Source organism: Lygodium microphyllum, chromosome 28 (assembly GCF_053477565.2).
Source record: "Lygodium microphyllum isolate KBCC chromosome 28, Lygodium_microphyllum_v1.1.10, whole genome shotgun sequence".
NCBI lineage: Eukaryota > Viridiplantae > Streptophyta > Polypodiopsida > Schizaeales > Lygodiaceae > Lygodium > Lygodium microphyllum.
The window spans coordinates 120,249,174-120,393,352 of record NC_141162.1 but is presented as its reverse complement, the minus strand read 5'-3'; the positions used below and the strand labels follow the sequence as shown (position 1 = coordinate 120,393,352).

Genomic DNA, 144,179 nt, shown 5'->3' with positions numbered 1-144,179 from the left:
AATCACAGTCGACCTACCCTTCCCATTTTGGGTGTCGCACTATCCTTCTCATCATGCTTCTGATAGCCCTTATGATTCTCCTCATGAGGCGGTTTCATTCTGCTAACCCCTCACAGATACCTCTCCACCCGACCTTGTTCTCTTCTCGTCTGATCCAACAATGGTGGCGAGGTTGGTCCTGACACACAGTATTTCTACCATTTTCTTTCTTAAATGAAAAAAATAGAAAAAATAGAAAAAAAGAAAAAATAAAAGAAAGAAAAAAAAGAAAAAAAAACAAAACAAAACAAAACAAACAAAACTATTATGGGAGAAAATGAAAAAATTCCCTGTCATAACAGGCCTCATTCCAAGAAAAGGTGGAAACACCCTTGGGCAAGAAGCTGACTATGGAAAAGGTGGTAACACCCCATCCCCCACATACTAGCCCAAATCTACATCATCTGAAATCAATAGATCACCTCATAGATACATGTAAGACAGCAACATGGTATCTGTTGTCACAGAATCTTTAAAAACCATACATACCACTTCTGTCACAGCAAATCAGGAGACCAAGCCCCACTCCAACCATCCTCTGAAAGAGGAAGATCCATCATTGAAAGCTTCATATAGAAGGCCAACTTCTGCAACAACTGATAGTGGGCAAAGAAGGAATGGTCCGGAGAAACATACTCCTGAAAGTGCTCAAATGTAGACCATAACAAATCCATCCTAGACTGCAATCTTTCCACTTTATCTTGAAACAAGGGACACAATGTGGCCTGTCTCTGGAGAACTGCCAAGTCCTGCTTAGAGATTGAAGGAGTAATAGGAACATTGGGGCTTGGAGGAACGGACCGTGACTGTGCCAATTGATCTTGGAACTGCTTAATCTGGAAAGCTTGTGATTCCACTGTATTATGAGCAGTCTGTAAAGCTGACAGTTTTGCATCTAAAAGAGTCTGAAACTCTTGAGCTTCTTTGGACATTCTCTCTTTCTCCTCTGAGACTCTAGTGACCTCTGACTAAGCTTCTGTTAACTGAATCTTCAAAGAAGATATTTCTTCTCTCTAGGTCTCAATCATTTGGGTCTGCTGCTCCATCTACTTAAATAGATCTGCAAGAGTATCTTTAGTAGAGGCTAACTCTGAGGTTGCCTTATGCAACTAGTCTTTGGACTGCATCAATTCTTCATAGAAAGAAGCATACAGTTGTTGAACATAAGTCACTGAGAGTTCAATAGAACTGGATGTCATTACAAAGGAATGGAATAGCATCTCCTGACATTAAAATGCTCAGTGAAGGGACTAATATTTCCAAAGAACCCTCTCTATGTGCCATGAATAAATTGTTACATGTGAGGTAGGCAGGGAGGTCACTGTCAGATGTAGCAAGAATTGTGATTGAAGGAATAACTGAGGGAGTTTTATATGCCACACGCTTCAAGCGCTTCTGTTGAATGACCAATGGAGGAGGGGAATCAAGTTCCTCTATGTCAATAGGTTCTGACTCTTCTGAAGGTGGAGGGGGAGGAACTGGATCAGATGGAGGAGGTGGTAGCACACCCTTCTTAAGGCCTGAGTATGCCAAGAAAGCATAAAAGTAGGAACCATAGGTAACATTTGTGACATTCCCTTTGGTTACTTTGACAAAATGTTGGTTCATCTTTGTAAGCAGGTAAGTACTCCAATCAATGGCCACCCCTTTTAACACCATCCTCGAATATGTGAAGAGCTCTTTGGACAAATAATGAGATGTAAAACACAGTTCTGAGCGAGATAGGAGGCGCGTTCACATGGGAAAAACCCCAAAAATCGACCTAAAAATGGACTCGAAAATTAAGACGGGAAGAATCGTGCACCGGAATAGAGGAAAATAAAAAGGAAAAATGTATGGAAGAAAGGGATTCATAGGGTTGATGCATCAAAACTCATGTTGGGGGAAACTAGGAGGGATTCACATGGAAAAAACACAAAAAACACACCCGAAAACACTCATAAAAATTAATAACTAAAAATCCAGCAGTCAAAAGAGGGGGGAGAAAAAAAGGAAAAAGTGGGGGAAAGGCGGGTAGGACACGGCTGTCAATTTAAACTGGAGTTCTAGTGAAAATAGGGCATTTTCACATTGAAAAATGTGAAAAATAAGCACCAAAAGGGCTCGGAAACCCACAAAAATTAATAGCGGACCAACTGTGCATTGGAATGACACGGAGTAAAAAGAAAAAATGTCAGAGGGAAGGAATAGGATAGGGCTGGCACATCAGATCAGAGTTTTGAAGCAATAAAGGCATGTTCACATGGAAAACCGTCCATTTTACAAGAAGTGCGTCAAAAATTCATAACTTTAGAACCGTCTATCGGAACACGGGTTGGTAAAAAGGAAAAATGCATAGTTCAAAGGGATGAACATGGCTGTAAGGTTGGATGTGATTCTCAGTGAACGTAGGGTATGTTCATATGGAAAAATTACAAAACAAAGAATAAAGGCAAACGGTCAAGAAACAGCTCCGAGGACAGGGTGAAATAGAACGGAAGAGTGGGGAAGGGATGCGCAGGGATGCGTCCCCACACTTAAAACCTTAGTAGGAAGGGTAAATAGAACAATAAGGACCTAGTACCACACATCAGACCAACCATGATGTCCCCACACTTAAGACATGACCGTCACTGAGAAACAGAAGATGTAGGGTTAGAAGAACTTGGCCCATATTGCTGAGGAGGAATGTCGACTATCGAGGTTGCGTCTTGTATCGTTGTTGGCTGCAGGAGGTAACAAGGTGTCTTCTCAGCACACATCCTTCATCCTTCATGGCAGGGACCACGCGGCAGTACCCAGGGAGGTAGCTGATTTAAGGAATCACAGGAAATTCATCAATGATGAGGGATATTGCACTCAACTCACGATTACTCAAATGGAATGAAAGAACAGTCACTCGCCCCATTACTAACATCACTCAAGGAAATAATGATGAAAACCCATAGCTCACACCCAATTTAGAAATCGACAAAGGAATGGTGCAAATAAAGTATGTCAGGGTGCACAATTGATGGTGCATTAGTGCGTCCAACCCCGTCTGGCAAGGTGCAAGGAGGAAGGCCAGCGAGCCTTGCAGTGCAGTGTACAGAACATAGTGACGTGTCATGTGATGATGGCAGAGACCCATCCCATGGGTGCAGAGGGAAATAGAAACGTACCTGACTCCAATGGTTGTAACGTTCCTTAACCCTTACCTCTCGATAATTGATTGCAAAAACACCAATCACACTCAGTCCACCCTCTATCTCACGCTCTATTGAAAGATATAGAGGGCAACCCATTCCTGAAACCCATTGATGTAATCCTCATCATCACTTGTGCAGGGGTTATATGCCTTGTGCACAATTGATGGTGCAACTGTGCATCCCGCCTTGTGCCAGCATACAGTGCAAGAAGGAAGGCCAGGGAGCCTTATGGTACAGTGCACAAGAATAGATCGTGCTTTATGTATTGAGAAGCCCATCCTATGCTTGCAACACTCCATTCACACATCTCACCTCTCATTTAATTTGAAAGGAAAGGTTGGTCACTCACCCCACCCTCTATCTCACTCTCTGATAGATACGGAGGGCAGCCCATACTCACATCCCCATCCTGTTAGGATGAAAACTCACATCACACAAGGGGTTGGCAATGAAGATCATGTTAGTTGTTATTGTCATCAAGATCTTGAAGACAAGACGTACCCAGGGAGGCAGCCAACAAGTCTGATACCTCAATGATTTGTAAAAAAGGTTGTCTGTTAGAAGGACAGACGGACTGATATTGCAGAGACAGCGCACCAAGGGAGGTGGCTTCAAATTATTTGCTGAAAAGGTTTTGTTGATGAATCGGCTATCCTAAGGATAGATGACATGTTCCAGTGTTATTCTTCAAAAGTGGCTACTTGCCCTGACAATTCATGGCATTCAATGATTGATTCTATGGTCCTGAATCAACGTCAAAATACAGTTTCTACTTATGTGCAGAGCACTAACCAACTAAGGGTGGATCTCCTAGCTTATCTTTCCAAGAACCATCCATTTGATTCATCCTTTTTTGATGCCTATCAAAGAAGATCCGTTTTAGGTCCCTCTATTCCTAGCCTATTATACTACCAACAAATGGCTCATCGCTATGATACTTATCTTTCCAACCTCTTCTTTTCCACCCTCAGTTGGTTAGTGCTCTGCACATACATGCATAGGCATTCCCATAACGATCAAAAGGCCATTCCAAAGCTTTGTATGAATATCAATGTGAACGTTGATTCCCAACAGTTGGATGTCCTATATTTTCATGCCCTATGTCTACCTAGCAGATACCTTGTTTTGCTAGAAAGGATGTGCTGCCTATAGTTCTTTCAAAATCCTCCAAAGACATTTGTGGATGAGTCCTTCTCCATGGACCATTTTCGAAACCACCAAGCCTTCAAAAGGGATCACCTTCATTGATGCCTTTGCAATGTATTTTGGATGATTCTTAATGATATATATATCTTTTTGGAGGTGTCATTCAGATGGTTGTGTTTAGTGTTTGTGTTGTGAGTTAATTTTATGTGATGAGTTCATGCTAATTGAGAATAATTTGTTCGAGAGCTCTTTTCGAATTATTGCTGATGGTGGATGGAAAGCCTATGGTGGAAAGCTGAAGAAGAACCTCTTATATCCTTTACAAATTTGTTATGACTTTCAATTGTTTCTCAGATAAGTTAATGAATAACGAGGTTTTCCTTTAGTAGTTTTTTCTAGAAATACAGGTGATAAGTTGGGGTCGTGGTTTGGCAAGATTGTTGAAGATCCTATGGAAGATAAAATTAAGCTATTTAGTGAACTTATATTCTTCTTTTCCTTACGTCACGAGGACGCTTCCTTTCTAAGTGTGGGGATATGTTGAGAGTGGAAAAATACTAAATTTTGACTGATTTTTTGTTGTTTTTTAGGACTGAATGATTGATTTTTAATGTATTTACAGTGATGTATGATTGATAATGGAAGTGTTTGAGAGTGTTTTAGATGATATTGATTATGTTTTGGAAGTTCATGATGATTCTTAGTAGAAATATGAAGCTTTGTGATGTTCTGATAGGTTCTGTTGAGGTCCTAATTGGTTCTGTATAGCTTTTGTTTTGTTCTGATTTTCTTCTGTATGAAGCATGGATTGATGATTGATGAAGATTGAAATATTTTGAAAGCTTATTGAATAGTTTTTGATAGTTTGGAATGGTTTTAGTATGAGTTATGAGGTTCTGATGACCCTCTGTAAACCTTCTGTAGAGCCTCTATCTCTGCTCTGTAATCGTTTTGTATCTGCTCTAGTACTGTACTGTATTGTTCTGTAGATCTTCTGTAAGTGTTCTGTAGAATGTATGTGTGACTTTGAAAAAGTTTTCTAACTTTCGGAAAGGATGAATCTAAGTTCAAAAGAGCTAAAACAAATGGAAGAAGCAGCTGCTGAAAACTGAAGAGAAGACCGGAGTGACAGTGACAATAGTGAGCTATGAAGAGACACTGTAGTGGCTCTGGTGCCTCTTCACATCAGCCATACCTCTTGGGAGGTGTATCCACGACCTAAGAATGATTATTGAGAGTGATTATTAGAGCATTGTATTGAGGATATGATGTACTATTTTGAGAGAGAGAGAGAGAGAGAGTAAAAGATAGCCAATTCTATCAAAACAGTGTAACTGTATATGAGAGATTGAGAGATAGAACTATGAAGACATTGAAGATGAATATTATGTGATTTATTTCCATTTAAAAATGGTGTATTCCTTTATGTTCCTTGTTCTGTTTATGGATTTTATGAAGATGTTGAAGATTATGGTTGATTCTATCAAATCCATGGGAGATATCTACTATGATGTTGCGTGAAGAATTGCTTTTTTCGTTGTTTTGGACATCAAAAGAATGAAATAAGAGCTTGTTGATGTTACAAGATAGATTTTCTTGCAGTAGAATCTCCTTTTCCTTGGTGTTTCTCTTGGGGCTCTAATGAGGATGACTATAAATGAGCAATCAATCAACTAAGAAACATAGGAAAGAAAGAGAAGGTTACAAACACTTCAAACAATACCCTACTCTGTGTTTTGATCTCCATGTTGGCAAGAAGTAAAAACATAACTCTTGGTTTGTTGACCTATCAATGCCTATCAACAAACTAGAGCTTATGAGGATCCTACCATTTCTAAAGAGAAAAATTCAAGAGAATCCTAGCACAAACTTGAAATCTCTTAAGAAACTCTTGGATTCTTGAAAATGGAAGTGCAACAAGATACACTACTTAAATCTTATGTGTGATTGGACCCTTGTAGATTAGAGCAACACTCTAGACCACAAGTGTAACATACCTATTTCTCTTCAATCAACTATGCGTGATCACCACTATGTTTTCCTCCTCAGGTGCTTGTTGGTACAATAAGTTTCTACATTCATATATATTATTACACCCTCTTTGAAACTCAAATTATTTTAAATCTATTTCATTGGCTTAAAACATTTTATCAAGATTTCATTATTTGTACCCAACAAGCACATGGATTCATCTTCACTCATCCACCTAGTGATGCACTCATACACTTCATGAGTTGGCATCTTGTATAACTTGCTTGTATTTGGCTCCATTAATCATATTTTTGCAATGAATAATCTTCATCATGTATCTCTTTGGCATTGCTATCTTGGACATAGTTTTGTTCAAGAAATGAAAGTACTCACTTTTTTGGAGTATTTGTCACCTCTTGACTACTCATATTTTGACTTTTGTGATCATTGTTTATATGGTAGGTAGATATGTAACTGTCATTAAAAGTGTGGCTTTATGTCAATGGATGATCCTTTGGCTCTTGTTCATTCAGATATTGGTGGTCCTATGACATATTAATCATCAAGTGGTGGTAAGTACTTTGCGACATTCATTAATGATTATTCACATAATGTTTGGCCCTATCTTATTAAGGAGATATAAGAGGTGTTAGCTACATTTCAATTTTTTCTTTCTATGGTTGAGAACTAGTCTAGGCATAGGCTAAAATGCCTACAATTCAATAATAGGGACAAATATATATATAAGGTATTTGAGTAGTTTTATGTGATAGGAGTGGTATTAAGCACTAGTTGGCCATCCTATATATCCTACCTCAAAATGATGTTACTACAGAGTGCATGAATAGGACTATTCAAGAAAGAGTTCATAGTATGCTTAGTCAGGTAGACTTACCACTATACTTTTCTAGTTAGGTAGTTATTATCGCACATTGTCAAGATAATCCGCCCCCGTATGCTAGGAGGACACTGGGTCTCTGGTTGTGGGAGTGAATAAGAGTAGTAATGGATGGATAGATGTATATGATGTTAGAGAGATTCTTAAGGGAGGATTGACGATAGTAAGAGATTAGGCAGATTCTTTATGAGAGCAAATATGATAATGGTGAGTACATAGAATAGAGACCAATGAGAGATGAAACAATACACATGCAAGAGATCACGAGCTCAAAAAATACCCTAAAAACATTCCTTGATTGAGAAAACTTGTTCACAATGAGTCTCTCCTTCACCATGTCTTGTTTTACCCTGTTATATCCAAAAACTAGCACTAAACACTAGCTTCTATGGAGTCGTAAGAGGAACACCAAAAAAATGGGGAATCTACTACAAGAAAATCTATCTTGTATCATCAATAAGCACGTTCTTCATAATTGTAGGAAAAAAAACACCAATCTTCTCAAATCTTCACATAGCATCATAAAACAATTCTCCCATGGATTTATCACAACAAAATTTCAATATTCTTCGTCAAAGGAACAAGAGAACAAAATTTCAATATTCTTCATCAAAAGAACAAAAGAACAAAAAGGAATGCTCCACTTTGAATGGAAATCTTCACATAGCATTCATCTTCAATAGTTTCATAGTCTTCATAGTCTCTCTCATAATCTCTCTCATATGAACTCTTTTGCCACTTATGACAGGGTATCGTATCCTCATGGATTTTAGACCAATTCCAATTATGGCTTTGGGTAAAGGAAGAGATCAATGAATGGGATGAATTAAGAACCTCTCACTTATTTGACTTGTGGTCACCTAGGATATATTTCAACAATATGACTCGAGAAAGAGTGAGCTAACAAAGGCAAGGGTGATTTAGGTGTCCAAAATGTGGCTTCACATATCTATATGTTGATTGTTCTAGATGAAAACCCTTTACTAGCTTGGTAATTATACATTCAATGCCACTCAAACTTTCCAACATGGAAGCACTGGATGATGATAATACCCTTGAATGTAATCACTAAATTTCAAGCAAAGTAGACTAGCATCTTAGCACCAAAACCTAGGAACCTAAACACATCATTGATAAGAAAAAAGAATCAAAATAAGAGGAAAAAGAGAATTGCAGCAAAATTCACCCGAATATGAACAACACCACAATGTTAATTATGGGAAAACAAGTCCCTCCCATGGAAAAAGAAGAGTACACTAATGTGTAACAACAATTGGAAATAGTAGAAAATGTAAGAAGTTGGAGAGAAAAGAAAAGTACACCTCCAAGGTGTAAAATTGATTGTAAAAAATGAAATGGATGACCTGTACAACATGATTTTTCCTTCATCCCCGACATACATTGGATCAAAGGAGAATTGAAGGACTAAAGAACATAGCAAAGAGCCAAATGGCAGTGGGACTTGGCACTAGTTGGATTTTGAGAAATGAAGAGAGAACATTAGAAGGGGAGAGTAGGAAGAGTTGGTTTTGATTTTACTCACATGCTAACCTCAATACTTATCTCCCTACCACTCAAGTTATTGAAGAAAAGTGTCAATACTTTGGAAAGCACTAAAGGAATGGGTAGAACAATTGGGGCAACCAAAAATAGGAATCACGCAAGGACACAATGCTAAAATGCATATAATAAACCCAACCCTAAATCTCATACAAAGAACTTTGCAAGGCAATGCCTTCTAGAAAGGAATATACAACTAGAAAGGGAATTGTTGACACTAGGGTAGGAATTAGCATTCTCAACCCATAGGGTTTTGTAGGCTTGGAGTAGCCTACATATTTAAACAACATGCTTTAATGTCACACTACCCAATGAAATGAATGTCAGACCTTTCAAGTTACTAAATGATTAACCGATTAAGATTGCGGGTATCCAATACTTTGTGAGCTTTATTTTCATGAAGGGAGTTGATTTACGATACATTGTAAGGTAGACCATGGATGAGAAATGCATGTGCAATTGAGGATTAGGGGAATGCTATGATATTCTTTGGCAATTTCATAGAGGTAGTTAGAATCCATATGAACACATGTAAGACCTTGCCTATTGACTTAGATGACATCTTAGATATGTGAAAATGTGATTCTAAAACCACACCAAATTACATCCCTTGTCTGTTGAGATGGCAAGCTCAACAGGTGTAGACATTGATGATGGACTGCTTGGCTAGATGAGTCCGCACGTCTACACTTAGCACGTTGGTGGTCATTATGATACTCACATAGTCACTGACTTATCACTTATTATATTTAGTTTGTTACACCTACCTACAGCTGGCAAAGATATAATGTCAGTCGAGTAGTGTAGCCGGTTATGCACTGTTTGGCTTAGAAGGCCACCTTCCTTTATGTTGTATCTTATCTATACTTTGTGTACATTGTATAGTGTGTGAAAGAAGAAGAAAAATTAGCAAGAAAATGTTTTGGCCTCCATCTCTCTTCTTGTGTTCTTGAGTGAGCATCCTCTTGTGTATACAGTGTGTGTTTGGCGCAACACCTCAAGCAAAGTCCCCCACCACACGATTCTTGACATTGCTCACATGATGAGTGAGGCGAGATGCACATCCTTGCAACCATATATTTTCCCTTCTTGGATGATAAGGATGACAATTTCAAATGAGTAGTCAATCTCATAGTCGATCAAGTATGCAACATAGGAAAGCAAAAAGAGGTTGACAGCATACCTCAAACAATGCCCTACTCTCTATTTCGATCTCCATCTTGGCAAGAAATACAAAGATAACTCCTCTTTTGGCCTATTGATGCTTGTCAAAAAACTAGAGCTTATGAGAATCCTAGAGTTTCTAAAGAGAAAACTACAAGAGAATCCTAGCACAAACTTGAAACCTCGTGAGAAACTCTTGGATGCTTGAAAATGGAAGTGCAACAAGATACACGACTTAAATATTTTGTATAGTTGGTCCCTTCTAGATTACATCAACACTCTAGACCACAAGTGTAGCATACCTATTTTTATTTGGTTAACTTTAGGTCATATCCCTTATGTTCGCCTCCTCGATTGCTTGTCAATAAATTTTTGCATCTATATATATTCATATGCCCTTGTGGAAACTCATGTTATTTTGGACGAGTTTTGAACTCTATTTAATTGGCTTGAAATTTTTTGTCAATATCTAATTATCAATACACAATAAGAAAAGACCCATAGCACCTATGGTGGATATTAATTTGATAGGATTACCCAAACCTCATGGATCCATCTTCACTCATCCACCTAGTGACACACTCATACACTTCATGAAAAGCCATTGGAAGAAGAATCTTATGTGAACCCTTATGCCATTATGGATGGGGAAGGGTACCCTATCCTCATGGATTTTAGACTAATTCTAGTGATGGCTTTGGGTAAAGGAAGAGGTCAAGGAATTGGGGAACTAAGAACCTCTCACTTATTTGAATTGTGGCCACCTAGGATATATTTCCACAATGTGTCTCTAGAAAGAGTGAGCTAACAAAGAAAAGGGTGATTTATGTGTCCAAAATGTTGCTTCACATATCTATATGTTGATTTTCCTATACGCAAATCACTAGCTTGGTAATTATACATTTAGCCCCACTTAGAATTTTCAACATGGAAGCACTAGATGATGGTGATATCCTTAATTGTAATGACAAAAGGCCAAGCTAAGTAGACTAGCATCAAAATCCTACTAAAACCTAATAATGTAGATGCATCATTCATAGGAAAAGAGAATCAAAAGAAGAGGAAAAAGAGGATAGAAGCAAAATTTTCCCTAAAGATAAACAACACACAACATTAATTAAGGAAAAAAAAGTCCCTCCCATGGAATCAAAAACGTCTACTCTAAATATGAAGAAAAAGAAAAATGTGAAAATTAAATATTACACTAACCTAAAACAAAAATTGGAAATATTTGAAAAGGTAAGAAGTTGGGAGAAAAAAGTACAAATACACCTCCAAGATGTAAAATCGATGGTGGAAAATGAAAGGCACAACCCATCGAGCATGATTCTGCCTTCATCCCCCACATACATTGGATAGAAGGAGAATTGAAGGCCTAAAGAACCTAACCAAGGGCCAAGTGGCAATGGAGCATGACACTAGTTGGATTTTGAGCAATAGAGATAGAACCAATCTAATCACCATGCTAACCTCAATAGTAATCTCCCTACCACTCAAGCTATTGAAGAAAAATTTCATGCTTTGGGAAGCACTAAGGAATGAATAGAAGGACTAGGGCAACCAAAAATAGAAATCATACAAGGACACAATGCTAAAATACATATACTGAGCCCAACCCTAAATCTCATATCAGAAACTTTACAAGTCAATACCTTCTAGGAAGGAAAAAAAATGCATGCACTCCTCTAAGTTGTGGCATTGGACAAGCCATCTAGAAATGGAATTCAGTGATATTGGAGCAGGAGTTAGCATTCTCAATCTTACAATTTTGTAGGCTTGGGGTAGTCTATGTATGGGAATAACACTCTTTAATGTCACACTGGAAAATGAATTGAATCTGAGACCTTTTGGATTATTGACCAATTAAGATCCTGGGTATCGAATTCTTAATTAACTTTATTGTCATGAAGAGAGTTGATTATGATACCTTGTTGTGGATAGACCATGGATGAGAAATGCACATGCAATTAAGGACTAGGTAAAGGCCATGATATTATTTAGCAATCATGTAGAGGTAGTTACGAGAATCTAGATGAATGCATGAAAGGCCTCAACCTTTTGACCTAGATGCCATATTAAATGTGCTAAAATGTGATTCTAAAACCACACCAAATTACAACCTACTACATCCCTTGTCTACATGGTGAGAAAATCTAGATGCACATCCTTGCAACCATCTATTTTCCCTTCTTAGATGATGAGGATTGCTGAGATGGCAAGCTCAACACATTGATGATGGACCGCCTGGCTAGATGGGTCCGCACATCTACACTTAACACATTGGTGGTCATTATGATACTCACATGGCCACTGACTTATCACTTATTATATTTAGTTTGTTACACCTACCTACAACTAGCAAAGATATAGCACCAATCGATTAGTGTAGTCTGTTATGCATTGTTTGACTTAGTAGGCCACTTTCCTTTATGTTGTATCTTATCTATACTTGATGTACATTGTATAGTGTGTGGAAGAAGAAGAAGAAATTAGCAAGAAAACATTTTGGCCTCCATCTCCCTTCTTGTGTTCTTGAGTGAGCTTTCTCTTATGTATACAGTGTGTGTTTGGCACAGTAGCTCAAGCAAGTCAAACACCTCAAAAAATGCCCTACTCTCAGTTTTGATCTATATGTTAGCATGAAGTACAAACATAACTCCTCGCTTGACCTATTGATACATTTCAACAAATGAAAGCTTATTAGAATCCTAGAGTTTCTAAAGAGAAAACTATAAGAGAATCCTAGCACAGGCTTAAAACCTCTCAAGAAAATCTTGGATGCTTGAAAATGAAAGTGCAGCAAGATACATGACTTAAATCTTTTGTATCATTGGGCCCATCTAGATAAGAGCAACACTCTAGTCCATAAGTATAGCATACCTATTTTTCTTTAGTCAATTGTGTGTGATCAACCCTATGTTCACCTTCTTAGTTACTTTTTTGAAAATAAAAAGGAGGGGAGAGAGGTGAAGAAACCAAGAGCACACACACAAAAATAATGGAGACTTGAGCACACAAAGAGATAGGGCCGAAATCTTCATCTTCTTCTTCCACACAAAATAACTAAGTCTACAACATGATAAAAGACTAATATGAAAGTACCACAACTTATGTACACGATCACTAGTGTGAACCCACTAAGGAAAGAAGAGAAGGCACAATGATTGTGTCATGACCAAGGGTGGGGACTATGTGGGTGTAATCCACAATCGTAGAATCACTAGTGCATCCTCATGTTAGTCACCTAATATACCAATGAGTAATATATTGCCACATCACCAAGGTGTGTAATGGATGCCAACTCATGGTAGAGTTCAATGTCTCAACACTCCCCCTCGAGCTCAACATGGACTCATGAACTCCAAGCATAGTCCTAAAGTGTTGCCCCAAGGCCTTGATGAATATATCAACAACTTGATCCTCTCTTTTGCTGGCATAAACTAAGTCTATATCACACGCTAGAACATGATCCCAAATGAAATGGTAATGGACCTCTATGTTTTTGGTCTTCATACAATACATTGGGTTTTTGACCAATTCAAGACTACTAAGATTTATCACAATAGATGATAATCTTCTTATCCACTTACATCCCCAAATCACCAACTAGCTTGCATAGCCAAGCTACCTCACATGCTACAATTGTAGAATCTTTGTACTTTACCTCTCTACTAGACAAGGCAACTGTTGGCTATTTCTTGCTGCTTGAATAACAATAGCATTACCAAAGGAAAATGTAAAACCACTGATAAATCTCTTTTTTGAAATAGTACCAACCCAATCTGCATCGGTGTAACCATGCAAGTCCAATGGTGTGCACATGCTATAGAATAATTCATAATCCAATGTGGACTTGACACGGTGCAATGTGCATTGCATTTCATCCAAATGTGTCTTTTGAGGAGCCCACATAAACTCACTCTCCAAACCAACTATATGTAATTTAGATCTAGCCTAGTGAGCATCAAATAGATGAGGCTATCCACCACAATCTTTTGATACATAGTGACATCCTCAATGAAGTCATCCTCATGTGTACTAAGATTAGCATTAATATCCAAAGGTATAGAAATAGGCTTGCAATCAACCATACCATATTTCAACATATCCAATGCATACTATCTCTATGACAACCATATACCCTCTGGAGTCGTGATTATATGTATACAGAGAAAATACCACCGCTCTTCTGAATCCTTCATCTAAAATTCAATTTTAAGGAGACTCTTCGTATGGTAAATCTCTATCTCATTATCATCCACAATGATCAAATCATCCATATATATAGGAATGATCACAATACATGCATCACTCTCATATACATAGAGTGAGTGATCAGCCTGTGCTCTATAAAATCCAATGCAAATAAGGTATTTTGTAATCATATCATACCATGCCCTGGGTGCTTGCTTTAGTCCCCCCATATAATGCCTTAGGAAGCCTACATACATAATCTAGAGGACGATTCTCATCCACATAACCAGGTGGCTGCTCTACATAAAATTCCTCTTGTAACTCCCCCAACAAGAAGGCATTCTTAACATCCATTTGATGCATGATCCAATCCTTTGATTTAACCATTACTATTACATCCCTTATAGTGGCCATTTCATCCACTAGACCAAAAGTCTCCTCATAATCAATACCATGAGTCTGTGCATACCCTTTGGTAACTAATTGTGCTTTATAGCACTCAATAGATCCATATGACTTATGCTTTGACCTTGTAAATCCATTTACAATCAATATCTTTCTCCCCTTCAAGTAATGGCACCAATTTTCATGTGTTATTCTCCTTGAGTGTAGCCATTTCTTCATCCATAGCATAATCCCAATACTCGTTATCCACTATATCTTCAAAACAATCGGGTTTCACATCCTACACAACCTTAGCTATGTATGCATAGTGATGAGCTACATAGCTATCATATGTCAAATGCTTCATTGGCTTTTTTACTCTACTTGACATGCATGCAACTAGATCACTTCCAGGTTCTTTAGCATCCTCTTGTGCCTTCTACACACTAGATGTTTTAATAAAAGAAATTCCAAACTCGTCATCCAAGCTCTACTCAAAGCCATTTATATCAATGTCAACATGAGAGAAACCTAATGATACATCTACCATAATAGGTGAGTACCCAACTTTCTCTTTACATTTTATTGACATTTGTGATGAGTAATTTGTGACCTTAATCTACCACTCCAAGATCAATAATCAAAACCATGACTAGGAGACTCTTGTAGTCCACTCAATGTTTGTGACTATTTACATATTTTCTACACATCCACACTCTCATGCTCATTACCCCAATTTTATTTTGTACATTATTATGCTTGCTACTCATTTCATTTTTAAAAAACATCCCTACCAACTCTCAGCTCACATATAATAGGGTTATAATATCTATATCCCTTCTTCCCAAGAGAATATCCACAAATATACATTTTTCTATATTGGGATCCAATTTACTATGCAACTCATTAGGAGTATGCATACAAGAAACACATCCAAATACTTTTAGATAGGAAAAATTGAGCTTTCTACTTGTAAACTTCTCTTCAAGTGTCATTCTATGTACAGTAGTAGTGGATGTCCTGTTCATAACGTATACAATAGTACTAAGTGCTTCAATCCAATAGTAATGAGGCAAGTTTCTTTCCAACATCAATGTACGAGCCACCTCTGCAATATACCTACTCTCAACAATTCTATTTTTTTGTGGAGTATATCTACATGTATACATGCTCTATATACCATTTTTTTGTAAGAAATTAGAAAACTCATTGGAGGGATATTTTCCCCCTCCATTCAACTTTAGGCATTTAATATATAACCATGTCTCCTTCTTAACCAAAGCCTTAAAGCTTTTAAAGTGAGTGAACAGTTAACTTTTCTCACGCATAAAGTAAACCCATACTTTGTAAGTATGATCATCAACAAAGGAAATATATTACTTGCAACCACTCAAAGTTGCAATCTTTGTAGAACCCCACACATCAAAATATATCAATTCAACTAGCTTCTTGCATACATACTTTTTATGTCGAAATGTATGCCTTGCTTGATTTCCAAATCGACTCACTTCACATACTTTAGGCATCCCATCAACTCTAAACTTAGGTAAACTATCCACAATTTGTTTTGATTGCATGTCTTTGAACCATTACACATTCACATGATCAATTCTCTCATGCCAAATATTAATATCAGCTACAAAACATAAACCTTGTGCAAACATGGTACCATTCATTTCAAGCAAAATTACATCAAGAGTAAACAATCTACCAACATGTTTTCCTTTTGCAATCAACCAGCAATCATTTTTAGAATCTTCTAAATAACAACCAATAAATGTGAATTGAACATGTAATCCCTATCCTACCATCAGACCAATAGAAACCCTTTTTTTTGTAATATTTGGTACATGCAACACATCAACTAAGCACTTAGTTTTACCATCCTACACACTCAAATGAATATTTCCAACATGAATAATGGGGTGAGTTGTATCATCCCCTGTCTTCACATAGCCTAAATACTCTAGACTATGCATCTCTCTAAACCACTCTCTGTGAGAAGTCATATGGATAGAGGCACCTAAGTCTACATACCATACATCATTATTTAATCAACCATTAGCAATCATAGTATTCATAAAATGCTGCATAACAAACAACTATTTATTTTTTTAATACAATATTAGTGAGTTTGGGAATCTCCCAATTCCCATTTTTTAAATACTAAAAAGGTGGCACCTGGATAACATGCCCATAAGTTTCTCAAAACCATATGATCTAACCTATCATTGGAAAGCACTTGAAAAATGGAATCTATTGAGCTATAGAGCACTTGATTTGGAGTTATAGTGTACAAGTTATGACAAATCCAAATATTTGACCACGTGTCCCAAACTTATGGAAAATTTCCATATTCCCCAATATGGTGTTTTGTCATCATTATTTCTACTACTGGGTGCATAATTACCTTGCTTCTTTTTGCATTTCTAATTTTAGCCTTCTTTTTGAAGCAATTTTTAGAAATGTAGCCTTTCTAACCACAATGCTAGTACTCCCTGCTATCACCAAAATTTTGTTGCTTATTAGAATCTACAACTTGGCATCTTTGTTAGGCCAAATCTGGACTACAAGTGAGAAACTTAATCTATTCAAAAGTCTACAAGTTTTTCAATAGTCACAATAAATTGACACAAATCAGATACATTACATCCTCTCCTCCTTGAGTAACTCAGAATGTCCTCATCTTAGTATGATTTTGGACATCTTTTTGCAAGGGTTTTTTCTCAACCTAGATGGCAACTTCTTTTGCTAATCTTTTCGTTGCACTAGATGTCCAATGATGGTGTCTCCCTTCCTCATCACAACTATCCTCCTCTATTTTGTTGTGCATCATAACTTTGACCATGACCACCACCTTGGCCTCTACCATAGCCTCACCTTTGCTAGTAGAGTAAAACACATGTTCAAACTTCTTCTTGCTTTGATAAGAAGAGGAATCCAAGTCAAGGTTCTTCTCCTCAAGTATCAACATAAAAATCAAGTCTGCAAAATCAGGGATATCATCCCTCGTAAGTCATAAATGAATTGAAGCTCTTATATTCATCTCCAAGTCCATCCAAGTATGCATATACAACATCATCATCATCAACAACTTCTACAATGATAGATCCAAGAGCTTCCACAATACTCTTGATCTTCAAGACATAATCATTAATGGACGAGTTTCCTCTTTTCACTTGGTTTAGCTTTGACTTAAGTTAGAGCTTTCTAGCCTTTGTGTTTACTTTGAATAGCCTTGCCAAATTCTTCCAGCAATAGGGAGGTATCAAATTCCTACAAATAGCCCATCATACTATCTGTGACATTGACAGCCAATACATGACTTTACTCTATGTTTTCTCCCAATGTTTCCTAGCCTTTATCTATTCTGTAGAAAAATTCTACGTAAGAACTTCCAATGCTAATGCCATGTTTACCCTTCAAGAAATTTGTCATCCTAAACTTCCATGCATGATAATTATTCTATCAAGCTTATCGCTAACAATCTGCTTAAAGTTGTCAAACATTTTGACAAAACAAACAACCTTGCAAAAAATTACAATATGTAAGCAAGCTAATAACAAGTGCATCACAACTACACAGATAGCATTTTTCATTGATGACTGCACAATAATAACCACAATCTACAATCTATATGCAAATGCTTTTTATGTCTACAAATCTAGCAAATACCTAAAACCTTATAGATTCAAAATCTATAACCTACGCACCTATAAACAATTGACCTAGCCAAAACTGTAGTATACCCACAAACTATTATTGAACCACTTACAGGTTCAAAAAGGAGACCAAAATGACCTCACATGCCAAAAATGGCAATGGAGTAGCCTTAAAGGGCTAATCTACAATAATATGGACAATGTTCTTCTTGCTCACAAGTTTCACTACAATCGAAGACTATAGCCCTTCCAACCTTAGGAGCCTCCTGCAACTATAATCCAAGCCAAATTGAGCAAGATGGAAGAGCTTCTTACCCGTTGCTTGCTTGCTTACTTTCCTACTCTAACACCTTTACCTCGGCCTTCAATTGAGCTCCATGCAGCTATGGGATGGCTCTAATACCATGAAAACAAACAAGAGGGGAGAGAAGTGAAGAAACCAAGAGCATACATAATAATAATGAAACTTGAGCACGCATAGAGATAGGGCTAAATTCATCTTATACTTCTCTCTTCTTATTCCATCAAAAAAGAACCGAGTCTACAACATGATGAAAGACTAATATAAAGGTGGATAATATATGTGTCATAACCAAGGGTGGACCTGGGGTGTAGTCCAGTATTGTAGAATCACTTGCATATCCTCATATCGATTACTTAACATGCTAGTGAGCAATATCTTGCCACATCACCAAGGTATGTAGTGGATGCAAGCTCATGTAGAGTTTCACATCTCGACATTGTCAATAAGCTTTCATAAGAGTTTCACATCTCGACATTGTCAATAAGCTTTCATAATCATATATATTCATACACCCTCATAGAAACTTAAATTAATTTAAAATCTATTTAATTGGCTTAAAATATTTTATCAAGATTTAATTATGATTTTCATGAACTGAATTAAATTATTTCTATTTTTTATATTTATTGTAATTTTTATTCAATTATCAAGATTTATTCTCTAATTCATCCTAATTATTTATAATTTTTTATTCTCTAATTTACCCTACTCAATTGTAAACTTTTCCTTAATTTTATTAATTTTCTTAATCTACTCTAAATTATTAATAATTTTTCAATCTTACTTTAAATTATCATTGATTCTTTCAAGTCATTAAGATTTATTTATTTTTTTGAAATTTTATATTTTAATATTTTTCTAGAAATACCTAGTATTTTAAAGTTAATACTAGTTAATTTTAAACTGCACACACACACACAATGGAAAACAAAGGAAGCAAGCCTTAATATAAGGTTGTAACATGCCTGATTGAGAAGCTCTCACTAGTATAATTTAGTGATCCATTGAGATATTTTTCCTAAAGTGACTCCGCTTAGTACTCTTTAGAATAATGCAAGCTTTGTTGCTTAGGCTCTTTCGATTCCACTTCGCAAATTGAAGGTTTGGCCCATACTACTCGTAAGGACCAAACTTGAATTCTAACTCCTAAGTAAGCTAAAGTTGCTTATTGTTTGTCTAGTGCGAATCTTCAAGCATCTACTTGCATTAGATCACTCCAATCAAAGCCGACTTGTGTCACACTTGGTTCAAGGAGAGTGAGAAATAAGAGGGATATAAGCATGTTGACCCCTCTGCCCATAGGGCATAGTCTCACTCCATTCCCCTAAAACAACACTCAGTCAAGGTTCTAGCTAATCTCTACTTGGTCAATGTTTTACTTCTAACTTAATGTTTTAAATGTTGAACAAGCCCTCGACTCATCGAGACCATTCTTCCTTAGAATGGATGTATCAGGGATCTCGCCCTCCTGCTTCTCTCAATTGGTCAGCTTTAGTTAACTAATTACTTATTACACTTATATTTAAACATATAAAATCAACTTCATTAATTAACCTTTTTTATCATAAGGTTTATTCACGCAATTTAGGTCATGACACACAAACAAAAGGCAATAGCCCTCTAAAAAACAACTTTTATTTATCTTGAAGAGTCTTATACAATTCCACCTTCTACCTATATGAAAGAGAAACCCGAAGGTCTTATTTCCACCAAGGTTCCACCCCTAACTAGTAACAATTCTCTCAGGAAGTCCCCATCCTGAGTCATGTAGGCATTGGGCAGTTCCAAGGAGCCTAAGGGGTTTACTAGCCAAAGCCCCTTGGCACCCTCACCTCCTCCTGCCCAAAGGTTCCATATGAAGTGACCTCTCACCATCAAGGCCAATCTGAGCCCTCTGAGATTGTAAAACACCAACCCCCTTGTTGTAGGGTTCTACAACTTGCCTTGTGGGAGGTCTATAGCATGACTCTTTTATCCTATTGTAATTCATATTCAATTAGGGTCCTAAACTGTACAATACAATATATCTTTTTAAGTGCATCAGGCAATCTTTTGCAAGCCTATTGAAACCACAAATATGATGGCAACCAAGAGTAGGATTTAACCTAGTAGACAATATTTTTAACTTTCCAACTTGGTTTGTCTTTCCCTTGGAACTTTCTAGGAGTTTCAAAGTCTTGAGCTAATAACTCCTATTGAATTTCTCATTGGCTATAATCTGCTTATTTAATTCATTTAAGGTATTTGATTGAAATCTTCTTTCAATTTAAGTTTCTTGTCGAAGATAAGACGATCAATCTAATTGCCAGCCTTGGTTAAGAGGTTGATTTATGTCTCCGTATAATGACTAAGTCTTGGCTTAGCTTATGAAAGCTAATTTAAACTTTGGAGTCTCCTAGCATAGACTTACTTTTCTAGTAAGTTATCAAAATGTACTATTTTCCTAAAGTTTAGGCTTCTAATATTTCAGGAGAGGTCTAATAGGCTTTTGAATTTACCTCTTCGAATAAGGGTTATACCTCCTTCTCTATGTGGATCTACGTGAGTCTATCCTAGTTATCCTAAGGTCCCTCAATGGACTAAATATGTGTATCAAAATGTTTACCCATGAATTTTATCCTATTCAATAACGTTTAATAATATGTATAATGTATTCTCTTAAAGATAAGGTTTTCTATATAGTTAACTTATTTTTTAACAAAATAACTAATTACTTTTAGTTAGATTAATCATTCTCTTTTCTATCTCTACATGACTTAGGATGCTTCAAATATACTCAATGCATTTATTTGTTCTTCTATTCCTCATCAAAATGGACTTTATGCAAATTTTGTAATTGCTTTTTTTCAATTCAATGTTTGACCTATTTCTTGATGCACTTTAATTAAATTCAACTACCTTTCACTTTTTCCCTAATTTTTGCATCATTTCCTTCTTCCCTATTTTATTTGTTTAAGAAAGATAGAAAAACCTAGTGTTTAAATTTTTTCATGTTTCCCTTTCTCTTTCTCTTAAATTAATAAGTTAAACTAATAATTTTTATATCATCCCTTCATTCTTTTTTGTCAAATTTTATTCCCTAAATTGTGAAATTTTCATTTATGATTTGAAGAAAACTTTGCTATGTTTCCAAATCTTAAATTGTATGGGAAGAACTTGGGATTGGTTCACACAAGTGACAGTGCATTGTCCATGCTTGCGGCTCTATTCGTGGCTCCAAAACATTCCACTCCAAAGCTCCACTTCTTTAGGGCAATCATGGATGCTGATCATATGTGCTAAACTCTCATTTTCATCAATCTTGAAAGATACAACTAAGAGTCTCAAGTGGATGTAGGGCCTTTGCAAGCCGGGGATCTTGCAAAGAAAGATGAAATCGTCCAATGGGTGCTAAGGGCTAGGAGTGTGGATAAAGTTCCCGAAAAATGGAAGGAAATACTTCTTTGTGCAATGTCAATGCATGGGTGATGATGGCTCCCGTCCTTCTTCTCTTATCCTCTTCTCTTGTTCTTTCCTCTCTTGATGTTCCTTCTCTCTTCCTCTCATTTCCCCTCTTCATTTCTTCCTTATCTCCTTCTTCTCTCCTCTCTTCTCTTTCTTACTCTTCTTCTTTGTCCTCTCCTCTTCTCCTACTTTCCCCCCTTCTACCTCGCTCTCTTCTTCTTCTCCTTTTCTTTTTCCTCTACCCTTCTTCTACTTCTTGTTTTACCTCCTCCTACTTTCCCCCCTTCTACCTCCCTCTCTTTTTCTTCTCCTCTTCTCCTCCCCACCAATATATATATATATATATATATATATATATGTATATATATATATATATATATGTATATATATATATATATATATATATATATATCTCTCTCTCTCTCTCTCTCTCTCTCTCTCTCTCTCTCTCTCTCTCTCTCTCTCTCTCTCTCTCTCTCTCTCTCTCTCTCTCTCTCTCTACGTATTTGCAATATGGTACAACTTCACTGGGCATTGCTAAGCCTTAACTGAAGGCTTAAATAGCCTTAACTAAAGGCTATTTCTTCTATCCTTCTCATTGCACATCCTATGGTTGTTTTGATGCCGTCTTTATCTCTCACTCTCACTCTTGGTGATCCTCCCAATGAAAATTTTGATCACATAGGTGGATAGTGTCAACATGGTCCAGGCAAAATGGCACGTTTGAGGCTACAATGGTGCTAGTTTGACATGATGATTCATGAAGGTGGCGGCTCATTTCGGCAACAATCCTTGTCATTTTCTCAGTTTTCTCTTTTTTTAATAAATAAAATTTCTAAATTTTTAAACATTTAACTTCAAAATACTTTCCATCTCCCAAGCACTAGTTCATGTGGAGAGGGAGGAATGTTACATCATTTTTCCCTTAGAGGAGTCAAGATGTCCTCATCTCAAAAGAAACTAGGGGTGTTGCTTACATAGGGCTTTCTCATCGATCTAAGTGGCATCCTCTTTAGGGTATTCTTTTCACTACATAAGATATTCCCTAAGGGTTCTACTTCTGAGGGTGCATTCTTTTACATCAAGTACCCTATTAGATTGAAGCTCAAGGACTCCTTGCCTTGGCATTACAACTTGTTGATCATCAAGAACATGATCAAGGTTGGCTCTACAGAACCATTCAATAGCCTAACATGAAATACAATGTGAACTTTCAAGTGTTCAAGAAAATGTAACTTGTAAGCATTGAGTCCCAGGCACTTGAAAATCTTGCATGGCCCACAATATATTGGGCTTATTTTCTTAAATTGCCTCAAGGAGAATGAAGTCTTCTTAGGATGACATGAACAAAAACTATGTCTCCTTTTGTAAATATCCATTATTACCTTCCTAAATTAGCATATGCTTTTGTTAAGCCTTGGTAGCTTGGATGTCTTGCCTGATAACCTTAACTTGTTCATAAATGTCTTCCAATATCTTCATGGAAGCTTTTACCTTTGGGGTAGGGTCAGAAAAGTTCAATGGAGTAAGACATTCATGTCTATACAAGGCTTGGAATGGAATCAAGTGAATGCTTTGATGATAGGATGCACTGTAGGCGATTTCAACCAAGGGTATGTATTATATCCACTGCTTAGGTTCCATGCACTAGTAAGCTATAAGTATGTCTTTAATGACTTGATTTACCCACTCAATTTGTCTATCCGTTTGGGGATGATATGACGTGTTGAAACAAAGTTCAGTACCAATGGCCTCAAACAAGCTCTTCCAAAAGTGAGAAGTGAAAAGAGTATCATGATCTGACGATCCTTTTAGGCAATCCACATAGCCTAAAGCTCTCTTTCATAGTAAACCTTGTGATATCTAAATCCGTATAGTTGGTCTTTCCTAGCATAAGGTGAGCAACCTTAGTCAACATATCCACAATCACTAAGATCAAGTTATATCCTCCTTGGATGAAGTGTAATCCAACTACAAAATCTATTCTAATAAATTTTCATTTCATTTGTAGGATGTCAAGTTTCGAATTTTCCTGGCATCTTAACACATTTAGACTTTACCTGTTGGGGCAGCTTTGACATTGAGTGACATATTTAAGTACGTCTCATTTGAGCTTTTTCAAACGATAGCTTCTTCTTATAGCATCAAGATTATTTGCATAACTTGAGTGTCTTGAGAATGGGGAATCATGGACTTCCCAATGTATCTTCTTCTCGAGTTCTTGACTCGATGGTATGCACAGTCTTATCTTGAAGTAGACAAGCCCTTCCTCTATAGAGAAGTTCACATACTTGATCTTAAGCTTAGGATTTATTCCCTTAGATAGGATCTCTTTTATCATATGTTGATACCGTAGATCCTTAGTTGCTTCTTCTTTGGCCATTTCTATGACCGGATTATTGGACATTGTCAGGATCTAAAATGGGCCCGACACTGGCTCTCTACCACTAGCTGGACTTCTAAGACACACAAGACACTCCACACGGCCACACGGCCAGGAGCGTCTAAGGCTTACACTACACTAGACTCTAATTTCGATCTTGCATTTGTACTAGGGCACATTCCAATATTTTCCTTCCCCTACTTCTCAGAGGGAGATCCCATAACATATAGGTATAATACCTCGTATCACATACATAGGAAGCAACCTCTCGGCTGAAACACCAAGGCCTCACTGCAGCTATCCTACATCTTGGGGATTGGCCCATTGATGCGTTGCTCCAACATAAAGAACAAGCATACAAGCTCCACTCTTTTGTATATTGAACAATCTAGGAGTTGATATTTCCTCACTGAACTTACCCCAAGGAACTGCTCGTCTAATCTATAACAAGGACTTCCTTACACTCTCAGCGTTGGTCATTTATTAGGCAATCAAGTGCTATGCATCCAGGTTTTATACCATGTGGCATGCAAAATGCAGAAGTGTATGACCATTGTACAAAACCATTTTATGATTAAAAATCAGCCACGTGGTGTGCAAAACAATCCTTTAATGATTTCTGATTTACTCGTTACTGCAATGTTGTTAGAGGCTAGCACTGAGTTTCCTCGTGCTACTAGTCTCCTTAAACTTAAATTATTATCGGCCTATATGATGTGCACAACCAAAAGATCAGACTTTACTTCATTTTTCGCACTTAAATGCTTCCACAACTCCTCTTTTTCCCCTACCGTTTATATATTGCATTGTTGCATAGGTGTAGGGTTTTGTTTTTTGTCATTTTCAATGTATAAAGCAAAAAAAATGCACTAAAACACAAAGACAAGGATGAGATGAGGCTATACCTCATGTCTCAACCTTGCTATTTACTCACGAACATTAATCATAATTTTCCTTAAATTTTAAAGCACGAAAACCCATTTTTATCTCATTTTTCCTATTTATTTATTCATAAAAATAGGCTATTTTTTAATATATTATTATTGACTGATTAGGATAGCTGAAAGATGGTTTTTATCCAAAAAAAAAATTCTCACATGAACCTCTTTTTCCCACCCGAAACCAACAAAATCTTCATTTTTACTCTAAAAATGCGCTTTTCGGGTTGTAATTTAATGTTTACGACCATGCATCATTATGGTTATGCATTTCTTTTATGCACAATCTTTATCCAAATAATTTTTTATTCCATATGAATTTTATTTAGACCATCAAACATAAAAAAGAAGCAAATTTCCTTTATAAAAGTGAGGCATACTGCTTATGCGCGTGTTGCGGTTCTTTTATAATTAATACGAATAGCCCACAAACCAACCAGTGATCATTCTTCAGTGCTGAACACCTTCCCTCAGCCTCCTCTTGATCTTCGAGTAATCCGATCAGCACCCTTCAGCCCCTCTTCTTCTTGATTCCATCCACATGAACTACCATTTGGAAGAGAGAGAGGGAGCAAAGAGAAAGACTAAATCCTCTAAGTTCGTCATAACTCCAAGCGAAGATATCACGAAACTCCTGAATCAGGGGCACATAGTCCTCTCATCCTTCTAAACTAAGCATGTAACCTAATTTAATTGGCCGCGAATCATTTGGCGTACCAAGGTCCAACTCAATTACATCCATGTCTCTTATCCTATCTTGCGGTTTTATCGGCTCATTCAAAGTTATCTAATAAATGTCCTCTATAGTGGACCCTTCTTTACATCCATCGCTCAATGACCTCTAACTACCAGATGAATCATCTATTGTTTCTAGTTTAATAGACGATAAAGGAGCTCTCTCACTCTGAGGAGATTTAGGGTAAGCATCCACCATTACACAATTGGCACCTCTACCTAGAATCACTTGATCAGCGGGTATATTGACTTGACGGTCTGTTTGTAAGATCCATGGCCTACCTTAGCAAAACTCGATATCTAGTGTTAGAATATCAAGCTCCTGTTACTCTTCAGTCTGTCTATCTTTATGTGTGTGAATGACATTAGTTGGATACATCGGGGTTTTCGACACCAAACAACCCCAATGGGACATATGGCAAGTTGGTTGAGCTAGAGGACTGCTTCCGCTTTGGGCAGTCTACAAAAAGATGAGTGATTCCGTACTCTGCGCACCTTTGGTCAGCCTTGTCCCTATTTTGCTACTCTCTTTCAAGGCAGCGTGATGAGACATGACCCGGGTGTTCGCAAGTCCAACAAGTGACTGGATCGTGCGGCTACCCTCCTAGGCCTCTACCTCGTCCTCGTCCTAACTCCATCACCGGCACGGGTCGATAATCCATGAGGACCGCGTTGCCCTCGTTGTCGTGCGAGACGTAAGGGTATATGCAGGTCTCTTCATCATTCAGCTCCTCTAGGTAGTGTACTAGAGCATCGCTCGATGGGTGGGTCACGTAAGGACCAGGAGGTCTAGGAATGCCTATAGGATTTATGTCCATTCTAAGGACGATTGGTTTCATATTGTTAGGGGCGGGAAGAGCTAATGGGGCTCCCCTTCCTAAGAATGGCTGCGGCCTATTCGCTAGGTAAGGCTGGCCGTAAGGTTGCGAGTATGGAAGTCTTCTTGGTAATCTACAATGTGTGACATCATAGCCAAACCTACCGCAGTTAGTGCAAGGTCTTGACCTAGGGTCTTGACACTCGGCTGGCAAGTGGTTTCCGCCACAGTACACACATTGGATGTGTGGGCGCGTTGGTCGTCTCAACATGTCTTATAACTCGGCTTGGCAAGTGGTTTCCATCTTGACCTCATCCAAGCCTTGGTCTGTCTCAGTGGCCTTCCCTTTATCTTGGGATAATGGGATGGACCGCTCACTAGAGGTTGACGTTCTCTCTGAGCTTCTGAGTTGGGTTCTTCTAGATTTGAGCTCCTAGAGCTCCGCTCTTTCAGTTGGTCATCGACTCTGATGGCTTCCTCAAACACTCTAGCCACCACGTCCCGCTGCAAGCTTGAATTGCCTGCCAAAGCCTTATATAACTCCTCGTCCCGAATTCCGCTGATGAATACATTCGAAACTGCTTTGTCAATCGATCACTCACCTAGAGGGATTCTCTTAAAGAGACTCCTCACATGGGTCACGTAGTCGTGGATGTCCTCCTTCTCTTTCTGCTTGACATTCATCAAGTGCACCAGCAGATTATCAGAGTATCCGGGCTCGGCGAATCTCTTGACGAAGAGATCCTTGAGATTATTGAAGTTGGCTCATTCTACGACATCCAGGCTTATATACCACGTCCTACCCTTGTCTTGCCAAGGCAAAGCCCGAATGCTTGCGAATGTTGAGTCTGGTCATTGAGGCCATTGGCTTCGCAGACTTGTTCAAACTGCTCAACAAAGCTGTAGGGGTCGTCATGAGGTTGGTACTTATCGAGTTGCTTGGCAACAATGGGTACTTTGGCCTGGCTCTTTGAGCCTTGGTTTTCCCCTAATCCTGCGAGAAGCGACGTCACTAGTGCACTGGCACTCTTCTCTACTGCGGTATTATCGAGCAGCCGTTTCATGAGGAGCTCGCTCAACGTTAAGTCTCCCTCTAGCACTCTCTCCTGGTCAGTTCGGTTTCGGCCAGCCAAGTTCAGCACTCGTTGCACCTCATGCAGCTCTATACTTTGCCTTTGGCTCCTTGCCTGTTGGGGTGATCCCTATTATAATCAGCTATTCCCTGCAATGCCTTGTGGACTAGCCTTCTCTCCTCCTCTAGATCTGCAATGATTGCGTCCGCTGTGCTGCCGCGGTGCTTGTACCGGGCGTGCGCGTCGTAACTGCTCACCATCTGCTGGATAGCATCTAGGAATACTCTCAAATCGAGCTCCTCATTAGACCGATGGTCTGAGCTTTCTTCCGTCATGGTCGAATTCTTGCGCTCCACTGCGCTGTCGATCAGGTTGAATAGTCTTGACAAATCCTCATCGTTGGCGCTCCTTGCTTGGTCCTACCCTACGCTTCAATTGTTTGTCTATGTCTCGGGTCCTCTCCTATTGGTGGGTTCCTTGAGTGGTTTATCTAAGTGAGTTCCTTTGGTTATTGAATACAAACCTCAATTTATGGTCACTCGGTGAGTGTGTCGTTCCTCATGCACTTGTCCCCAATCAGGCTTTCAGCTTTCTTAAGTGTACTTCAAGTGCAAAAATTCCATGTGAGTGCAGCGACCAATTCCTCAGTGTCCTACACACTATCGCTTGTTTTGGGCCTGATAGGCTTGTAGGTCCATTTTCTAGCCGTTTAGTCAGGGTTTAGAGTTTCCTTGTATGTTGCCTTGTTCGCTTTTGGTCGATCAGGTTTTACGGTTCAACGGCTCACGTCCGAATCCTTGGGTCCCGCAACTGTCCACTTCTAGCCGCTAAGCGGCTGCGCACTACAATTTCTCTTGTCACATATGCCAGAATCAAGTTCTTAGCGCCCGAAGGGTTTCGATAGTTTGTGCTAATGCATATTTGTCGGGTCGGGTCAAATTTCTGATAGATTTGACAAAAAGTTGCACTCGGACCAACTGGCCCGAATTGCAGGGTCCAAGTAGGTCACTCGGACAGGCCGAGGCACGGGGTCGAGGGCCGAATTTCCAGATTTGACTCGGACGATTTTGATTCGGACGCGCTGAGTGGTGGGTTTGAACAGGGTAGTTCGGACGGGCCGAACGGCACTTGGCCGAAGGCCGAATACTGGGTGTGGCCGAGGGCCGAATTCGAGACTTGGACGGGTCGCTCGAATGGGCCTGATGTGCCATGTGGCAAAGAGTTTTGACTCGGACAACCGAGAGGTTGACTCGGACATTTGCCTCGGACGGGGTCCGAGGGCTTGGCCAAGTGGGCTGAGTGACAAGGGCCGAGGGCCGATTCTGGGACTCGGCCCAGGAGAGGCCACTCGGACGGGTCGAATGCGGCGCACGTAACCCGCGCGAACGTGATTTCGATCGTTTCACCCAATGTAGGCCGGCGCCATGGTCATGCACTTCCAGATCCTATCTAGGGAAGTAGAGGGAGAGGTTTGTATATCTAAACGGGCCGGTAAGTGCGTCGGTAATGCGATCAAATCAACATGGGCTAGGGCTCTCTCTCTCTCTCTCTCTCTCTCTCTCTCTCTCTCTCTCTCTCTCTCTCTCTCTCTCTCTCTCTCTCTCTCTCTCTCTCTCTGAAATGGCACAATGAGCTCTCTTTTGGCCTCCTGGCTCTTATATGCCTTCCCAAATGTGGCGTTGATGCCCCAATCACTCACTTGCCGCTTAGGCCTCATTAGCGAGTATTTTACACATTTTGCACGATTTTTTCCATGTTTTTCCCTGTTTTGAAACAGTAAACCCTACCCTTTTCTGATTCGAATTCCTAACTCTTACCTACACTAAATGCAACAAGGATCGAAGGTAAAAAACTGAAATAGATTCTCCATGCTTTCCAATCATCAAACAACCAAAATATCCCAAAATACTTACTTGTTTTGAAGATTAAAAACACCCAAACTTCCTACCTATCTCAAGCTCCGTTTCGGGGATGAGTACCCTACTTCGATGCTCGATATGAGGCGCACAAGTGCTCAAGCTTGGATTCGTTGGTCTTGGCAAACGGAACCAAAATGTGGGAGCTCACGCTCACTATCAAGACCCAGGGACCACTTATTGTTTCAAGTTTTCCAAGGAGCTCTAATGGCTATCTCTCACCTAGCCGACACGTCGTCTATCCTACGAGTGTAGTGAGCTTACCTTGATGCTTGATCAAGTACCCTACTCTATCTTGCACACCGATAGCTCCACGATTCTTGATGCTAGCTCAAGCATCCTCAAGCCTCCTCCATCTCCAAGCTCCATCCTCCATAGCCGCGCACGCAAGAGAAGAGAAGAGAAGAGGAGAGGAGAAGAGAAGAGGAGATGGTGAAGAGCTTCACCCTCTTGATCCCTCACTCCCACACACACTCACTCCCTCACACTCTCACACTCCCTCTCTCAAGAGCACACACAAGCAAGAAGGAGAGAAGAAGAGAGGAAGAAGAAGACTCTTTTTGCCACACACCAAAGAATGAGCTTCTCATTCGCTTTTCAACTTTATATACAAAGCCCTAAATCCTTTTTGGGCGGTCATCCCCTTTTCCCCTTTTTTACATGGCGCTCTTTTACAAGGATTTGGGAGAGCTTCCGTATTTAATGGTGCGCCTTTTACTCTTTTGTCGCCTCGGGCGACACTGAGACTTTCTAAGGGTTGTGCCCGAACCTTTAAATTTTTCAGGGTCTGGTTACCGGTCAAGGCGCCTTTTTTCGCTATTTTCCTTTTTTTCGTTTTCCGCTCCTCTGTGCTGCAGGAAACACGGTAACAAACAGCTAGGACGTCCTGCAAATCTTATCACCCTAAAGTCTAGATAGCATTCCATGCTTCCAACAGTAACATGGACTTTAGTGGTTCAAGCTTTTAGTTGCCTTAGAGACTATCATCACCCATCCTTAGAAGTGTGAAGCTGTCTTTTTGGATTTCTAGACCTAGCCTCTCCATCAAGTCTGAACTCATGATATTGACGGAGGATCTAGTATCGACGATAGCATGCTCCACTAATATTCCATCCACGCAGGCTAAAACCCTGGGATAATACTTTTCAACATGCTCAAACCAATATTCTCCTACTCGTGCTATGCCCAAAGTTTTTACAATATACCCAATACACATGATTTTCTTGAATTCCTTGCGTACTCCTGGAGACAGTTTAACTAATTGTAGGAGGTTCACGTCTGGTTTAACTTCGCAAAGAGAACTTGCTAAATCAAAGTCATGGTAGTTATCCAAAGCTCTCTTCTCTTGCCAAACTATTCTCTCCTTTGATCTTGGGACTGGCTTTGGTGCCTCTTTGTTAACTTTTGCCTTCTTTCTTGGCAATTCTTTATCCTTCTCGGGATCAACTTTACTATTAACAGGACTTAGAGATACACCTTCCATATCAGGATTCAAGACTTGCTTTCCCCTAGCATCTTGCTTAGGGTTTCCCTCGACATGTTCTACATTACCTTTGTCACCCTCTCTAGTCTTTTGACCTCTTTTTCAGCTCGTAGATTAGAAGTTTCATTGCCATTGACATGTACAACCTCAATAAGGCTGACTCTACTACCATGAGGCAACTCCTCTACAATAGCCTTTCCTCTTTGCAATATTTGTCTTGGTCCATCATCTTGATGGAGATTATACCCTTGTGCACAATGATTGATTGGACCTGGCTATTTACCTCCTTGCTAGAGAGAAGTGATCTTACTCCAACAGGTAGTAGCTAAGTGGCCATACTTTTCACAAATATCGCATTTGACATTTGGACAGTTCCTAGGGAAATGTTAGCCACCACACCACTTACAACTGAATCTTGAGGGGGCACCCTCTTCAGGGCGTCAACTCCCTATCGAATTCTGCTTCTTCTTAAGGAAATTGACATCAACAACTATTTTTCTATACTGCTCAGTAATCATGTCAGTGTAGTTAACTTCACCAAGGACATTTGAGGCACTTGACTCATAGCCACGATCGTTTATCTGTTGTCCCATCGGCCTAACCACTTGATTGGGAATCGACCACTGACTTACTGGGACAACATTAGGGTTTGTTGTTTGGCCTTCAACATTCAGTGGAGCCATCTCACTAGCCATAGGCATGCATAGTCACACTGCAAGGAGCTAGTAACATAGGCAAATTTGGCATGATACTGCCTCTTCCATTCGTATTTGACATGGGGTCCCCTTGACTTCGTGAGAGAGGATTTTTGAGCTTGGAATGTGCCTAAAATTTTCTAAAAAATCCAGAATTTAGGGAAAAAATATTTAACATCGAAGGTGGCGGCAGCAACAGGCCTCATTTTTCAACATCATCCCCCCTCAATCATGATGTGGGGCTGAAAGTACCTCATGAATCAGAGATTGGGGCTTAACTTCTCCTTCTTCTCTGATCTTATCGCCGGTCTTCGTGCGAGGAATGGCTGTGTGGATGAAGAGAACAGATTCTAGTCAACTCTCTCCTCCCTCTCTCTCTTCTCTATGGGCTGTTCATGTGCACCATCTTGAACGAGGAAACAGGGAAGGAGAATGAAGGAAATTGTGATGGAGATTGATGGAGATGCTGAAGATTGAAGTGCAGCATTGGATTGAGAGCAATGGAGGCTCTGTTCTTTGGTTATGCAATCATTAAAGGCGTCTCGGGTTACGTAAAAACACGGTATGACCATTTTTATGAAGAAAAATGAAGGATTTTTTATAGTTTATGATGATAATTATGTTTTTATTGGATGAAAATTTGTTTGCGTGTTGTTTGCCTCATGAATAATTGTTGTTCATCAGAAAATTCTGATTTTGCAATGATTTATATGCTTTATTTAATTCCCATGAACCCGGAATGCGGTTTTTATGTGGCAAAATGATAGTTTCTCCGTTTTAGGTGGGGAAAAGGTGTTCCCATGGGGAGAATATGGAAGATAAATTGAATGTTAGTATGCTGAAGTGATTGGAATAAGAAAAACCAGAAAATAGTATATTTTATTGCTAAATAAATCAAGAAAATGGAAAAAATAAGGGAAAAATAGAAATATGTCTTGGAAAAATAAGGAAAAATATCATGATTGTTTGTGGATGTATGGTAGTGGCAAAGCATGGGGTTGAGCCTCATTTTTCCTTATCTCTTTGTCAAAGTTTGTGATTTATTGCTTTTTATACATCAAAACATGACAAAATGAGCCTCTACACCTATGCAACGAAAGCAATACCTAAACGTAGGGGGTTGAGATGTTTGAATGGTGTGATTTGCGTGCTGATTGTTGCTAATTTTTTTATGCATATCATGTCATAGAGTCCGTGTTATTTTAATTAAGAGGATAGTAGCACGAGTGTTGTCTCGGTGCTATCCTTTCATCGCTGCAACGGGTCAGTGAATAAGCATTAGAAGCCTGGTTGCACACTACGTGTCTCTTTTAAAATTATGTTTGAGCACTTTAGGAGCATCCACCTTTGCATGTGCATGACGATCATGGTATCGGAATAAAAAGCCTGGATGCATAGCACCTATTTTCAATGACAATGACCCACGTTTGAGTGTGGAAAGGCATCCCAAGCCATAGGATAAACATTTGTTTCTTGGGGAATTATTTGGTAAGGAAACATGGTATCTCCTGGAGTATTTGCAAAATGAAAGAGTGGAGTTTGTTTGTTTGTTTTATATGTTGAGCAGCACATCAAGGGGCTAATCCCTACGATGTAGGAGAGCTGTAGTGGGGACACGGTGTTTCTACCGAGAGGTTGCCTCCCATGTATCTGATTATCGTGGCATTTATGGCCAGTGTGTATGGGTTCTCCCTCTGAGGAGTTTATAGAAAGGGAAACGTTGAACTACAAAACTACAAAACTATAAAACTATAAATGCATAGATTAGGCTTTAGGACAGTCCATCCTTTAGCAGTAGATAAACGCTCCTGGTCTGCGAGGCCATGAGGGTGTGTTTGTCTATTATGAGCATGAGGTCCCGCTAGTGCCATAGCCAGTGCCGGCCCATTTCAGGTCCCATCAGTGGTACGTCTGCCGGGGGCTGCCAACAAGTGGTGGTTCTCGGATCTAGGGTTTTTAGGGACCAAAAAGTTGGTTTATGTCCTCTAACAAGGACCGTCAAGCTGAAATACAAAAAGAAGAACGTGCTGAGAGGGCTAGGCGGCGGTTGGAGATTGTAAGTCGCTATTCTCCTCAAAGGAGTAGCCCCATACGCATAAGAGGCAGTGGTCTTAGTAACCCAACTACTGCACATAGTCCTTTAGGTGCAGGAGGAAGCGCAAGTTCTTCCTCTCTTCCACCAAGTCAACCCACTTCAAGTAGGGGTGTGATTCCATCAGTTCAAACTCCTATTGTTAATCCGATTGTCGTCATGGCACAACCCATTGCAATTCCTGCAGGGACGTCGGATATGCCAGCTTTAGAAGTGCCTTTGTCCATTTTTAATGGGTTAGCCGAAGAAGATGTGGAGTTTCACATTTGTGAATTCCAAAGATTAATGTTTAATTACCGCATCCAAGATGAGGGACATCTTATGATGTTCTTTAACATGACATTAAAAGGAAGGGCTGTAGTATGGTATCATAGCATAAAGATTGGAACCATAACCACAATTGACCAATTTTACACAGCGTTCCGAGGAGAATATACCCCTGAAAGAGGTGGCCAATACTGGTTGCATGTTTTGAATGTAACACGCCAAGACCCCCATGAGAATGTGGAAGCCTATGCTAAGAAGCTTAAGGAAGTGTTTCGTAAGTTACAAACTTGCATTCCTATTCCGCCGGCTGCCCAATTGCAATACTTCTTGCATGGATTGGATTTCAATATTCATGTACAATTCAGCAGTGTGGATTTGGCTGATATGAACACCACCATCGCGAGTGCAGAAAGAGTAGAGTCACGATTACAAAAAGCCTACTCCTCTCGAATAAATCTTAATGCCGGTCTAGTACCTGGAGGTAATTTACCATTGACAAATGGAAGTCAAGGGATGCCTATGAATAACCCTAATGGGAGAGGAAGTATGGTTCAAAATGTACCTTTGCTGCCAGCTCCTCCTAGTGTGACTATGCCTATGGCTAGTCAGTTGGCTCCACCAAATGTTAGAGGCCAAGCTTCGAACCCTAATGTTGTTCATGTGAGTCAACAACCAATGCCCAATCAGATTGTTAGGCCAATGGAATGACAGATAGCCGATCAAGGCTATGAGTCGAGTGCATCTAATGTCCTTAGGGAAGTTAAGGATATGATGAACCACTACACTGACATGATTTCTGAACAATATCGGCAAATAGCTGTTGATGTCAATTTCCTGAAGAAGCAACAGAATCTGATAGGGAGTCTGTCAAGATTGTGGGAGAGAAGGAAGGAGTCTCACTTCTAGCTCTCTTGCTTGCACAATGGAGGAATACACACAGAGGTGGAGGCTAAAAACAGTTTTTCTCTTCTTAGTTGTGTAAGCCAAAAGAACTCAAGTACATAGAAATAGAAGAACTCTATATATGGATCTCAAACCAAACTCAACTAACTAAGGTGGCATACTAACTGAGCCACGAACTAGAGTAGACAAGGATAGCTGTCATGTAGCTATTATTCATGGGCGGTGTACCAACCGCATCTGCAACTAACACGTCAGTGACATAAATGCACAACGGTCACCTTGGCATATCACGAGTGGAGCTCGATATCTCAACACTCCCCCTCGAGCTCAATCCCAATTCCTGCACACCAAGCAGGTCTCTGAACTTGCGCAGCTTCTCTGCGCCCAATGCCTTCGTGAATATGTCAGCTACCTGATCCTCTGTGCTGACATAAACTAGATCAATAAGACCTAGTAAAACCCTCTCCCGCACATAGTGATAATGCACCTCAATGTGCTTTGTTCTAGCATGATAGACTGGGCTATTTGCCAAGTGTATACTACTCATGTTGTCACAATAAATGACAATTGGCCCATCTGTAGGCTGATGCATATCATAAAGTAGCTTATGTAACCAAGCTACCTCACATGCAGCCATTGCTACGCCCCTGTACTCAGCCTCTGTGCTCGATAATGCAACTGTAGGCTGTTTCTTGCTGCTCCAAGTGACTGCAGCACTCCCAAAAGAAAACACATATCCACTAGTAGATCGTCTATCAGAAATACTACTAGCCCAATCAGCATCAGTGTATCCATGCAACTGTATCTGAACCCCAATCTCATAAAGTAGTCCATACTGCAATGTGGACTTCACATACCTGAGTATGCGTCTAGCCGCATCCAAATGCGGTTTCCTTGGAGCCTGCATAAACTGACTTACCAATCCAACAGTATAGCTCAAATCTTGCCTGGTAATAGTCATATTAATCAAACTTCCTACTATGCATCTGTACATAGTAGGGTCTTCCAGAAGCTCACCTGCATCTGCGCTCAGCTTCACATTCTGCTCCAAAGGAACTAAAATAGGCTTATAGCCTGTCATCCCATATTTGGACAGCATGTCCAATCCATACTGCCTCTGCAAGAGCTATATCCCACTTGGTGATCTAATCACCTCAATGCCCAAGAAATAACGCAGCTCTCCCAAATCCTTCATCTCAAACTTCTGCTTCAATAGCATTTTCACATGAAGGATATCTTCATCACTGTCACCTGTCATAATCAAATCATCAACATAAATGACAAGTAGCATAATACCTTTCTTTGTTTTTCTCACATAAAGTGAAAAATCTGCCTTGGAAATCTGAAAGCCAATAATGACAAGATACTGTCCTATCTTGTCAGACCATGCTCTAGGTGCTTGCTTCAAGCCATACAAGGCTTTCTTCAACCTGCAAACAAACTTAGGATTAACAGCATGCACATAACCTGGTGGCTGCTCCATATAGACCTCTTCTTGCAAATCACCATGCAAGAAGGCATTCTTTACATCCATCTGATGTAAAGACCATTCCTTTGATGTAGCCATAGCAATGACTGCTCTTACGGTTGCCATCCTTGCAACCGGACTGAATGTTTCTTCATAATCAATGCCATTTGTTTGTGCATACCCCTTGACTACTAATCTTGCCTTGTATCTGTTCACAGAACCATCTCCATTGTGCTTCACCTTATAAACCCACTTACAGCCAATTGCATTCTTACCTTTAGGCAAAGGTACCAATTCCCATGTAGCATTTGCCTCCAAGGCATCCATTTCTTCATCCATGGCTTTCTCCCATTTTTCTTTTTCCATGGCTTGCTCAAAAGAAGTGGGTTCTGGTTCCTGTATCACTTTGACCATATATGCATAGTGAATTGTTATAAATCCATCATATTTCAGCCTATCCACAGGATACCTAGCTCTGGTAGACCTGCGTAAAGTAGGTTCACTCCTAGGTGCTCTCAAAACATCCTTGGTCTTCCTTACTCCAGGTGTAACAATAGAAAGAATACCCAACTCATCATCAATGCTCTGTTCTAAGCCATTGGATTCACCATCCACATAAGAGTGACCTGCATTCACATCAAACATGGGCTGATCTACCTTCTCTTTTCCTTTTCGTGATACCTGAATACCACTATCTGCATTGCTTTGAGAAGATTCTCCTGATCTCAATCTGCCTATCTATGGCAAAGAATGTGAACCACTGTTAGAGGACGCTCCAGGTCCACTAATATTTTGTGACTGCTGCTGTGAATTCTGTGCAGCATTATCGTTTTGTGCATCTACATCATCAATCACATTTACTGGTTTATACCAGCTACTCATCTCATCAAAAACAACATCTCTGCTCACTGTAAACTTACGAGTAGAAGGTTTATAGCATCTATACCCTTTTTGCTGCAGAGAGTAACCAATAAAGATGCACTTCTCAGCTTTTGGATCCAACTTGGATCTCAACTCATCTGGCACATGTACATAGGCAATGCAACCAAAAATTTTCAAATGAGAAATATCTGGTTTCCTACCAGTATACCTCTCCTCTGGAGTCATCCCATGTATTGCTGCAGTGGGAGTCCTATTCATTATATAGACTGCTGTAGCAACTGCTTCAGCCCAGTAAAAATCTGGCAAGTCTTTTTCGTTGAGCATGGCACGAGATACCTCTCCAATATGCCTGTTTTTCCTTTCTGCAATTCCATTTTGTTGTGGGGTATGACTGCATGAATATTGCTACTTTATGCCATGCTCTTGCAGGAACCTTGCAAACTCATTTGAGAGGTACTCTCCCCCTTCATCTGACCTTAGGCGTTTTATTTGCAGGCCTGTTTTTTTTTCAACCATAGCTTTAAGAGTTTTGAAATGCCCAAAAACTTAACTTTTCTTTTTCATAAAATACACCCAAACTTTTATGCTATAGTCATCAATAAAAGTGACAAAATAATGACAACCTCCAAGAGATGCAGCTTTAGTAGTCCACACATCAGAGTGGATTAATTCCAATGGCTTCTTACTCTCTTGAACATGTCTAGGAAATGGTTTCCTTGCCTGTTTTCCAAATTGACAGGCTTCACATACCTTATGCATTTCTGCAACCTTGAATTTAGGCAATCCTGCAACAATATTTTAGGCCTGCATTGATTTTAGTCGTTGTACATTAACATGACCAATGCGTTTATGCCAGATATCAATCTCTACAACTACACTGGTCCCATGTGCAAACATTGTTGTACTCAATTCAGACATGTTTGCATCCAACGTAAACATTCTGCCCTTCTTCTTTCCTTTTGCTATCAAGCGACCTTTATTTTTCATATCCTCAACAAAGCATCCATGAGGATTAAATCTGACCTGCAAGCCCTGCTCAACCATTTGACCAACAGAAACTAGATTCTTGGTGATATTTGGGACATGAAATACATCGGATAGGTATTTCTTTTTACCATCCTGCATAGACAAAGGAATTTTTCCAATCTGCACAATAAGATATGCAGTATCATCCCCAGTCTCCACAAATCCTGGTTTTTCCATTTTTCTTGCATCCTCCATCCATTCTGCATTACCTATCATGTGGTTTGATGCACCTAAGTCAACATACCATACATCGTTGCTTTCTTCTGCACTTGTCACAGAATTGTTCGTGTGCTGCACCATAAACAAATGCTCATTTCTCTCATCACCCTATCTACTAGAAGATGCATAATTTCCTTGTTGCAGTTTTCCATTCATGATGTCATTCTGCTTTTTATAGCAGTCTTTAGCCATATGACCCATTTTACCACAGTAGTAGCATTCAACATTACTGTTTGCATTTTGGCCTCTTTGCCATCCACCACGACCTCTTTGGCTCCCCCTGCCTCTAGAGTTACCACGTCCTCCTCCATAGGACTGGTTTTCTTGAGTTTGCTGCATATTCTGATTTCTACCACGGCCTCCAAATCAGCCTTCTCTACCTCTGCCTCTACCTCTTCCAGCATTTGAGTAGAAGACAGTTTCTTTTGAAGTTCCTCCTGAAGAAGATGCACCACCATTTCTTTGCTCCTCAGAAATCAGAAGAGCAATCAACTCCTCAAAATCAGGAAATCTTTCACGAACTGAAATGGATGTCTGAAACTGTGCATAATCCTTTCCTAGACCATTCAAGGTCACAGAAACTAAATCATCATCTTCCACTGGCGACCCAATGGAAGCAAGTGCATCTGCAATCTTCTTCACCTTCATGTGGTAGTCATTGATGCTCATACTTTCTCTTTGCACATTATGCAACTCTTGCTTGAGCTGCATTTTCCTGGCTTGTGTATCTGTGCTATACATTTTTGACAAAGTATCCCATGCCTCCTTTGGCGTACTTGCATCCTGAATATGCACAATCATAGAGTCTGAAATACTGATAGACAGCCAGTACATAACTTTCCTAGCTCTCTCATGCCATGCTTTGAATGCCTGCATTTGCTATTGATTGGGAACATCAGGAAGAACTGGTTCTTCTTCATTTCCTGCAACAAATTCCCAATATCCTTTTCCCATAAGGAAATTCGTCATTTTAAACTTCCATGCTTGGAAGTTGTTCTTGTCAAGCTTTTCAGTTACAATCTGTGAAAGAGAATCAGACGCCATTACAGAATACTGCAAAAAATTCTGTCACTGCAAAGAACACAGCTTCAGCCTCACAAGGGCAAATCTGCAAAACGGACGAAAGTGGTATTTAACCACACAGTCACTTCCTAGTGATGATTTTGCATCAACAGGCAACAAGGATGATTCTGTAACTCCCAATGTCTCTGCACACAGGCATACAATGCAATTTCTACAGAAACTTTTCACCGACCTGTAGAACAGTGGCTGCACAGCATAAAACTGGGCCTTTTCCTGAGTGCGTGCAGAAAACTTCCGCCTCCAAAACAGGCCCCGAAATGGCCTCAAATCAAAAAAACTGCCCTCTTGCTTCACCGCGAAGGGCGTCTCAACCTGAGATAATGCACTCTTGCAATTTCCGGCTGTGCTACCTGCAGAGATCTGCTCCCAAAACAGAAAATGAAAGCAACACTGCTCCTCTTACCAGAACACCGCGAGCTTGGCTTGCTTTCTTGAGCTCCTTACCACAAACAAGGCGCTGATACCATGTCAAGATTGTGGGAGAGAAGGAAGGAGTCTCACTTGTAGCTCTCTTACTTGCACAATGGAGGAATACACACAGAGATGGAGGCTGAAAATAGTTTTTCTCTTCTTAGTTGTGTAAGCCAAAAGAACTCAAGTACATAGAAATAGAAGAACTCTATATATGGGTCTCAAACCAAACTCAACTAACTAAGGTGGCATACTAACTAAGCCACGAACTAGAGTAGACAAGGATAGCTGTCATGTAGCTATTATTGATGGGCACTGTACCAACCGCATCTGCAACTAACACGTCGGTTATATAAATGCACAACGGTCACCCTGGCATATCACGAGTGGAGCTCGATATCTCAACAGAGTCGACTCCCGGAAGAGGGTGGACCCTCAAGATTCAGTTGTAAGTGGTGTGGCGGACAACATTTCCCTAGAAACTGTCCAAATGTTAAATGTGATATTTGTGGGAAGTCGAGCCACTTAGCCGCTACCTGTTGGAGTAAGATTAGTTCCCTCCAACAAGGGAGTAAACAGCCAGGTCCAGTTAATCATAGAGTGCAAGGTAATAACCTCCAGTGGACCAAGACAAATATTGCAAAGGGGAAAGACCACTATAGAAGAGTTCCCACAAGGAAATGGAGTCAGCCTTATTGAGGCTATATGCGTCAATGGCACTGAAACCTCTAACCTACGAGCCGTGACAAGAGGCCAAAAGGCTAAAGAGGTTGACAAAGATAATGCAAAAACGGTCGAGGGAAACCCTAAGCAAAGGGATAAGGGGATGCAAGTCCTGAATCCTCGCATGGAAGGTGGACCTCTAAGGCCTGTTGACAAAAAATTCAATCCTAAGAAGGATGAGGAAGTGCCAAGAAAGAAGGCAATAACTGAAAAAGAAGCACCAAAGCTGGTCCTGAGACCAAAAGAAAGGATGGTGTGGCGAGAAAAGCAAGCATTGGCTACCTATCATGATTTTGATTTAGCAAGTTCTCTTTGCGAAGTCAAACCAGATGTAAACCTCTTACAGTTGATTAAATTATCTCTAGGAGTACGCAAGGAATTCAAGAAGATCCTGCATATTGGGTATATTGTAGAATCTTTGGGCATAGCACGAGTAGGGGAAGATTGGTTTGATCATGCTGAAAAGAATTGCCCTAGGATTCCAGCATACATGGATGGAATATTAGTAGAATTGTCCTAGGGTTCCGTCAATATCATGAGTTCAGAGTTGATGGAGAGGCTGGGTCTAGGCATCCAAAAAGATAGCTCCACCCTCCTTAGAATGGCTGATGATAGTTTAAGGCAACCAGAAGGTTGCGTTACTAAAGTCCATGTTACAGTTGCAAGTGTAGAATGCTTCTTGGACTTTAGGGTGATAAGATTTGCAAGACGTCCTAGCTATCAAGTCTTGCTAGGTAGGCCTTGAATATTACGAACAGACTGTCAAGTCGATATACTTGCCGATCGAATGGTTCTAGGTAGAGGTGCTAATCGAGTAATAGTCGCCGATGCTTACCCTGAGTCTCCTCAAAGTGAGAGAGCTCCTTTATCCTCTACTGAATTAGAAACAGCAGATGATCCATCTGGTAGTGAGATGTCATCCAGTGATGAATCTAGAGAGGGGTCCACTACAAAGGATATTTATCAAATAACTCTAAATGAGCCGATAGAGCCGCAAGATAGGATAAGTGAGACATCATCCAGTGACGAATCTAGAGAGGGGTCCACTACAGAGGATATTTATCAGATAACTCTAAATGAGCCGATAGAGCCGCAAGATAGGATAAGAGATGCAGATGTGATTGAGTTGGACCTTGGCACGCCGAATGATTCGCGGCCAATTAAATTAGGCTCTATGCTCAGTTCAGCAGAAAGGGAGGACTATGTGTCCTTGATTCAAGAATTCCGTGACATCTTTGCTTGGAGTTATGACGAGCTGAGAGGCATTCCTCCCAGCCTAGCTGTTCATACTATTCCTGTAAAAGAAGGCAGTCGTCATGTGCATCAAAAAGTAAGGCGTATGCCTTTTGAATTGAGGGACGGGCTATTTGAGGAGTTACAGAAGTTACAAAAAGCTGGTTTAATCTTCCCTGTACAGCACACATAATGGTGTTCACCAGTTGTCATCAGGAAGAAGAAAAACAACCAGATCTGACTGTGTAGATTTTAGAGAGCTGAATAAGCAGACGGTTAAGGATTACTATCCGTTGCCATTTATTGACCAGATTTTGGATCAATTAGCAGGTAGGGAAATATATTCGTTCATGGATTGCTTTGCGGGATACAACCAGATGGCAATTGTAGAAGAGGATAAGTTGAAAACAACTTTCATTACTGTCTTTGGTACTTTTGCGTACCATGTGATGGCCTTTGGATTGTGCAATGCACCTGGACCATGGCAACGAACAGTAGACAAGACCTTTGGTGACATCTCCCCAGATGAGTTGAAAGTATTTATTGATGACCTGGGGGCAGCCACTGCAAGGGAAAGGATGTTGATTATTTTAAGAAAGTGCTTTGAGCACTGCAGACAATTTTGTATCGCTCTTAACCCACGGAAGTCTGTCTTTGGAGTGCCTTATGGGCTATTGCTAGGCCATGTGGTCAATTCAGTAGGGATCGCAACTGACCCTGAAAAGATCAAGGTTATAGTCTCTATGAGTCCACCACGCACTCCGAAAGAGGTACATAGCTTTCTGTCATCGATAGGGTACTATCAGAGGTTTATAAATGCCTTGGCAGAAAGGACGTTGCCACTAATGAACTTATTATCCTTTAGCTGTCTATTTGTATGGAGCTACCCTTGTAAGGTAGCTTTCGAGGATGTGAAATAGGAGCTAGTAAAAGCACCCATTTTAAAAGCACCTAAAAGAGGAGAAGTATTTTACGTATTTTCAGTAGCCACCATGCATAGTATTAGCTATTGTTTAGCCCAAATCTGGGAGGAAAAGTGGTATCATCCAATAGCTTTCGCTAGTCGAAAATTGGGCATATCAGAAATCAATTATACCTATATGGAGAAGTTGTGCCTTGCGATGGTCTTTGCAACTAAAAAATTCAGGCACTACATCCTCTATGAGAAGGTAGTTTTCTATACGAAGGCGAAAGGGCTTAGATTGCTTATGAACAAGCTACAACCGCCTGATCATTTGGCAAAGTGGTTAATTACTTTGCAGGAGTTCGATTATGAGATTAAGAGTAGGCCACCGAGGTTGAAGGGAATTTTGGAATGCCTTGTGGATTTCGGGAAGCCGAAAGAGACTTTGGTTGAAGGAAGTGATATTGAAGAAATGTTTAAAATTGATATAGCTTCTATCCCATCTTGGTATGCTACTATCACGCATTATCTATCAATGGGAGAGATTGGAGCAATTTGTCAAAATCAGAAAAGAGGAAAATCAGACAACAGGCTTTGAAGTTTTCCTTGATCGCAGGAACACTATATCGGCAGGGTGTTGATGATATCTATCGCCGATGTGTGATGCCTAACGAGGTTCCTTTCATCTTGGAAGAGTACCATGACTTTGCATGTGGAGGGCACTTTGCTGGATGGTTGATGGCACAGAAAGCTTTAAGAGCTGGATACTGCTGGCCGTCCATCTTCCAAGATTCCTTTGAGTATGTTAAGAGATGTGATACCTGTCAAAGACATGACAGCAGAGAGAATAGGAAACTCCCACTTACGCCTATTATGGCTATCCTTCCATTTGAGAAGTGGGGCATTGACTTTGTGGGTCCTATCACACCGTCGTCTACTACCCAAAAGAGGTACATTATAATAGCAACTGATTATTTTACAAAATGGTCAGAAGCGCGGGCGACGAGGCAAGACAATGCAAAAGAGACTGCAAGTTTTCTTTTAGAGTAGATTATCTATCGTTTTGGTCCACCGAAGGAACTAGCGGACCGTGGAACCCATTTCTTGAATAAAGTGATTAAAAGCTTGACTGAAGCTTGGCAAATCAAGCACAATAAAATGACCCCCGATAATCCACAAGCCAATGAGCAAGTCGAAAGTACTAATAAGCAACTTGTGGGTATCTTGTCTAAAATAGTCTCTGAGAAGAAATGAGACTAGGACAGGAAGTTGTATGTGGCAGTATGGGCATACAATACAACGTTCAAGCGAGCTACCGGCCATACTCCATTTAAATTAGTTTATGGGGAAAAGTGTGTGTTACCCCTCGAAATCGAGTTGCCAACCATATGGTTTGCAATTAACCACTCTTTGGGAGATGAGGATTCACTCTTTGAACGTTTCACGACCATAGCCCACATGGATGAACTGAAATTGAAAAGCTTATTACACCAGGAGGTAGCTAAACGTCGAATGAGGCAGTTGCACGACCTTAAAGCAAAGAATTATACCTTTAAAAAAGGGCAATTAGTTCTGTACTATGATGCACGTAGGGAGCTGTTTCTAGGGAAGTTGGAACCTAGATGGGATGGCCCCTACAAGATTGTTAGGATAGGGAAAAATAGGTCTACGGCTCTACTAGCTAATCTGCAGGGAGTAGAATTTAAGAATAAGGTTAATCTTAATAAGATTAAACCTTATTATTTCTAAGTATACTAATACGAAAAAATGCATTGCAGGTCTGGGGCTGATTTGAGACCTGCAAAAGAGCTTAAAGCTGGTTGATGGAACGGTTAATTTCTTATTTGGAGCACCCATATCTGGAGCAGAGATACCATCAGGGGGAAACTTATCTGGTGGAGCAAAGGATACAAAGTGATTGAGCAGGAAGACGGAACCTTTGTGTGGGAGATCAAAGTCTTATGTCATCACTGCTTATGAATGTTGACAAGTATCCCTATTGAGTTTAATGAAGGTGGGATGGAGCCGTCAATTCATCCTCTAAACATGCTAAATTTTGACTATCATAATTACGAATAGAGGAGTTCGTGATGGCAGGCTGTGTAAACCCATCGTGGATGTACACATTATATTTTGACGGAGCGTCCAGGGGCCCTAATAAAAAAGGGAGTGTTGGAGTAGTAATCCAAGATCCCCGACGTAGAGTTACGATGAAGTTAGCTACTTATCTTGAGGTAGGATTCACTAACAATATGGCGGAGTATAAAGCCTTGATTATGGGACTGCATATTTCCAAGCAAGGTGGTATTCATCGATTGTTAGTAAAAGGGGATTCCCAGTTGATCTTGAATCAGCTAGATGGGACAAACACAGTGTGGAATCCCATTCTTTGTATGTATCATCGAACTGCCATGACCCTACTTGAGGAGTTTGATAGAGTGTCTCTTCAGCTAATTCCATGTTACTGGAATCAGTTTTGCGGATTCACTAGCAAATCTTGCTTATGAAGAAGACATTTTCTTCAACTGTGGTCCTAGTTTTTTATGTTGTTATCAATAATGAGACAGGACCCGATCGCTTGTGGGGAATGTTATCAGAGCATGCAATATATAGCAGGCGATGGTTGATATGGGTGATGCAAAGAGTAGCCGAGACCAATCTACCGTTGTTATCCTAGACCCATAGGCTGATTAGACAACATGTTATGCGTATGCCTCTTGCTATATATACAGGAGGGATGGGTCATAATCTTATGCATTTAGTTTAGGACTGTGAGCCCTATTTTTCCTCCTTGGAAAGGAGCATATTATTGTATATCTGTACTATTTCGGGGAGGGATGTGTAGGTGTTATTCTGTTTGATCTCATTAGGCCAAGAGGGCCACTTTTGCGAGGTTTTAAATGTTTTATTTCATTAGGCCAAGAGGGCCAGTTGTCTGTTTAGTACAGGTGCGGTTAATGGTTTCTTGTTTCAGTCTTGTGCTCGACAGGTTCAAAGAAGAGCTTGGAAGGAGCCTATGTCGCACGGAGACTTCTTGTGGCCCTATCCAAGTGATGTCTCTCCTTTACGAGTACCGTGTTTTTATGCTATATGTGTTTGTGTCCTTGTGGGGGATTTTCTTTTCTTGTTGGGGACCGGCGTCCAAGGCATGAAGTCCCAGGTTTAGGTTAGGTCTGTCTGAGGGAGGTCTGAGTAGTTGTTGTCTCCTATAAAGACATTGCCAGGCATCGAAAGACCTATTTTAGAAGGCCGTTCTAGTGACCCTATTTTGCTAGCCTGCTAGGCAACCGTTCTAGGAGTTCTTGTTAGTTGTGAGGCAGTTAGAGAAGCCTGCCGAAGGAAAAATGATGATGATAGAGGAAAAACCCTGAATATCTCAAAGGAAATAAATATATACAAAGGTGTGTAAAAAGGGGTTCTAACCCCTATAAAAATAGAAAAGAAAAGAAAGGAAAATTTAGAAGCAGTTGTTCATCGCCTTGCGAAAGCCTGGAAGGTTCCTGGGGACGAGTCAGACCCGAGGCCGATGCCTTGTCTTCCTAGGGATGGAGTCTTGCTGGAAAAAAAGGAAGTAAGGAAGGTTGGAGCGAAAATAAAAGTGAGCATCAGAAAAGGATTAAGTGTCGCCCTGCGAGGGCTTGGTAGGTTCTTGGGTACCGAGACAGGACCTGAGACCGATGCCCCGTTCTCCTTGGGTCACTACGCTCAGCTCCATCCTTTTTACATGCCCGAGTATGGAAACTAAGAACCTAAAAGAAGAAATGTGCTAAAAGAAAATACTTCTTGATCAGGCTATAGGAGTCCTTGCCTAGTAGGAGCTCCTGGTTGCATTGTCCTTAGTTCGGTAGGTAGTTCAGAACACCACTTAGGGCGACCTCTTTGATAGTTATTTTTAGTTTGGCCGTGTTGGAGCACTCGGTTAGTGACTAGCTTCGGACTTTCGATCAGATTATGCTATACCTACTCCTTGTGGATTTCATGCCTTGGTTTTGTCAAGGGGTAGGGTGAACGTTGTGTTATGTTTTAATATATATCTATTTTGTATCAGCTTGATGCTTCCTTTGGTTGTTTTGTGCAGATCTATTGTGGGATTCGACGGGCTGAGTCACCCTATCCCGTGGTCGCCAATGAGAGCGGAGTTTTGAGCCCGGAATGTGCCTAAAAGTTGCCAAATAATCCAGAATTTAGGGAAAAAATATTTAACATTGAAGGCGGCAGCAGCAACAAGCCGCATTTTTCGCCATCATCCCCCCTCAATCATTATGCGGGGCTGAAAGTACCTCATGAATCAGAGATTGGGGCTTAACTTCTCCCTCTTGGCTGATCTTATCGCCGGTCTTCGTGCAAGGAATGGCTGTGTGGATGAAGAGAATAGATTCTAGTCTTTCTCTCTCCTCCCTCTCTCTCTTCTCTATGGGTTGTTCATGTGCACCATCTTGAAGGAGGAATCGAGGAAGGAGAATGAAGGAAATGGTGATGGAGATTGATGAAGATGCTGAAGATTGAAGTGTAGCATTGGATTGAGAGCAATGGAGGCTCCGTCTGCTGGTTATGTCATTAAAGGTGTCTCGGGTTACGTAAAAACTCGGTATGACCATTTTTATGAAGAAAAATGAAGGATTTTTTATAGTTTATGATAATAATTATGTTCTTATTGAATGAAAATTTGCTTGTGTGTTGTTTGCCTCATGAATAATTGTTGTTTATCAAAAAATTCTGATTTTGCAATAATTTACATGTTTTATTTAATTTCCATGAATCCGAAATGCGGTTTTTAAGTGGCAAAATGGTAGTTTCTCCGTTTCAGGTGGGGAAAAGGTGTTCCCATGGGGAGAATCTGGAAGATAAATTGAATGTTAGTATGTTGAAGTGATTGGAACAAGAAAAACCAAAAAATAGTATATTTTATTGCTAAATAAATCAAGAAAATGAAAAAAAATAAGAGAAAAAATAAAAATACGTCTTGAAAAAATAAGAAAAAATATAATGATTGTTTGTGGATGTATGGTAGTGGCAAAGCATGGGCTTTAGCCTCATTTTTCCTTATCTCTTTGTCAAAGTTTGTGATTTATTGCTTTTTATACATCAAAACATGACAAAATGAGCCTCTACACCTATGCAATGAAAGCAATACCTAAGCGTAGGGGGTTGGGATGTTTGAATGGTGTGATTTGTGTGCTTATTGTTGCTGATTTTTTTATGCATATCATGTCATAGAGTCCGTGTTATTTTAATTAAGAGGATAGTAGTACGAGTGTTATCTCAGTGCTATCCTTTCATCGTTGCAACGGGTCAATGAATAAGCATTAAAAGCCTGGTTGCACACCACGTGCCTCTTTTAAAATTATGTTTGAGCACTTTAGGAGCATCCACCTTTGCATGTGCATGATGATCATGGTACCGGAATAAAAAGCCTAGATGCATAGCACCTGTTTTCAATGACAATGACCCACGTTTAAGTGTGGAAAGGCATCCTAAGCCGTAGGATAGACATTTGTTTCTTGGGGGATTATTTGGTAAGGAAACATGGTATCTCTTGGAGTATTTGCAAAATGAAAGAGTGGAGTTTGTTCATTTGTTTTACGTGTAGGAGAGCTATAGTGGGGACATGGTGTTTCTATCGAGAGGTTGCCTCCCATGTATCTGATTATCGTGGCATTTATGGCCAGTGTGTATGGGTTCTCCCTAGAAAGAATAAATCTCGATTGGGCCATTCAAGCATCCATTCCGTACATGAAGTATCGATACCTAAAACGGGCCCGACACTGGCTCTCTAGCACTAGTCCAGACCTCTCAGACACACAAGACACCCCACATGGCCTCGTGGCCAAGAGCGTCTAAGGGACACACTACACTAAACTCTAATATCAATTTTGCATTTGTAATAGGACACAGTCCAACGTTTGCCTTTCCCTACTCCTCGAAGGGAGATCCCATAACATATAGGTATAATACCTCGTATCACATACACAGGAGACAACCTCTTGGCTGAAATACCCTGGCCTCACTATAGCGAATGTGGATGCCTATTGTGCACAAACATTTTATTTAGAAACAAATCAGCAAAGTAGAGTGTAAAAATTAGCCCTTCAATGATTTTCAATGTATACACTGTTGTTGCATTGCTAGAGACTAGCACCGAACTTAATTGTGCTACTAGCCTCTTTAGAATTAAATTTCTATCGTCCTACATGATGTGCACAAACAAAATATTAAACTTTACCTCATTTTCAGCACTTAAACGCTTCCACAACCCCTCTTTTTTCCCTACCGCTTATGTGATGTATTGTTGCATAGGTGTAGGGTTTTATTTTTTTTAATTTTCAATGTATAAAGCAATAAAAACACACTAAAACATACAAACAAGGATGAGCTCAGGCTATACCTCATGCCTCAACCTTGCTAAACATTCATAAACATTAATCACATTTTTTCTCAATTTTTTAATCAACAAAAATCTATTTTTATCTCATTTTTTCTATTTATTTATTCATAAAAATAGGATTTTTTTAATCTATGATTATTGACTGATTATGATAGCTAAAATATGATTTTTATCAGGATTTTATCCACATGAGTCTCTTTTTCCCCACCCGAAACCAACAGTCTTCATTTTTACTCTAAAAATGCGATCTTCATGTTGGAATTTAATTATTGCAACTATGTATCATTATGGTTCTACATTTCTTTTATGCACAACCCTCAATCATGATGCAAACAAGATCCAAACAATTGTCCCTTCCATATTAATTTCATTTAGACCATCAAACATTTTAAAAAATGTAAATTTCCGTTGTAAAAATGAGGCATATTGCTTATACGCATGTTCCGGCTTTTTTGATAATTAATACGAATTGCCAATGGACCACCCGACGATCATTCCTCAGTGCTAAACACCTTCCCTTAGCCTCCTCTTGATCTTGGAGCGATCTAATCACCGTCGGACAAGCATTCTTCAGCCCCTCTTCTTCTTGATTTCTCCCACATGAACTACCATTTGGAAGAGAGAGAGGGAGGAGAGAAATACTAAATCTGGATCATACCATTCGGGAAGCCATCTTGTGCACAAATCTAGGTGATAGAGAGCGAAAACCTTGGGGAAGAGGCTGATCTTGTTGATTATTATGAGTACTTTTGGGTGCCATAGCCCATAGGCCCCCTCTCATCACGTTTTTTTCTATCACCTGCCACCATGGAGGTTTTTTTCCTATTGCTTAGCACTTAAAATCAACCTAATTGCCTCTATCGCCTTCAAGGGAGTTTAATTTCCCCTTGAAATTTGGATTTTTTGGCAAATGTTAAGCACTTTTCTGGGGCAAAAATCCACCACTCATTGGAGACCATGGGATAGGGCAACTCAGCTCGTCGAATCCCACGAACAAACCTGCACATAAACACAACCACAAAGAGCATCAAGCTGATACAAAATAAATACACAATAAAACCCATCACATCTCTCACCTTACCCCCTATCAAAACCAAGGCATGAAATCCACAAGGAGTAGGCCTAGCATAATCTAACAGAAAACCCAAAGCTAGTCACTAACCAACTGCTCCAACATGGCCATGCTAAAAAGAATTATCAAAGAGCTCATCCTAAGTGGTGGTTTGAACTAGCTACCTAACTAAGGACAACTCAACTAGGAGCTCCTACTAGGCAAGGACTCATATAGCCTGATCAAGAAATATTGTCCTTTAGCATATTTTTCTTTTAGGCTTTTATTTCTGCCATACTTGGGTGTGTAAAAAGGAGGAAACTAAGCGTAATGACCCAAGGAGAACAGGGGCATCGGCCCCAACTCCTAGCTTGGTACCCAAGAACCTACCAAGCCCTCGCAAGGCGACACTGAATCCTTTTCTAATGCTCACTTTTATTTTCGCTCCAACCTTCTCTTATTCTTTTTTTTTTCAACTAGATGCCACTTCGAGGAAGACAAGGCATCAGCCCCGGGTCGTGTCTCGTCCTTAGGAACCTACTTAGCCTACACAAGGTAATGAAGGTAATGAACATCTACACAAGGATTTTCCTTTCTTTCCTTCTCTATTTTTATAGGGGTTAGAACCCCTTTTTACACACCTCCACATATTTATTTTTACATAGATTCAAAACTTGATCTTCTCTTGATATTTAAGTGCAGGCTTCTCTAACTGTCTCACACTAACAGGAACTCCTAGAACGGACGCCTAACAGGTTAGCAGAACAAGGTCACTAGGACTGCCTTCTAAAACATGTCTTTTAGTGCCTAGCAATGCCTTTGCAGGAGGCAACAACTGATTAGACCTCCCTCATACATACATAACCTAAACCTGGGACTTCATGCCTTGATTGTTGGTCCCCAACAAGAAAAGAGAGTAACCCCAAGGTACACATATATCATTATCGACTTAAGGGAAAACTCATAATGGGTACAAAACCACCCAGAATGGCCACGAGAAGCTTCTCCATAGCAAAGACTCCCTCCAATGACATCATCAACCTGTATGATGCAATTACTAAAACAGAAAACCATTCAGCGTACCTGCACCAGACATATATATGGCCCTCTTGGCCTTAAAAAATAGCACATGTTACTATAAACAAACTAGCCCTCTTGGCCTAAAGAAAGAAAACATTCAAACTCGACTAAACCATCTCTCTTGGCCTAAGGAAATCAAGAAAGCCAGCTATATATTTCCCCCCTTGGAAAATCTTATTAATAGACAACAAGATGCTCCATCCCAAGGAGGAAAGAGGGCTCCTTCCCTAAACTAAATGCATCAAATTGTGACCAATACCTCCTACATAGATAGTAAGAGGTGTACGCATAACATCTCGTCTAACCAACCTATGGGTCCAAGATAACAAAGGTAAATTGGTCTTGGCCACCCTTTGCATTACCCATACTAACCATCGATTGCCATATAGGGCATGTTCTAATAGAAGCCCCCATAATTGATTAGGTCCTATCACATCATCCATAGAGATATCCAAACTAGGACCATAGTTAAAGAAAATGTCTTCTTCATAAGCAAAGTTTGCTAATGAGTCTGCAAACTGATTTCAATAACTTGGAACTAGCTGAAGAGACACTTTCTCAAACTCGTCGAGCACGGTCATAGCAATGTGACAATGCATAGAGAGAATAGGATTTTGAACTTTGTATGTCCCATTTAGTTAGGAATCCCCCTTTACTAACAATTGACGGATACCACCTTTCTTAGCAATATTTAACCCCATAATTCAGGCTTTGTATTCCACCATGTTACTGGTAAATCCAACCCCGAGAAAAACTGCTAATTTCATTACGACTCTACGTGGGGGGTCTTTAATAACTACCCTTATACTCCCTTTCTTGTTGGGACCCTTGGACGCTCCATCAAAGTACATTGTGTACGTCCACAATGCATTCATACAGCTAGCCATCATCAACCTCATAATTATGATAATCAAAATTGAACATGTTTATAAGATGTACTGAAGGCTCCATCCCACCCACTTCATTGAATGCAACAGGGATGCTTGTTAAGATTCATAAGCAGTGATGGAAAAAGACTTTGATTTCCCAAATCAATGATCCATCCTCTTGCTCAATCACCTTATATCCTTTACTCCACCAGATAAGCTTCCCCTGATGATATCTCTGCTCCAAGTATGGGTGTTCAAAAAAAAGAATTAGTCGCCCCATCAACCTCTTGCGTCTCTTGCATGCTCTTGATCATCCCAATATTGATCCGCAAGGCATTTATTTCGTTAGTGCATTTAGAAATAATAAGGTTTAATCTTATTAAGATTAACATTAGTTTTGAATTCCACTCCCTCAAGATCAACCAATAATACCGTGGATTTATTCTTGCCTATTCTTACAATCTTGTAGGGACCATCCCATTTGGACTCAAGTTTTCCTTGAAACAATTCTCTTCATGCATCATAATAAAGAACTAACTGCCCCTTCTTAAAGGTATATTTCTTTGCTTTTAGATCATGCACCCGCTTCATCCGACACTTAGCCACTTCTTGGTGCAACAGACTCTACAATTTGAGCTCATCCAAGTGGGCTAAAGTCGTAAAATGCTCGAAGAGGGTATCCTCATCACTCAAAGAATGATTGATTGCGAATCTTATGGTCGAAAACTCAATCTCTAAGTGCAAGACACACTCCTCCCCATAAACTAATTTAAATGGGGTGTAGCCAGTGGCTCGTTTAAACCTCGTGTTATACGCCCACACAACCACATATAGTTTTTTATCATAGTCACGTTTCTTTTTAGACACTATTTTTGATAGAATACCCACAAGCTTTAGTATTCAAAAAATGAAAATTGGGAGATTCCCAAACTCACTAATATTGTGTTTAGAGACAGTTTAATCAATTGCAGGATGTTCACGTCTGGTTTAACTTCGCAAAGAGAACTTGCTAAATCAAAGTCGTGGTAGTTAGCCAAAGCTCTCTTCTCTCGCCAAGCAATTCTCTCCTTAGGACCGATCTTTGGACCTGGCTTTGGTGCCTCTTTGTTGTCTTTTGCCTTCTTTCTTGGCAATTGTTTATCCTTCTCGGGAACAACTTTACTATCAACAAGCCTTAGAGGTCCACCTTCCATCTCAAGATTCAGAACTTGCTTTCTCCTAGCATCTTGCTTAGGGTTTCCCTCGACAGGTTTTACATTACCTTTGTCACCCTCTCTAGTCTTTTGACCTCTTGTTATGGCTCGTAGATTAGAAGCTTCACTGCCATTGACACGTACAACCTCAATAAGGCTGACTCCATTGCCATGAGGCAACTCCTCTACAGTAGCCTTTCCTCTTTGCAGTATTTGTCTTGGTCCATCATCTTGATGGAGATTATTCCCTTGTGCACGATGATTGACTAGACTTGGTTGTTTATTTCCTTGTTGAAGAGAACTGATCTTACTCTATCGAGTAGCAGCTAAGTGGCCAGACTTTTTGCAAATATTGCATTTGACATTTGGACAGTTCCTAGGGAAATGTTGGCCACCACACCACTTACATCTAAATCTTGAGGGGGCATCCTCTTCACGGCGTCGACTCCCTTTCAAATTTTGCTACTTCTTAAGGAAATTGACATCGATAAAGCTATTTGTCTATACTGCTCGATAATCATGTCAGTGTAGTCCTTCATCATATCCTTAACTTCACCAAGGACATTTGAGGTACCTGACTAATAGCCGTGATCTTCTATCTATCATCCCATCAGCCTAACCACTTGATTGGGAATCGGCCCGCTGGCTTACTGAGACAACATTAGGGTTTGTTGTCTAGCCTTCGCCATTCAGTGGAGCCATCTGACTAGCCATAGGCATAGTCACACTGGGAGGAGCTGGTAACATAGGCAAATTTGGCATGATACTCCCTCTTCCATTCACATTTGACATGGGGTCCCCTTGACTCCTGTTGGTCAATGCCAAATTTTTTCCATTCCAATTTACCATTGCTGCATAAGCCACTTCCAAGCGCCACTCTACTCTTTCTAGTTCGGTAATAGCAGTGTCGATGCTGGCCAAAGTGACACTGCTCAACTACACGTGGATGTTGAAATCGAATCCATGTAGGAAATATTGCAACTATGCGTAGCCGGTGGAATGGGAATATAAGTATCAAGTTTGTGACGAACTTGCTTTAGTTTCTTGGCATAGGCCTGGACATTCTCATTTGTCTCCTGGCATGTTACATTCAAGACACGCAACTAATATTGTCCACCCCTCTCAAGGGCAACTTTGTAAGAAAGGCCGTGAAGAATTGGTCCATGCTAGTTATGGTTCCGGCCTCCATACCATGATACCATACTGCTGCCCTTCCTTCTATTGTCATGTTGAAGAACATCATTAAGTGTCCTTCGCCTTGGATTCCATAGTTGAACATGAGTTTTTAGAACTCATTAATATGGAGTTCTCCATCTTCTTTAGCTAACCCATTGAAGATGGGTAAAGGTGCTCCTAATGCCGGTAAATCCAGTGTCCTTGCTGGAATTGCAATGGGTTGTGCCATGGCTACAATCGGATTGACAATAGGAGTTTGTGTAGGTAAAACTATACCCCCATTGAAGTACGTTAATTGATCAGAAGAGTGGAAGTATTAGGACTTCCTCTTGCACTCAAAGGGCTACTTGTGACACTTGGGTTATTAAAACCAATGCCTCTTATGCGCATCAGACTACTCCTTTGAGGAGAATAACGCCTTAAAATCTCAACCTGTCATCTGGCCCTCTCAGCACATTCCTCTTTTTATATTTTGGCTTGACGGTTCTTATCAGAGGACATAAACCGACTATTTGGTCCCTAGAGACCCTAGATTCGGAACCACCACTTATTGGCAACTCCTGGCAAATGCCTAAAATGGGCCCGACACTAACTCTCTACCACTAGTCGGACCTCTCAAACACACAAGACACCCGACATGGCCTCACGACCAGGAGCGTCTAAGGGACACACTACACTAAACTCTAATATTGATTTTGCATTTGTAATAGGACACATTCCAACATTTTCCTTCCCCTACTCCTTAGAGGGAGATCCCATAACATATAGGTATAATAACTCATATCACATACACAGGAGGCAACCTCTTGGGCTAAAACACCGCGGCCTCACTGCAGCTCTCCTACATCTCGAGGATTGGCCCCAAGATGCACTACTCCAACATAAAAAACAAGCGTACAAGCTCCACTCTTTTGTTTATCGAACGATCCAGGAGTTGATATTTCCTCACTAAACTTATCCCAAGGAACCGCTCGTCTAATCCTAGAGCAAGGACTTCCTCACACACTCAGTGTTGGTCAATGTTTGACATACAGGTGCTATGCATCCAAGATTTTATACCATGTGCCATGCAAAATGAAAATGTAGATGCCTATTGTGCACAAACATTTTATTTTCAAACAAATCAACAAATTGGAGTGTAAAAATCAGCCCTTCAATGATTTTCAATCTATACGTTGTTGATTTTCAATCTATACGTTGTTGTGGCGTTGCTAGAGACTAGCACCGAACTTAATCGTGCTACTAGCCTCTTTAGACTTAAATTTTTATCATCCTATATGACATGCACAAACAAAATATCAGACTTTACCTCATTTTCAGCACTTAAACGCTTCCACAACCCCTCTTTTCCCCCTACCACTTATGTGTTATATCATTGCATATGTATAGGGTTTTACTTTTTTTCATTTTCAATGTATAAGCCAATAAAAATGCACTAAAACATACAAACAAGGATGAGATCAGGCTATACCTCATGCTCAACCTTGCTAAACATTCACGAACATTAATCATATTTTTCCTTAATTTTTAAAGCACGAAAATCCATTTTTATCTCATTTTTCCTATTTTCCACTATTTATTTATTCATAAAAATAGGCTATTTCTGATCTATGATTATTTATTGGTTATAGGAGCTAAAATATGATTTTTATCAGGATTTTATCCCACATGAATCTCTTTTCCCCCACCCGAAACCAACAAAATCTTCATTTTTTCTCTAAAAAGACGCTTTTCGGGTTGAAATTTATTTATTGCGACTATGTATCATTAAGATTTTGCATTTCTTTTATGCACAACCCTCAATCATGATGCAAAAAAAATCCAAACAATTTTTCATTCCATATGAATTTCGTTTAGACCATCAAACATCAAAAAGAAGTAAATTTCCATTGTAAAAATTAGGCATACCACTTATGCGCATGTTGCGGGTTTTTTTATCATTTATACATACTACCAATGGACTACCCAGCGATCATTCCTCAGTGCTAGACACCTTCCCTTAGCCTCCTCTTGATCTTGGAGCGATCCGATCACCATCGGACAAGCATCTTTTAGCCCCTCTTCTTCTTGATTTCTCCCACATGAACTACCATTTGGAACAAAGAGAGGGAGGAGAGAGAATGACCAAATCTAGATCAAACTATCCGAGTAGCCATCTCACACATGAATCCAGGTGATAGAGAGCAAAAACATCGGGGAAGAAGCTGATCTTGTCGATTACTATGAGTACTTTGAGGTGCCATAGCCCGTAGCCCCCCCCCCCCCCCCCCCCCATCACATTTTTTTCTGTCACCTACCGCCATGGAGGTTTTTTTCACCTTCTCTAAAAAGCCCATTTACATTGCTTCACAACTGTGGCCCTCCACTGTGGGCACCCGCCATTTGACTGTCCGGCGTCCACTTAATGCTTTGGAAATTTCTACCTAATCAACTTGAAGTCCCCCACTGCTAGCCACTTCTAGAAGTCCTATCTAATACTCCAAAAATTTATGAAAATTCCCCAACCATTGCTTGGTGGGTCTTTAAAGCACTTTTGACACCCATATGTTGCTTGCCGCTTAAAATCGACCCAACTGCCTCTGTCGTAGAGCTTTGAAAAATGCTTTGCAATTTAGGGCATCCTCAATGCATTCTCCTTACCTAGCCTATATTTGATTTCAAATTCATACTCTTGCAAGACTTCTATTCATCATCATTGCCTCATGTTTAGATCCATTTGAGACTCTTGTGGTCAATGAAGTGAATTTGTTGCCAAGTAAATAATTCCTACATATTTTAAGACATGAATCACAACAAGTAGCTCTAGATCATGGGTAGCTTAATTCTTCTCATGAGTCTTCACCTTACTAGAAGAGTAGGCTATGGGATGACCTTATTGTATGTGTTCACAACCTAATGCAAGAGAGCTTGCATCGTTACAACTTCAAATTCTTAGCTCAAGTTAGGTAGTCTCATGATAGGAGCTATGACTAAGCTTTGTTAAAGCTTAGTCAGATCTTTGTTTAAGCTTCTCAAAGCTAGACTATTCAGTGGAACTCTATACAATAGCAACCTACTTTTTGAGTAAGCTAGTTAGAGGTGCAACAATCAAGGCATAGTCCCTGATAAAGATTTAATGCCATCTTGTTAAGCCCAAAAAGCTTCAAACTTCCTTAACCATTACTGGTGGTGCCCATTCTTGCACATCCTTGACTTTGGTAGGGTCTATCACAGTCCCTTCATCGGATACTATAAATCCAAGATATTCAATCTACCTCTTGAAAAAGTCACATTTCTTCTTCTTGGTATAAAGTTTGTATAGCCTCATTATTTAAAGGATGACTCAGAGTTGTGGCTCATGATCTTCGTTCCTCTTTGAGTAGGTCAAGATGTCATCAAAGAAGACAAAAACAAATCCATCAAGATAGGGTTGAAAAATATCTTGCATTAACCCATTAAAGGTTATAGGTTCATTGGTTAATCTAAAAGGCATCATGATAAGTTTGTAACAGCAATATCTTATATTGAAGATAGTCTTTAGAATGTTTTCTTCTTTGATCCTTATCTTGTAATAGCATAATCTTAGATCAATTTTTCAAAAGATCTTTACTCCTTGAAGATGGTCAAGTAGTCCATCTATCCTTAAAATTCGATGCTTGTTCTTGATTGTCACTTGGTTCAAGCCATGATAATCAATCAAAAGGTAGAGAACCCGTTTCTTTTCATTTGGAACAACATTGAAGCTCCCCATGGTGAGTTACTTGTCCTAATGTATCCTTGATCTAAGAATTGCTTGAGTTACTCTTTTAGCTCAATGGCTTCTAGAATAGATATTTGGTAGGGTCTATTTACTAGTGGTGCAACTCTTAATGTTAACTTGATTTCATGATCAAACTTCTCTTTGTGGTGGAAGTTCAATCAACTCTTCTAGAAATACATCCGCATATTCCTTTAACCAAGATGGCTCTTCTTCAACTCCTTTCCCTTGCTCTATCTTTTCAGTTTAATTTGTTACAAAAGTAGTCCTTTTCTTAGCCCCTTCATGATTCAAGAAGATTTTTCCAGTTGGATCCTAGGTTCTTTGACTTCTCCCCAAGTGGTTACTAGTTCTCCTTTTTTATTTTGGAATGTGACTTGGTCTCTCCCACAATGAATATGAGCATCATTGGGATCAACCAATCCATTCCTAGCAAACACTCATAAGCTCCTAGATTCATAACTTTGAGCCCCATGTTGGAAAGATTACCTCGTAAGTTAAATTCCACTTTACTAGTCTATTAAGTAGAAATTAAATATTTCCCATTTGCTAGTTCTACTAACAACTTTGATACATATGCAGTGTCTATCCCTAATCTTTTTGCACATTGGGTGAGATAAATGAGTAGGTGCTTCCATAGTCAATCAAAATTTTGAATGCTTTACCTTGGTAGTTTAATGGATTCTAGATCACTAAGAATTGGAGATTTGGACCCTTCTTATTGAGGGAAGCATGTATTGTTTCCTGTTCCTGGCACTAAAGTAGGATCTTCACCTTCCTCTATTCCCTTGAGGGTTACTCGAGTAACTTTTCCACTGGCCATAGTTGCTCCATTTTAGCCATGAAATTGTCCTTAGTGGATTGTTTGGCCTGCTTTGGGCACTATCCTTTGAAGTGGCCAGGTTTGTTGCAATGGAAACGCCTTGGCGTTTAATTATTGCCAAATGTAGGTACAAAGTTTCCAGTTGCATTTGTTTTGGCCTTCTTTCTTTGGCCGCCCTAGTGTTGTCATTGGATCCTTTTGACATAACTATGTGGCCCTTTGTATGGAGAATGATATCCCTAAAATTTCTTGTTCTTCAATTTTGTTTGAAGTTCTTGGATAGTTGGCTTAGCTCAAATTAATGTGTCTTGCAAATTGGATGGAATCATTGCTTCCATGTGAGTATTCATTAGTGGAGGGTTCAAAACTTCAATAGATATTGGGAGATGTCCATGGGTAGGGCATATTTCAAAAGAGATACAAATTTGGAATAGTAGGTTTCTAAGCTTAGCCGAAACTACTTGAAATTAAAGAATTCATTCATATTTAAGATGCAATATGTTGGCGAGAGAGAGGTATCACCCAATGTACAACCTCCTCCAACTTCTCCCATGTTGATGGTTGCTTCATAAACCTCTTGGTCCTTACGCCATTGTTTCCACCAAAGCCAATCTTCACATGTCAATTTTAACTTAGCTATCATCACCTGATTAGGGGGGAGCAGTTCGTGTAGCAACAAAGTAATTCTCCACAGACTCAATCCAAACTTGCGCTTTCAATTCAACATCCTTCCCTTTGTTTTCAAACTCGAGTGGCTTGATTTGCTTGAGAAGGAATTTCTTCTCTTGCACTTCAACCATCAGCATAGAAAGGATGATTCCCTAGGATTGAGAAACTCATATGATTAGATGTATCTCCCACAAGTGACAATTTTTCATCTCTCTCTTAAGACTTTTAGTACTCAACTTTACAATTTTAAGTTTACAATAAGAGTTTAGAATGAAAATGCACCATTTTGAAAGGAAATCAATACCTTTTTTATTATTTGCGGCCACAGTAATGCTACTCAATTTTTTTGTTGCATTAGATAGAAATTCTAAGTGCAAAAATTGATTCGTATTAATAGATAGCAAGATGAGATTTGCTACTTTTATTTATAACCCAAAAGCTTACAACTTCATGGTAGAATCCTAAGGATGATAATTAGCTAGATCAATAGGATAATAAGATGGTAGTTCATGGTCGATATCCAAAATCCTGTACTATGAAGGAGGGTCAAGAGAAGATCTTCTATATGGAATCCATTTTGACATAAACCGCCCTATAGTGATACTCTGTCGGTTGAGATTACTCTTGTCACTTCATCATAAACAAAGTGGTTCAAGCAAATGGCTTTAATCATGGATATATAATGTGGGATATCTCCTTGATGGAGTGAATATGAAAGTAGTTATGACCTTTAGATTTCCCATTCACATTGAAAGCTTTTTAAGTTTATCTAAATATAGTGGAAACAATCGGTGCAACATGACTAGTCACAATTTGATAAAAATCAACACAACTTTCGAATAGAGAGATATACTAGTAGAAAGATAGAAAGAGAAATGTATATTAGAGTTTGAAGGAAACAAAGGAGCATTAGATCGCACAATCAGAAATTGCATTATGTTGTAGAGCTTGAACCTCCCGACCACTCTCAAGCTAACTTCATGTATATGAAAGAATCACAATCTCACTCTCAATCACACTCTCTCACACAATCTAAATCCCAATTGCAATCGTATGCACAATCCTAATCTCAAAACTATTCATTCAACTTTTTTGCCAAAATGGCTTTACACGTCCAAAATAGGCTTTTCTAGGAACATCACATTTCCTAAGAAAAGTGTATGCCAAAATTGACGTGATCCTCCCAAATTATCATTTGCATCATGCAACCAACCAAAAATGAAAAGAACACAAAAAGCAGAATAGTTTTTTTTCAAGTGTTGAAATTTTAATTTTTTTTATTTTCGAAGACTCATATCTCCAAAAAGTAAAGAATTGGGCCGAACTTGTGAGATGATCAAATATTTTGCTCAATCTCCTCTTCAAACTTTGTGAGAAGAACTTTGATCAAATTTTGCTCCATTTGATCACAAATCAACTTTCAAAATAGGTCTTATACCTAAAAGTTGAAAAAAAATTGACCAAAAGTGTATTATCACCAAAATTGTCAAAACATTTAAAATGACCTAAAATTTATCTTCGAACATTATCTACACACATCTCATAAAAAAGTTCAATATTTTAGGCATATAACATTCTCCTCTTCTCCCAAAAACTGTCCTTGGAGTTGGAAAGATGGATATTCTTGTTGCAAACTATCTAGATGAACCCAAGTTGCATCCTCTATAGGATATGTATCCCATTTCACCAACACCTCCATAATATCTCTACTTCTAATATGCATGGCTTTATGATGTAATACTAATCCTAGTTCAACCTCCAATGTTCCATCATATAATCTAAACTTGTCCTGCAAAAGATTATCAAAGTTAAAAACATACTTTTTCAATAAACTCACATGAAAAACCAAATGATCCTTGACATAAGATGGCAATTTGAGTTTAAATGCAAGTGAATCAATCTTCTTTAGAATTTTGAATGGGCCTACAAAATGTGGATATAACCTTCTATCTTTTCCTAGAAACAAGTTAGTTTAATGAGGTTGAACTCTCAAGAAAACCATGTTACTCTCATTAAACTCTAGTGGTCTCCTTTTCTTATCATAATATTTCTTTTATCTTAATTGTGCATCTTTAATGTGCTTCTTCATTCTTTTTAATTCCTCATCCATTATTTCAAGCATTTGTTTTAAAATTTCTACTCGATTTGAAGCATTGGAAAAATGAACAAGAGTCACATAGTTATAACCATACATTGCTTCAAATGGAGTCATCTTAATGGATGCATGCCAGGAAGTGTTATATGTAAGTTCAATTAAAGCCAAATATTCAATCTAGTTGTTTTGTTTTTCATTTACATACATTCTAAGCATGTCTTCTAAAGCCTAGTTCACTCTCTCTATCTCTCCATCACTCTCTACGAATAAAATGCAGTACTCATCCTTAATTCAATTCCAATGGCTTTAAATGTGGCATTCCAAAAGTTAGATGCAAGTGTTGAATCTCTTTAAGATACAATACTTTTAGGTATACCATGCAAATCAAAGATTTCTTTCACAAATAATTTAGCTATATTCAAAGTTGTCTCAATCGTTTTCATAGGAAAGAAATGTGTCATTTTTATGAGTCTATCCACTATCACAAAGATAGTGTCATACCCTCCCCTATCAATAGGTAGCTCAGTGATAAAATCCATAGATATGGATTCTCACTTTTGGACAGGTATATCTAATGGTTGCATTTCATCAATCATACATTTTTGTTCAATTTTTACTTGTTGCACTCCAAACATTCCTTTACATATATTTTAATGTCCTTCTTCATCCCTGGCCAAAAGAATGAGTTCTTGACTTTGTTTTGTAAGTCTTTGAAAATCCCAGGTAAGCATAGAAAGGAAAATGGTGGCACTCCTTAAGATTTTCTTTCTTGAATTTCAAAGCACTAGGAATACACAAATGATTCAAATAATAAATATTTTCTTGAATTTCAAAGCACTAGGAATACACAAACGATTCAAATAATAAATATTTTTCTTAAGCATATGAAACTTTCCATCATTCATTTCTCTCTTTATTTAAGAACAACAAAATTTTAAAGTGCATGGGATCATCCTGCACTTCAAGTCACATATCATCAATCAAGTCAATTCATATAATAGATAAACTATTACACATTGGTCTACGACTTAAAATATCAACAACTTTATCTTCCTTTCTAGAGACATGTTTAATATCAAAGCCATATTTACGTAGCAATTGCAACCATCTCTTTTATTGATTATCAAATCTCAATTCAAGTTTTACACCAAGTAACAAATATCTCCAATGTTTTAAAACAAGAACTATAGCAGCAATTTCCAAGTCATGTACATGATAGTTCATCTCATGTATCCTTAATTTTCCAACTTCATAAGCCACTACTCTCCCCAGTTGCATGAACACACATCTTAATTGCCCCCCACTGGCATCATAAGATAAAACAAAAGGTTTTTCCATCTTGGGAAATTTTAATATGCAATTTTCAACCACTTTTCCTTTCAATGTTTCAAAGGCTTCCTAACATGCATGTGCCCAAACAAAAGATTTAGTTTTCTTAGTTAGTTCAATCAAAGGACTAGCTAACTTTAAAAAATCTCAAATATGAGTTCTCTCATATTGAGCTAAGCCTAAAAAGATTCTCATATCTCTCACGCATTTTGGTACAAGCCAATGAGTGATAGTCTTTACCATCTCACGGTCTATATGAATTCCTTCTTTAGAAATAACTCTTCCTGGATAAATAATATTATCTTTTGCAAAGAAACATTTAGTCAATTTCACATAAAGATTATGTTCCCTCTAAATTTGAAGAGTTTTTCTAAGGTGTATCTTTAGAATATACAAATATATCAGATTCCAAGAATGCAAGAATGAATTCATCAAGATGTGGATTAAAAAATGGTATTTATCAAACACATGAATATGGCTGGTGTATTAGTTAATCCAAAAGCTAGAGCAATGAATTTGTAATGATCATACCTAGTCTAAAAAGTAGTCTCTGGAATATCATTAGACTTTATACAGATTTGGAGGTAACCTAATTGTAAGTCTATTTTTGAAAACACCTTTGCACCACTCAATTGTCTCAATAAATCATCAATGTGTGGAAGGGCATATTTGTTCTTTATGGTTTGCTTATTAAGACCTCTGTAATCAATACAAAGTCTATATGTCACATTCTTCTTCTTTTGGAACAATACAAGAGCGCCCCAAGGAGAAACACTTGGTCTAATAAATCCATTTTCCAAGAGATGATCAAGTTGCAATTTAAGCTCCTTCAACTCTTCTATATTGAACTAATAAGGTACTCTAGAGTAGAGTTTTGTTCCTAAATACAACTCCATAGCATGATCAACTGATCTAGGAAGAGGCATAGCTAGCAGATCATCGGGAAAAGCATCATTGTGTTTATCTAATAATGTATCTATGTATTCAGGATTCCTCTATGTCTCCTCTAGCTTCAACTCTCTAGCAAAGATTAAAAAGGTCTCACGTCCTTGTTTAATTCCCCTAAAAAAATTTGTGGCTAAAATGATTAAAGATTTACAATCTCTTTTCCTTCCCTGAATTTTATGAAATTTGTAATCTTTTTCTTTGAAAATTAAATATCTCTCTTCACAATCAATGAAGGCATGATTTTCTATTAACAAATACATTTCAACTATCACATCTTTTTTCCCCATATCAAGTACATAAAATTCTCATTTATGTGTTTCTTTGTTTAACATAAAAGTTGAGTTCTGAATCAAACCTTTAGTAAAATGTTTCTCTCAATTAGCCAATTCCACTGGTCGCTTTACTATTTTATCAAATTTTAGGTCCTATTCTTTAAGAAATTTGAGAGACACAAAGCAATGTGTACTTCCCAAATCAATAAGAAAGTTTGCCTTTTGTTTACCATTTTTACCACAAATTTTGATAATAATGAAAGCTCTAAGGTGCCGAGTAGAAGAATCATGCATCTGATAAGAGAGTTTAGACATTTACCTTCTTCATCCACTTCCTTGACCATCATGTCCATCTCAATCTTCTTGGCTTACAACAGAGTGTTCATCACCTTATTTGGACATTCGAAAGTACCATGGCCTTCCTCTCCGCAATGGTAACACAATCCTAATCTTCTTGCTCGTTCATGGAATTTCGAATCTTGCTACCATCGAAGAGGACGTCTCTTCTTCTTATTGTTATTGTTGAAGATATTCTGATTCTAGACTTGTGCTTTTTGAGAACCTTGTATAGGCCAACTTTGCATAGTATTCTGGCTTCTATTGTTGTTAAAATTTTGGCCTGGTTTATTCTTTGAGGTAGTAGAATAGGAACAATGACCCACGAAAATAATCCGTAGACTAGAGAAATTTACTTCTTTTCTTTCATTGTATTTCTACATCTTTTCATAATTCTATGCCTTTGCAACATCATCAAGAAAATTAGCACATCACAATCCCTTGACTTGATATCTCAAGTCATCCTTCAGTCCTTCAATAAACTTGATTTAATCTTGACTAGAGTTGGTTGAACTCAAGTGGCTAAACGACTCAAATGCACTAAAGTGAGGTGCAATCGAGTGGTGTTGATGGGATAGGTGAATACATGCTATCAAGTGCACATGGATTCGCCAAGCAAATGTATCATGTTGAAGAGTAGTTGCAAGTGCGAGCCTTGCTCTATGAGTTGTATTATGAGTTGAGTTGCAATATTAGTGGACAATGACCCATGAAAATAATCCGTAGACTAGAGAAATTTACTTCTTTTCTTTCGTTGTATTTCTACATATTTTTATAATTATGTGCCTTTGCAACATCATCAAGAAAATCAGTACATCACAATCCCTTGACTTGATATCTCAAGTCATCCTTCAGTCCTTCAATAAACTTGATTTTTAGGGCATCTTCAATCACTTCAAGAGTATACTTATTATGAAGCCATAAGAATTTTTATTTATAGTCATCAATAGAAAGACCATGCTTATCCTCTTCGAATTGCTTGAAATTATAAAGTTCCATCTTCTTTTCCATATTGTAGTGAGGAAAACAATACCTCTTCTCCACCTTCGTAAGAAATTCCTTCCGTGTGATAGGGCAAACTTGAGTCTTAGTTTGCATATAGGACTTCCATCATAGCTTTACCACACTGCATAGTTATAGAATCACAATCTTGGCTTTAGATTCTTCAAAAAATTCCTGTAGCGGCATGAAGAAATCTTCAAACTCTTCAAACCATGCTTCCAGATCTTCTCCTATTTTCTTTTCACCATCAAATTCATTCAATTTCACCTTCTTAAATACTTGCTTAATAGCAAATTCTCCAACCTCATCTTCAAAAGATCTTTTTCTTCTCTTTGTCTATTGTTATGATGGAGGTTGTTGAGGTGGCTCTCTAGTTGATTCGCCTATGCTAGTTATATTCGCTTCACCTCCTAGATCCACAACAATCTCTAGTATCTTTGCAACTTCTTTACTGGCTTGTTCTTTTCTCAAGTCAATAAGAAGACATTGAATGAGTTCTTCTTGCTCCTTGACTCTTTACTCCAAGCTTTCCATCTTCATGAATCAAAACTGCTCTGATAGCACTTGCAACACGAGTAGTGACAATTTGATAAAAATTGATACAACTTTTGATAGAGAGACACTAATAGAAAGACAAAAAGAGAAATCTATATTAAAGTTTGAAGGAAACAGAGTAATAGATAGTAAAATTAGAAACTATACTTTGATGCATAGCTTGAACCTCCCAAGACCCCCAAGAAGCTGACCCCATGTACATGAAAGAATTGCAATCTCACTCTCAATCACACTCTCGCTCACAATCTCAATCGCAAATTGTTCACAATCTCAATCTTCGATTATAAAAGGAGATGATGATAAAGATAACTGTTTATTCAGCTTTTTTGCCAAAATGGCTTCACGCATCCAAAATAGGCTTTTCCAAGAATGGCACATTTTCAAAGAAAAGCATGTGCCAAAATTGTCATGATCCTCCCAAATAATCACTCACATCATGTAACTTGCCGAAAACGAAAAGAACACAAAAAGCGGGATAGTTTTTTTTCACGTGTTGGAAATTTTTATCTCTTATCTTTGAATACTCATAACTTCAAAACGGTGATGAATTGGACTAAGCTTGTGAGACAATAAATTATTCTGCTCAGCCTTCTCTTCAAACTCTATGAGAATAACTTTGACCAAATTCTACTCTGTTTAATCACAATTTAGCTTCCAAAACATATCTTATGCCTAAATGGATCTTAAGCATCTTGTAGGATGCTAGCAAAACTCACCTTGCATGGTGAGGGTCCTATGCAATCAATTTTACCTAGTTTCAACGTTAAACCTTACTCCCTTTCAATATGCCACATGAGATGTAGGTTGCCAATGGCCAACTCAAAGTCTCTTGTCATCAACTAAAGTTAAAGTTGGGAGGGCAACCCACTTCCTCAAGGCAGCCCACTTCCTCAAAGTCAAGAGGATCTACAAACTATGCCATGAGGAGCTAGGGAGAGAGAAGCACTACACTTGCATATGCATATCCTACTATACAATCTAGGCTAGATACACCACGCTATTTAGACAAGGTACCTCCCTCAAACTAGTCATCAAGTCCTAGCTAGTGCCATTTGGGCCAATTCTTAGTTGAGATTCAAACACTCCACGCATCATTACCATGGCCAAGTACTCTATTTTGTGGGGCAAGGGGGGAGAAGGGAGGACAATCACAAGTCATTGATTCTTTCTAGACTCGCCACACACACTACACACACACCTAGAGAGGGGTATGGTTGAGAGACCCGAGAAGATTAGGAGAACATGTCGACTGCAAGTGCAAGGGTACAAGAGACAAAGCTACACCAAAGGGAGATGAGGGAGATTTTCCCATGACATGACTAGTACCCAGTATAGCTAAGGTATCAACGAGCCTACCCCCATACTCTCTCATCAAGGATGTATCACGTCCTATACCCATTAATTCCCATTATGTGGAGCTAGTCATTAGTGTATCACTATTTAGCCACAAATCTAGTCATGTATTGCTCCATGTATCCAACCCACCCTCTTCTTTTTGTATTCCCTTATATCGAGCAGTAATGGCAACAAAGCTCAGTGCATATGCAAAGAGAGGGAGATTGAGAGAACTAGGACAGGCTGGCTTCAAATGGGGATTCTCTACACTTGACCACATCTTCACCGTGAGGAGCATGATTGAGTAGACGAAACTGAGGAAGAAGAGACTCTATTGCTATTTTGTGGATTTTCGTAAAACCTTTGATACGATTCCACGAGATAGACTACTACAAAGGCTACAGACACTAGAGATCCCATCATCTAGCACCATTGGCGCAAAGCAAGGATGTCCTTTGTCACCTACACTCTTCAACCTCTACATCGACAAGATAGAAGATCACATCATATGAGCAGGCGGCGATGGGGTGGAGTTGGCAAGCATATTGATCTCTATTATACTTTATGCTGATGATATTATTGTGGTCTCTAAATCACAAATCTACAACATCTCCATGCCCTTCATGACTTTTGTACACAACGTGGATTGACGGTTAATCTTGGGAAAACCAATTTCCTGATCTTCCACACATCAGCCCCAATGAGGAGATATGTCTTCACTATAGGAGCTGGACAAGTGGAGGTTGTGGACTCATACGTCTACCTAGGGGTCACTTTCACTACATATGCTAAGAGATTCACCATGGCACAAACAACCAAAGACCACAAACTCACACGAGGATACATAGAATTGGCCATGATGGAGAAACAATGCCACCAAGAACACACTTCCAAGAGCCTCACACATGGAGGTGGCTACTTAACACACTGATCACACCAGCCATGATGTATGGTGCACCAATTTGGACCTTTGGTGAGGCTACATACCTATGGACATAGATCAACAAACCACATATCATCATGCTCTCACGAATGATTTGCAAACAAACCATCAGAACCACATGAGATTATCAAAGTTGAGTTTGTTGCACTCCCCAAGATGATGGAGGCCCTTTTCAAACTATCAAGTTCATACACAGAGTACGTGACATGCACTCAAATAGGCTACCTAGGAGAGCCTTGAAGGCCTCTAGGTAACTAACTAAGGCAAGATATGAGACTTCATGGTATGCACAAGTCAATCAATGGCTTATAGGATAGGGGATTGACATGGACCATTTCCCCCCTTTCAATATAACCTTGGCTCCCCATTCATACACACCTTGAGAGGAACTTGGTCGTGCGATAGGACCTTAATCTATTGTACATACAACATACATGGATTTCACCTAGGCAGCCCCTTTCCCAAAGATGCCATACTACAAATACCACTTCATGAAGACTACATCAAATGGCTTCACTGAAATACTTGGATACCTAGATGTTTACATGCCGCATGAGAGGCGGGTAACCATTTGCCAAATCAAGGTATCCTCTCACCAGCTTGAGATTGAGACGAAGAGGACAACCCACATTCCCCGAGCTAAGTAGATTTGGAAACTATGCCAAGAGGAGGTCGAGAACAAGAAGCACTACATCTATAGATGCAGAGCCTATAGCACAATCCAAGCTAGGTACCCCTTGCTATTTGGAGGAGACACCTCCCTCAGACTAGTCATGGAGTCCCCACACCAATGCCACTTGGGTTAGTTCTTAGTCAAGATTCAGAGACTTCGCACATCACTACTACAACCTATCACTACATAGAAAGGGGGGTGTCCATCACAACTAACCAATTTCTTCCAAACAATGACCAAACACACAGCATCCACTCTAAGAGCATTCATAGTCTAGAGAGCCAAGGAGATCAGAGCAACACGCCACCCGCGGATACAAGTGTACCAGACACAAATGCTACATCAAAGAGAGATGAGGGAGATCTACTAGCAACATGACCAGTACCCACCAACAGAATTGAGGGCCCAATCCAAATGCTACCCTCGTACTATTTCATCTGAGATGTATGACATACTCTATCCACCAACCCTAACTAGGTTTGGAACTAGATATAGGGATATCATTCAGCCACATGACTAGACATGTACTACCTCCTCCTCTCCTTATATCCCTATATGAACACTATTTTGTTTTATACATCACCTTAGCTTCTTTTCACAGTATATCGTTGACCATCTTTTAGCATGTCACACTGACATCTAGTGACGACCAACATTGTACATGGTTTTGTCTCATAGGTTGATTTTGGCCTCAATAAACATGTGCATGCGTGCGCGCATACATACATACATATATAAACAATAGAGTTAGCAAGGGGAAAAAAAAAATCAAGAGTTGTATAGCAACACTAGGGTTGTAATTTCAAATTTTCTATGTGATCTGTTAATTCGAATGGTAGGATTATCTCTTGAAATGCCTTGCATAAGATGAGACAAAGATAAAGAGTACAACAGGAAATGCATAACAAGCTAGGAGCTAATGAGAACATGTATAGTCAAAATACCAGGCACCAAGAGGCTAATATGGCATGGACATGCTCAAAACGGAAGGCAAAAATAGAAGGGTAGTTATATGCACAATTTTTGTCGTGGAAAGAGGACATTGAGAGGGGCATGCATGGAAGATGTGTGATCATCACAAAGCCAAGAGAATAGCTCACAATATATAAAAGAAAATTTGAAATAGTGAAGAAATATATGTCTAAAAATCATTTTATGGAGCAAATCTCCAAGAGAGGTTGAAACAATGTAAAAAGCATATGGAATTATATGTATGCGAGGAGGGGAAGAACTGCCCAAAGGTTCAAGGTGAAATAAAAGAGATTCATATCCATGTGGAGAAAGAAATTGACTCATGGGTCAAGATGACATAAATACAAGCATAAGTGAAGGAAACAATGTGATGGATTTATGTGGTTAGAAAATGAAATGCATCACCCATCCATAAAGTGGAGGTTATGAATGCCACTCTTAAGGAGCAGGAAAATCCTACAGTGCATGCTTTACAAGTATGGGTAGTCCGGTGGGATAAAAAGGCACCCCCAAGAAGATACAAATGCACTTGGGGAAAACTTAAGTACAAATGAGGTGCCAATTACAAGTGCCTGGTGTTCGGGTATTGAGAATATGAAAAAAAAGAAGGCTTTCTTGTCTAAGAGGGGAGCCTTAAAACCAAAGAAAATGTACTTGGGATGAGAACCTCACTTTAGCTCAAGTGGCACATACAAAAGAGCACATGTATTGGGTCTTCGAAGCTTGCAAAGAGGGAAAATTTGTAGTGTCATGATTGACAATCACCAATCCTCGATCTAAATGATAGTGCATGGCCTATGGGACATTGAGATTTGTAGCATGGAATTGTTCTAGTGCTCTCTAAATGGACATTGATTATCTTGAGGACACTTTCAAGAATGTAGATATTGCCATGTATTATAAGATGCACCAGTGCACTACTGGACATTTACTAGAGGTACGAGGATATAGATGTGACGCCATTTTTGTTAACATAAAGAGTTGATGGGGTACCCATTGGGTAAGAAAGCGTGAGGAATTTAAAAGTGAAATTAGTGAGACTAACTAGGTATTCCTATTAGGTATTGCATGCTCTCTACATGGATTGGGAACCATTGACTAATGGGGTGTATGCAAAAGGAGCACATATAAGTAAAATCATTGCTATTCACATTACCTGTTTACTATAGCTCATTTGCAATTGTACTCACCTCAACCCATCTGTATTGCAACCTTTCCAAGCAAACCGGAGAAACATGTGTGAGAAGTATGTCCACTTATGAAGGTTTCAAGTGTGGTAGAGAGTAATATATTGTTGCAAGCCCATAAGAGCAAGGTAACAATCCTTCTTACATGGTACAAGGTCTCATTGATAACTTTTCTACATGTGATGTGAAAAGCAATCAAGCACCTCTCATATATCTTATTCGCGCTGCATTTGATTTTTTACTTGTGATATGAATAAGTTTATTCGCTTTTAGGACCAATAGGATATTATATTATGATATGGCTTATCAAGCAAAAGTGTATTCGGCTCCAAGTTTCAAAATGTAAAACCAATTGAAGTGAGGTACACTCTGAAATGTAAAACCAAGTGAAGTGAGGAACCCTAGTGCCATGGAGGGTAATGGACAAGGCTAAGTGTAGCAAGCAAATTAGTAGACGATAACTAGTAGAAGGGTGTGCAATGAAGCTGATTCTAGATCCTTAAGGTTTGCATGAAACAACTAATGCTTTCTCCATCGTGTGATTGGCCATAATTACTCACCAAAGAAGCAATGGCAGCCACTGCTGCACAAGTAGGACAAAAGAGAATCGGCAGATATAGCTATCTAAGGCAAGACTAACCGAGCAGTGTATATAGTCTAAGGCAAAACAATTTTCTTCTCTTAGTATCCCTTTTCTGGACCTCTTAAATTATGAATGTTCTACCCTAACACTCGATCTTATATCATATGATGTCCTCCATGTGGGTTTTCCCTTTGTTGCATGCAAACAGAAACCACCTTATGCCGAACTTACTTGGCAAAGGTGCAGCGTACACAGCTAGCTTCCCTAATGCTGGCTATATTTATTGGATAAAGCATTGCAAGCTGGTACCCAGAAGAACATAGCCTTAGCCTTAGCTGCCCTAGTTTGACTTGTTATCTCTGGTGTTGTTTGTGTCAGGAAGTTATCAGTGTATGTTCAAGAGCCCACTATAGCAAGCCTGCCACTTGGGGAGAAAAGTAGGCATATTCTGCCAATTTACGCTGGAAGGGGACTCATGATGTTTGGCAAGTGCCCTATATGGAATGTAAGATAAGCTGAGTTGGACTGCACTCATGTATACATGACTGATCAACCTCGAGCATTACGTGAACATTTTATTGAAGCTCTCAAGATGTACCTCAGGTAAAGTACTTGTTTGCAATTATATCAGGTAAATTTCCCAACTTGAAGATATGCTTCTTATTGAAGTTGATGCTAATTTTACAAAGCAAATGTTCTGGCAGCTACTCATAAAAGGCAAGCCCAATGCCTCAAGCATTCTAGATAAGCACTTGATAGAGTTACCTAAGATCTCAGTATTGTTTTTCTATGCAGGATATGTGTGCAACAGATGCTGCGTTTCATTTACAAAGAAATTGTAAGTTGTGAAGGGCCACACTGCACAGTGATACAGCAAAGAAACTGGAACTTGTGAAGGGCCAAGGTCCCACAGCAAAACTGAATGCTTCGTCCTGGAGTACCATAAACGATAATATGTCAAAACCATACTAGTAATCATGGTAAAAGGGAGCCTCAGTTGAATAAGAATGGGATACATGTATCGTGGCATAATATTATGAATTTACAGAGCCACTCAAAGTCAAAACTCACAAAAGCTTCATATGCACCTGCATACCCACGTAAGTTGAAGCCCTTCATCACATACTATTTCTTGCATTTCTTGTCCAGAGTGAGCACATGGGCAAGTCTTGTCAGAGAGCAGTGGCCATAGCCTCTCGAAAAGCAACTTGCTGTTCATAAAGTGATCTGAAGATCTTGTACTTTGCATCATGATACTTTCTGACACGTTCATCCTTAGAGGGCTCCACTACCTAAAACAAGGCAGTGGCCAATCAAGCATCAAATATCCAAAAGCTGTAGCTGCAGAATCCTAAGTCTATTAACAAGATTGGATTCCTGCATGTATATTTCATGAAGTGTATACCAAGGAAGCAATCTCAACAAACCAGATACTTAGATACAGATGAGGAGGATGCATCAAACAGCAAGAAAATAAAGAGTACTTAGTAGGTAAAGTATTTGTAAATTTGTAAATGGTGCTGTTTCTCTACTGCCCACGGTATCCATTATACATGTTTAACCGGGGGAGAAGCACAAAATGCGTTTGACTCATGAAATGTTTCAATATGCAGTGTTTTGCCTACCCATCTCTGTCCAGCTTTTTTAAAAAAACTTCAATGAAAAACTACTGAATCCATGTATCGGTATGTGTTGTTTCCATTAAATGTGGCACTTCACTTGGGACCTACATGGGCATCAAAAGTTCCATGCTGAAACACTGCATTTCAAGGGTGAATGTTCCGGGGTTACAGACACAGTACGTTCAAATGATACAATTTTTTATTTAAAAAAGAGAATAATCTATAATATAGTGAAGCATATACCAAGAAAATCTTCTCAACAAACTGGATGGTTAAAAATATAGATGAGGGTGCATCAAACAGCAAGAAAATAAGAGCACATGAGCAGATGAAGTATATACAATGGTGCAGTTAAAAACTAAATGATGTCACCTTACCAATCCAGGAGCATTAAGAGCCTTCATTGCATGATGCACACTCTGATACTCCTTAGCTGCTACTGATCCTAGTATTGCAGCTCCCAGAAGTACAGTCTCCTTCTCTCTTGGTAAAACTACTGGACATCCTGAAAAGAGATTGGAGGGTGTGCTTATCTACCCAATCAAGAGAATATAACTTAACAGTAGAGAGTCGTCACTCAACATCTTTTCAATTAACAGCTGGCTCACCAACAATGTCCGCATGTTCTTGCAGAAAAAGTTTGTTTTTTGACAAACCACCACAAGCTATAAGTGTATTAATCTGTTCCAAACAAGGATCCAATTGATCATCATATAGCAGAATTGCTATCTCCAGATACATTTGTGATATAATAAAGGATAATTGCTACAACTAGATTGATTATTTGAAAAGTCAAGTTTTGAGGAACATGCTTAATAACAAGTGGCATGACCTTAACAAGAGAGTGCAAACAACCAATTTAAGTTCATTCAATCAACTCCTTGTACTGAAGACTTCAGCTGCTTTTCTCCCTGCAAAGAATTCTCCATACACCCTCTTTTAGTGAGGGTTTCTTGCTTTATAGGTCTTACCATTAAGACCCAAGAATGTACTTCCAGTTCATCCATTTTAAAATCCATATTTTCTAACTCTTGAACAACATAACTTGCGTACGACCGTGCACACACTCCTGGTTATTCCAATAGCAAGCAGGTTTCAGCAGGCTCGGTGCCAACAGCACCCAGTGTGCTTCCTCCAGCTGCTCACCTTGACAGCTTCTCCTGTCTTTCAGACCTCTCACAGGTGCAACTCACTGTACATTAGATTAATCCGATTTCTTGCCCACAGCTCCAGCCCTCCACAATTCTGCTCTTCCTCCTCGGTCTGACAGCTATTCCTGTCTTACAAGGACTCCCACATGTGCTACACTCAATGTAAATCAGATTAATCTGAATTCTTGCCAACAGTACCCACAGCTCCAGCACTCCACAATCTGCTCTTCGCCCTGGGTCTAACAGCTGCTTCTGATGTATAAGAACTCCCGCATGTGCAAGTCACTCTACATCAGCTCAATCTAACTTTTTGCAAAGATGATAATCGAACCTTTTGCACAAAATCAATTCCCCCAAATCTGGTCACCTTTAGTGTCACAAAGTAGTTCAGGTCTAGAATTTTATGTCATTAACCCATTGATGCTACAGTGAAGAAGTACACACTTTCTTTGGCCAACTCCAAGATGAGATGGATGCTTTTGTAAGGGATTTGCATAGTATGTCGGAAGGTATTGGGTTTGTTGCCCTGTTTGTCCGAAGTGGATACACAGTGTTAGAAGATGGCTATGGATTTTATCTTAGAGCCTCTTAGAGCACCAACAAGGAATGATAGGAATTGAGCCATTTTACACGATTTCAATAAGAAGGTTCATTAATAGCAGTGAGGAAGAAGAGAAAAATGGATCAACGCCTATATTATGCAATCAGAATATATTTAAGTATTATAGCATGCTTTCATCTATCATCAGTGACAGAGATCAACATAGACGATGGAAAGCAAGGTTGGTTCTCCAAGGACTCATGCAATACTTCAACATTGCAGTTGTGCTCCGCATGTTAAGAAATCCAGTGGATTTGGGACAATCATCAAGTCCTTTACAAAAGGTTCATCTAGTGGGGGAGAGAAGAAGAAAGGGAAGGGAAATGAGAAAGCGAAGGAGGAGATGTTCTCGTTGCAAGAGGACATACCTGATGATGGAGAATTAAGTGTTGGCAGAAGTACCTCCAGCGTCTTTGTCCCATGAAGGGACCTGAGACCAACATGGAGTCTATTTCAGCAAGGCAAACCATGAAGACTGTGTTTGTGGCCCTACATGACACAAAGGAAGACATTGCTTTGGTCACTTCAAACTAAAGCCCTGGTTTATGTATAGTGGTGCCCATAGTTGTCAGGTACGAAAAGTACGGTACAGTATGGTACAATAAAATATGGTACTAAATGATACCTTAAGATTTTATAACGTACGGTACGATATTAGTACGAAAAAAAATTTTAACTTCATTATTTTGAAATATAGATGATAGAACAGATGTTTAAAGTCTAAATAGCAATGCTATTGGAGTATATAAGATGAATACTTGAGGGTAACACGCCAAAACCTATATGGCATTTGCTGCATGCGCAACATGCGCTACAACTTAAGAGTACATACATAGGAGTGGATACATCATACACGAATGATCATACAAATAAGAGGCATGTATGCTTGAGAGAGAGAAGGTTGAGAGAGAGAGAGAGAGAGAGAGAGAGAGAGAGAGATGAAATGACATGAGATGCTTTATTAATGTCTACAAGAGGCCAAAATGACCTGTGAGACGAACAGTTACCAAACAAACCACCAAATGTTTTGGTAAAAGCTTTATGAATTTTGTTATGGTTTTGTTTGGCATTGCTAAGGCTAAAGTAGCTACCGATGGTACATTCACTAATTCGTGTACTCTCAGAAGGTACATTAGGCCAAGCTATCCTTTGGCCTAGTTTTATTAGCAATGTGTACTAATGCTTTGGGTTGGGTGGCGCAAAATGAGCTGTGAACAAAGGTAAAATCAATAGGATTAAGCTACTTGATGATTCTCAAATGGTGCTGAATTTATTTATTGATGACACTAACATATTGTGAAAAATGATGGGACATCAATTAGAAACATATGGAGCTGCTTGAATACCTTACGTATGGCCTTTGGCTCTAGGATAAATCATAACAAAACATGTATGAGGAGTCTAATCAAGCTTCCACCCCCTTTCTTGGTTGATCGATCAAGGCTACAAAATCACCACCACCACAACAACAACAACAACAGTCAACAACCCAAACCACCACCAACAACAACCACCACGAAAAAAAATGCTTTTTTTGTACGAATTCGTACGGTACGAACCAGTTCATACTACGTACAAGGGCAACTATGGTGGTGCCATTAGCCATATGACCCTTTGCAATGATTCATTTCACAACTTCTAGGACAAAGGACAGTCCCTCAGTAAATGACCACAACACAAAATGGAATAATGAAGAAAGAGAATAAAGAACTCCAAGAGAATCATGAATGGGCAATGGATTCCATCATAGAAAGCATCAGACAAAGTACAATACCACCACATAACCACATAGCAAAATGGAGTGGAGGGAACATTGTCTTTGAATGGGGGAACATTATTCCTTGATGATCAGCAATGGGGAATGTGTCAAGATGAGGGAACATTCCAACCCTCATGCTCCACAATTGTCCCTACTTGGAACACACCAACCCCACTCCCCCTGAAGGGAATGGATTGGCAAGGAATGGGCTAAGAAAAAGATTTTTCTTGCCTTAAGAGTGGATCTCTCTCTTAAGGCACAAGATCATGATGGATTAGTAGCCGACCACTTGATCCATGCTAGAGATTTGGTGGCAGGATTCCTAGCTTAAATGTTTAAAAAAGCCATGTGTGAAAGCCTACCAGAAAGCTGGAGCACGAACACCAATGTACCTATCCTCAAGTCGAGGGACCCTACTCTACCCAGTAACTATCGGACTATCATGGTTGGGCATACATTGGCTAAGTTATATGCTTCCATCCTTGAGCATGAGTTAAGCAGGTGAGCAGAGATGTGGGGTCTTAGAGCACAGGGGCAGGCTGGCTTTAGGAGAGGCTTATCCACATTGGATCACATCCTCGCACTCGGAGCAATCATTGATGAGGGAAGGGCCCGTGGCCGACGGACCTACTGCTGCTTTGTGGACTTTCGCAAAGCCTTTGACACAGTACCGAGAGACAAGCTGATAAATAGATTGCATACCATGGGAGTACCGAAAGAGCTCAGTTGGGGTATTTTGGTACTATACGAGAGAGTTGTGGGCAGAGTCCGGATACCTGAGGGCCTTTCGGCACCTATTTACTCCACCATTGGGGTGAAGCAGGGATGCCCCCTCTCTCCGACATTATTTGGCTTGTACATTGATAGGATTGTTGATTACATTTCACAGGAAGGAGATAGAGGAGCTCCACTGGCTAGCACTTGGATACCCCTCCTATTGTATGTAGATGACATTGTATTGATAGCTGACTCTCCAGAGGGTCTACAGAGACACTTGGATGCACTACACTCCTGTACTTTGGACAATGGGCTTTCAGTGAACCTTAGTAAAACCAAGGTGATGGTATTTAATACTACACCACAGTGGGTCTGGAGATCAGCACCTAAATTCACATATGGATCTGAGGAGCTAGAGTATGTGGATTATTATACATACCTAGGAGTCTTATTCACAAGGCCCACCTTTTCTATGCGAGAGGCAGCAGACACTAGACTGACTCGCGGATACATAGCACTACGTGGTTTGGAGAGGATGTACTCACAGGTGCAATTCCAAGAACCCCGCACCAAGCTATGGCTCTTCGATACACTGGTTACATCCATACTACTTTATGGAGTACAAATATGGGGGCCTAGTCTTGACTACCGTAGTAGATCAGGGCGCACTTAAGACGGATGGAGGTCGATGGAGAAACCCCTAGTGTCCATGATATCCAGGATTAGCAACTACACCGATTGTGGTAGAGACCCTCACCCGATCGGTCACATATATACATAGCCTATGGGACTTACCCAGACACAGATATGCACAGTTGGCCCTTGAGTCCTCCAGACTGCTTTCCAGAGAAGATGATACTTCATGTTGGTATGCACAGATGTCGGCCTGGTTTGAGCTGCATGGCTTTAGCATGGACAAGTTACCCCCCTTCCAGTACTCCCTTGATGCACCATCTCTTGATCTGGGCAGGTTAGAGATCCGCAAGATCATCAAGATAGATCTTACCCAGTTGGATATCAGACGGACATGGTTGATGCCAGGGCACGAGCTAGGGACAAAAACGGCTTTCTACCGCGTGCATTTTCTTCATACTACAGATGATGGACTTATTGTTCGCCTGAGATACATGGGCACCCACCTTTCCCATGGGATCAAATGTACTATTGGCCAGTTACGCACCTCCTCACATCAACTAGAGATTGAGACTGACAGATATAGATCCATCCCACCAGAGGAGCATATATGCTAGATATGCCAATTAGAGCCAGAGACAGAGGAACTGCCCAGCGTATTATGAGGTCCGTGGTCGTTTCCACTCTCTCTTTAGAGACGGATTTGGACCACTATCCAGAGTCATGGATTTTACTGATCAGCGATGCCTTGGCCTCTTTCTTCTTGAGATACGACGGCTTCATGACATGCACCTCAGGAGTACAACTGCTCCAAGACATCGAGGCCCTTCACAGAGGCAACTCACAGACTTCTTTGCAAAGGAGACTCAGAAGACTTCAATACAGTTACAGCCACAGTCCACACAAGAGCCTCTCTTAACGCCACAGTCCACACACAGACAAGGAGTACTGATTGATCGAGCCGTTCAGCTTAGCCGATCCAGACGTCCTAGGCCTCGGCACAGACATCGACAACACCTTCATAGGCGGATCCAGGGGATTATTGCTCAGGGGCTAGAGCTAGGTCCTCCATACCCACATGAGATTGTACCATTTGGAGTTCATTGTTACTAGATAGAGCCCTATGTTTTACACATAGCCATAGTTAGTTTCCTTTCTTATTTTGCTTTGTGCTACATACATATTTTGCCCAGACAGTTGTACCATCATACACATGATTGTAACTCATGGTCTCATAGGTCATTTTGGCCTTTTGTAGACGTTAATATATCATTTCATTTCCCTCTCTCTCTCTCTCTCTCTCTCTCTCTCTCTCTCTCTCTCTGAGACCCACCTAAGGTTTGCAGTGTGGAACTGCAACGGAGCTATGAAAACAGATGCAGGATTATTCCAGGAGACCTTCACCGACAAGGACATCGTCCTCTACACAAAAACCCACCAAAGCCCAGGCACCTACTTACCAGAAGTGAGGGGATATAGATGGGAGACGGCATGCCGCCCTAGAGCCCGAACAAAAGGAGGGACCCAAGGGTCCGAAGGGGTGGCTGTGTTGTACAGGGAGGAGTTACAGCCCATGGTGCAAGTCATGCAGAAAGATGAGGAAGCCCGATTCATCTGGATCCGGCTACACACAGATCGCCCCCAAGACATATACATGGCGGTGTGCTATTTCCCACCAGCACACTCCCCATACGCACCATCGAAGGGCGAGTCACCATACCTACCACTGTACAAAGATATCATGCACTACTCCAGCTTGGGGGATGTCATGTTGGCCGGAGACTTCAACGCACGCACAGCACAGAGGCAGACCCCCTTCTTCGAGAGCGAAGACCACATGTACAAAGAGATTGCACCGGAGGAGATAGGACTCAACCGGGCATCACAGGACACAGCTGAATGCACCGAATATGGTGAACACCTACTGGCGTTAGGAGGGGCACACGGACTAGCCATCCTCAACGGTCTCGACAGATGGCCCAGGTCGGATACCCCCACATGCTTCCCACACAAGCACGCGGCCAATTGCATCGGACGGGGGGCACATGGAGCACCCACACAGAAACTGGGAGCAAGCACAGTGGACTATATCCTCAGCCCTCTATCACTTATCCCCGACATCCAGTCCTTTAAAATATCACCTCGCCCACTCACAGTGGCTGCCGACCATGCCTACCTGCAATTTGACATAACCTGCAGGTATGACCTAACCCCCCAAGCAAGCAACCCCCCCCCCCCCAAAAGATTCCCCAGGTATCACTTTACCAAGCTAACTGCGAGCGCATACTCCGACCATCTCTATTGGAGCCTGCAGGCAATGGACCCCCACGCACCCCTGGAGGAGGTCACAGCACAGTTGGCGAGCACACTACACACCTCCGCTACCGAATACTTCCCCCACACATCCCCCCACTCCACCCCTCCGAACAAGAATGTCCCACAGAATAGCTGGTACGACGCAGAGTGCAGGGAAACCCGGCTCCGTCTTCAACAGCCTACCTCTCCAAAGTGGAACACGAATTCTACCAGCTATTCTTAGGACATGACAGCAAAGAGGCATGGAAGGCGTTTTAGGAACCCCGAGCCCAGACGCCCATCACCTCCCCGGACACTTGGCACGCATATGCAACCTCACTATACCAAGTACCCAAGCAGCCCCAGCTACCCCGGCCCCCAGGGAGCAGACCCGGATCATCCACATTCTTCAGCACGGGGCGGGTTCGGGCCGCCATTGATAGACTCCAAAATGGCCGTGCCCAAGACCACGAAGGCTTGGTAGCAGAGCATTTGACCCATGCTAGAGACATACTGGCACCTCTCCTAGCACACATGTTCAACAGAGCCCTATGCGAAGGCTTCCCTGCCAGTTGTTCAGCCAACACCATAATACCTATCCTGAAGGCCGGAGACCCCATGGTTCCCACGAACTACCGAACAGTCATGGTTGGCCATGTACTAGCCAAGCTCTATGGATCCATACTGGACCACGAGCTGAGGCTCATGCAGAGACTACAGGAACTGGAGCTACCAACCGAAATGCGATGGGGGATACTGGCACTATACGAATCGGTAACGGGCCGAGTTCGGGCACCAGGAGGGCTGTCAAAGGAGATAACCAGCACCATCGGAGTCAAGCAGGGATGCCCACTCTCACCCACCCTATTTGGCCTCTACATTGATGAGATCTCAGAGTACATAGATAGATTGGGCGAGGAGGGATCGAGCCTGGGAGGGACACTCATACCCATCTTATTATATGCGGACGACATAGTCCTCATCTCCAGCACACTCGAAGGGCTACAGGGCCAACTAGACGCACTACAGGCCTTCTGCCAAGACAAAGACCTAACTGTGAACCTGGGAAAAACCAAGGTCATGGTGTTCAACACGTCAACCCAATGGCTTCGACAGTCGGTACCCCCCTTCACATATGGCGGAGAGACCGTGGACATGGTCCAAAGATACGTCTATCTGGGGATTACATTCTCTGGACCGAGATTTACCCTGAGAAAAACCGCAGAAGATAGACTAACCCGAGGCTATGCAGCCCTCGGGTCAATGGAGAACCAATGTGCCCGCATACAGTTCCAAGAACCCCAGACAAAGCTCTGGCTTTTTGACACCTTGGTCACACCAGCCCTCCTATACGGGGCTCCCATATGGGGGTCCAGTCTCTACCACACGCGGAGGGCCCCACAGGATCAGCCACGGCCTAAGGAGGAGGCCACCTATGAGGGATGGGAGCAGATGGAGAGACCCTTAATACTTATGATCTCACGGATGATCCAAAGCAAGCCCTCCGTACCACACGAGATCATCCACGTAGAGCTGGGGACACCGCCCCTCGTGGCTGAGGCCCTCTTCCAGACCGTGACCTTCTTGCGCCGAATATGGGACCTGCCCCGGCACCAGTACCCCAAACTGACCCTGAAGTCATCCAAACAGCTAGCAACACAAGGGGACACTGAGTGCTGGTATGCCCGAACAGAGACCTGGCTACGGCCCCATGGTCTGCACATGGACCACCTCCCCCTACTACAATACAGCCTAGACTGCCCACACTTGGAGCTCAGCCGAGAGGAGGTAAATCGCATCACCAGAATGGATATCATCCAAACAATCACGGCCAGGACATGGATGACCCCCACGTCGGAAGTAGGAACCAAGAAGGCTTTCTACCGAGAACACTTCCTGCACATCTCCCCAGATGGCTTCATCATCCGCCCAAGCTACATGGACACACACCTGTCTCACGGGGTCAGAAGTGCCATCGGACAGATCCGCACGTCCTCCCCCCAGAAGACCGAATCTGTCAGCTCTGCCATCTCGAGCCAGAGACAGAGGAACACTATATCTGTAGATGCCCAGTGTACTACAAAACCCGGGGACGCTTCCATTGCCTATTCAGCGAAGGATTCGGACCACTCTCCAAGGTGATGGAATTCAAAGACCAGAGATGCTTGGGGCTCTTTCTACTGGAAATACGACGCCACAGAGACCACCTCCTACGAACCACGGAGCAAAGACAAGGAGCCGCCAACCAATGCACACTCAACGAATTCTACCAAATACCAGCTACCCTCCCCACCACCGAGCCCCACCAGCCCAACCAGCCTCCCGACCCTCGGGGACCACCTTAGAAATAGCCACAACGAGAGGTAAAGCCCAGCAGGGACCTTCGTATGAAGGAAGGTACAGCCATGTTTATATATTTGAATGAGTTTAACCCTATTTTCAGCCAGCTAATTGCATTGGAATTTCACATTGATGAGAAGTTCAAGTGAAGAGCTTTTTACTCATGGAAGAGCTCAATAGGCAAAATATTTCAGCAAACAAGTCTTCTAATGCACTACATACTAGAGGCAAATCCCAACAAAAGGGTAATTCTGAAAACAAAGCATGCAGCAAGTCTCATGGAAAAAATGTAGAGTGTCATCATTGTGGCAAGAAAGGGCACTTCAAGTGGGATTGCTTTAAGTGAAAGAAAGAAAAGGACAAAGGCAAAAGCACTAATGATAGCAAAGATGAGAAAAGGACAGCCAACATGCAAAAAAGAGCAATGTGAACATAGAGGAAGTCATCGTAGTTGGTCACAAGAGTGACAGTGGCAATGACGTACTCTTTGCTTGTCCTTTTAGTGCACAGTCATTAATTGCATATTCAGATGATGACATGCACACTTGGATTCTTGATTCAAGTACTTCATTTTATGTAACACCACACCGTCAGTGGCTTTCTAACTACAATTATGGGAGACATGATGTTGTCCACTTAGGGGACAACTATGCATGTGACATTGTGGGGATTCGCAGTATGCAATTGGCATTTCAACATGGTTCAATGTTCACTCTACATAATGTGAGGCATGTACATAAGCATAGGGCAGCTAGATGATAAAGGCTATCACACCACTTTTGGAAAATAGCAAATGGAAGATATGGGCTCTAGGATTGTTACTAAAGACTCTAAAAGTGATACTCTATATCCATTACATGTGTCTAGTGTGTGTGATCATATTGTCACCATAACCCAGTAGCCAAGTGTGTCTTTGTGGCATAGTCAGTTGGGGCATATGAGTCAAACTAGAATGAAAGTGCTTTCTCATTTGGGCTATTTGTAGTATTTGAGACATGTTGGTTTTGATCATTCTGATCATTGCATATTTGATAAGCATTCTCATACATCACATAAAAAGTCACTTTCATTAAAATCTTCACCCTTAGAGTTGGTAGATTCAGATGTATATAGATGCTAAGGTTATCTCTAAGGAAAATAAACATTTTATCACATTTGTTAATGATGCCACAGGCAAAGGATGGGTTTATCTTATCTGTCCTAAAGAGACAAGGCATTACATAAGTTTAAAAAACTCCAAGCACTTACTGAAAATGTAACCAGCAAGACATTAAAGTGTCTTCGCTCTGACAATGGTAGGGAATATATGTCAAATGTTAGATATGCTCAATGCTCCATCCTCATAAGGTGCTACCAATGATCTATAGTAAGTTGTAAGGCTCCTGTTATAAGGAGAAGCCATGTGTGAGCACGGACATTGGGTGGGTCCTGACTTGTATGTCAAATGAGGTCTATGTGACTGGATGAAAATAGGTAATCTTTGTTGATCTAGCCTTTGGGTCAAATAGAGTAGTTATGCTGGTAGCAACTCAAGGCACAATGCATCGAGTTGCAGGGTGTGGGAGTTATCAAGGGCCCCTATTTTGGGATCCGAAGGCCACAGAAGCGGCCCCTAGCTGGGGGTCTCAGAGGGGCTAGCAACCCCCTTGACAAGGATCCAAGGGCACTGCCCCCAACCAATAGTAAAGGGAATATTCATTGGCCAACTAGAAAAGTTTATAATATGGTCGGACATGCCTACCAAACTACCTTCTCGAGCTATAAAAAGAAGACCCCTTTAAAGCCATCGCCAATCTATCTTTCACCCAGCCAGAGTTATTCTAGCTACTTGAAGCTCTTCGCCTATCCTCTGTTTGGATCGCCATCTAAGCTTCACAGTGGAAGCGCACAAGTGGACAAAGTCATCTTTATATCAATTCGTTTGAAATTAAAGCAGTCTTTGTTCTTCTCATATTTGTTGTGTATCCTCTACTCCTTGCTCAAATTCTATTCGTTGTGTCATATAATTTCTACATGGTATCAAAGGCCAGGGGGCTTTGAGGAGTGAAGAGTACGCGAGAGACAAGGGCTTCAACAATGAAGAGGAGAAATGTCATCTACTGCATCAAGTAGCGGTGCTGGCGTATCAAGTGGTACTATTACTATACTGGCAAATCAAACACTAGAGATTCGTCTACCAACCTTCAATCAAAGCAAGTTAGATGGTACAAACTATACTTTGTAGAAATTTAAGATTACAACTATCCTTGATTCTTATGAGCTTCTAGAGATTGTGTTGGGGACTGACCTAAAACCACAGTCCACCCCCAACCCATCAAATTTGAGTGTTATGATTCCTCTAAATGCAGATCTTCTACGAGCTTGGAAACAAAGGAACGTAGATATACTGTGTGTCTTAGTTACAAGCTATTCTAATAGTGTTTTGATATTGATTTAGCACACAACTAAGGCATCAGAGGCTTGGAACATATTGAGAAGTCAGTACAAAATGCCAAATCAAACAAGGATTCAAAACTTGGAGAATCAACTAGCAGCAAAGAAGTTTGTTGAAGGAGAGACAATTGAAGCATTCATCACTTAGATCAAAATCTACGCGACCAGATAGCTAGTGATACGATACAAAAGACTAGTGAGAAGCTAGCTCAGAGGTGTCTTCGAATTTGTACACCAAAGTTTGACGGATTGGTAATTGTCCTAAACACTCAGGTGAGACCCCAAGCATTGACGTTTGAGAAATTTTGTGCACTACTAATGAAGGAGTTGAGACTTAAAGCCCGAGAAGGTAGCAACGGTAGAGATATTGCATTCTCCGCCAATGCAAAAGGCAAAGATGGTTTCTCTACCAATGGTGACAAAAAGAATAAGGGTGATTAAAAAAAGTTTCAAGGAGATTGCTTCTACTATAAAAAGAAAGGACATGCCATTGTAGATTATCGTGTCAAGAAGGCAAATGAAAAGGATGGCACTATGAAGAATAAAGGGAATGAGACAGTCAATACAGCTGAAGTAGAGTTGAAAGTATGGCGACCATTAAGGAAGCGTGTTTATCGGCACAAGAAATATCTAATACTGACTCATAGGTATTGGATAGTGGTGCCTCCTATCACATGACAAACAAGAAAGGTCTATATAGTTCTATGAAGCTAGGTCTATATAGTTCTATGAAGCCTCTGCAAAAATCCATCATTGTGATAGTTGGAAATGATGCAAAATGCCCTACGGAGGACACAGGTACTATTTCCTTTGTTACTGCAAATGGTGAACTCAAGAATCTTTCAAATGTATTATACTTTCAAAAATTAAGAGAAATCTCCTATTAGTTGCTTCTATAACTGATCTTGGCCATGAGATAAGGTTCATTAAGACGACTGCAGAAATTATCAACAGTGCTGGCAAAGTTGTTGGCAAAGGAAAAAGAAGGAATAACCCGTATGAGCTAAGTGCTCTTACAACCACCATTGGTATGGGCACAAGTAAACTTTGGCATGAAAGATTTGGTCGCATTAGTTTTGCAGTGTTAAAGAAGATGCACAAGCAAGGTATGGTAGCTTACCTACTTGCAGTAACTGAAATGAAGGAACCGTGTGAACCTTGTATGATGGGCAAGCAACAGAGAAAGGCATTTCCACAACAAAGCGAGAATAAAGTGAAGGCTCCTCTGGAGTTGATGTATGCTGACTTGTGCGGTAAAATGCCTACAAAAGCCTTAGGAGGATCTTATTTTATATTGATCATCAACAACAATAGTAGGAAGATGTGGGTGTATTTCCTTCATGATAAGGTTCAAGCTTTTGGTAAGTTTAAAAAATGGCTAAAACTTGTTGAGAATGAAACAAGGCAAAGTGTAAAGAAGTTTAGAACAGGTGATGGTGAGTTCAACTCAAAGGAGTTTGAAGACTTTTGCGAGGGCAAAGGGATTAAGCATCAATTGACGACACCTCATACACCTCAATAGAATGGCATTATTGAACACCAAAATCACACCATTGTGGAAATAGCAAGATGCATGCTTAAGGGCAAGGGATTGCCTAACCAGTTTTAGACTGAAACTGCCAATACAGAAGTCTACATTCTCAATTGGAGTTGCACAAAGGGTTTGAAGGACAAAACTCCCCACGAGGCCTATTCTGGTAAGAAATCATTTGTCTCGCGTTTTAGAACTTTTGGATGTGAATGTTATACACATGTTCCAAAGGATAAGAGAAACAAGTTAAATCCAAAAAGCACAAAATGTATCTTCTTAGGTTATAGTGATGAGCAAAAGGCTTACAAATTGTATGACCAAGAGGCAAAGAATATCATAACGAGCCGTGATGTGGTGTTTAAGGAGCAGCCACATACAATGAAGAAGGAAAATATAAGCTCTTCTACTTTATCATTTAGCGAAGAAGTAGTCCACTATGAACCTATCCCAAGAGCTGCCCCTACTCTCAAGGAGGAGAAAGCATCGTCTTCAGATGATGAGGACAAAGTTCACCAACCTACAATCATACTACTGGAAAAGCCATTGCCCTCATGGGTGAAGAGCTCTATGATCGCAGTAATCCTATGTCTACTATAGTTTAGGAAAAGACTGATGGACCAAGAAGGTCTTCGAGAAAAGAGGAGCAAAGAAAGGATTCTGCTCACATAGCCAATATGGCCTTGATAGCTGAGATTATGAGAGAAGTAAAGGAGCCCATAGACTTGGAAGAAGCACTTGCCAATCCAATATGGAGAGCAGCTATGCAAGCTGAGTATAACAACATAATGAAAAATGACACTTGGGAGCTAGTGGATTGGCCATAAAAGAGGAAGATTATTGGCACCATGTGGGTCTGGAAAGTAAAGTACAAGGCTGATGGTAGCTTTGAAAAGTACAAAACCTGATTAGTTGCACAAGTATTTTCACAGGTTAAAGGATTTGATTTTCAAGGATCATTTGCTCCAACTTCTAGAATGACCACTATTCACACAGTACTTGCAGTGGTTGCTCATAAGAAGTGGCCAGTTTACCAAATGGATGTCAAATCAACATTCCTGAATGGTGACCTCAAGGAGGAGGTGTACATGGCTCAACCACCAAGATTTACGGCCATCTATTCTATGAACAAAGTTTGTAAGCTAAAGAAGGCATTGTATAGGCTAAAACAAGCCCCTAGAGCATAGTACTAGCGAAAAGATAAATTCTTTCTAGGTTTGAATTTCAAAAGATGTGCCTCAGATGCTAACTTGTATGTTTACAGACATAGTGAAAAGTCCGTAGTGATTGTCATATATGTGGACAACCTTCTTATTACAAGTGACTATGAAAATATGATCCATCGAACTTGAAAAGCTTTAAGCTCTAAGTTTAAAATGACAGACTTGGGCTTGTTTGGGGATTGAAGTCTGGCAAGAGCCTTAGCAAAATCTTCATCTCTCAAAAGAAGTATACATGAAAGATCTTAAAAGCATTTGGCATAACAGAGAGTAAGGAGATAGCTATACCTATGGAGATCAAAGTGAAGTTACCCATTGAGGATACATCAACACTAGCACACGTTAGGAGGTACAGGAGGTTGGTTGACAGCCTCATCTACTTGTGTAACACCAGGCTAGATATCAGTTTTGCTGTTGGTGTTTTGAGCAAGTTCTCAAACAAACCACGAGAAAGCCATTGGAAAGTTGGGATGCAGGTGCTCAGATACTTGAAGGGAACTCTTGACTATGGTATCACATACAAATCCAGAAGTGCTCTTATGGGGAAGTATGACTCAAATTGAGCAGGTGACAGTGATTCCATAAAATCAGTTTTTGGATATTGTTTTTCTTTAGGTTCAAGAATCTTCTCGTGGATCAATAAGAAGCAACCAATTGTGGCATTGTCTTCTACTAGAGTAGAGTACAAGGCAGCTTGCTTTGTTGCATGTGAAGCATTATGGTTAAGGAGAATCCTATGGCATATGGGAGTACAAGACGAAGATCCAACAGTGCTAAGATGTGACAATCAAAGTTGCATTGCCATTGCCAAAATCCAGTTTTTCATCCACGCGGCAAACATTTTCATATCCAATATCAATATATACGTGACTTGATCGAGAATGGGATAGTAGAGCTTGTCTACTGTCCAACGGAGAAGAATGGAGCATATATCTTCACCAACACTCTTACAAAGGATCTCCTTCGAATTCATCTTTAGAGACTCCGCATTGGACCGAGAATGTAGTTCATCACCTGTGGGTGGACATTGAGGAGAGGTGTTAGATATGCTCAATGTCCCACCCTCGTAAGGTGCCACCAATGATCCATGGTGCTCTAAGTTTTAAGACTCCCATTATGAGGAGAAGCCATGTGTAAGGAAAGACATTGGGTGGGTCCTAACTTATATGTCAAATGAGGTCTATGTGATTGGATGGTAAAAAGGTGACCTTTATGGTCTAACCTTTGGGTTAGACAAACCATTATACCGTGTAATTTCTACATCAAAAGCCTTTCATGCCTTTTGTGACAACTAAGAGATAAAGAGGGAGCTCACTCCCCCTTATAATCCACCCCAAAACGATGTTGTAGAGCGTATGAATAGGACTATTCAAGAGAAGGTCTATACTATGTTGTCTCATGCTACATTACCTCATGGATTTTGGGCAGAGGCTGTTATGACAACCGTACACTTGATAAATTAGTCACTAAAAAGGTCTTTGGGGGAGAGAGTTCCTCAAAAAGTGTGGTCAAGCAAGCCACCTTCCTATCCATACTTGAGAGTGTTTGGTTGCGAGGCATTTGTGTACATATGCAAGGAACAACGCAGCAAATTGAAGCCAAGGCCCTATAAATGCATTTTCCTAGGATATGGTGACGAGGGAGAAATGGGATATAAGTTATAGGATCCCGAGAAAAGGAAAATTATACACAGCAATGATGTTATCTTTCGGGAAGATCGCATGCATAAACAACCCGAAAAGACAAAGGAAGTCAATAGGATTGTGTTCCAAGAAGAAATACATGTAGGATAGCAAAGAGTGCCCACTGTGTAGCAACAAATACCTGCTGTAAATTATCCTATAAATGCAAGGAATGATGCTAAAATTGATCAGCAAAAAGTTTCCCATGATATACCACAATTTCAGCAAGAAAATGGGCCATTAGAACAACCAAAAGAGGCAAGATAGCATGCTGAACTAGTTGAACAGCAAGTTGTTAATGCAAATTTGCAAGCTAAATAGCCAGTAAACACTAATCATTGGGTCCCCGTCGGTTGACCAGAAATACCAAATAGCCAGATACGTTTGTTCTTGGTGCAAATTATGTTGCAGATTATGTTATGTTAACAAACTGTGGTGAACCGTTATGCTTCAAGAAATCAATGGACAAAGAGGACAGCAAGAAATGGTACAAAGCTATGCTGTTAGAGATGGAATCTCTAAAGAAGAAAGGTCAATTCTAGTTCCTCACCAAAGTACAAAGCACAACTTGTTGCAAAGAGGTACAAGTAAGAACATGGGATTGACTTTGAAAATATATTTTCTCTTGTAATCAAGATGACAACTTTGCAAACCATATTGGACTTGGTTGCATGTGAGAATATAGTACTCATACAGATAGATGTAAAGACTACCTTCTTACATTGTGATCTGCATGAGGACATATATATACAACCAGAAGGTTTTGTGGCCAAGGGGCAAGAAAAGATTGTATGTAAACTCAACAAAAGCTTGTATGGGCTGAAACAAGCACCGCGTGAATGGTATCATAAGTTTGATACATTCATGAAATCTCAAGGAGTTAAAAAAAGTCAAGTGGGTCACTGCTTATATTCCAAGAAGGCTCCAGATGACAGCCTTATTATACTGATTTTGTATGTGGATGGCATATTGATTGGTGGTAGGGAAATTCATGCATTAGACACATTGAAGCAGAACTTACATAGCAGTTTTGACATGAGGAATCTTGGTGAGCAAATAATATCCTTGGCATGCATATACTCGGGGATAGATCGAAAGGTCTTTTTTATCTGTCACAACAAAAGTATGTATCCAAGGTTTTGCAACATTTCAATATGGAGGGGGAGGAAGTAATTGGTGTATCATTGCCTCCATATGTAAAACTTAGTGTAGAGGATAGCCCTGCATCTGATGATGAGAAGGTTGAAATGGCCAAGATTCCGTATGCTTCAACTATGGGTAGCTTGATGTATGCTACGGTTGCTACACATCCTGACATAGCATTAGCGGTGGAAGTGGTTAGCAGGTACATGGCACATCCTAGTAGAAAGCATTGGAAAGCAGTGAAAGGTATCATGAGATATCTTAAGGGCACAAAGGATCTGTGCACCTGCTTTGAAAAGCAGAAGGCATCTATCTTTGGCTTTACGGATGCAAACTATGCTGGTCATGCTTACTACAAAAAGTCTACTTCAAGGTATGTATTGACTTTCACAAGGGAAGCAATTTCCTAGATTTCCACGCCATAGAAGTGTATTGCATTGTCTACTACAAAAGCAGGGTATGTGGCTGCCACTGAGACATGCAAGGAGGCTTTATGGCTTTCACGTTTGGTCAAAAAGCTTGGCATTACCGAGACCCATGTCCTCCATTGTGATAGTCAAAGTGCTATCATGCTAGCACGGAACCCTGTCTTTCATGCAAAGACGAAGCACATATAAGTGAAGTATCACTTTATCAAGGACGTACTTGACATGAAAAGCATTGAGCTTGTCAAGGTACATACAAATGATAATCCTGCGGATCTTCTCATTTACGAAGGGTCTTTCAATAGAGCGATTTGCTCATTGCCAACAAATGATAGGGTTGGATAGTATACGTATTTCAGCTTTGTACATACTTAGACTTAGTTGATTCTTTTCTTCAACCTTAAGGCATGCTACCTTTAGATGGGAGGTTATTGGGAATAAAGAGCCACCATGCCTTTTATACATGCTTAGGTGTGAATGCACCCTTAGCACTTGTACTTTATATATATCTATCTAAAACCCTAAAAGAGATACACTTATTGTACCCACACTATAAAGAAATACTCTGACACAAATACACGAATAACAATTGTATGACAAAGCACAGACTAATAAAAGAACACAATTAGGGTTAGGATAACTCAGAGACAATGAACACAAAAAATAACCGAAGTGATATAACTGCTAAATATACAATGCTTATGCAACAAACACACTATGGAGTGAATGAATACTGAACCTTGAACTCCTGTATCTCAAGGATCAAGGCAGAGGTAATGAGCTAGAGAGTGTATCATACTCTGAACGGATCCCGAATCACAACAAGGTAGCCTCTCGATGTCGAACACCAGCAAACGCAGCAGTGAGAAGTTGGATCTGATGCACATAGCAGTGAGGAGAGAGAGAGACTAAAAACGCAAGCTACAAGAGAAAGAAAGACTAAAAACGCAAGAAAAACCAGCAGCAGCACTCAATATGCTGAAATCAGCTCCAAACAATGTGTGGTAGGCTGAAAACAGGCACCGGACTGTTATAGACAGCAATGGCCAGCTTGGACTGCGATGTCCTCCGCGTCCAAGTGTGGGCAGCAAGCTGAAATACCTAAAATCCGCAAAAACAAGATTATTTTTTGAATGGAGAGTGATCAACAACAATCGCTCTGCTGTAAACAGCTGCAAACTACAGATGGAAGGCTAGAAACAGGCGCCAGACTTTAGATGACAGCAAGGGACAACTGAGACTCTGATGTCCTCCGTGAAAGGGGTGTGGGCAGCAAGTTGAAAACACCTGAAACCTGCAAAAACAAGATTGAGGCCTGAAAGGAGGGCAACATACGTATTTATAGAAAGTTTGGGCCCTCCCAAGTGGGCTTGTGCTTATGGGACACAAAAACTCTCTAGGATGGCGTTTCGTTTAAATAAACAAGATTTCCTCATTAATTAAGCAAGTTTTGGGGCTGTTTAAGTAAGCTAATGCATTTTTAGCTCAACACACACATTGTGCATCACTCTCTCTACTCTCTACTACTACTCACCTCTTTCTCTCTCTCTCTGCCATCGCCATTGCTAACCATCACATCTCCACTACGCATCCGTCACTTCATGTAGGCACCTACCCACTTAGAATCACTCCAACCAAAGAGAGTAATCCCCTCCATACATGATTCTGTAGGATCAAGTCCCCTGTAAGTAATGAAGAATGCACAAGGCCACGCTCCAATGCTCCTAAGTGGGAGTCTTCATGAAAGAAGACAACAAAGCCACAACAAAAGAAATATTCAGCTAACTGTGAATGAGCCAGATGAGGGAGCCAACAAGACACCTGTAATGGGTGGCATCTATAAGGGGAACTCCGGTTGCCAAAATCTTAGACTTTGGGTCCATGGGGCATTAAATAGGACAACAATCAACCATTACAAACTCTAAGAGAAGCTTGAAAATATACTTGTGCTACAAAATAAAAATGTCATGTGCCAGCTGATAAATCACCAATCCAAGGAAAAAGTGAAGGATCCCGAGATCCGTCGTGTCAAACACCTATCGCAAAATCTTTAAAGTACGATCAACCTCCTGAGTATGGCTCCCTATAATGATAAGATTATCCACATACAAGATAAGCAAAACACACCTATCACCCTCAATCTGGAAATATAGGTTGAGATCATGAGCAGATCCATGGAAGCCACTCTGAAGAAAGAAGCAATCGATCCTCTAGTACCAAGCTCTGGGAGCTAGCTTTAGGCCATAGAGAGGGTCTTCTGCAATCTATAAACATGGTCCTTCTTCTCCTGCACAAGAAAACTAGGAGGCTAGGAAACATAAATCTCCTCCTCAAGGACACCATTCAAGTAGGCAGACTTTACGTCCATCTGATAAACGGGCTAGCGGTGGTGAGTGGCAAGAGCCAAAATAACTTGAATAGTAGACATCCGAGCCATAGGTGCAAAAGTCTCAAAATAGTCAAACCCTTCCCTCTAAGTAAAACCCTTGGCAACAAGCCTAGCTTTGTGCTTGTCCAAGGAACCATCTACAAGGTACTTGGTCTTATAGACCCACTTCACACCTATCACCTTCTGCTTCGAGGGGCACAGAACCAGCTCCCAAGTCTGATTACACTCGATGGAATTGAGCTTCTCCTACATGGCCTAATGCCAAATATCCTGTGGTGCGTACAAGAGCCTCCTCAACTGTAGTAGGCTCACGATCATGAAGAAGTTGTGACATAAGAGCATAGTCCACGCAAAGTAAACTATTCTGTCGGGCATGTAAGCGAGCTGATCTGCGTGGACTTATAGAAGAAGCAGGAAAGTGAGAAACACTTGAATCTTGCATGAGCTGTCGGTACCAACAGGGAATCCGAATAGGCTCATCTTGCTATGAGGAGACTGTATAGCCTTCGGTACCTACAATGCACATGTCGGAAGTAGGGACTCCCCCTCATCAAGGGAAGGAATATCCTCATTTAAAAAAGGCACCCCTACTGACGGCTAAGCATCCCTAGAAGACTCCGGAGGGGAGGCAAAAGGGGTGGAAGAATGCGATGAAGTAGAAGTAGTCACATCCATCGTCAAAGGTGGTAGGGAAGCCGAAGTAAAGGATGGAGAAGGAGGGGGAGGAGCCGAAGACGAAGAAGGGATGTGAAGAGGCAACCTAGAAGGAAGAAGTGAAACTAAAGGTGAGGAAGGGTCAGTCGATGACGAAGAATCACCTATAATAGAACCATCAATAGAATCCTCTAAGGCCGAAGCCTCATCAAAGATCACATCCCTGCTCACCTCAAGCTTGCATGTTGTCGGGTCGTAGAGTCAATAGCCCTTCGTAGTAGTATTATACCCCACGAATATAAGCTTCCTGGACTTCGAGTCAAGCTTCACCTTCCTCTTCTTATTGCCAATATGGACAAATGCATCACATCCAAAGATGCAAAAATGAGACATGGAAGGCTTTCGACCAAAAAAAGCCTCATAAGGAGTCATGTCCTATAACGTAAAAGTCAAGGAGTAGTTGCAGATATAAACTGCAGTAGCCACTGTCTCACCCCACAGGGTATGAGAAAGACCTCAATGCTCTAATTGTGAGAGTGCACAATGGAAGAAGGAACTCGAACACAGAGGAAGAGAGAGACAATCTGCAAGAGAAGAAGAAAAGAAACCTACACTAAACAAGGAACAAATGTTGAATACAGAAGGAGGACTCATCAATCCTTGCATGCAACCCACAGCATCAATGAGGGCACCAAATCAGGCTCATGATGACGGCAGCACCAAAGACGGAGGAAGATGATGGAGTCCGAGTGTGCATCTACTAAGGAAGGAGGGAAGATTATAATCTAACTGACTGCCAAGTGAAAAATGACTATAAATAGCCAAAAATCCCAAAATTTGGCCAACCCGAAATTTGGGGCCAAAAATATGTCCGACCAGCATTTAATGCTGATACCAACATTTAGTGCTAGTAAAAATGTCAAAATGCTTAGAAAATTCCTGGAAAGGATGAACAATGCCCGGAAAGTGAGGTAGAATAGAGAAACTGCCCTAGAAAATGCACATAAAATCCCGACTAGAGGAGAAAATGCACTGAAATGCAATAAACTTAGTGCTCTAGAATGAGCTACCTCCTCCGTCAAAACAAGTGACAAACAAGTCAGAGATCCTAAAGTCCTCATCTAACTCAAACTGAGGCTCACAGGCAGGAGATGACAAGGCATGACAAACATCACTACTAGCATGCTCTAGCATCAATCGTGTCATCTCTAGTATGGTCCGATTCGCACGCTCCACCACACCATTCTCCAAAGGTATGTTCAAATGGGTATACTCCACCCGTACGCCATGATCCCTGCAAAACTGAAAAAACAGAGAAGAACTAAACTCGCCACCATGATTTGCTCGTACACCACGAACTTTGAAAGTAGTATGTATCTCCACAAACACCTTCCACTTGTAGAAAATGGGAGTACGTCTAGCTCTTGTACTCCAAAAAATAAGGCCACACATAATGACTTAAGTCATCTATAATCAGCATCAAATACTTGGCCTTTCCAAGGAAGGCCGTGCCCATAAGGCCACAAAGGTCGGTGTGAACCAACTCAAGCGGGGGGGTAGAAGCCCTCCTAGTGGCAACCTAGGGATGTGGCTACCTATGTTGCTTGCCCCTCAAACAGCTAGGGCACAAAGTGTGAATAGAAGAAAAATCAAGAAGTCCCTCCACCATCTTCTTTCGAGAAGCCCGTTTGATCGCATCAAAGTGAAGATGACCATAACGAGCATGCCAAAGCATCCCAAGCTCATGGGAAGACCACGTGGCTAAGGCTGTGAGTGTGTAAAGCCCACCCTCTTGGGAGCCTGTCCAAAGAACGGTACCTATAGAAGCATCCTCCACTATCACTGCATCTTGTGTAACGACCACACGAGTACCAAGCCATGTAAGACCATAAACAAACAATAGGCTAAAACCTAGATCCGACACATAGAGAACTTTGGTCAAATAAGATTTTCTCACGAGCAATAAAGAAATAGTTCCCACTCCTCCAACGGGAACTGTAGAGTTGTCATCAATGGTGAAGGTGGCCCCTCTGGCACTGGGGTCCTAAAGCCAATCCTGTCTACAATTCATGTGAGAAGAGGCTCCATTGTGAACGAGCCAAGGCTTCTCCTGAGTGGAAGAACCAAGAGCTATATCCTCCTTGGCAAATACATGCACAAAGACAGTCTCTGTCATTGTCGGAACAACCTTTCAATCCTTTTTCTTTGGCTTCAAATCGGGATACTTTTGCCAACACTTTTCCTTGGGATGAGTGGCCTTTCCACAACGTAGAGGCACTTGGGCTTCTTCTCCTTCTTCTCATCCTTCTTGTCCTCTTGCTTCTTGTCCTTGGCCTATACCTTCTTCATCTTCCTGCCACCTGTACCTGCAGTAAATGCCTTGGTGAAGCGGGGGACATGCACCCCAACCTCTTTGAGTCAATCGTCATCCTCCAAGACATTGTGAAAGCTCCTTCCATAAGAGGGTCTCATGGGTCCTCGATGTGATAAGACTCGTGTAGAAGACATCGAACCAAGGAGACGGCAACTAAGTCAAAAGGATCATAACCATGACTTCAAAGAATATCATCTGACCAAGAGAGGCAAACTCACCTCTCATGTCCTCCATCTTCGTGATGTGCTCCTTCATAGAGGAGAAATCATCAAGATTGAGCATCCGCAACTTCTTCTCCAGGGAAATCTTGTGGGCAAACGTCTTAGGTTGATACAAAGATGCAAGCTTCTTCCACACTTTTGTCGCGGTCTTCAACTTGTGAACATACACAAGGACAAAATCCTACAGACTCATAAAAAGGAAGGATAGAGCTCAAGAGTTTAACCGATCCCACCAGGGTGCACAGTCCATAGAAGTTCCATCTGCAAGATCCTCCTTAGGATGAGGGATGGAATCTAAAACAAGAGCCTAAAGATCAAAGGTGTCAAGTATACAATCCACCTTACATGACCACAACGAATAGTTCGAACCATCAAGTTTGTATTCTTTGCGTAATGAAGGTAAGACAAGCACCTATACCGAAGGTATCAAGATGATATCTTCACTAAGGACGGAGCCTTCTGTGAAAGACGAATAGAAAGGGAGACGGGTGGGTGACTCCTCATGCTGATTATAAGCGCGAGAATCGCGTCTCCACTTTGAAGAGTATCTAAAAGAAACTCCTCCTCTGAGTCATCAAAGCCCGTGAACTAGTAAGATATCTTCAAACCTGCAATCACCCAAAATGCTGTGTTTGATAGAGAATCAACTCTCACCTGCCACTAGGAAGCTGTCACCTACACAAAAAGTTGTTGCCTACAGTTGAAAGCTATCGCCGAGTCTCAGGAAGCTGTCACCTGCAACAATATGTTGGTGCCTGCACTAGTTAGTGAACACCAACAAAACCGCAAATTTGTGTTTTGATCAAAATGCAAAAGTTGATGCTGCCTAATGCTAGAAAGTTGTCGCCTGGTCCCTAGAGACTATCACTTGGCTGCCTGGGGGTGCAAATGGGTAATAGATGACCTATTCTTATAGTAAAGACAGTAAATGCAAGCTGAAAATGTGTGTTTGGGAAATCCGGGCTGCTCCTCCATGATGAAAACCTGCTCTTTTGCAAGAAATCTCTAGACTATATCCTCACTTAGGCAATGATACCATATGAGAGTGCACAACGGAAGAGAAACATGAATACAAATAGAAGCACAAGGAGAGAGAGAGAGAGAGAGAGAGAGAGAGAGAGAGAGAGAGAGAAGAAGAAGCAGAGGATGAGGGAAGAATACTACACTGACTAAAGAAGAGTGTTGATACAAGGATGATGGACTTACCAATCCCTGCACACAGCCCAAAGAGTCAATGAGGGCACCAGATCAGGCTGATGACAATGGCAGCACCAAGCACAAAGAGATGGAGTGTCGGAGTGTGCACCTGCAAAGGGAAAACTAAAGACTAAAGAGTGTATCTGCTAAGCAAGGAAGGGGTGGCTATAAATAGCCATAAATGCCCAAATCTGGCCAACCTGCATTAGTGGAGGTCAAAAATGCTGATCACATAAAAAGAAATGCCATAATAAATAGGGGACACCCCGAAAAAAATCCCAAATAACAAAGACAATGTCTCACGGGTGTAGGCAGAGACTGTGGAAAGCAGTAACTGGCCTGGTAATACACACAGGAAGCCAACAAATAAAGAAAATCCACCTAAACTGCTAGAGCTCCTATGTCTCCGTCAAACTCTGACACGAGCTCACAACTAGGAGATGAGACTGACTGACATGACTAACATAGGCAGGCTAACAAAACCAAGACAATGCCAAGAGCTGCCATAGCATCTTTCAACAAAGGCCAATACACAACATGACACCCTTCCACCTCCACCCACACAAGACATTCCCGTTGGAGCAACCATTGGAAATCTACCATCGGTCTCCATGGCACAACATGGACCGAATATCTATTAAAGAGCAAAGGCAACCTTGACAAGAGATCATCACGATACTTTGCTGATTTTAGCGGCACCTCATAAAAACCCCGTAGTGCCACAAAAATTCCATCCGCACAATCCCCCTGCAACATTGACTACAGACACTAATGGATCCAATAAAGTATCAAGATTCAAGATCCCACTTGTAAAGAAGAGGATAACTCCTCTTTCATAGAATGCTGAAAAGAGGTGGTAAGCTGCTCATTATCAGCCAATGTTGTCATAAGCTGCCCATATCAGCCATATGTGACAACATTGTGAGAACGGGATGGGTAGCAAGGGAAAATAAGAAGGGGCTCAAAGGACAGCCCTGTTTGACTGATCCTACCAGAACAAAGGGCTCAGTGACCCCACCATTCATAATGACTCAAGAAGAGGCATCCCTACTGATAGTGTATATAAAGTGAGACATACAAGGCCCAAAGCTCATAGTCTGCATGAGATCAGCCAGACAACAAAGTCAAATACCACCAAGGTAACCAGCACTCAGGTGATGAACAGCCACAGTGCCCCCCATCCCTCTATCCAACAGATGTAAGACGATGCAATAAACAATACCAACGAGGAGTGCCTATATACAGGCAGCAGTGGAGCCAACAAAATGACCAGATCAGCTGATGAAATGTAGCCACCTACTGTGGAAATGTGCTGCCCACGATGCCACTGAAATGTGCAGCCTGCCACCCACTAAAGGCCCACTGAAATGCACACTAAAGAGGTAGGTGCCCAAATACCCATGATATGTACAAGCTGACGCCCTCACCATAGGTCACAAGTCTACAGTGTCACTTTATGGTGTTGATCTACTCCTAGTTAGAGAGGGCTGCAGGTCAATTTCAAAGGTCCCATATGTTCTATGGTATGAGTATTACTCCTCTACTTCTAGACAGACATGGCCAGATGTCAGTTTCTAAGGTGGTTTATGTTCCAGATTTGGGTTCCCTCTGCACCTAGAATTTACAAAGACCAGGACTCTATCCAGGATGATGGAAAACAGACTTTGGCAGCATGCATCTTGAACTTGTAGAGCCGCAGTCTGCTAAATCACAATACTCAGATGCAGCGAGCAATGAGTCTAGAGTCTAGATAATGCAAAAAATGACCTAAGAAGGTTTAAGAACTTGGCACTCTTGTTCTCCGAGAGAGGTCAGGGCAAACAGCTTGCAGGACAAACACAACAGCCCACATCCTCCATACTGGCTTGATAAAACTTGATTGACAGCCAGGTTTGACTGCAAAACAGCCAAGTATGCCCACAAGTTTCCTGCTGGTCCAGTAAAGGTGTTGAACTGCTTACGAAGCTGAGGTTTGTGGAATGCCTCAGCTTACTTCCTTGTTAAGTGCAGTTACATCACAAGATAAGCAGCAAACATTGGCCACAGCTATGCAGGCTTTAGCAAGGCCTTTGATGCAGCAATATGAAATCATTGACTAATTAGACTCTACCTTTTTTAACCCTGTGGTGATGTAAAGTTTATTTCCAACCAGTATGTCTCATTACACTCACTAATTACAGTCACATGCATTGAAAGTTGCAATTCATGCATCATGCTACAATGTGAAATTTAATCCCTGAAATATAGTTACACACATTTATGCATAATGCAGGCCAATACAAAATATATGCCAGCACCCAAACCAACTGTTTCTAAACCTCCACCTTTTAAATCCTTAGTAATACCTTGTGTCCATGAGAGTTACAATGCTCAATAATGTGGCGTGTTCCATATGCAATGCTTTGAATGATGGCAAGGTAGAACAAGGCCAAATCCTTCTCACTATTATCCAGTGTCAGTCCAAATATCACTCCTTTTGACTTAGGATCTGCTATAGGAGACCTGGAATAAACTGAAGCTATTATGTTAAACTGCATTAATCAACCATGTTGAGCAAACCTGCTTGAAAAAATCACTTTGCAAAGAAGAGTGCCACAAGAGTGGTAATACCTGTTGCCGTGAAAATCAGGTAGAACATGCAAATCTCTTGTTAGAGCACTTAAGAACGGAATAGATGAACTGGATGCGAGTTTTTCAAGAAGACCATTTAGTAGTTCATAAATGGATACCTCTGCAACAGTTTTGTGGGTAGATATTTTCAGTAAGATAAGTTTAAATAAACTTCCATTTAAAACTTTAGTACAATTTGCACATTGCTTGGTTTACTTTGTGATGCTGCACGATTTGCCAAAACTGGTGCCACACCATGGTTCTCTATGACATGCTCTAGCAATGCTCCTGTAGCACTTTGACCACCCTCAGTCAACCAGAATTCAGGTATCATAGCTGCAATCCAATCAAGGTAACATTAGATCTGCAAAGACAGTAACTACAAAGATTCTGGCACATGTTAGCAACATTGATCTACCTGACCAATAAGGGCCCCATACACCTGGAATAAAGAGTTTCTCCCTTGAAACTGCCATATGACAAGTAGAAGTCCCACAAACAAGAACCATCCTATTGCACAGAGCTTCAGACTCCAATTTTTCTACAACCTTCACGTCTCCGGAGCCCAGGATCTCAGGATCTGAACCAGGACTCAGAAGTGAGAACTGAGGAGGAACACCTTCCATAACTCCGATACCACCTGCATGAGCATCGATTAAAGCTGTCCCAACTGGTGTGCCTTCTTGGAGCCCAAGTTCCTGCTTCAATATTCCATTATATTATGCTAGAGGAAAAGCCAAACTTTCAAAATGTTGCCATTGAGTTTTCTTTCAATGATGCATTAGTTTATATATTTCAATAAGGTGAGACATATATAGGCAATCCCTTATCATCCTTGAAAATAATTCTAGGCAATTTTCTAATCTCCCATTCAGGGAACTACAGTCAAGTTCATATTGAAGCTCGAGCTCAGCCATTGCCAGTATATATCAAGTCCAATTCATCGTATAAAAAGATTCTTGCCTTCGCAGCAGCTGCTGTGAGGCCAGCGCCCAAAGGATGACCAGGAAATGCCACACTTCCCCCTGGAAAATGAAGATAGCAAAAATTATTTGAGGATGGATTAACATTCTTTCCAACCAAAAGGAAAGTGGCTAGATTCAACATTCACAGGCACCAATTAACCATGTCTTAGGAGAAACCAGGAAAGGAATTTAGTCCAAAGCAATCGCATATGAAGAGAGCCAGTAAAGATGATCTGCGAACTATGATTTCAAGGTCCATATCTCAGCCAATAATCAACCAAAAACAGAAGCTTAGTGTCAAGTGAATGTCAAAATTTACACCAAACCCTTTAAATTTGGGGGAAAAGGTTTAAAAACTTCAAACTTCACTGCACTCTAGTTATGAAAATGCCAAAAAGTGTCAATAGGAATGTCTAAATTTTGGAAGATTTTTGTATTCACCTCCCCGAAAAGTTTTCCGTGTAACACTGACCTTAGCACATACAGCAGTTAAGAAAGATATGCCCAATCTTTGCTCACCTATTGTGTCATCTCTAGGGTTTTCTGCTAAACCCTAACCCTAATGTTAGACATGCTGCAGTATCAGATTTAGATTGTAAGAGTCTAAACCTCAATTGTAGCACTCTGATGTGTTAACAATATACAAAGAATTTGGAATCCCTATGTAGTGGAGCATAATTGCCTTAGCCAATGTGTGTGAAGGCCTATAAGTGTCTCCTTTCTGTGGGGAACTCCAGGCTGAACTTTAAGAAGTGACATATAGTTGGATCAAGGTCCTATTCATGTAGCAAGGAATTTAAAACGTGGAAAGGTTCAAGGTCCTGAAACTCTCTATAAATAGGCAGGCTATCCTCCATTCAGCCCAATCTCGTTTTTGCATGTTTCATGCCCTCTAGCTTCACTATCCATGCCCAGTTTGCAGAGGACATCTCAATCAAGGCTGCCCAACATTGTCTACATCCATCCGGCACCCATTTCCAGCCTTCATCGTGCAGTCTACATCATCTACTGCTGCTGTTCAGCCCCGACAACTGCTGCTGATCACTCACCCCACTGTCGCCAGCTGCCACATGGCAGCAACTGCTGCATTTACACCTACTGGCTGCCACCCTGCCCTTGTCAACTGCAGATATTGCTGTGTTTTGCTCTGCTGGCTGCCATACAGCCTACCACGTGACCTGCAACTACATCAACTGTTCTCTCTCTCCTCTGTACATCCAACACTGATCCAGCATCACTATTTGCTGTGTTTGCTGCTGTCCGACATCTTGAAGGCTGCCTTGCTACATTTTAGGATCCATTAGGAGTATGACACACTCTCCAACTCATTACCTTTGCCTCGGTCCTCGAGACATGAGAGTTTAGGGTACAATTTTCATTCCTTGCACTGTTTTTTGCTGCTTGAGCATCGTATTATATTTATTCATTTATTCAAATCTTCACTATGTTCATTGTCTTTAAGTTACCCTAACCCTAACTATGTTATCTTGAGTTTATGCTTTGTCATACACTTTCATTTATGTTTTTGCATTAGGGTATTTCTTCACATAGGAGAGTGTAAGGGAGGAGGAGGAAGAGATGAGTTGGAGGCGAAGATGGAGACGGAGGAGGAAGAGGTGGAGGAAAAGATGGAACAGCAGGAGGAGAAGGAGACATAGGAGGAGGTGGTGATGGAGTGTGCACAAAGCAGGGCATGGAAAAATGCAGGTAGAAAAAGAAAAAACAGCCCACACGTTTTTTCAATAGAAGAAACCCTTTTCATTTTGCAAAACAAAACAAAGTAGGAACAAACCAAGGAGGTGGTTGGGAGCGCAAGGAGGAGGGTGTGGAAAAAACAGTTGTAAAAGAAAAACAATCTATGCATTTTTTTAATTAAAAATTTTACCCTTTTTCTAAATTTTTGTTTTGCAAAAATATTTTTGTTTCACAGAACACACGTGTTTCAAGGTTTTGCATTTCACCAAGGTGAACCAGGTTTTTTGGCTATGGAAAAGTTGTGTTTCAGCATGAAATGTTTCACCCTTGGGTGAGCCTTAGTGAAAGGCCACATGAAACAGTAAAATCGCACATTTGAAATATATATATTCAGCAGGTTTTTCATAGAAATTGCCTTTTTCCATTGGAGTGAAACACATGTGCGAAATGTTGCATATTGAAATGTTTCATTGGAGAGGACATTCCTCCGAGGATTTCAATCATGACCCCTCTCTCCAATAGACACCATAACAACAACCAAGGGTAGATGGTGAAACCTAACCACCACCAAGTCCACAAATCCAAAGTAGCTGGTGTTAGCAGTCATAATTTATTTCATTCCTCTTTTGCGTCCATCTCCTGTTTGTGAGCCTCAGTCTTAGTTAGATGGGGACATTTGGAGCATTGGCACTATCTACCTTGTTCATTTTTACCTTGTTTAGCTATCCAAGCCTGGGACCACGAAAACCAAATTCATCTAGGAGCTCCACCTATTTTTCCTAGCCCTTTAAGGAATTTTTCCAGCAGTCAGCTAGTTTTCATTCTTTCGCTTATTTAGGAAGCTAGGCAACATCACTCTCATTCACTCATTCTCTTCTTCATCAACATTCTTCCTCATCATCATTAGCACTCTCTTCCCTGCTGTCATTCAGTCCTGCACCCTCAACTACGTGTCTCACTGACATGTGCAGGGCCTCTGTATTCTCACCCTGCTTTTCCAGCAGTCTATTCAAGTCTTTTCCTTATTTTCTCTGTGTTATCTCTTTCTCTCTCATTGTGTTCAACTTTCACAGGGGTACTCACAAAACGGTGTGGAAACAGTGAATGATCATCTGATCAACTGCATGGCAGCAAAGGACAGTCAAAATGCAGCTGTGTCTAACTACAAATATGATGTGGCAGGCTGCATTGATAGCAACAACAGCTGTGCAACCCAGGACCATAAAACACTGCAGAATCTATAGTCATGGCAGCTCCCAGGGTGGCAAACATGACGGCAGCTGCAGCATGGTAAGCACAGCAGAAAATGCAGCATAGGAGCCTGGGGCAGTTGATGTGCAGCAGTGCTTGCATTTGGGGAAGGTGCAGCTCATGTGGCAGCAAACGATGATGTTGAGGCAGCAGAACAGCAGTGCCTCTCTCCAGACGCAATCATGTGGACACAAAAAAAGGCTGAGAGGTAGCAGCTTGGGGACAGCTGAGGGTTGATAGAGGGCAGTATAGTGATGAAAGTGATACAATATGGTCTTGTCCCTCACCCCTTTTTGTAGAACTTCTTGAGCCAGTTGAAGATGCCACCATAGCATCCAAAACTCTGGAAAGTTGGTAACTATGTTGATTAATTAGAAAGAATGGCTTTGAGGCATCATCCACCGGCAAAGGTCTGAAAGAAGTGGATACATATTAGAAAGAATGGCTTTGAGGCATCACCCACAGGCAAAGGTCTTAAAGAAGTGGATACATATTACAAACCAACAAATCCAATGATTCCTCTGTGCAAAACCACCAAGTTAATTCAGATGTGGGAATGTCAGATGTGGTCATTTCCATATCCAATCGCCCAAGGTTTACAGTTATGAAAATCCTCTTATAGTTCCAGAACACTTTGGCCCAGTTGAAGGCTTCAACTTTCAACACTCCAAAATACCTTATCTCTACTAGCAAGAAAACTGCCTTTTGAAGCCAGCTACAGTATACAGAGGCATGTATAGACGGGCAGCCATATAACCTATTGAACCATGAGAACAATAGGTACTCCATGGAGCTCAGTCTGCTGAGACAAGCGAAATTGGCATGAATCAGAAATTTATTACATCTTTTTCTAGTCTCAATGCAGACAAGAAGCATCCTCAATGCTCTCAAATGTCTCATTTATGCTAAACAATTATATACAGAGGGCCCCCAATAGGCAGTTCAGCTGCTAAAACAGCAACACAGCACCTACAAAAGGGTATGATTATCAATGGAGCTCAGTCTATGACAAATGACAGTGCATTCAATTCAGAAGTAGCATAAGGCTGAGCTCACTTCACCAAGCTATTCTAGCATTGGAGAGCACCTCCCCTTCTAATTAGTACCAATCTCCTAGAAAAGCCAAAACGAGTCCTTTCTGAGACAGAAGAGCATCCTCACAATGCCTTTTTAATGAACTTTGTGCAAACTTGTGTAATGGCCTTAGAATTGTGATGTGCTTCTCTTTGTCTACATGAGAAGTCAGCTTATATTTCCTAAATGAAAATCCAAAAACATTGCAAGTTCAGTGAGGTAAGGTTGCAATTTCATTAGCAACAACAGCTTCAAGGATGAACTAATGACAGCTGTCAAAAAAACTCAAAACTGACCAATTTTCGCATAATTTCCTTCAACAAGATCACCAAGACCAATCTCCTGCCAGAAGACATCATCCCATCCACAGGCTTCTGTGGCTGATGTGTTAGTACCAGTCATCTGCTGCATGTGGGCATGTCCCAAGTATGTCCATTTGCACACAGTAGTGCAAAGACTTCTAGTATCATCTCCTGTGGCCCTGAGTTGTAGGTAATCAGCAGTGAAACTTTAGAAATCCCAAGAGAGGTTCGTAAGCACAATACATTGTTAGACTTTTGCTAACCTGTACGTAAGCCAATCACTCAGATCCATCCAACGAAAAGCCACTGCCCAGGACTCTTTTAGGTTCTCTTTTACCCATAATAGCTTTTCACAAGAAGTGCCAATTCAGTATCTAGTAAAGAAATTTCACATATTGCTATCTTGGTGGTAACTGCCTTCTCAACACAGCATCGTTCAGCAGAATCAATCAGACCTTTTCAAGGACAGAGCCTAATTATATTAATGGCACTTTGTATTGAAAACTGAGCCCACTGCATTGTGCACAATTCAGCATTCTCAAGGCTACATGCAAGTTATCAGTATATATAATAAAATATTTGTACAACAAAGTCACTACCAAAAACACTAGCAATACTAGAACTTTTCTGATTTTGCCTTGCTGCATGGCTAGAAAAACTAACTGTTTGACTCTGGCAACTAACAAGTCACCATGCTAATTTAGATAGTTCATGAGTTAAAGGTCAAAACATAGTCCTTTAACATTAACGGTTCTTGATTCTGGTAGCTAACAAGCTCACCATGAAAATTTAAATAGTTTGAGTCAAAAGTCAAAACATAGTCCATTAACATTTTAGTACCTTTGGAGGTTCCATCTCCGGGGAGAGTGCACCGCCAACAAACTGTAGAACAGGTGACTGCAAAGCATTTATCCTTTGAGCTTGATCAAGAGCTCTGTGATCCATCCAAACAATTACATTCCGCCTTGCATCACCACTCAAGGAGACTGTGACTGGTGAGTCATCCATTCCTATTGCAACTGAAATAAAAAACCAGATATTTGGAATTATTAGAAATTAGGATATGCCAATGATGTACTAGCATATTTAGTGATCAATATTCTAGTAATACGAACCAAGAGAGCAAGTTGCAGCAAATCCTATGCCAGATATGTCTGAGGGATCTATTTCAGCAGTCAGGCAAGCCATCTTCACTGCTGCACAAACTGCATGCCAGATATCTGTTGACGATTGCTGTCAATAAACAAACCCAAAATATGTACGAAGAGTCAAGAACTGTAGCTAGTGTTGAAAGAAGAATGAACTGCTAAGCAGAAAAACAGTTCCAACTTCAATACTGGCTTCATTTCAAACATAGCTCAAGGACCACCTCATTTAACAAGACCCCTTCCATTATAATGTGTTTGCTGATCTGAAAATGTGTCAACTGAAAGTCTGGCCCAAAGCATAGTTGCATCAAAATTCATTTCCTAAAACAGGAAACACTTTTTACATTTGCAAAATGTTTCCCACATAGAAACATGCTCCTTATCCACTCAAGGCCCAAAAATTTTCAAAAACGTTAGGTAAAAACCTTGGAAAAAACACAATTTTGATGATTGTGTTTGAACTTTGGACTTTGGCTCTAAAATTTTAGATTTGCTAACAAGACTAATACTTTACTAATGTAATGTTTGAACTTCTATTAAAGTCACTAGTTGACACTACCACTAGTTGACGTTTTTCACTAGTTGACACTTTCACTAGTTGACACTTCTGTTACTATTTCCTACCTTTGAAGTTTGAACTATCATGTTTATCAATATTATGGAAGAAGTTGTCTTTTGGATGTTGAGTCTTGATGTCATGAGTCGTATAATTTGGAATGGTAATCATACCGCATGGGTTTTCTCAAATTTGACATTGTTTTGAGCCTGCATAGTGGAAATTTGGGACTAGGTGTGTAGATAATGAATGAACAGGATTATTTCTTTTCATGTTTCTAAATCCTAGATCCATTGATTTTTGCTATATCTATAGGAAGCTCTTTTCAGACATGTCCTAAAAACCAAGGAAACTCAATTCCTACTCAAAACGTTTCCAAACAGCTTGTCCAATCCGTCAATAAAAACAACTTCTTTGTGGATCGATCTATTAAAAACTAGCTTTCAATACTACAATACAATGTACATCCACGTTTTTTTATCTATAAGAAACATAGCTTGTGTAATTGGGAATAGCAAGGTGTGACACTACCTATGAGAAAGAGAGAGGCAATAGAAGCACAAGAAAGCAACTCCTGAATACTGACAGAACTGAACAAGAAAGCAAGAACAGATGAACTCAGAGAATGTAATAACAGGCCATGGAATCCATATATTAAGGCATGAGCACAATGAGTACAAACCACATTGGCAGCAGAAGACCACCAAAGTGCTCCCAAACTTTCTCTATCCAACACTGCAGTGTTTTTCTTTGTGTTTTGTGTTTGTGCAGTCTATTATAGCAGTTTCTCACACTTCCATCGTTGCCTCCACTTCTGGCACTCCTCAGTTAAGATAACCATCACCTCTATAGTCTTGGTAGGTTCTTGCATAGCCATCGTGCACCCCTGCACCAATGCCCTAGCTGCTTTGGGCTGGGATAGCTCAGGGTATTTTGGGGCGAGCTATGCTTGCAGTCTCTCCTAGGTTCAATTTTCCGACTAAGAGGGGGTATTTAAGCTATAAAAGGTGCACTACCACTTAAATCTACATTAGCTCATTTTAAACAGCCCCAAAACTCAATAAGCAAACACCCAAACTTTTGGTTGGATCCACATTCTATAAATAGAGAGGTTGCCTTTTGCAAATCTACAGACTCTCCATCGGCTGGCACCATCTTTGACTGAGATTTTAACCCATCCACCAGCAGATACTTCACTTCATGGTGCCACCAGTTGCCAAGCAACCTGTCCAAACACCTTGTTCAGGTTGCCTTTGCTGCAAGGACCCTGTTTGCAACATGTTCCTGGCACACACTCTGCAACTGTTGCCAAGCAATCTAGGTTGTGTTTCCACCTATGCAGGTCAGTCATGTAACAGTGTGCAATGGAAGAAGAACATGAACACGGAGAGAGAAGGGAAGAGAGAGACCACAGAAAGAAGAAGAAGAAATCTGCACTGAACTCCACAAGAATGCTGAATACAAAGTGGACTCGTCAGTCCTTGCACACAGCACAAAGCATCAATGAGGGCCCAAACCAGGCTGATGATGGAGATGAGCATTGGATGATAGAGAAAATCATCCGATGATGGAGCATGCTGAAAATCTGCAAGACAATGTATGCTTCCACTGACGAGGGCTGCTATAAATAGCCAAAGACCTCCAAAACTGGCTGACTTGTTCGGTCTTCCATGCCTCCAACAAACCACATGTCATCCAACTCAGTTAAGACTAAGCCACTTTACCTATTTGCAACTCCGCATTGCTACCTTTGAGCTTTCCCTCCAATCAAAACCTCTGATAATCTCCACTTGTAAGCAAGAGGTGGGAACCGACTAAACAACCCACACAAAAATGGCAAGAGTAACTATCAACTAACGACAACAATTATCCTAGAGCTGACGACGTGTCATATTTGCGTGCAAAACTGCTTGCTTGGCATGAACACCAAAGGTGAATTGCAAGCACCGACTACCAATGTCAACAGAAGTATAGTGTCTTGAGAAACCCTTTACCCTTCACCCGCAGTTTGCATTTTTTGCACTTCTGCGTTTTGTGTTTAGGGTTTGCAGCCCCAAAAAGGGACGCCATCCTAGACTGATTGTGCCTATTTATAGGCCACTCTCTCATTCATTCCTCACGGCTGATTCATTCAGTCCGTCACCTCTTCTCTTCAGCCTCCCCACTACCCTCACACCCCTTCAGGACATTCCGGTTCGTGGTTCGTGGTTGTCTTCATCATCTTCCTTGTGCTACGGCACGCTTGTTCCCTTGTATCACATTCACCCCATGATTCAGAACTTCATCATTCCATTCATCAAAGTTTCTTCTCTCTTCTCTTCTCTTCTCCATGTTTGCCGTGTTCACTCCGTGTTCCTCCCCGCCAACCCTATTATCTCGCTAGTATGTCATCTTTTGACATGGTATCGGAGCTAGATCTGCTCAAACAGCGGCAAAGATCCGAAGGCAAAGACCAGTGGCGGGTTCGGCATCCACTTCTCTTCTTCTTCCACTGCATCAAAATCTCGTTTTTGCAGATTTCAGGTGTTTCAGCTTGCTGCCCACACCTTGTTCACGGAGGACATCTCAGCCAAAGCTGTCAATTGCTGTCTCCATCAGTTGGCGCCTGATTTCCAGCCCTCTTCACGCAGTTTGGAGCTGATTCCAACCAGGCGACTACTGTTCCTGTGCAGACCTGTTGCCGTACAGCCTGCCACGTCATCACAGTCCTACTGCCTACGTTTTTAGTATTTCTCTCTCCTGCAGGCTGTCCTACTTGCGTTTTTAGTCTTTCTCTCACTTGCTGCCTACGTTTTTAGTCTTTCTCTCTCCAAAAGGCTTTCCTGCCTGCGTTTTTAGTCTTTCTCTCTCCTCACCTGCGTTTTTCTACTGGTTGCAACCTCTTACTGCTGGTCGCATCCTCCCCCCCACTGGCAGCTCACTTCCAACCCTTCCACTACCTTCCTACACCTTGAGGCGGACATTGCAGTTCGTGCTTCACACTACCCTCACACCCCTTGAGGCGGACATTGCGATTCGTGGTTCATGGTGGCTGACCTCTTCCTCCTTCAGCAAGGCACATTGGTATCCATGGCTTCATTACCAACAAATGACCAGACTACTAGGTGCTCCTACTGTGGCATCACCGGACACACCACCGATGCTTGCCGACTTCGACCTTTGCTCCCCACCCCCCCGGAGTATATGCGTCTTCCACCAGGCACTCCTTGTGCCACCTCTCCTTTCTGGGCCATAGAGATCGTTCTACATCGGCTATCAAGGTACTATGCTCAAGGCAATAGAGCGCATCCAATGCGCACTAAGTCCTTTCGAGCACATGGAGGATCGATTGGCACTACGACCTCCTAGAGATCGTCACAATGCCAGCAGCAATCTTCTCCCACTTATTTTCAGGTACAGTGGCTTCCACAACCTACGGATCTGCAGTCCGCTCCATCGAGAGACAGTGATTGCTTGATACTTTCTCCTCGTCAATCTACTCCTTCGAGAGACAGTGGCTGCTTAACTCCTTTCTCTTCTTCGGCTACCCAGTCTGCTCCACTGAGAGACAACGACTGTTGCCCACCTCTTACTCGTTCTGAATCCCACCCTTCCCCACCCTTGGCTCATCCTAAGCCTCCTTCTTCCCCACCCTCTTCCACTCAGGTTCGAGAGGCCACTTCTGGGTGCTTTCTAGCTTCCTTTCCTACACCCCAGATACCTTCTTCAGCACAACCAACAGCACTTCCTTCGTCATCAGAAATTTTATAGCCCGTGATCCATGAGTTTTTGGATTCCCTATCTATTTCAAAGGGGAATGCTATTTCTTTGCCCTCAGTGGGGGCATCTACTTCTCCTTCGACTTCAGCGAGGGCCCCTCCACCTCCCACCTCAAAGGGGAAACCTACTCCACATGTTCTTCACCCATCCTCTACTTTCTTAGGGTGGCTGTCTTCGACAAGTCATCTCTTCTACTGATATCCAGGATCTTTAGGTACCACGTAGATCGAGACCTCAGAGATTCAGCCGTGATTTGGTGACGAGGCCTTCGTATTCCTTCCAGCATGGATGCACGGAGCTAGTGGCTTCTCTCCCGAGGTTGAGTTTCGGATTCTCCAGTTCACTCTGTCTACTATTCTTTACTACAAGTTCCCTTTGCGGTGGAAATCTTGGATCTTAGGGATCCTTTACCTCTTCTTCCTCCTCTTCTTCTTGCCTTCGTCCCTTGGTCAGCATGGAGCCACCTCAGGAGATCGAGTACAGGTATATCCTTATGGTTCTCCGCACTATACATTGTATATTTTCCTCATCTTTGTACTAGGGCGCTTGGGCAAGTGAACAATTTTCCCACGAGGGACATTGTCCCAGTGGCACCTGTTGCATGAGCATTCTTCAGCATGTAGCATTGCATCTCCACCTCACTCTTCTCTTGTTCCCCTTTTTGGGCCTGGAGAGGGTGTTGAGAAACCCTTTACCCTTCACCCGCAGTTTGTGTTTTTGTGTTTCTGCGTTTTGTGTTTAGGGTTTGCAAGGCGCCATCCTAGACTGACTGTGCTTATTTATAGGCCACTCTCTCATTTATTCCTCACGGCTGATTCATTTAGTCCGTCACCTCTTCTCTTCAGCCTCTCCACTACCCTCACACCCCTTCAGGAGAACATTGCAGTTCGTGGTTCATGGCTATCTTCATCATCTTCCTTGTGCTACAGCACCCTTGTTCCATTCATCAGAGTTTCTTCTCTCTTCTCTTCTCTTCTCCATGTTTGCCGAGTTCACTCCGTGTTCCTCCCCGCCAATCCTACTGTCTCACTGGTACGTCATCTTTTGACATTGGAGGCATAGTAGGCAGCTAGAATATGTGAAGTGTTGTGACCTAGGAACATGACTTCTACATAGGCCACGAGTTTTTGTTTTTATCTACTGTCAATTGGCAACATGTATAGCATTGATTTGGCTTTTGTTATCATGGTTGCCTCTTTGGCACATACTTTTGCATCGGCTTGTTACGCGTCAGGCACAGACCTTGAGGCAGCAATTGCTATCACCTTGTTCTTGTGGAAAGTGTAACAATAGCCTTCCATTCTATTTGTGGGAAAAATTACACATTCAATCGCGGTTGCTAAGTAATCAAAGATCCTTATCCTTGGCAAGTAGCAATTGTTCTTTGACATGTGGAGTGACACATGTAGCTCTCCATCCGAAGATGGAGCATTGACTCCTCTACATCTGCAACAAAGATTTAACCTTCAACCTTTGGTTTAGAGCCTTTTATGGGTGTTCATATGAGAAACTCATTGTGCATTTATATATTGGCATAAGCATGCAAGAGGGGTGTTAATAACACCACATGCAATAGAAGCACCATCAATCGAATCATCCAAGGCTACGGCCTCTTCATATTCCACATCCATGCAAAGAATGGAATGAGCTAAAGCAAAGCCATGGAGACAACAAGTTTGCAATTGTTTCTCTTAAATTTACATCTCTTAATGAAGTTTCTTCCAATATGGAGATGAGAAAGTTCATCCATAGATTACATCTGACGATACAGCGAGCTGTCAAGATGACAATATGATACTTTGGAAGCAGCCCAAGATACGGCCTTAAAAGCTAAAGGACTACATATGCCATGGATGCTTGGTAAAGCCTCAAAAAGGAACCACAAGGGAAGAAAACACAAATGTTTGACCAAAAGAAGTCAAATAAACAAGAACCAAAGCATAAGGGTGGAAGTAGACCACCTTTGCCATCCAAAAAAGAAGCTAACATATCAATAGTTAGCACAATATACAAGAGAAGGATGATGCTTCTCTTGTGGAGAAAAAGAACATATGGCTAGTCAATGTCCTAACAAGGCAAAGAAGGAAAACCAACCTCAAAAGACACCTCAAGCAAATACTGTATCTAAGGAATCCTTGTAACAAAATGAAACTCCATTAGAGAAAGGCTTGGGGTAAGATTATTGATCAATCTATTCTCATTCATTTTGATATACGGGCCACGTATCATTATATCCATCCTCAGATTATTGAAGCTCTACTTCTATCAAAGGAGAGGTTTGAAACACTAAAATTGTCAGGTGTTGCTTCCATTCTTGGGAAACTACGAATTGAAATAGGAGATTATGTAGATCATGAGATTTTTGCCATGGGAGATCTTGGTCATTGTGATGTTATATTAGGAATACCTTGGCATAAAAGAATAGATCCAACCATTGATTGGAATCAAAATAAGTTTAGATTCCCTTTCAAGGGGTAAAAATGTATCTTTTGATGTAGGAGTGAAAGGAAAATCTGTTCCCCTCTTATTCCATGTACAAATTTGTAAAGCGATGAAAATGTCTATTTCCTTGTACTTAATTTTTATCAAAGATTCTAATAAAGAGTCTAGAATTGAAGAGTCCATCTTAGATATTAACGAGGACCAAATGAGTTTCTTAAAGGAGTATAAAGATTGTTTTGCAGGCACTTTACCTAATGAGTTACCACTAGAGAGGCCAGAAGATCATCACATTAATCTCATTCCTAAGAGCTCACCTTCAAATAGCCCACCCTATCAAATGAGTCCAACACAACAAGAAAAGATTATAAAGCAAGTGAATAAGCTTTCTTTCAATTCAGAATAGGTTTCCCATTCCAAGAATTGATGATATCTTGAATAGATTTTATGGATCCAAAGTATTCAGCCGGATTGACTTGAAGATTAGCTACCATCAGATAAGGACTACTCCTCAAGATATTCATAAAACAGCATTCAAGATAACTTTTGGTTTATATCAGTTTCTTGTGCTACCATTTGGTCTCACCAATACTCTTGCAACCTTTAATAGAATGATGGAAAGAATCTTTAGAGCACATTGGAAGTTTATAAGTACTTTCTTTGATGATATTTTGGTTTATTCAAAAGATAAAGAAGAGCATAAGCAGCACTTAAAAATAGTATTTCAAGAACTCTGCAAACACAAACTTTATATGAATGGCAAAAAGAGTGAATTTTTCATAGAAAAGATTCACTAATTGGGCCATATTGTATCCAAAGATAGGATTTGAATGGATCCAGAAAAAGTCAAGGCTATTGTAGAATGGGCAGAATTCACTAGTGTTTGTGAAGTTCGAAATTTCTTGAGATTATGCTATTATTACAATAGATTCATTAAATAGTTTGCAGTGGTTGCTAGACCATTGCATGATTTAACCAAGAAAGTAGTGGCATTCCGATGGATCAAACTAAAGAAGAAATCTTTTTAAACTCTTAAGTTCTATATCAGCAAATGACATGTTTTAATTACACCTAATTTCTCAAAACCTTTCTTTATGAAATGTCATGCTTTAGGAGACTGCATTGGTGCAGCCTTAAACCAAGAAGGCATACAGTTGCTCATACATGCAGATGGTTACAAAATACAGAAAAGAATGCTACTACCTATGAAAAGGAGTTAATGGCCATCATTCAAGCTTTAAAAGATTGGAGACTCTATCTTTTAGGTGGAAAATTTCTCATTAAGACGAACCGTAACAATTTGAGACATTTTTTCAACCATCCATAGATTTCCGAAAAGCATATTCGATGGGCCAATTATTTAGCTCAATTTAACTTTCAAATACTGCATATTCGTAGTAAGCAAAACAAGGTAGCTAATGCCATGTTAAAAAGACCTCAAATTTATGTAGTGTCCATGATTCATCATACAAATTTCACTAGTCTAAGAGATATGTATACTTGTAATGAAGATTTTAAAATCATTTGGGAGAGTTTACATCTTGGTAATAGGATATACTCTTATGTTATCAAAGATAGATTTCTTTTGATGGAGAATAAGTTATGTGTTACTAAAAATTTCACGTCTAAAGTAATGAAAGAATGCCATGCAGCTCCTTACATGGCTCATCGTGGTATTTTAACCACAACCAAGGCATTTGAAATGTATTTCTTTTGGCCAAGTCTTCGACAAGACATTGAACAATTTATCAAAGAATGTCTTGTGTGTCAAAAGATTAAGTTTGATCGCCAAAAGCCTGCAAGACTTTTGCAACCATTACCAATTTTAAGCCAACCTTGGAAAAGCATTGCTATGGATTTTATTTTTGGCCTGCTAAAATTAGCAACAAACAGCAATGATAGCATATGAACTATTATTGATAGATTTAGCAAACAGGCTTATTTCATTCCAATCAAGAAGACTATCAAGTCTCAACATATCGCTAGAATATTTATTCAACACATCTTTAAGTATCATAGGTTACCACAATCCATCGTGAGTGATAGAGATCCACAAACCACTAGTCTCTTTTAGCAAGCTCTTTTCGAAAATTTGGGTACAAAGCTTACATTTTCTTATTATTATCATCCTCAAACACATGGTCAAAGCGAGATGGCCAATCTCACAATATTGAATATGTTTAAGTGCTATTGACATGAAGCCAACCAACAATGAAAAAAGTATTTGCATTTAGTAGAATATACCTATAACAACACAGTTCACGCTTCTACAAGTAAAGCACCATTTGAGATCATATATAGAAAACCACTCTTATAACCTATTCTCAGAACTAAGGAGAAAATATTTCATGCCGATGAGTTCATGCATGATATGTTGGGAATAAAGACCTCGTGCCTTTAAATGTGCTTGGGTGTAAACACACCCTTAGCCCTTATACTTACACATATATATCTATCTAAAAACCTAAAGGTACTCTCGTCATTGTACCTACAAATGGACTCACTCTCGACTCTGCTCTATCTCACACTCTCTGTCTCTCACTGCATGTAACGACTGTCTGTCTCGATCTCCATGCCCAACCCGTCACTACAAATTGGTATCAGAGCCATCAGGTTCTGTGCACTTCTCGAGATCTAACAAGACCAGCAAACAACTGGAGTTCTTGACGACCTATGTGTTGGGCTAAGGCAGAAGGCAACGTGTGGCATCAAGCAGGTGTAGATTGCCAAAGATTCAGACGGGCTAGACAGGCGACAGCAACTATTGAAGAGTAGCCACAGGCGAGTTGACGGACGACGTCTGCAAGGCAGATGACCTATGCAAAAATGTGACGAGTAGCAGTCAACAGGACATCACCCAGCAGGTCTGGTCATAGCAAGCAGCAGTCGGTGGAGTGTTGATCAGCAGCCACTGACGACGCACAACGGACAGAATCGTCAGCAGGACTCGCGATGCACAACTGACGGGTTAACAAACCTATCATCCATTTTTTTTCTTCTTCAAAATTTTTTGAAAGTCCTCTCTCCCTACCAAGGATTCACGCGTTGGAGGCACAGATCTCAAATCTGTGCAAAATTGAGCCAAAATTTTGGAGCTTTTCCCGAATTTGAGGATCTCAACGCAGAATTGGACAATCTAACTCAAAAATAGCAAAGTCGGTACACATTTGCCCGAGAATTTTGTGGTTTTTCACATTTTAGTGAATTTTTTTCAATTTCACTAAAATTAGTGCATGCACGACTTAGAAAATTTGGGGATTTCTCCAGATTTGGTGCAAGCAAGATGCAACAGTGATATCTGTCTCAGAAATTGCAAGAATTTGTGCCATTTTGTCCCCAATATTTAGGGCTTGTCATGTATATGTACAAATTGGGCTGAAATTTACCCAATTTCTCGACATTGATGCACATTTAACCCCGTGCAATTTGGGGCTTTTGCAGTTTGGGCAAAATCTGTGCAACATTTCGTCATTTTATGTACATGCCAGTTAAATTCCATGCAATTTGGACATCAACACTTGGTAAAATTTGGGGATTTTGCTGAAATTACTCTATTTTGGCAAAATTGACATGTTCTATGCATGACAGAGAAAATGAATATGTGTGTTTTATGCTTTGAGCACAAAATTTTGGGGCATTTGACCGTTCATGTCAAATTTTATGCCCGTGGGTACATGTACAACAGAAATTGCAGCTAAATTTTGTGATTTCTCATGTAATGTGATGCATATGCCCTTTGAATAGCTGTAATCAGTTGTGGAATGTTATAGCACATGGTTTGGTGCTTCTGAAAATTTAATTACAGATCTGAAATATTTTCTTCTGTGTGGTCATTTATTGCTGATTGGTACTTGTTTGTACCTTGGTCACTTGAGTGACAGTTTTGGGCCTGCATTTGCTGTTTTTTTGTCACATTTGAACTGAAAATCATGGCTGGCAGCAATGACAGCAGTAATCTGATACACATAAAGAAGCTTGAAGGCGCACATAACTTTGCAGTTTGGCAAAAGCAATGCTATGATATCCTATTGCAAAAGAAGCAGGCAAATCCGATCAAAACCAAAGGGGCAAACCCCACAGACGTGGAACAGGACGATTGGGATGAGTTAAATGAGCTTGCACGCTTAACCATAGAGCTATCGATTTCTGCTGCCTTGTTGTTCAACATTGAAGGTTTGGATTCTGCATATGCTATATGGACTAGACTGGAAGAATTGTATGCACAAAAGAGTGTTGCAAGCAAAGTGTATTGGCTGAAAAAGCTTATGGATTTGCATATGAAAGAGAGTACAGCAATGTCTACTCACTTGAGTGAGTTTAACTCCATTTTCAGCCAATTGGTTTGCCTTGAAGTTCATGATTGACGAGGAATTCAAGGCTACTTTCTTACTTTGCACTCTACCAGAGAGTTGGGATACATTCAGGACTGCTATGAGCAATTCTAATGTGATCCTTTTGTATGCTGATGTAGAGAGTGCTCTACTTATGGAAGAGATGTATCGGTAGAACAATGCATCCAGTAAGTCTTCCGGTGCCTTGCATACTAGAGGCAGAACACAACAAAAGGGCAAATATGATAGCAAGGGACGCAGTAAATCACGTGGCAAAGATGTTGAATGTCATCATTGTGGCAAGAAGGGTCACTTTAAACATGATTGCTACAAATGGAAGAAAGAGAAAGGAAAAGGCAAAAAGACACATGATAGCAAGGAAGAGAAGAAGAACATTCAGCCTAAGAAAAGCAGTGTAAAAATTGAAGAGATGAATGTAGTCACTCATGACAGTGATAGTGGGAGTAATGTACTCTTTGTCTCTTCACACTTTGGTACACATGCTTTACTTGCAAATATGGATGATGACATGCATACCTGGATTCTCGATTCACGTGCTTCCTTTCATGTCACCCCTCATTGTGAGTGGTTCTCCGTCTATACACGGGATCGACATGGTGTTGTCCATCTTGGGAACAACTATGCATGTGACATTTCAAGTATTGGCAGTGTGCAGTTACAGTTTCAACATGGCTCTGTCTTTACACTTCAGCATATACGGCATGTACCTCAACCCAAGAAGAGCTTGCTTAGCACAGGGCAACTAGATGATGATGGTTTTCATACCACCTTTGGTGATGGAAAATGGAAGATCTGTAAGGGATCTAGGGCTATTGCCAGAGGTTGCAAGAGTGATACTTTGTATCCACTTCATGTATCTAATGTGTGTGACCATGTTGTTGCCGTGACCGAGCAGCCAAGCGTTTCTTTATGACATGGCCAATTGGGACACATGAGTCAAATAAGAATGAAAGTGCTTTCTCGTTTAGGTTACTTGTCTTGTCTTCGTTATGCTGATTTTGAGCATTGTGATCATTGTATTTATGGCAAACATGCACAGACGTCTCACAAAAAGTCTCTTTCTTTGAAATCTTCTCCTCTAGAGTTAGTACATTCAGATGTATGTCAAATGCCAGGATTATCTTTAGGGGGAAATAAATATTTTGTCACCTTTGTCATTGATACTACACGGAAAGTATGGGTTTACCCTATTCATAGCAAGGATGAAGTGCTTGACAAGTTTAAAAAATTCTTGGCCTTGGCTGAAAATCAGACCGATAAGACACTTCAGTGTCTTCGCTCTAATAATGGTGGGGAATATGTGTCCAAGGCCTTTCAGGCATTTTGTGATAGCAAAGGGATCAAGAGGGAGCTCGCTGCCCCTCATAATCCACCCCAAAATGGAGTTGCAGAGCGTATGAATCGGACCATACAGGATAAGGTCCGTAGGATGCTGTCTCATGCTGCATTACCCCATGGTTTTTGGGCAAAGGCTGTTATGACAGTCGTTCACTTAATTAATCAGTCACCAAACAGGTCTTTTGGGGGGGGGGAGAGAGAGTTCCCCAAGAAGCGTGGTCGCGGGCAAGCCACCTTCATATAATCATCTAAAAGTGTTTGGCTGCAAGGCTTTTGTGCACATTCATAAAGAAAAACACAGCAAACTTGAGTCAAAGTCCTGTAAATGCATTTTCCTAGAATATGGTGATGAGGGTCAAATGGGGTATAAATTGTGGAATCCTGAGAAAAGGAAAGTAATACGCAACAATGACATTATCTTCCGGGAAGATCCCATGCACAAACACACCGAAAAGACTGAGAAGGTCTGTAGGGTTGTATTCCGGGAAGAAATACCTTTTGGACAGCAAAATGTGCCCGTTGTACAGCAGCAAATACCTGCTGTAAATGAACCTGTAAATGCAGAAAATGATGCTGCAAATGATCAGCCAGCTATTGCCCATGATAATGAGCCACTACATGTGTAGGAACAGCCAGGACAGCAAGCTGTTAATGCTATTTTGCAGGCTAAAATGCCAGGACAGCATGCTGAAAATGGAAATTTGCAGGAACAGCTAGCAAACAATGACCATTGGATTAGAAGATCGTCTCAAGCTACTAGATAACCTGACAGATTTGTTCCTGGTACAAACAATGTGGCCGATTATGTCATGTTGACAGACTGTGGTGAATCATCTTGCTTCAAGGAAGCAATGAACAGACACGATAGCAAGAAATGGTATAAAACCATGTTGTTAGCGATGGAATCTCTTGAGAAAAATGGCACTTGGGACTTGGTGCAACTGCCTAAGGGGCAGAAAACACTTCCATGCAAATGGGTTTACAAGAGATGAATGTCACTTCTGGTTCCTCCCCAAAGTACAAAGCAAGATTGGTTGCACAAGGGTACAAGCAGGAGCATGGAATTGACTTTAATGAGATTTTATCTCCTGTAGTCAAGATGGCTACATTGAGAACCATGTTGGACTTGGTTGCAGTTAAGGATATGGAGCTCATACAGATGGATGTAAAGATTGCGTTTTTACATGGTGATCTGCATGAAGACATCTATATGCAGTAGCCTGAAGGATTTGTTGAACAAGGGAAAGAAAAAATGATATGTGAACTCAAAAGGAGTTTATATGGGCTGAAACAAGCACCAAGAGAATGGTATCATAAGTTTGATACATTCATGCAGTCCCAAGGCTTTCATAGAAGTCGAGTGGATCACTACTTGTACACCAAGAAGGCAACAAATGGCAGCCTGATTATCTTGGTTTTGTATGTTGATGACATACTAATTACTGGCAGGGATACTCATGCCTTGGATTCATTGAAGCAAAGTCTTCATGGCAGCTTTGACATGAAGGATCTTGGTGATGCAAATCACATTCTTGGCATGCGAATACTCAGAGATAGATCGAAAGGCTTACTCTATCTATCTCAGCAAGAGTATATCTCCAAAGTTTTTGCAATGTTTCAATATGGAGGGGGGGGAAACAATTGAGATTTCATTGCCTCCATATGTGAAACTCAGTGCAAAGGACAGCCCTACATCTGATGATGAGAAGGCTGAAATGGCCAAGATACCATATGCTTCAGCTGTTGGCAATTTGATGTATGCTATGGTTGCCACATGTCCTGACATTGCCTTTACAATGGGAGTGGTTAGCAGATACATAGCAACCCCTGGCAATAAGCATTGGGATGCAGTAAAAGGTATTATGAGATACCTCAAAGGCACAAAGGAGTTGTACATCTGCTTTGGAAAGCAGAAGGCATCTGTTGTTGGCTTTACGAATGCAGACTATGCTGGTCATGCGGAGTGCAGGAAGTCCACTTCTGGGTATGTGTTTACTTTCACAAGAGGAGCAGTCTCTTGGATCTCCAGGCTACAAAAGTGTTGCATTGTCTACTACAGAGGCAGAGTATGTGGCTGCCACTGAGGCATGCAAGGAGGCTTTATGGCTTTCACATCTGGTCGAAGAGCTTGGCATCTCAGAGTTACCTGTTCTCCATTGTGATAGTCAGAGTGCTATCATGCTAGCACGGAATCCTGTCTTTCATGCAAAGACAAAGCACATACAGGTGAAGTACCACTTCATTAGAGATGTACTTGACAGCAAGAGCGTTGAGCTTGTCAAAGTACATACAGATGATAATCCTACAGATCTCACAAAGGGTCTTCTAGAAGAGAGGTTTGCTCATTGCCGACAAATAATGGGAGTTGGATAAATGTATTTCAGCTTTGTACATACCTAGACTTAGTTGATTCTTTTCTTCTCTTCAGGCACATTGCCTTTAGGTGGGAGGTTGTTGGAAATAAAGGCCTCGTGCCTTTAAATGTGCTTAGATGTGAACACACCCTTAGCACTTGTACTTACACATATATATCTATCTAAAAACCTAAAGGTTCTCTCTTGTCATTGTACCTACAAACGGGCTCTCTCAACTCTGCTCTATCTCATACTCTCTGTCTCTCACTGCGCGTAACAACTGTCTGTCTCAATCTCCGTGCCCAACCCGTCACTACATAATATAAATACAGCTTTCGTCCGAGTTAGACGAGCTATCCAAAGATCTCAAGAAAAACAAAAGAAAGCAGTAGATAAGCATCAAAGGTAATTGATTTTACAAGAAGGAGATTAGGTGTGGCTGAAATTTGACAAAGCTCGTCTAAGAAGCTCTAACAAGCCCTCATCCCAAGTCACTAAGCTCGCAGTAAGAAATTATGGGTCATTTCAAATCATTGAAAAGATTAATGATATTTGTTACAGGTTACAACTTCCAAAGCACTGGAGAATTCACAATGCTCTTCATATCCATCTTTTGAAGCCTTCTAAAGAGCCTCCACCATTTGAACCTGTAATGCAGAATCGACTTGAAGTAAATGAACAAGAGGAGATACTTCAACCAGAGCAAATAGTCTTTCATATGATCAAGAAATAAGAAAGAAACGTTTCTAGAAAATTCCTTTTGAAATTTAAAAATTATTTTCATTTAGATTCTAAATAGATACCGAAAGAGCATTCTAAAGACTATCTAGAAATACTTGTAGCTTATAAAGAAGTTGTAGATTCAAAAAAACTTCAAGAAATGTCTCCAGCACAAGACACATTTCAAGAGGAATGAATATAACAAACCTTTTGTATATCCATTGTTACGAAGACATATTGGTTCGATGATTCCAAATTATTTTGATGCTCATGTACTTTGAAAGGTGATTTATATTATTTAAGTATTTCAAAATATAATTAAATGTTCATCTTTCTATATAAGGGTGGCCAATGGCCAAAACGCCTTATATTTATACTTGGATCATCATTGACAAGATACCCAAGAGAAATTAAAAGTTTAGTCAATCAGTCAAATTAACCAAAAAGCTCAGATGACTAAGACTTTTACATTCAGATAGCCACATTGCCTAGAAGCCCATATAATGAGTGGTTTCAAGGAGAAAAACCAAATGCTTGTGATCAAAGAAACAAACCATAAACCAATGAACCTATATGATAAAGCTCTCCAGAAGCTAAATTTGGTGACTCCTAAAATTAAGAGGTTACTATTTCAGAAGTTGCTCAAATGAAAATTATGTTCGTGTCAAAGACTTCGGAATTTTGCAAGAAATAGCTTTGTCTTCAACAACTATCTCAAATTCTTATCCATTTGAGAGATTTTTAGAGTAGAAGATTTAGAAGTTTCTTTTTCTAGAAAAGGAACATGTAGCATCTAGAAGAGGACATGTGTCATTTTGAAGAGACAAGTGTCCCTACACTTGTCATTTTCAACAAGCACTTATCATTTGTAGCCTCTACTTTCCACTTTTGAGCACCCAAGCCCACACCTGTATATTGGACATCTCTCTCTTCATTTGGAATATATCTCATGCTAAAATTTCAACCACATGCTTTGTATTCTCCTATCTATCTCTCATCAAGAAGCATTTTTTACTTACTTTGATCTAACCAAGCACTAAAGAAAAAAATTAGCTTGCTCCTTGAGTTTGCAAAAATTAGTGTTTCAAAAGCCTAATTGTCAAAATTATAACAAATTAGCCTTCTGTATCCCCTCAACGTGGTGCTAACTCTTCTTTCTGCCTTTTGTATATGGTCTAAATACTCAGTGCCCATGGTTTTGTTTCAATTAATTCTTGTAAAGGGGGAGGGACCGGTTCCCCTCAACGTGGTGTCAACTCCTCTCTCTCTCTCTCTCTCTCTCTCTCTCTCTCTCTCTCTCTCTCTCTCTCTCTCCCCCTTAATTTTCATGGTGATAATTGATAGAGTTTGTTAAGTTCAAAGTACTGTCATTCTCACTTTTTTTTCCGCCCTTACATGTCACGTAAGTAAGTAGGACACAAAGTGTGAATGGGAGGAAAACATGGAAGTCCCTTCACTAACTTCTTCTAAGATACATATCTAATGGAGTTAAATTCCAAGTACCAATAACGAGTATGCCAAAGCAACCCAAGCTCATGAGAAGTCCACATAGCAAGGGCGGTAAGCTTGTAAAGCCTACCCTCTTATGTATCTTTCTAAGTAATAGAACTTGTAGAAGAGTCCTCAAATATCAAAACATCCTAGGTAAATACCACGCTTGTACCTAGGTATGTCAAATCATGGATAGAAAAAAGATTAAAACCTAGATCGAGTACATTAAGAACTTTGGTGAACGAAGCGTGTCTATCTTGGCAAAGGGAAATAGTTCCCACTCTACGAACTAGTATGGAAGAGTTGTCACCAATGGCGACGAAACTATTGAGATGTTTGCAATCACACCTACTTCAATCTCTTTGGAAGGAGTAGTGAGGACTCGGGACTAGAATCCCATAAGCACAATAGGAGATATGCTACTTAGACTTTCCTATACAGCATTGTACTTGCTTCCTTTTCTTAAAATATATGAAAGTACTCCTTTTTTCCAGTAAAGTGTCTATGTCATAATTCACACACAAGATTGTGTTTATAAGTCCAAGTCTCAATCTTGGAACCTAATTCACTTGTGTGACAGTTAGTCTTGTCTGTGTTCGTGTCTTCATGAGTTTAGTCTTCGTCTTCCAACCTCCATAGCTTTCACATTGCCATATCCTAAATCCATGTTTTTACATGGTATCAGAGCCCAGTCGGGCATGGCTCAACTCGACTTAGCTCTTCTCTGCTCTCTCTCAGTTCCTTTTCAACTCTGGTCAGCTCAGTTCCAACCCATGACTTCATCTCTCAACTCTACCTTCACTTGAGCTTCCATGGCAGCCATAGCCAGCTGCAACCTGTCAGCTTGAAGCTCTTATATCTCACTCCACAGGTTAAATCTCCTCGAGCTTCCTTCTAGAAAAGTGTTCTCCTGCTTCCAGAGCTTCTTCTTGTCACTTCAATCACTGACATCACACAACCATAGGCTCAGCATTATCAAAATTCTAAGTCACTGCCATAGCTTGCAACTGTGACCTGCAGAACATACCTTGCTTGGAGTCCCTGGATCTCTCAATACAAAGCATATCAGCTCACGATTCCTTCTGGGGACTTGTTTCTCTGCTCAAGGTGCTGGTTCTTGGCAACTCAGAGTGCAACGTTGGCCATCATATGCTTCAGCATTGCTGAAATTTCATCACGTTATCCAGAACTGCGCCCGTGCTAATCGAACATGGGAAAAGACCCTCCAACAGCTCGCTTCAAAGTAGATTTCTAGAGTTGATTTGCTGCTGTCCTTGCAAATCCAACAGCCCGTGCTAATCTGCTCTTCCACTGATAAAATCTAGAATTCTAGAGTTGATTAGCTGCTGTCCTTGCAAATCCAACATGGGAAAAGACTCTCCAACAGATCGCTTCAAAGGAGTCGGGTTTCATACTTGGCAAACCCGCATCAAACTCATCCTGATGAAGAAGGGCCTATGGGCCATTACCACTGGAAAAGAAAAGAAGCCTCATGATGCGGACCTTGCAGTCACTTGGCAATAGAATGATGATAAGGCTCATGCCATTATCAAACTGGAGCTAGATGACAACTATATCCACCATGTGGATAACTATGATACTTCACAGGATACTTGAAAAAGACTTTACACTCTGTTTGGAGCACAGTTCAAGTCATCAAAGTATGGTCTCTTGATTGAATTTTTCAGGCTTGAAATAAAGTCCAACACATTACTTGCCACATATCTAAATTACATAAAAGAACTTCTAACCTAGCTTGCAGGAATCAATATTAAAATGGAAGAAGATGTTTGCATTGGTGTTCTTCTCAAAAGTTTACCTCTCCTGAATATAATAATGTGTCAACAACTCTAATCAATATACCAAACCCTGAGCTTGTTGATATCCAGGCATCACTATTAGAGGAGGAAAAGAAGCTAAAAACTAAGTAAGAACCAAGCACCTCTAGAGATAAACAAGCATTACATGTTGGCAATAGGTACAAAGACAAGAAGGATCAGCTTCTCTGTAACTTCTGCAAAATGACCCGACACACCGAGAAGTTCTACCATACCAGAAAGAGATCCCAAAAGGTCTATCTAGTTGTTGTTAAAGAAGAAGAAGAACATGAAGCAAACGAAGAAGAAAAAGAAGAAGTCCACCAAGAGAAGAATAAACCTCACCAGTCCTTCTATTCGAATAGACTTTTTTAGCCTTGTATTACCTAGCCCTAATGCTTCGGACATAAACTTGTAAACTCCTCATGTAACCTTGTACTACAACCTCTGTACACTTTATGAGACCCCTATTACAGCCTCTGGATGTCTATCATGTTTATAGTACCCACACTTAGCCTTTTTTGCGACAGCCTCTAGTGTTTAGCCATGTTTACGGTGTGTCCACACTTTGCAGGTATTACTTTCACTAAAGCCTCTATACACTTTGTACTTCTGGTTGTGATTGAGAAGGGGTGTTGAGGTGTTTGCAATCACACCTACTTCTATCTCTTTGGAAGGAGCAATGAGGACTCAGGACTAGAATCCCATAAGCACAGTAGGAGATGTGCTACCTAGACTTTCCTATAAAGCATTGTACTTGCTTCCTTTTCTTAAAATACATGAAAGTACTCTTTTTTTTTCAGTGAAGTGTCTGTGTCATAATCCACACATTTATGAGTCCAAGTCTCAATCTTGAAACCTAATTCACTTATGTGACAATTAGTCTTGTTTGTGTCCATGTTTTCATGAGTTTGGTCTTCGTCTTCCAACCTCCATAGCTTCCGCATTGCCATGTGTCCTAGATTCATGTTTTTACAGAAACCCCCTCTAGAACATAAATCCTGAAGCCAATCCTACTAGTAGATCAGATGTAAAGAGGCCCCACTATCAATGAGCCATGGCTTCTCCTCAATGGAAAAAGCAAGTATTGTATCTTTAACCTCAAACAAATGATTGGGTAGAGCCAAATCCACTGGCTCTTATCTCTTTAAGACACTCATCATGGTCCAAGACAAGTGAGGCCAGCTTCTCCGAAAGAACAGTCTCGCGGACTCTCAATGTAAGATAGTTGTAGAAAACATCATACTTACGAGATGGCAACTAGGTAAGGAGGACCATTGCCATATCCTTCGCAAATATAGTCTGAAACCAAGGGATGCAAGCTCATCCCTCATATCCTCCATTTTGTTAATGTGATCCTTCGTATAATGAGAGTCATCAACAAAGAGCATCCGAAGCTTCTTCTTCGAGGTAATACAATGAGCCAAACTCTTCTAATGATAGAGGAAAGAAAGCTTTGTCCACACTTCTACCGCCATCCGCAACCTACATACATGAACAAGGACAAAATCCTATAGGCTCATAAAGAGAGCATTGGGCTCAAAGTTGAGCCAATCCCAAAGGGTTACACGATCCTCCACTAGACAAGGAATGAGGATTGTAACAAAAGCCCAAAGGTCACATGTGTCAAGGATACACTTCCCTTTGTAGGACCAAAGGGAGTAATAAGATCCATCCAACTGGTCTTCTTTTGGTAGGAAAGGGAGAATGGGCACTTGAACAAATGGTGCCATCATAGGCATCCTAGGGCCACAAGGACAGGCCATGTGTAAGACTTGGAGAGAGGGAGGAGAATGCTACTCTGATCTACGAGACTTGTCAAAAGATGGTGCCCATTCAAAACAGGGTTCTGACCTTCGATCTTAAATCTGAAGGAGTATGAATAAACTCCTCATCTAAGTCATCAAACACATTGAACCAATGGTACTCCCTCTTTGTAGACCTACGAACAACTAAACCTACTGCAATCCCTATTACCATTCAAAGCTAAGATTTTTATATGGAGAACTATAGGAAGTGGTTTATCAATCAAAAGCACACTTCATCAAAAGAGAATAATGGATAAAATATGCTTCTTAATGCTCTATTTGGCCCTTTGTTTCAGACATATGGGCTGTATAACTACTGAGAGCAATGTGGCATAGAATTGGCCTTCTCACATTTCAAGTTGCTCTTTGACATACTCTAACAGTGAGGACCATTGCACAATTGGACTACATGAAATGCCTTTATTTTCAAGCCAAGTGAAGGCAATTATAAGCAAAATTTTCTTTGAATGATGAGATGCACGACGTGCTCTCAAAGGCACACAGTGGGATTGCTGGTGGACACTTTAGCAGAGGCACGATGGCCCGCAAGGTGTTACAGTCTCAACTATGGTGGCCAATGTTGTTCCGTGATGTCGCACGATTTGTTAAGCATTGTGACAAATGTCAATGGACAAAGGTCCCTATTCGCAAGGATCAAATGGAGTTGACCCCAATCATTGCATGACAACCCTTCAAAAAATGGGGAATCGATTTCATAGGACCCATCAGCCCCGCTGCACAATATTCTCAGGCCAAATACATCATTGTGGCCACAGACTACCAAAGAAAGAAGAGCCCAAACAGAGAGAACATTCAGCTACACCTAAAAAAGAACAATGATAGATGTTCCACCTTTGTTGAAAGCACCTGAGCAATGCAGAAAATCTGTGTTTTCAGCAACAAAGTCGTCTCCTCTGGCTGGAACCTTTGCATCCTCACTAAGGCAATGATACCATGTGAGAGCGTGCGACAAAAGAGAAACACAAACATGGAGAGAAAAGAGAACAGAGAGACGCCAGGAAGAGAAGAGAAATGTGCACTTAATCTGAATATAATGACAGGCTGATCAATCCCTGCACGCAGCCGAAGCATCAATGAGGGCACTGGATCAGGACAATGACAATGGCAGCACCCAAGTCAGAGAAGATCAGTTGGAGTTGGAGTGCGCAACCTGCAAGACAGAAGAGGGATCTGCCCCAACTGTGTAGCTAGCTATAAAGAGCCACAAATGACCAAAACAGGCCAGCCAGGCAAAAAACTCTCCAACCAGACTGCCCTGGCAACAAAATGCTGACAAAGCCATCTAAACAGGCTGACCTGATCAACCTCGTGAATATGCAACAGCCTGACCACTGAAAAAGCTGGATAACTAGCTGCATGCACAATGTGAACACACTCAACACTCACTAGGAAAGAAATGCAACACAAACTGAAGTACAGTCAGAACTCCAATGTATCTGTCAGACTTTGATGAAGCTCAAAACCAGGAGATGTCTGACCGCCAAAATGGCAAGCTAATAGAATCTAATGGTATAAGTGCAAGTGGCTACACAATGTCCCGCTTATCAAAAATAATCTCTCTCCTAACCAAGATCTTGTTCGTACGAGGACCATTTAAATGGAAGGCCCTGGCTTCAAAGGAGTAGCCTACAAAAATTGAAAGCTCCGGTTTGAGCATGAGCTTACCCATCTTATCATCTGCCATGTGCATATATAGCACAACATGTAAGGCTCTATCCACACCCCTTTCATTGCCACAAGAACAACATTTGTATCCTATGGAATATATGCACAACATCTTTAAGGCACAATCTTGTCACACAATCCAAAGAATCTTTGCAAAATATGGTAACTTGAACAAACTTAACATATAATAAAGTATATAGCTCACTTCTCTTGATTATCCTTATGGATTTGATTGGACTCAGTGGCATGGCAAGTTTGACAAACATAATGCATAACTTTAAACAATAAACTTCTGACCAAAAAAAATTGTGTCAAAACCTCCTATAGAGGGTGAGACAACATTAGAAAATAATAAGTGCGATAAACAACAAACCAATAACTGCCCCAACAATTGTCATCCAAGTAGCCAATGACCAACCTCAACAAAATCGCCATCTTTCCAGATCTGTAAAGGACTGGTTCCAACGCCCAGAAGTTTTCCTTCTTGATCAAAGACTCCTGTTTAAAGAATACGACACTTCGAGATCAAGAACAACATAAATTAACCTGGTAGTGCTGTATGTGACAAAATGGGGTGCACACATTGATGCACTTGTGCAAGAGCAGGGGTTGCCTATGTCCTTTGCAACTAGCTGACTATGATGATGTGTGATAATGACTGTGTGGAAGGCCCAGAGGGGCACAAGTTTGTCATGGCCAGCTGACCATGACTTTTGAGCGAGCCTATGAATACGACTATGTGTGAGACTATGACTATCAGTAGATGAGTATGCTTAAGGCAAAACAGCAGATAAGCAAAGCAGCGATTCTCAAAAGATTGGGTATTAATCCATCTTCCAGCGTGATTATCACGATCGTGGCAATGATTGTCCAATAGGCAAGTCAATAGACACAGGCTACCTGCTCGCGCGCTGCCTGTTCCAACGTCCACGCCTAGATAGAGAGAGGCTGATGATGATGCAGGAGCCATGGACGTGTAGATAGAGAGAGAGAGAGAGAGAGACTGAGGATGGATAGATTGCCTCTGTCTCTCTCTCTCTCCTGTTTTTGTGTGCGCGCTTCGAGTTGCAAGTTTTTTGTATTTGCAATAATCCATCCAATACCTCTCGCAGGAAAACAATTTTTGAAGATTTAATTTAATGCTGCCTGAAATGGAATCCCATTTTTATTTTCTAAATACTGAAAATTCGGATCACTCTGCATATGAGCAGGATCCCACGCACAGTTTGCTCGCTTTTGCTGAGGTGGCAGTACGCCCCTTCACCTATGCGAACGGGAATACAAGTGGAAGGTCAAAAACCTTGCTTGGCGGATCACATCACCTTACGAGCAGGATCCCACAGCCAGTTTGCTCGCTTTTGCTAAGGTGGCAGTACGCCCGTTCACCTATGCGAACGGGAATACAAGCGGAAGGTCAAAACCTTGCCTGGAGGATCACATCACCTTGTACCAACCAGTAGAAGATAGATAAGCTCTAGGATCCACTTAGTTGATGCTATGTCATGAACTTCCTGCCATTTTCGCCCTGAGGGACCCATCTTTGGCATGTGCTTGTTACTCCGACCAATTGCATGTCGGATCCAAGTTGTATGTGCCCATGCTGCAATCTATCTCTGTCACTCAACTTTCCAAATAGAAATCGGATAGAACTTGTGCATGTGCCCAAGGTCTAACATCGAGTGGCCGGTTTGAAACCGGCTTCCATTTGCGGTTAGAGGGGCTTCATGCCCAAGAGTTTCAAACCGCACCTCAAATTGTAATTTGAAGATGACACCCTTCTCAAATGCGCAAAAAATATTGGTTGTTAATGGTAAACGGTTGAGTGCACATAAGCCTGAAGTACACGATAATACCAAGTCTTTTGAGTATCATAGCATTATTAAGTCCACTTTTAAGATTAAGGAGATAAATGCCTTGGAGCATAGTTCATATGATTACATACTTGCTACTTCTTCACTTGATGTTACTCAATTGCTTGATATCCAGTTTGCTTACTCTCAGTGTTGGCTTCTTGATTCGGGGCTTTCTATCATGCTACCCCACATTTTCACTAGTTTATACCTACCATACTGTTATAGGTTCAATTAAACTGGGTGCCGATCACATATGTGATATTGTTGGCATAGGTAATGTGAGACCGCAGTTTAGTATTGGTGCTCCATTTGTGCTACATGATGTGTGTCATGTCTCAATTTTAACTAAAAGCCTTATATCAACTAGGATAATGATAGATATCATATACCTTTTGGTGATTCTACACAGAAAACTACACATGGTAGCCTCAATTTTACTAAAGGTACCAAGGTTGGTAGCCTCCATCTCTCACTTATATCTGGATCTATGGTTCATATTTTGACCATGACCAATTTTTCCCATGTATAACTACTTATGTTTTGATTCATGTGATCATCATTTATATGGTAGGCAAACTCATCACTCACATAAAAAATATTGTTCTATGCACATGGATGAGCCATTTGCTCTTATGCATTTCGATGTTTGTAGTCCCTTGCCCTTTCAATCATGGATGAGCCATTCATGTGATCATTGTTTATATGGTAAGAAAACTCATCACTTGCATAAAAAATATAGTTCTACGCACATGAATGAGCCATTCACTCTTATACATCCAAATATTTATGGTCCTATGCCCTGTCAATCATTAGCATAGTATGCACTCACTTGGAGCAAAGTATACATCCACTTGTATATACTCTTGTGCATTCAGATATTTGAGGTCCTATGCCCTGTCAATCATTAGCACAATATACACCCACTTGTATGGCAATGCATGCTTACTATCTAGATAGGAAACCGAGTCATCGAAATCTATTACCAAGATGAGGCATGGCCCTCTCCCAAGAGTGACTATCACCTTTGTGCATAGCCTTTTTCATAAGGGGCAATTCAGAATTTGTTTTGTCAGCAAGATATAACGTACATATGACTCAAAACAATTAGGAGAACATGAGGCTCTAGAAAATTGTATTAAAATTGGATGTGGGGCATGTACTACATGTCCTCTCTATCCAACATCACGATCATGTATGACAGACAAATCTTGGACCACTAAATCATCAACAGCTACATGCTATCTAACTAGGGCTAGTTGTACTATAACAAGAGGCTCCTCTTGAAACATCACCCTATGTACCTCAATCACTTGCTCTAGTCTCATGTGCTTAATTATCTTCTCTAGTCTCATATGTATCTTTTTTTCGTGAGATACAACATCATGGTTGTAGATAACCTTCCAAGTAGCCTGCGGACTCCAAAGTTAACAGCCCAACTCACCTACATCACCATATCTAAGAAAGATATATTTGATAGACTTTAAATCCAACTTATTGTGTTTGTCTTTGGGAATATGGTTGAAAGCCTCACATCCAAAGATGCATAAGTGTGCATATAAGGGAGGTTTACTAGACCATACCTCCTTTGTAACTCTATTACCAAGAGTAATGCATGGGGATATATTAATCAGATGAACTATAGTAATAACTATCTCAACCAAAAAATGTTACGGTAAGCTTGCCTAATTAAGCATACTATTGACACTTTCGTGAATAGTCCTATTCATGCGCTTTACAACACCATTTTGGGGTGGGGTGTAAGGGGTAGTCAACTGGTGCTTAATATCTCTCTCATCATAAAATTTCTCAAATGCCTTAGAGACAATTTTCACGTCCATGGTTAGACTGAGACTGTAGGCAGCTGGTTCTTAACCATAGTAAGAAAGCACTAAGATTCAAGTAAAACTTTTGACTTCTACACAAGGATCTACATGAGGGCATTTACTTGCAATAGCCTAAGGGATTTGTAGAAAAGGAAAGGGAGCACCTAGTGTACAAGTTAAGAAAGAGTCTATATGGACTTAAGTAGACACCTAGGAAATGATACCGCAAGTTCGATGCTTTTATGCATTTGTAGGGTTATTTCCATAGTGCTGTGGATCAAGATCTTTACATGAAGAAGGGATGTGGTGGTAACCTTATCATTTTGGTATTATACATTGATGATATGCAGAGTACTGAGAGTGCTCATGTTGAGTTGGATGTTTTGAAGTTTGAGCTCAAGAGGAGCTTTGAGATAAAGGACATGGGACATGCCTCTCCTATAGTTGGTATGCACATTATGTGCAATCGTTTTGTAAGGGACTTCTCTACTTGTCCCAAAAGGAGTACATCCACAAAGTACTTGAGTGATTTCATATGTAGGGTGATAAGCCTATTGACTACCTATTACATTCTCATACAAAGATTGATATGGCAAATTTTCCCCAATCAAATGATGAGAAGGTCGAGAAGGTCAAAATCATGTATGAATCCAGAATAGGTAGCTTGATGTATGCCATGATAGCCCTTAGATCTACCTTAGCATTTACGATGCAAGTTGTAACACGTTATATGGCAATAGTTGGCCAATGATATTTGGACATTGTGAAGGGTATCATGAGATATCTTAAGGACACTACAAATATGTGCATTTGTTATAGTGGCCAAGGTACTAGAGTCGAGGGCTATACAAATGCAGATTATATAGGACATGTAGATACTAGGAAGTTCACCTATGGCTACATCTTCAATTTTACTGGATGTGCTATTTCTTGGATGTCTAGGGTACATAAATGCATGGCCTTATCTTCTACCGAGGCTAAGTACATTATTACCATTGAGGCTTGCAAAAGGAAACCCTATAGTTAGGCCGTTTGATTGAAGACCTTGGTACGACTACAACTCTTACATTGCATTCGAACTCTATAAGTGCCATTTAGTTGGCATGTAATCCAACCAATCTTTCGTGTGAAGACTAAGTATATTGAGGTTTATTACCACTTTGTCAAAGGGGTGGTTAAGGACAAAGTAAATAGATATTTCAAAGCTCGATTGACAAGAATCTCATAGATCTACTCACTAAAGGTTTCCCATTGGAACATTATGCCTTTCATAGGAAGTTGATGGGCATAAGATGAGATAATGTCTTTTCCTCATCCTATGCTCACTCAACGTGGGTCAAGGTCCTAATGAAAACAATTGCTATGCATCCAGGATTTCTAATACCTTTAAAATATTTTCCATGATTTATGTATATTGTGGATGCTACGTGCTCAAACAATTATGAAATCAATATTGTGCACATGTGCAAAACATCCTTTCAATGATTTTCAACTACAGTTCTTATGCGGCGTTGCACGGACTTAGCACCGAGGAAATCCTCGTGCTACTAGGCTCTTATTTTATAATTATTCACCGACCTATATGGCATGCAAACAAAAGCCAGCAATCTTTTCATCATTTGACTCCACATTTAGACACATTTTGACCACCCTACCCTCCCATTGATCAAATGTTGTATTGTTGTATAGATTTACAGGGCATTTTACCATCTTTTATGTGTAAAAAGTGGGAAAAACACACTAGAACAAGAAGGTGGGGTTGAATTGAGGCCAATCCTCATGCTTCAGTCCCCACAAACATTCATAAACATTGTTCTTAATTTTCATTAATTTTCCGCACCCAAAATGCATTTTTCCCATTTTTTTATGATTTTTCTCTATTTTCCTTGTATTTTTCCTTATTTTCTACATTACTTAATTACTAAAAATTCAAAATAGGTTATGGGCTGTGGCCCTTAGTTCCTTCTTGCAGCAAAATGAAAATTTAGTTGGTGTTTCTATTCATTTTCCCATTTTTATGCCCAAAAACATCATTTTCCCTTGATTTTTCATATTTTACGTGTTTTAGTGTATTATTTTGAGCCACAAGATGCATATTTTTCTGATTTTCTGATTATGATCAACAAGTACTCATGGAAAACAGCAACATAAACAATTTTTAGCCCACATGAACAACATTTTATTAATCAAAAGCAATGAAATCTCAAATTTCCTTTGAAAAAATTGAATTATCGCTTATTTGCGTGTTTCGGGTTTCATGTTCATGGCTGCAAATCTGAAAATCAGCAACACTTCATGCTCAGCACGATCACAAGTCACCATGGAGCAATCCGATCCATGCCGGACAAGCCTCCATCATTCTTTCTTCTTCCTTCCTCTTCCCACATGAATTCCCCCTTAGAAGAGAGAGAGGGAGGAGAGAGAAAGACTAGATTTCCATCTCAGCATTCAGGCCATCAATTGAGGAGCGAAGGGCAGCGATAGAGTCAGCATTCAGGAGGGAAGCAAGGGCCAATGCCGATTGGATAGGTTGTGTGCAGGCTGGAGATGGCATCATCAAGATCCAAGCGAAAAAATCGGCGCTTGCTGTCCACGTTTCTTCATCCTCTCTCTCTCCACGATTTGTTGCTATCTTTTATGTTGCATAAAATTTATTAGGCTCCCAAAGGTCATGCCCACTTTGGCCACTCCAATGTCCACCTCTTCAAATCTTGCCCAACTTCTTGGCCATTTCCCCGTTCGGACTCGGAATCGAGCTCTGAAAAATCTTGGGCGTCCAGCTTGGCATCACGCATTGGCCAGTAGCTCGTGTCAACCCGCACAACTATCTGAAAATTTATGAAAAATCAACAAGTGTCGCTCAGGCACCTTTAAAGCACTTTGACGCTTAAAATCGTCCTAGATTGAGCTGCCGCCTTTGACGGTGAATATTTTTCCCTTGATATTCATAATTTTTAGCTATTTTAAAGCAATTCTCGGCACCAAAATTCCGCTCTCATTGGCGACCACGGGATAGGGCGACTCAGCCCGTCGAATCCACGAACATATCTGCACATAAACAACCAAAGAAGCATCAAGCTGATACAAAACAAATATATAATAAAACTCAGCACAATGCTCCCCCTACCCCTGGACAGAACCAAGGCATGACATCCACAAGGAGTAGGCCTAGCATCATCTAATAGAAGATCCGAAGTGAGTCACTAACCAACTGCTCCAACACAGCCAAACTAAAAACCCTATCAAAGAGGTTGCCCTAAGTGGTAGTCTGAACTACTTACCAACTACAAACAACACAACTAGGAGCTCCTACTAGGCGAGGACTCCTATAGCCTGATCAATGAGTATTTTCTTTTATTACATTTCTTCTTTTAGGATTGTCATTTTATGAACATACTTGGGCATATAAAAAGGAGGGAGCTGAGCGTAGTAACCCAAGGAGAACAGGGCATCGGTCTCAGGACCTGTCTCGGCACCCAAGAACCTACCAAGCCCTCGCAAGGCGACACTTAATCCTTTTCTAACGCTCACTTTTATTTTCGCTCCAACCTTCCTTGTTTTGTTTTTTTTTTTTCAGCAAGAAGCCACCCCTAGGAAGACAAGGTATCGGCCCCGGGTCTGATTCGTCCCCAGGAACCTACCAGGCCTTCGCAAGGCAATGATCAACTGCTTATATATTTTCATTCCTTTTCTTTTCTTTAATAGGGGTTAGAATCCCTTTTTACACACCTTCGTATTTATCTTCATCTTTTGGGATGCTCAAGGTTTCTTGGCATCATCATTTTTATCTTCTGGCAGGCTTCTCTAACTGCCTCACTACTAACAAGAACTCCTAGAACGGCTGCCTAGCAAAACAGGGCCACTAGGACTTCCTTCTAAAACAGGTCTTTCGATGCCTGACAATGTCTGTACAGGAGGCAATGACTACTCCGACCTTCCTCAAACATACTTAGCCTAAACCTGGGACTTCATGCCTTGGTTGCCGGTCCCCAACAAAAATGTATCCCCTCGACAAGTACAAATACACATATAACAGGAAAGAAATGTACTCGTAAAGGGGAGATATCACCTGGATTGGCCACAAGAAGCTTCCATCGCAGCAAAGGCTCCTCCAAGATCTACCAAATTCCACGAACCACGAAACTTGTCCAGCACAACACTTAAAACAAAAACCCGATTAAACGCACCCGCACTAGACAGGGAAATGACCCTCTTGGCCTAATGAAATAAACATGACTACACATAACATCCTCCTGGAAACAACTATGATAGACATCAAAGCATAACATTCCCAGGGGAACAGAGGCTCGTAGCCCTAAACTAGGTGCATTAAATTATGACCCATCCCTCCTGAGTATATCGCAAGAGGTGTTCGCATCACATGTCGTCTAATCGGTCTGTGGGTCCAAGATAATAAAGGCAGATGAGTCTCGCTTACCCTCTGCATCACCCAGATCAATCATTGTCTGCCAAAGAGGGCATGTTCAGAAAGCATACCCCACAAACGACCAGGTCCTGTCTCATCGTCAATAGATATATCCGGACAAGGGCCACAATTAAAGAAGAGGTCTTCTTCATACGCAAAATTAGCAAATGAATCGGCAAACTGATTCCAGTTTCGTGGAATCAGCTGAAAAGACACTCTATCAAATTCGTCTAGCAGGGCTATGGCAGTATGATGGTACATGCAAAGGATGGGGTTTCGTACCATATACGTCCCATTGAGTTGATTTAAAACCAACTGAGAGTCCCCTTTCACCAATAACTGGCGGATACCACCCTTCTTTGCAATATTCAAACCCATAATCAGGGCTTTGTATTCGGCCATGTTATTGGTAAAATTCACCTCGAGATAAGTAGTTAACTTCATGACAATGCGTCGTCAGGGGTCTCGGATGACAACTTCTACACTTTCTTTTTTGCATGCACCCCTGGACGCCCCATCAAAGTACAAGGTGTACGTCCATAAAGGGTTTACATATCCCGCCATCCTGAACTCTATTCGTAATTATGGTAATCGAAATTCAGCATATTCAACGGGTGGACTGTAGGCTCCATCCCTCCATCATCATTGAATTCAACAGGGATGCTCGTCAAAATTTGTAGGCAGTGATGGCAGAAGACCTTGATCTCCCAAATAAATGTCCCACCTTCTTGCTCAATCACATTGTATCCTTTGCTTCACTAAATGAGCTTTCCCTGATGATACCTCTGTTCTAAATATGGGTGTTCTAAATAAGGGATCAAACGACCCATCAACCTCTATCATGATTTCCTTGTAGATGTTTGATCGATCTCTCCTAGACCTGCAAGGCAGTCATAGTATTAGTGCAATCAGAAATAATAAGGTTTAATCTTATTAAGATTAACCTTATTTTTAAATTCTATCCCCTCAAGGTCAGCTAACAAGACTATGGATTTATTCTTTCCTATTCTAATGATCCTATAGGGCCCGTCCCATTTGGGCTCTAGCTTGCCTGGAAATAATTCACGTCGTGCATCATAATACAGAACAAGCTGTCCTTTCTTGAAGGTGTATTTCTTGGCTTTGAGGTCGTGTAGTTGCTTCATTCGGCGCTTCGCCACTTCTTGGTGCAATAAGCTCTGCAGCTTAAGCTCATCTAAATGTGCCAGTGTCGTCAAGCGCTCAAAAAGTGCGTCTTCATCACTCAAAGAATGATTGATGGAAAACCGAATAGTCGGCAGCTCAATCTCTAAAGGCAAGACACACTCCTCCCCATATACTAACTTGAACGGGGTATGACCAGTGGCTCGTTTGAAGGTCGTATTATAGGCCCACACTGCCACATATAACTTTTTATCCCAATCCCGTTTCTTTTCCGATACAATTTTGGACAGGATGCCCACAAGCTGCTTGTTGGTGCTTTCAACTTGCCCATTGGCTTGCGGGTTATAGGGGGTTGTCTTGTTATGCTTGATTTGCCGAGTCTCTGTCAAACCTTTGATCATCTTATTCAGGAAATGGGTTCCGCGGTCCGACACTAATTCTTTCAGCGGACCAAAACGGCATTTTATCTGCTCTAAAAGGAAACTAGCAATTTCTTTAGTATCATCTTTCCTTGTTGCACGTGCTTTTGACCACTTTGTGAAGTAGTCAGTTGCTACAATAATGTACCTCTTTTGCGTAGTCGACGACGGAGTAATAGGACCCACAAAGTCTATTCCCCACTTCTCAAATGGAAGTATTGCCATAATAGGGGTGAGTGGTCGTTTCCTATTCTCTCGACTATCATGTCGTTGACAAATATCGCATCTCTTAACATACCCAAACACATCTTGGAAGATGGCAGGCCACCAATAACCTGCTCTTAAAGCCTTTTGTGCTGTAAGCCATCCAACAAAATGGCCACCGCAAGCAGAATCATGGCACTCTTCCAAAATGAATGGCACCTCGTCAGGCATCACACATCGGTGATAGATGTCATCAACCCCTTGCCGATATAATGTACCTGTAATCAAGGCAAACTTTAACACTTGCTGCTTAATTTTCATTCTCTCAGCTTTAGATAATTCGGATCCCGCCTCTCCCGTTGATAAATAATGCGTTATTGCAGCATACCAGGAGGGAATAGATGCCGTATCTATTTTAAATAACAACTCCATGTCACTACCTTCAGCCACAGATTCTTTCGGCTCCCCAAAGTCCACAAGACGTTCCACGATGCCTTGCAACCTTGGTGGCTTACTCCTGATTTCATAATCAAATTCCTGCAAAGTGATTAACCACTTCTCTAGACGATCAGGCAGCTGTAGCTTATTCATCAATAATCGAAGTCCCTCCGCCTTCGTATAAAGCACGACTTTCTCATAGAGAATATAATGCCTAAATTTCTTGGTCCCAAAGACCATCGCTAAACACAACTTCTCCATGTAGGTATAATTGATTTCGGATACCCTCAGCTTCCGGCTAGCAAAAGCAATCGGGTGGTACCACTTCTCTTCCCAAATTTGGGCTAAACAACAGCTGATACTATACATGGTGGCTGCTGAGAATATTATAGAACACCTCACCCCTTTAAGGTGCTTTCAAAACGGGCGCTCTTGCTAGCTCTTGTTTCACATTCTCGAATGCTACCTTACAAGGGTCACCCCATTCAAACAAACAGCTAAAGGACAATAAATTTGTAAGCGGCAACGTTCTTTCTGCCAAGGCGTTTATGAATCTACGGTAATAACCAACCGAAGACAGAAAGCTATGAACTTCCTTCGGAGTGCGTGGTAGACCCATGGCAACTATAACTTTGACCTTCTCGGGGTCTGTCGCAATTCCTACCGAACTAACCACATGACCCAGCAATAGCCCATAGGGTACTCCAAAAACACACTTCCATGGGTTTAGGGTGATGCAAAATTGTCTAAGCGCTCAAAGCATTTTCTTAAAATGATCAACTGCCTTCCTCTCACGGTGGCGGCCCCTAAGTCATCAATAAACACCTTCAACTCTTCAGGGGATATGTCACCGAATGTCTTATCTGCTGTTCGTTGCCACGAACCAGGCACATTGCATAGACCAAAGGCCATCACATGGTACGCAAAAGTACCAAATACAGTGATAAAAGTTGTTTTCAACTTGTCCTCTTCTGCAATTGCCATTTGGTTATATCCTGCAAAGCAATCCATGAACGAATATATCTCCCTACCCGCTAAATGATCCAAAATCTGGTCAATAAATGGCAACGTGTAGTAGTCCTTAAATGTCTGCTTATTCAGCTCTCTAAAGTCTACACATAATCGAATTTGATTACTTTTCTTCTTTCTGATCACAACCGACGAACACCATTCCGTGTGTTACACAGGAAAAATCAAACCCGCTTTTCGAAGCTTCTGTAACTCTTCAAACAGCCCGTCTCTCAGTTCGAAAGGCATACGCCTTACTTTCTGTCGTACAGGACAACTGCCCTCTTTCAACGGAATTGTATGAACAGCAAGACTAGGAGGAATGCCTCTCAGCTCATCATAACTCCAGGCAAAGATATCACGGAAGTCCTGGATCAAGGCCACATAGTCCTCCCTTTCTGCTGTGCTGAGCATAGAATCTAATTTGATTGGCCGTGGATCATCAGGCGTACCAAGGTCTAGCTCGATAACATCTGCATCTCTTATACGATCTTGGCCCTCTATCGGCTCGTTCAAAGTAATCTGATAGATGTCTTCCGTGGTGGATCCCTCTTTGGACTCATCACTCGATAATGTCTCACTGGCAGATAAATCTTCTAATGTCTCCAATTCTGTAGAAGATAGAGGAGCTCTCTCACTCTGCGGGGACTCAGGATAAGCATCAACCACCACATGCTGGGCACCTCTGCCGAATATTAGTCGACCGACAGGTATATCTACTTGGCAGTCCGCTTGCAAGATCCAAGGTTGTCCAAGTAATACTTGGTAACTTGGACGGCCTGCAAAACGAATCACCCTAAAGTCCAACAGGAATTCTACATTTGCAACAGTGACATGGACCTTAGTAATGCAGCCTTTCGGCAGTCTCAAACTATCATTTGCCATTCTGAGAATTGTGGAGGTATCTTTCTGGATCGCAAGACCCAACCTTTCCATCAGTTCAGAACTCATAATGTTAACAGATGATCCCGTGTCGATAATGGCATAATCTACTAATATCCCATCGACATAGGTTGCAACCCTTGGGCAATCCTTCTCAGCATGCTCGAACCAATCATCACCAACTCGTGCAATACCCAAAGGTTCTACGATATACCCGGTACGTAGGATCTTTCTAAATTCCTTGCGTACTCCTGGGGAAAGCTTAATAAGCTGTAAAAGATTCACATCCGGCTTGACTTCACAAAGAGAGCTCGCCAAATCGAATTCATGATAGTTCGATAGAGCTCGCTTTTCACGCCAAACCATCCGCTCTTTAGGTCGCTAAACCGGCTTTATTGTCTCTTTCTTAACTTTCACCTTCTTCTTTGGTGGTTCCTTATCGGCTTTACTCTCCACGGGCTTCAAAGGTCCCCCTTCCATGGCAGGATCCAAAACTTGCGTTCCTTTGTCGCCTTGTTTAGGGTTTCCGCTGACAGGCTTATCCTTGTTGGCTTCTCTACCCTTTTGACCTCTTGTAAGAACAGCTCGCAGATTAGAGGGTTCAGCATCATTAACGCGTACAGCCTCAATCAAACTAACCCCACTACCACTAGGTAGCTCCTCCACTGTAGTCTTTGATTGTTGAAGTATTTACTTAGGCCCGTCTTCTCGCTGGGAATCATTTCCTTGCGCACGATGATTAACAGGCCCTGGTTGCCGACTTCCTCGCTAGAGGGAACTGATCTTACTCCAGCAAATAGCTGCTAAATGACCGGATTTTCCACAGATGTCGCACTTAACATTTGGGCAATTTCTTGGATAGTGTTGCCCACCACACCATTTGCAACTAAACCTCGAAGGTGCACCCTCATCTGGGTATCTACTTCCTATCAAATTTTATTGTTTTTTAAGAAAGTTGACATCAACAGCTATTTGTCGATACTGCTCCGTAATCATGTCGGTATAATGCTTCATCATGTCCTTAACCTCTCCAAGAACATTGAAAGTGCTCGACTCATAGCCTTGGTCATTACCATGTCGTTCCATAGGCCTAACAATTCGATTAGGCACTGGTTGTTGAGCCACATGCATGGTATTAGAATTGACCGCCTGGCCTCCACCATTTGGAGCCATTTGATTGCTCGTAGGTATCAACATGCTAGGGGGAGCTGGTAATAAAGGGACATTCTGCACCATGTTCCCTCTCCCATTAGGGTTAGCCATCGCTATCCCTTGGCCACTACTGCCATTGGCCATCGCCCCATTGTTTCCTAATACTAAACCCATATTCGAATTGCCTCGAGAAGCATAGGCTACTTCTAGTCGGGATTCCACCTCTTGTGGTCGTGTAATGGCAGCATCTATATCCCCCAAGGGGACACTACTCAACTGCAATTGGATATTAAAGTCCAAACCATGTAGGAAATATTGTAATTGGGCAGCTGCGGGGATAGGAATAGAGGTGTCCAACTTACGGAAAACCTCTTTTATTTTCTTCGCATCAGCACGAATATCCTCGTGTGGTTCTTGGCGGGTCACGTTGAGTACACGCAACCAATATTGCCCACCCCTTTCAGGGGCAAACTCCATTCGAAAAGCTCCATAAAATGAATCAATATTCAATATGGTTCCGGCTTCTAAACCATGATACCATATGGCAGCTCTTCCTTTGTGAGTCATATTGAAGAACATCATTAAATGTCATTCTTCTTGAATGCGACAGTTAAACATCAGCTTTTGAAACTCCCTAATGTGGAGTTCCGCATCTTCCTCAACTAGCCCATTAAAAATGGGTAGCG

At 40.7% G+C, this 144,179-nt stretch overlaps 1 protein-coding gene across 4 annotated transcripts; it reads right to left on the bottom strand.

Moving 5' to 3' along the window:
* Nucleotides 1–73,017: 73,017 nt before the first annotated feature.
* Nucleotides 73,018–131,203, bottom strand: LOC148011920 (FGGY family of carbohydrate kinase). Of its 4 annotated transcripts, XR_015689290.1 has the most exons (15): nucleotides 131,046–131,203; nucleotides 130,564–130,643; nucleotides 107,793–107,910; nucleotides 107,518–107,696; nucleotides 106,941–107,023; nucleotides 106,672–106,856; nucleotides 102,354–102,415; nucleotides 101,809–102,088; nucleotides 101,607–101,726; nucleotides 101,391–101,511; nucleotides 101,126–101,282; nucleotides 74,627–74,699; nucleotides 74,396–74,523; nucleotides 73,485–73,688; nucleotides 73,021–73,328 (listed from the first exon to the last, which is right to left on the bottom strand). XR_015689290.1 is itself a non-coding variant. In XM_087670124.1 (14 exons), the coding sequence occupies exons 1-14, from the start codon at nucleotides 131,113–131,115 to the stop codon at nucleotides 73,685–73,687; spliced, it is 1,665 nt and encodes a 554-aa protein (XP_087526250.1). In that variant the 5' UTR covers nucleotides 131,116–131,203; the 3' UTR covers nucleotides 73,018–73,684. The 4 variants fall into 4 exon arrangements, 3 of the variants coding, with proteins under 3 accessions (XP_087526250.1, XP_087526249.1, XP_087526251.1); XM_087670124.1 differs by having other exon boundaries at nucleotides 73,018–73,688; nucleotides 74,391–74,523; XM_087670123.1 differs by having other exon boundaries at nucleotides 73,021–73,688.
* Between the last annotated feature and the right edge of the window lie 12,976 nt (nucleotides 131,204–144,179).

Coding starts and splice junctions, on each gene's coding strand:
- LOC148011920 (XM_087670123.1), bottom strand. CDS start 131,115: ATGGCTCCTGCATCATCATCAGCCTCTCTCTATCTAGGCGTGGACGTT. Junction 102,416..106,671: donor AGGAAATTATGCGAAAATTG/GTCAGTTTTGAG, acceptor TTCATTTTCCAG/GGGGAAGTGTGGCATTTCCT. Junction 101,727..101,808: donor ATGGGGCCCTTATTGGTCAG/GTAGATCAATGT, acceptor ATTGGATTGCAG/CTATGATACCTGAATTCTGG.